General features: G+C 35.3%; 13 protein-coding genes and 1 long non-coding RNA gene across 27 annotated transcripts; 7 read left to right on the top strand and 7 right to left on the bottom strand.

Annotated features, from left to right (window-relative positions):
- Nucleotides 1-7,696: 7,696 nt before the first annotated feature.
- LOC142540669 (putative serine/threonine-protein kinase PBL23) lies at nt 7,697-9,855 on the top strand. 2 transcript variants are annotated; one of them, XM_075646990.1, is made up of 6 exons: nt 7,697-7,879; nt 8,003-8,174; nt 8,496-8,677; nt 8,777-8,966; nt 9,095-9,486; nt 9,590-9,855. In XM_075646990.1, the coding sequence occupies exons 2-6, from the start codon at nt 8,048-8,050 to the stop codon at nt 9,812-9,814; spliced, it is 1,116 nt and encodes a 371-aa protein (XP_075503105.1). In that variant the 5' UTR covers nt 7,697-7,879; nt 8,003-8,047; the 3' UTR covers nt 9,815-9,855. The 2 variants fall into 2 exon arrangements, with proteins under 2 accessions (XP_075503105.1, XP_075503107.1); XM_075646992.1 differs by lacking the exon at nt 7,697-7,879 and having other exon boundaries at nt 7,887-8,174.
- Nucleotides 9,856-22,826: 12,971 nt separating this feature from the next.
- LOC142540668 (septum-promoting GTP-binding protein 1-like) lies at nt 22,827-29,288 on the top strand. Of its 4 annotated transcripts, none has more exons than XM_075646988.1 (6): nt 22,827-23,311; nt 26,696-26,816; nt 27,931-28,027; nt 28,221-28,260; nt 28,895-28,978; nt 29,047-29,288. In XM_075646988.1, exons 1-6 carry the CDS (start codon nt 23,003-23,005, stop codon nt 29,209-29,211), a joined length of 816 nt encoding a protein of 271 aa, XP_075503103.1. In that variant the 5' UTR covers nt 22,827-23,002; the 3' UTR covers nt 29,212-29,288. The 4 variants fall into 4 exon arrangements, with proteins under 4 accessions (XP_075503103.1, XP_075503102.1, XP_075503101.1 ...); XM_075646987.1 differs by lacking the exons at nt 26,696-26,816; nt 27,931-28,027; nt 28,221-28,260; nt 28,895-28,978 and adding exons at nt 23,554-23,674; nt 24,787-24,883; nt 25,079-25,118; nt 25,700-25,783; XM_075646986.1 differs by lacking the exons at nt 26,696-26,816; nt 27,931-28,027; nt 28,221-28,260; nt 28,895-28,978; nt 29,047-29,288 and adding exons at nt 23,554-23,674; nt 24,787-24,883; nt 25,079-25,118; nt 25,700-25,783; nt 25,852-26,093.
- Nucleotides 29,289-31,282: 1,994 nt separating this feature from the next.
- On the top strand, nt 31,283-34,139 carry LOC142540666 (tryptophan synthase beta chain 1-like). Of its 2 annotated transcripts, XR_012819139.1 has the most exons (6): nt 31,283-31,627; nt 31,939-32,295; nt 32,816-33,258; nt 33,352-33,446; nt 33,575-33,921; nt 33,953-34,139. XR_012819139.1 is itself a non-coding variant. In XM_075646984.1 (5 exons), the coding sequence occupies exons 1-5, from the start codon at nt 31,313-31,315 to the stop codon at nt 33,748-33,750; spliced, it is 1,386 nt and encodes a 461-aa protein (XP_075503099.1). In that variant the 5' UTR covers nt 31,283-31,312; the 3' UTR covers nt 33,751-34,139. The 2 variants fall into 2 exon arrangements, 1 of the variants encoding a protein (XP_075503099.1); XM_075646984.1 differs by having other exon boundaries at nt 33,575-34,139.
- On the bottom strand, nt 34,039-37,727 carry LOC142540667 (glucose-6-phosphate/phosphate translocator 1, chloroplastic-like). Its single transcript, XM_075646985.1, has 5 exons — nt 36,913-37,727; nt 36,531-36,756; nt 35,682-35,904; nt 34,863-35,076; nt 34,039-34,595 (listed from the first exon to the last, which is right to left on the bottom strand). The coding sequence occupies exons 1-5, from the start codon at nt 37,402-37,404 to the stop codon at nt 34,584-34,586; spliced, it is 1,167 nt and encodes a 388-aa protein (XP_075503100.1). The 5' UTR covers nt 37,405-37,727; the 3' UTR covers nt 34,039-34,583.
- Nucleotides 37,728-42,692: 4,965 nt separating this feature from the next.
- Nucleotides 42,693-44,839, bottom strand: LOC142540665 (protein translation factor SUI1 homolog). Of its 2 annotated transcripts, none has more exons than XM_075646981.1 (5): nt 44,646-44,839; nt 43,548-43,640; nt 43,188-43,393; nt 43,049-43,102; nt 42,693-42,921 (listed from the first exon to the last, which is right to left on the bottom strand). In XM_075646981.1, the coding sequence occupies exons 2-5, from the start codon at nt 43,582-43,584 to the stop codon at nt 42,877-42,879; spliced, it is 342 nt and encodes a 113-aa protein (XP_075503096.1). In that variant the 5' UTR covers nt 43,585-43,640; nt 44,646-44,839; the 3' UTR covers nt 42,693-42,876. The 2 variants fall into 2 exon arrangements, with proteins under 2 accessions (XP_075503096.1, XP_075503098.1); XM_075646983.1 differs by having other exon boundaries at nt 43,548-43,620; nt 44,646-44,746.
- A 1,849-nt stretch (nt 44,840-46,688) lies between these two features.
- On the bottom strand, nt 46,689-48,332 carry LOC142540664 (polyubiquitin). Its single transcript, XM_075646980.1, has 2 exons — nt 48,196-48,332; nt 46,689-47,716 (listed from the first exon to the last, which is right to left on the bottom strand). Exon 2 carries the CDS (start codon nt 47,714-47,716, stop codon nt 46,799-46,801), a length of 918 nt encoding a protein of 305 aa, XP_075503095.1. The 5' UTR covers nt 48,196-48,332; the 3' UTR covers nt 46,689-46,798.
- A 2,973-nt stretch (nt 48,333-51,305) lies between these two features.
- On the top strand, nt 51,306-52,297 carry LOC142539005 (protein NDR1-like). Its single transcript, XM_075644303.1, has one exon. It carries the CDS (start codon nt 51,429-51,431, stop codon nt 52,062-52,064), a length of 636 nt encoding a protein of 211 aa, XP_075500418.1. The 5' UTR covers nt 51,306-51,428; the 3' UTR covers nt 52,065-52,297.
- A 6,401-nt stretch (nt 52,298-58,698) lies between these two features.
- Nucleotides 58,699-62,639, bottom strand: LOC142538472 (uncharacterized). Its single transcript, XM_075643788.1, has 6 exons — nt 62,529-62,639; nt 61,465-62,136; nt 61,198-61,355; nt 60,719-61,095; nt 59,861-59,918; nt 58,699-59,728 (listed from the first exon to the last, which is right to left on the bottom strand). The coding sequence occupies exons 1-6, from the start codon at nt 62,637-62,639 to the stop codon at nt 58,699-58,701; spliced, it is 2,406 nt and encodes an 801-aa protein (XP_075499903.1).
- Nucleotides 62,640-64,164: 1,525 nt separating this feature from the next.
- Nucleotides 64,165-67,871, bottom strand: LOC142540663 (zinc finger CCCH domain-containing protein 18-like). 2 transcript variants are annotated; one of them, XM_075646978.1, is made up of 8 exons: nt 67,667-67,871; nt 66,143-67,067; nt 65,878-66,048; nt 65,606-65,785; nt 65,341-65,405; nt 65,006-65,170; nt 64,793-64,895; nt 64,165-64,658 (listed from the first exon to the last, which is right to left on the bottom strand). In XM_075646978.1, the coding sequence occupies exons 2-8, from the start codon at nt 67,051-67,053 to the stop codon at nt 64,592-64,594; spliced, it is 1,662 nt and encodes a 553-aa protein (XP_075503093.1). In that variant the 5' UTR covers nt 67,054-67,067; nt 67,667-67,871; the 3' UTR covers nt 64,165-64,591. The 2 variants fall into 2 exon arrangements, with proteins under 2 accessions (XP_075503093.1, XP_075503094.1); XM_075646979.1 differs by having other exon boundaries at nt 65,006-65,167.
- A 2,881-nt stretch (nt 67,872-70,752) lies between these two features.
- On the top strand, nt 70,753-73,081 carry LOC142540661 (uncharacterized). Of its 3 annotated transcripts, none has more exons than XM_075646976.1 (2): nt 70,753-71,195; nt 71,405-73,081. In XM_075646976.1, the coding sequence occupies exon 2, from the start codon at nt 71,490-71,492 to the stop codon at nt 72,888-72,890; it is 1,401 nt and encodes a 466-aa protein (XP_075503091.1). In that variant the 5' UTR covers nt 70,753-71,195; nt 71,405-71,489; the 3' UTR covers nt 72,891-73,081. The 3 variants fall into 3 exon arrangements, with proteins under 3 accessions (XP_075503091.1, XP_075503090.1, XP_075503092.1); XM_075646975.1 differs by having other exon boundaries at nt 70,756-70,915; XM_075646977.1 differs by having other exon boundaries at nt 70,756-70,915; nt 71,375-73,081.
- Nucleotides 73,082-73,274: 193 nt separating this feature from the next.
- LOC142540662 (uncharacterized) lies at nt 73,275-74,107 on the bottom strand. The gene is made up of 3 exons (XR_012819138.1): nt 74,036-74,107; nt 73,775-73,839; nt 73,275-73,672 (listed from the first exon to the last, which is right to left on the bottom strand). It is a non-coding gene; the product is annotated as an uncharacterized LOC142540662 (long non-coding RNA).
- A 9,073-nt stretch (nt 74,108-83,180) lies between these two features.
- On the top strand, nt 83,181-86,998 carry LOC142538471 (mitochondrial import inner membrane translocase subunit TIM50-like; the record flags this gene model as incomplete). Its single annotated transcript, XM_075643787.1, is given in 11 exon segments — nt 83,181-83,451; nt 84,610-84,698; nt 85,002-85,038; nt 85,159-85,220; nt 85,316-85,342; nt 85,344-85,430; nt 85,631-85,735; nt 85,844-85,942; nt 86,074-86,230; nt 86,328-86,430; nt 86,709-86,998. Coding segments are annotated over 11 exon segments (1,083 nt in total), but the record flags the coding sequence as incomplete, so codon positions are not given.
- Nucleotides 86,999-87,701: 703 nt separating this feature from the next.
- On the top strand, nt 87,702-104,273 carry LOC142540659 (DEK domain-containing chromatin-associated protein 4-like). 4 transcript variants are annotated; one of them, XM_075646971.1, is made up of 13 exons: nt 87,702-87,824; nt 88,192-88,239; nt 88,398-89,128; nt 89,258-89,291; nt 94,659-94,738; nt 95,073-95,132; nt 95,230-95,340; nt 95,440-95,520; nt 95,671-95,748; nt 102,627-103,086; nt 103,213-103,325; nt 103,757-103,787; nt 103,875-104,273. In XM_075646971.1, the coding sequence occupies exons 3-13, from the start codon at nt 88,424-88,426 to the stop codon at nt 104,027-104,029; spliced, it is 1,908 nt and encodes a 635-aa protein (XP_075503086.1). In that variant the 5' UTR covers nt 87,702-87,824; nt 88,192-88,239; nt 88,398-88,423; the 3' UTR covers nt 104,030-104,273. The 4 variants fall into 4 exon arrangements, with proteins under 4 accessions (XP_075503086.1, XP_075503085.1, XP_075503084.1 ...); XM_075646970.1 differs by having other exon boundaries at nt 88,384-89,128; XM_075646969.1 differs by having other exon boundaries at nt 88,340-89,128.
- A 766-nt stretch (nt 104,274-105,039) lies between these two features.
- On the bottom strand, nt 105,040-120,301 carry LOC142540660 (general transcription and DNA repair factor IIH subunit TFB1-1-like). Of its 2 annotated transcripts, XM_075646972.1 has the most exons (20): nt 120,038-120,299; nt 118,485-118,563; nt 118,012-118,070; nt 117,824-117,887; nt 117,557-117,683; nt 116,594-116,669; nt 116,227-116,319; nt 115,184-115,228; nt 114,368-114,424; nt 111,781-111,936; nt 111,596-111,661; nt 111,127-111,250; nt 110,347-110,403; nt 110,141-110,268; nt 109,880-110,071; nt 109,655-109,768; nt 109,410-109,487; nt 106,046-106,093; nt 105,893-105,961; nt 105,040-105,223 (listed from the first exon to the last, which is right to left on the bottom strand). In XM_075646972.1, exons 1-20 carry the CDS (start codon nt 120,113-120,115, stop codon nt 105,137-105,139), a joined length of 1,797 nt encoding a protein of 598 aa, XP_075503087.1. In that variant the 5' UTR covers nt 120,116-120,299; the 3' UTR covers nt 105,040-105,136. The 2 variants fall into 2 exon arrangements, with proteins under 2 accessions (XP_075503087.1, XP_075503088.1); XM_075646973.1 differs by lacking the exons at nt 105,040-105,223; nt 105,893-105,961; nt 106,046-106,093 and adding an exon at nt 109,092-109,302 and having other exon boundaries at nt 120,038-120,301.
- Nucleotides 120,302-127,336: the final 7,035 nt, after the last annotated feature.

Raw genomic sequence — 127,336 nt, 5'->3', positions numbered from 1 at the left:
ACACATAAGAATAAATGATCAATTGATTAATTAATGACCATGTGTGTTCAAGAGGAAGGAAAAATGTTGTTAATGGAAACGAGTGATAATGTTTTTATGACTACACAAGAAAAGTGCAAGAAGCAAGCTAAAGTCAAGGGAAAAGGGAAAGGAATAATTCTACCCCAACCTGACATTAAGAAAGAATCCAAGTATTTCTTCAGTAAAAAAAGGAGACACATGAAGAAGGATTGCAATAAATTTAAGGACTGGCTTGAAAAGAAAGGTATTCCTACTTCATTTATTTGTTAGGGCACCCACATTGGGTGCTAAAGGGGCGTTATAACGCCCACTCACATGAGAGAGAGTGTGGGGCGTTCATACATATGAACGCCCCTGTGTCAGTTTATTTTTTAAAAAAAATTGCATACTTAGCGACGGTTTTTTCAAAAACCGTCGCTATTAGCGACTGCTTTATAGAAACCATCGCCGATTTGCTGACACGCGGGCCCCACGTGTTTTGAATTATTTTAACGCCCAAAGAAATTGGACATTTAGCGACGGATTTTCAAAAACCGTCGCTAACGTTGTTACTTATTTTATGTATTGGTTTAAAGTATCCGTTGGTGAATATAACCGTTGCAAAATAGCCGTTGCAAAGTAGCCGTTGGAATATAGCCGTTGCAAATTTCAATATAAATAGACACCTTGTACTATACAATTCTTTATTCTACAAACATACAATTTGGCAAACAGATACACTTGAATCTGTTTACTCCAAAATGTCTCAATATTCCAGTAGTTCAACCTCTAGCTCGACAAGTGAAAACGAAGTCTAAGTTGAAGTTGATGACGAAGATTATGATCCGGGGAAAGAGCTAATGTCATTGATACTTCAACAAAGTCGACAAATAGTTGAATCATGTCAAAGTAATAACGTGATGCGACGAAGAAGAAGGTTCATCCAAAGAAATCGTGAAGCCGGGCATGCGAGGCTCTTCAACGATTATTTCTCCACAAACCCGGTGTATCCAGATCAAATATTTCGAAGACGATTTCGCATGCGAAGAGAGTTATTCTTTTGAATAGTGAATGCACTTGAGGATCGTTCACCGTATTTTCAGCAAAGGGACGATGCTGCGAGAAGAAAAGGCTTGTCACCACTACAAAAATGCACTGGCTGCAATTCGTCAATTGGCGTATGGAGTCCCGGCCGACCATCTTGACGAGTACCTACGCATGGGTGAATCAACTGCCATCAAGTGTCTTTTCAAGTTCTGCGGATACGTGGTTGAACTATTTAGTGATTGATATTTGAGAAGGCCAAATGCTGATGATGTTCAACGTCTTCTTCAAATGCATGATGAAAGGCACGGGTTCCCTGGAATGTTGGGCAGTCTTGATTGCATGCACTGGGAATGGAAAAATTGCCCAGTTGCTTGGAAAGGCCAGTTTACAAGAGGCCATGGGTCACCGACAATCGTGCTTGAAGCGGTCGTGTCTCAAGACTTATGGATATGGCATGCATTCTTTGGTGTCGCCGGTTCACGTAATGATCTTAACGTGTTGTACGAATCTCCCATATTCAATAACGTCTTGCAAGGAAATGCACCAGAGATTAATTTCATGGTAAACGAGACTCAATATACGAAGGGGTATTATTTAACAGATGGAATATATCCGGAATGAGCCACTTTCGTTAAGGCTTTTCCTTGCCCGGAGGATCCAAAGATGAGGCTTTTTAAGGAAAGACAAGAGTCTGCAAGAAAAGATGTTGAACGAGCATTTGGGGTGCTCCAAGCTCGATGGGCAATTGTCAGAGGTCCAGCTCGTTATTGGTACAGAAAAAAGTTAAAATATATTATGTTAGCATGCATTATTTTACATAACATGATTGTCGAAGATGAGGGAGTTCACGTGACAAATTGGTACAACGATTAAGGTGACGAACCCGCACAACCCGTCCAGGGCTCAAACCGAGGATTTTATGAATATCTCCGAACAAATTTCGAAATACGTGACACTCATGTGCATCACCAACTTCGTGCCGACTTAGTTGAACATATTTGGTCACAATACAACAACAATCCTTGAATTAGTATTTTGCATCTTCTGTTAAATTTAATTTATTTTCTTTTATTTTTATGCAAGTGTTATTTATTATTATATGTTGTACCGTTTTATTTTAGGTTTATAATAAATTTTTAATTTTAAGTAATTGACACTCATAAAATTAAATTATTTTACGTATTGAATATATAAAAACAAATTATTATTAATATAAAATAATAATAATTTAAATTTCTTAAAAAATTTGAAATTGAATTTATTTAATGTAAAATAAGAGTAAGATGAATGAGTGAATAGCGGGACCCACAAATAATGAGTGTGAATGTTAAAATGAATGTGGGAGAATAGATGTGTTAATGTAATGTGTATGTGGCATGTGGACCCCACGATTTTTGATGAGGTGGTGGGTGTTATATGCGGATGCTCTTATGAATCTAATATGGTTGATATGATTTATAACACATGGTGGATTGATTCTGGTTCTACAATCCATGTTACAAATACCTTGCAGGGTATGCAAAACCTAAGGAAACCAATAGAAAATGAGCGGAGGATCTATTCAGGAAACAAGATGTCTTCGCATGCAGAGGCTATTGAGACTTGCGGCCTAGTGTTGAATAGTGATTATATTTTAAAATTGGAAAAGATCTTTTATGTTCTTAGTTTTTCTAGGAATTTAATTTCAGTTTCAAAACGTGTACACCTTGGTTATTCATTTCAGTTTTTGGATAAATCAATAAATTTTTTTATAAATCAAATCTTATTGGAAATTGTACAATGGTTGATGGTCATTTCTCTATTTTTTTACAAAATAATAACATCACCTATGCATGTTCAAGGAGGTATCAAAAGATGTGTTATAAATGAAGATTCCTCTATATTGTGGCACATGAAATTGAGACACATATCCATAGAGAGAATTAAAAGATTAGTAAATGATGGAGAACTCAATACTTTACATTTTACTGATTTTGAGACGTGTGTGGACTGTATTAAGGGAAAACAGACCAATAAGTCTAAAAAGAGTGCCAAGAGGAGTACAGAAATATTAGAAATCATACATTCAGATATTTGTTGTCCAGATATGGACATGCAAAGTCCGAAATACTTCATCTCCTTCATTGATGATTATTCACGTTACATGTATATCTACATGCTTCATAACATAAACGAAGCACTTGAAGCCTTTAAGGCTTTTAAGGCTGAAGTGGAGAAGCAATGTGGAAAACATATTAAGATTGTGAGAACAGATAGATGTGGAGAATATTACGGTAGATACACTGAGAATGGACAAACACCTGGTCCGTTTGTGAAGTTTTTCCAAGAACATGGGATTGTTGCCCAATATACTATGCCTGGTTCTCCGGACCAAAATGGCGTAGCTGAGAGGAGAAACCAAACATTATTGGACATGGTGAGGAGCATGTTTAGTAGCTCTAAACTTCCTAAATCCTTGTGGACTGAAGCTCTTAAGACAGCTGTGTATATATTAAACCGAGTTTCAACTAAGGCTGTCCCAAAGACGCCATTTGAGTTATTAAAAGGTTGGAAACCGAGTTTGCAACATATACGCGTTTGGGGTTGTCCTTCTGAAATAAAACTTAACAACCCACATGAAAAGAAACTGGACTCAAGAACTATAAGTGGATATTTCATTGGGTATGCCGAAAAATCCAAAGGGTGCAGATTCTATTGTCCATATCATTACACTAGAATTGTGGAATCAAGAAATGTAAAATTTCTTGGAAATGACTTGATTAGTGGGAGTGATCATGAAATAGTTTTTTAGAATGATCACATTAATACACAACTCTCTTATTCAAATGACATATTGATTATTATTCACACCCCTCAAGACCAAATGAGTGTTAGACAACCAGTTACTGCAGTTCCACAAATCGCTGATGAAAATCCAGTAGATCAATTTGTTAATGAAGAACAATAAGAAATTGTTGATCAACCAAATGATCTTAGGAGATCTACTAGAATAAGAAGATCAGCAATATCTAGTGATTATGTTGTGTATTTACAAGAATCGGATTTTAACATCGGAGCCAAAAATAATCCTGAAACGTTTTCACAAGCCATGAGTTGTAATGAGTCAAAAATATGGTTTAATGATATGAAAGAAAGATGAATTCTATGAAAGTTAATGGAGTCTGGGATCTTGTTCAGTTGCTTGATGGTGTAAAAGTCATTGGATGTAAATGTGTCTTCGAAACAAAGAAAGACTCATTAGGCAACATTGAAAGGTATAAAGCAAGACTCGTTGCTAAAGGATTCACTCAGCAGGAAGGAATTGATTATAAGGAGACTTTTTCTCCTGTATCTAAGAAAGATTCTCTCCGTATCATTCTAGAATTAGTTTAGGGATGGCAACTTTCCCCACGGGTTTGGGGCCCCGCGGGGAAAGCCCGAAACGGGGATGGGGATCCCCGATTTTTTCGGGTTTGGGTTCGGGTTCGGGGATTAAAAAAATCCCCGATGTAATTCGGGGCGGGTATGGGATTACTATCCCCATCCCTGAAATCCCCGAACCCGCCCCGAAAATAATATCAATAATAAAATAATAGTATTATTATTAATATTAATAATATAATAATATTATTATTTTTTAAAATATTAATAATCTTATTATTATTAATATTGATATTGATATTAATATTAATATCATCTATAATAATAATAGATAATAATAAGTTTTGATTTGAGAAAATCTTCGAATTCATTATCGTCTTGTCATATTATTATTTTTGAAACGGGGATGGGGACGGGGATGGGAAGTTAATCCCCGAAGTTTCGGGTTTGGGGATTCCCCGAACCCGAAAAAGCGGGGATTGGGGCGGGGATGAGGGTGGAGATGGAATTCGGGGATAGGGATGGGGATAGCAAACCCGCCCCCGCCCCGGCCCATTGCCATCCCTAAATTAGTTGCACATTTTGACTTAAATTTACAACAAATGGATGTGAAAACGGCTTTTCTCAATGGAGAACTAGAGGAAGAAGGTTTATATGAAACAACCTGAAGGATTCTTCTCTAGTAATGGTGAGCAATTGGTTTGTAAGCTTAAGAAATTTATATATGGATTGGAAACAAGCTTTCCATCAATGATATTTAAAATTTCATGAAGTTATCTCTTCATTCGGATTCGTTGAGAACCCCATGGATCAATGTATATACCAGAAGGTCAGTGGGAGCAAGATTTGTTTCCTTATTCTATATGTGGATGACATATTACTTGCAACCAATGATAAGGGTCTGTTATATGAGGTGAAACAATTCCTTTCTAAAAATTTTGATATGAAAGATATGGACGATGCATCTTATGTCATTGGCATTAAGATATATAGAGACAGAATTCGAGGTATTCTAGGTCTGTCTCAAGAAACCTATATCAACAATGTTTTAGAGAGATATCAGATGAAAGAATGTTCACCAAGTATAGCTCATGTTGTGAAAGGCGATAAATTCAATTTGAGCCAATGCCCAAAGAATGATCTAGAGCGGGAACAAATGAAAAACATTCCTTATGCTTCTGCTGTCGGAAGCTTAATGTATGCTCAGGTTTGCACTAGAACTGACATTGCATTTTTTGTTGGGATGTTAGGAAGATATCAGAGTAATCCAGGTTTAGATCACTGGAAAGCTGCAAAGAAAGTCATGAGGTACCTTCAAGGGACCAAAGATTATATGCTTATATTCAGACGAACTGAGAATTTGGAAGTAATTGGCTACTCTGATTCAGACTATGCTGACTGCATTGATTCAAAAAAATCCACTTCAGGATATATTTTCATGCTAGCTGGTGGAACTGTATCTTGGAGAAGTGCAAAGCAGACACTGACTGCTACTTCCACTATGGAAGCTGAGTTCGTAGCTTGTTTTGAGGCAACCTCACATGGTGTATGGTTGAAATGTTTCATTTTGAGGCTTAGAATCATGGATTCTATATCTAGGCCATTAAGAATATATTGTGATAATTCAGCTGCTGTTTTTATGGCTAAAAATAACAAAAGTGGTAGTCGAAGCAAGCACATCGACATTAAGTATTTAGCCATACGAGAACGTGTTAAAGATAAGAAGTTACTTATCGAACACATTAGCACTGAATTGATGATTGCAGATCCTTTGACTAAGAGAATGCCACCATTGAAATTTAAGGATCATACAGAAAGAATGAGACTTGGTTCCTTTATGTAATTTTGTTGTAAGAACAAAGTTAATGAAACTATGATGTGATATTTTCTCATATTTATTGTGCACACATTCATTGAGTTGAGATATATCAATAAAGTTGGACCTCGAATAAACATAAGGTTTATTTATTGACAGTGTGTTTGGCAACCAGGATTTAGGAGGATTTTACGGGATTTGGAATTGGATTTGGAATTGGATTTAGAAATTCAAGTATTGAAATTCCATTTGGTGTTTGGTTTAAAATTTAAAAATGATATTACAAATCCATTTCTTGTTTGGAGAAAAAAAGATTCGAATTTGGAATTGTAAAATTTTACTAAACTACCCTTAGAAATCATATAAACATAAATAACCCAAAGAAGTTTAGAAATTAATAATTCTTCTCTATTATTTGTGTTTGTAAATTCAAAAATTAATTATTATTTATTAATTATAGTTCACATAAAATAATAATTAAAAATCATCAAACAACTTCAAACTTTAACATGAAATTAATTATTAAATGTAAAAAGATACTTTGGTAATTACTATAATTTTTATTATATTAATCGGTAAATAACACACGAAATTTATAAAATTTAAACGAAATCTTTCAACTTCTAAAAAAAGTTAAAAGGAAAAAAAATTTTAACCATGTATAAATTTTTGGTGGAGAAAGTTGACTATTAGAATGATGTGTTGATGAGAATGATGTGTTGGATAAAAAATAATTGTATGTTTTTAAAATCCAAATCCCACCAAATCTTATCAAATTTTATAGGATTTGGATATACTCATTGAAATCCCATAAAATTTTAAACAAATCCGAATTTTTTTTTTTTGAATCACCTTGCCTAACAGTAAAAATAGGATTTTGAAATCCAAATCCCATGAAATCCTCCCAAATCCTGGTTACCAAACACACTGTAAGTTATACAGATTGAGATATATAATACATTGTAATAAATGGAAGATAATAATTGTTTTTTAGATGACCTATCGTCATGATTCATGTAGTTTATTTTCTCCTATGGTAAATAACATATATGTGTCAAGTGGGAGAATGTAAGAAAAATATGACACATATTAAAAGAAGTATCGTGTAGGAATAGGCGACGGCCATTGCCAACATCTTTTGACAAAACTTACGTACGCCGTCTCAACTTTAGAAAATCGAGATGGGTACACGTTTCTTCTTTTGACAATCAAGCTCCCACAATAAACTCATTGATGGTTTGAGATGCCTATAAATAGCAGCGATTGAGGTCCTTAAGCGCACACATCTCATAAGAAATATACACCATCTACAGAGAACGTGAAGTGCTTAGAAGGGGCTTCAACCGAAAGGAAATCAGAGAAATCAAAAAATTTCAATGGTCGGAGTTAATTATCGATCCGCTTCCGCATATTGATTATCATGTTTATATATGTACAGAAACATGATTTTTGAGAAAAATTCTGACAGAGCTCGCTCGAGTATTGGGATATATTTACATATTATTTATTTTTGTAGTTTAGTTTTTGATTCTTAATTGGTGGCCACCATCCCATTTGCTAAATCTGGAAGGGGAAAAAGATGACGATGCCAAATACAAGTAGGAAAACACGTTGATTGCTTTATATGGGAGGGGAAACGACTCTAAACAATCCTATGTTGGTTTCTTGATATGCCCAAAAAAAAAAAAGATCGATTTTTTAAGAATTTTACAAAACATTCTGTAGCCTATCTCGATTCTATATTTGTGGGATTAATGGATTGATTGTGTTTTTGTGTAGAATGGTGAATTTGAGTTGAAATAAACGCGAAGGATCGTAAAGAAAATGTTGGGACGTTTCTCATGTTGCTTATCCGGAGAGAAAACCCAGAAAAGGTCATCTAAAAATGGCGGTCCAGAATACAAGAAGGCAGATTATTTTGCCTCTTTTGATAATATATCCTTCAAATCTGGTAACTTACACACAAAGTTATTCATGCTTCATCCCATTGCCTTTTTTTCCCTTTCTTTCATTTCCAGGAAGACGTAACCAAGGGTGGGGTTTATATATCGAAATGAAGCTTTCGGATATTGGTGAAAATGATAATGCATGATGAGAATGGCATTTGAATTTTAAACAATTCGAATTCTGCGTGAAGTTTTTAGAAATATATGACGATTTTGTGGCTATATGTATCAAGAATAGCCAGCCAGTACATATCCGTTCTTGTTTCCTACATGAAATATGATGCTCATTTGAGTAAAATTATTATATCTGTAACAATGATGTGCAGATGCTAGCAGAAGACGGTATATAGCGGAAGAAATAGAGAAGCTAGGGAAGGGTAATATATCTGCTGATATTTTCACATTCCGTGACCTTTGTGCTGCTACTCATAACTTCAAGCCCGACACTTTGATCGGAGAAGGCGGTTTCGGGAGGGTATACAAAGGCCACATCGAGAGCAAAAATATTGTAATCCTGCTGTCCTTCACACCTTTGTAACCATCGCAGCATGTTTTTTGGGTCTTTCGAATTGATTTCGTTTCGTTTTTCTTGTTTGTACCCCCTAAGGATGTTGCAGTGAAGCAACTTGATAGAAATGGATTCCAAGGGAACAGAGAGTTTCTTGTGGAAGTATTGATATTGAGTCTTCTTCACCATCCCAATCTTGTTAATTTAGTTGGATATTGTGCTGATGGTAAACAGAGGATTTTGGTTTATGAGTACATGCACAATGGTTCTTTGGAGGATCACCTTCTCGGTATGTTTGATTTATTCTTCTATATCATTTGTTTATTCATATATATTAATACTTAAATTAGTATAATGTATTTGAAATGATATAATTTGAAAATTAAATATGCCAACTGTATGTATTGTTGTGTGAAGATGTAGGACCAGGGGAAGAGCCTCTTGACTGGCATGCAAGGATGAAGATTGCAGCAGGAGCAGCAAGGGGACTCGAATACTTGCATGAAACCGCCAATCCACCTGTTATCTATCGAGATTTCAAGGCATCAAACATACTTTTAGATGAGAACTTCAATCCAAAACTCTCTGATTTCGGCCTCGCGAAGCTTGGTCCGGTCGGGGGGCACACCCATATTTCCACCAGAGTGATGGGAACTTACGGCTATTGTGCACCAGAGTATGCATCCACGGGCCAGTTGACTACAAAGTCGGATGTGTACAGCTTCGGTGTCGTGTTTCTCGAGATAATCACGGGCAGGAGAGTCATCGACACTACAAGACCAACCGTGGAGCAAAATCTAATAGATTGGGTACGTAAAAGTTTCACTTGTTGTCCAAATCCAGACACGTTTTATTTTATGCTACAATTTGTATATTGATTCACAATTATCTTGTAAACATAAATCTTTGCAGGCACGACCTTTGTTCAGAGACAAGAAAAAGTTTCATTTGATGGTAGATCCGTTGCTTGAAGGGGCATACCACGAGAAGGGGTTACACCAAGCTCTTGCAATCGCAGCAATGTGTCTCCAAGAAGAAGCCTCGATTCGACCATTGATCAGCGACGTCGTAACTGCACTAGAATATCTTTCAGCAGGCAAAAATCCAGCAGAAATAACAGAAGGAAAAAATGAATGATCTCCGAGAAACAGTGTAGCAGAAGAGGGACAACTATGACAAAGATGCGTTTAAATGTACATCATTCTGTGAAGTTAAACCAGGAGAATAATATATGTGGAGTTATATATATATGTGTAACGCTATTTCCTAAATGATGCCAATAAAGCTGACACCAACTGAAATAATAATTCGTCTGGAGGTGAACCTTGCCAGTCCTAACTCCTGAGGTATGTTTACCAATGAAGAAGTTTAATGTAAAATCAAGAAAATCTCAGTTTTTTTAGATTGGTGAAAGAGGTCGGAAAATTAATATTAAATATAGAAACTGAACTACATAGTTGGGATTCTTGAAAGCCCAAATACCTGGGACCCAAGGGATAGTGGGTATGGTAGGGTAAATACCTACGCTGCCTCTTTGGGTTTACCTAAAAAGTGCTAAAAAAGCAGTGGTCGTATGTTTTCAAAATTAAAAAAATAATAATAATTAACCAAATTGAAATGAAAAGTTTTAATAGCGGCATACGTAGAATCCATCATTTTAAATTATAAAAAATTAGGCCGAAAATCTTAGCTGAAGCGTACTTGAAGTCATAGTCTTTTATGCCTTGAGAATAAGAGGTTGATCTTCTAAATCTATAAGTTCTTCCTTCCAGAGAATCATTTGTTTTCTCTTCGAATTTTTTTATATAATAAGAGTAGAGAATAAAGAATATGATAAGAGTAGAGAATAATCATCTTCTGATATTTATGCTTTTGTTCATCATATTAAAGACCAACGACCTATCAGATATATTAAAGTTTAATAATCAAAACTTTAATCGATCACTTTAAATTTGAGTTCAACCTAATAGACAAACCATAACACGTAATAATTCACATATAAACTCATATAATAAAATTGATCCAACACTATTACACTCTCCTTTATGCATGATGAAAAGAGAGTAAATTTTAGCATTCATTTTATTAAATAAATAAAAAGGGTTAAATTTTTAGATTGTGAATCTACAATTGGGCTAATGTTTTGTTATTTGTGTGTTTTTGTAGTGTGGATATTAGGTGAAAAGTCATTTGTAAAAATTATGGGTATTTTTAGATTATTATACTCCCTCCGTTCAGGTATTTAGGTTTGTATTTTTCACACATATTTAAAAAGTATTTAGAAAGATAATTTTATAAAACAATTTCTCATCGTACTCATATTTAATGAAGATTTAATAGGATAAAAAATTTACAAATCATTTAAATAATGGTAGATTGGTAATAATATTAAGAGTAGGTTTCTTGTGAGACGGTCTCACGAATCTTTATCCGTAAGATGAGTCAATCATACACATATTCACAATAAAAAGTAATACTCTTAGCATAAAAAGTAATATTTTTTCATGGATGACCCAATAAAATATCCGTATTACAAAATATAACTTGTAAGACCGTATCACATAAGTTTTTGCCTAATATTAAATATGAAAACTGAATTACATGATTGAGACGGATGAAAAAGGAAATTCAGCATAAATAGTATTATAAAATTAAATTGCATTGTGCGGGACCGGTTAAGCATCATTGAGTTCGCCTTCCAACGTCGAAGGTACTTTGTTTTTCAACCGTTGTTGTCATGTAACATTTGGATCAAGGTGTCTTGTTACAGAGTTTGGATCCTCTGCTGTGAAGAGCAGATACGTATGATTCACATGATCTAACGGTGATGATGTGCACACAACATCAAATTCAAACAACTTGTTATATTGTTATTAATGTTTCGTTTGTTTTCTTAAACTTATGCTATCGGGAGTGCGACACCAAATCATGGTTGTGTATTTGAACCATATTATTTATTTTTTAAAAAGATTTTGGTGTCCTTAAAATTTGTGGGCGTGAGACACTTGCCTCACATGATGCACTATAGATTTGAGCCTTTAATGAATCAATGAATCAATGTAACTAAATGTCATTTCGTCCAAGAGTATAACCACAACACCTATGATGATCATTGGCGGAGCCAAGAGGGCGGTTGGGTGCCGCTCCCCCTAAATTTTTTAATTTCATCGACTAGAGATATAAAAATATAATTTATATTTTCATTTTTTTTTTATATTTGCTCTTGCCCCCTTCAATTTTTTTTGTCCTCCAACCTCAATTTTCTGGCTCGACTATAATATTGAAAGAAGATAGGCAACCCCAATTCAAGTATAAAAGTTGTTGGTCCCACGTGCGGAATTTGAGATAATAAAACCCGAAAATAAAGAATAAACTGGATACCGAGATTTACGTGGAAAACCCCTAAAAATTATTAGGGTAAAAACCACGGGCAAGAGGAAAAGAATTCCACTATAATATTTTGTGGTGTACAACTCACTCACTGTGTTTCCAAATAGAACACACACTCTCTTAATACATGATAACAAAACACCTCACAAATATTATAGAACTAAGCACTCAAATGCTTATAAGATGAGAGAAAACTCGAAGAAGGGATAATTTCAGAATGAAGGGGGGAGCTCTATTTGTAGAACCTCTTGTCCGTGTGAATACGCGTATTCATATTTCCACGAAATTTCCGCTGCATTGCATAGCCAACCACGCATCTTCATTTATTCAGCAAATTCAGACAATTCTCCCGACATGCAATAAATATTCCTGCCACTTTTGACTTGGCCTTTGACTTTGCCGACGTTTCTCCCACTTGGAGATTTGATTGAGAATCAAAGACATCTCCACACATCCTTTCAGTCTTGCCATTTTCTGCTGCTTACATTTCCGCTATACCACCTGAGAATCTACACCACTCAAACTTATCAGTGCTCACTGGCTTTGTTAGAAAATCAGCTATGTTATTTTTGTATGAATCTTCTGCATATCCACACTTCCTTCTTCTACTACTTCCCTCACAAAGTAAAATTGCAAGGCACTCTGACTGTCACAAAACTTATCAGTGTTCACTTCCTTCTCTGCGATGTGCAAGGCACTCTGACTGTCACAAAACAAAGAAACATTTTTTTGTTTGTGCCCGATCTCCTCCGATAATCTTTTAATCCATATTGCCTCCTTGCAAGCTTGAGTAGGTGCCATATATTCTGCCTCTGTTGTAGATAATATCACAACTGTCTGCAGTTTTGAAACCCAGCTTAATGCTCCCCCTGCAAGTGTAAACACATAACCAGTAGTAGATTTCCTCTTATCAGGATCACCTGCATAATCTGAATCGACATAGCCCATGAGTGTAAAATCTGATCGTCCATAACATAATGCAGCATTTGAGGTACCCTTAATGTATCTAAGGATCCTCTTAACAGTGCTCCAATGCTCTCGTCCAGGATTCACCATATACCGACTAACTGCTCCCACTGCTTGAGCAATGTCCGGTCTTGTACAGATCATGGCGAACATCAAACTTCCAACTGCTGATGCATATGGTACTCGAGACATCTCCATCATCTCTGCTCTGCTAGGGCACATCTCGGAGGATAACTTGAAGTTAACAGGAAGAGGGGTCGAGATTGGCCTAATATCTTGCATGTTGAAGCGTTGCAAGACTTTCTTCAAATAATTTCTCTGTGAAAGCCAAATCTTTCTGTTACTTTTATCTCGGTGAACTTGCATCCATAAAATCTTGTTTGCTGGTCCCAAGTCCTTCATATCAAATTCCCTAGCCAAATGTGCCTTCAATCTTTGGACCTGATCCTTGTTGGGGCCTGCTACCAACATGTCATCCACATACAACAACACAATGATATAATCATCACCAGACCTCTTGAAATATGTACAAGGGTCTGAACTCAGTCTGTTGTATTCAAGGCTCATGATATAGGAATCAAATATCTTGTACCAACACCTCGACGCCTGTTTGAGACCGTACAGAGATTTGTTCAACCTGCAAACCAAGTTCTCTTTGCCTTTTTTCCGCAAAACCTTCTGGATGGATCATATAGATTTCTTCTTCAAGATCTCCATGAAGAAATGCTGTTTTTACATCTAGCTGTTCTAGATGTAGGTCAAACACTGCACACAATGCCAACACTATTCTGACCGTTGTAAGCCGAACCACAGGTGAAAATATTTCATTGAAGTCAATGCCTTATTTCTGAGCATACCTTTTTACCACCAATCTAGCACGATACCGCTCCACTTGGTTATTTCCATCACATTTGATCTTATAGACCCATCTGTTACCAATGGCTTTCCTACCTCGTGGTAGCGTAACAAGATCCCAAGTTTTATTCTTGTCCAATGCCTCCAATTCTTCTTGCATTGCTATCATCCACAAGGATACATCCGAGCTTTGAGTAGCCTCGTGGAAACTCGAAGGCTCACCATCCTCTGATAATAGACAATATGCAATATTGCTTTCAGTGACATAATCTGAAAGCCAACCTGGTGGTCTTCTATCTCGAGTTGACTGCCTCACATTGAAAACCTCAGACTCAACATGTTCTTGTTCTTCGTGCTCTGGTACTGCTTCGCAAGAAACTTGACCTTCGTCCGTCTTATTTTCCACATGAAAAATAACAGTTTCTGAAATCGGTGTGCCTTTGTCTCCCTTTACTTTATCTTCCTCAAAGATAACATCCATACTGATGAAAAAACTGATTGATTTTCTACATATTTCTTTATCATTTTAGCAATTGTACAACAATATTTTTCTAGTATCATATAATCCGATGTATCATGTATGTGGATGAACGATTCATTTATTCACACTTTTATAGGTACTTTTTATTCAAATTTATTAATTTTTTTATTAATATTATTCAAATTCACAATTAAATTTAGATTTACAATATATTATATTTGTTCATGCATTTAGAAATTAATAGTTTGACAAAATAAATTTAAAATTTTGATTAAATATAATTTTATTTTCAATTCAAATTGTTTTATTTAATTTAAAAGTAATAATGATTATTTTTATTTTTTATTTTTTCATTTGTCAATATTTAATTTAGAATTTATTTGAATGACTCTTCGTTCAAAGCACTCAAATATTTTATCATGAGTCCTTCATATATATAATTTTTTGAAGTTTTTTTAAATCTAATTATATTAAAATTTATTTTTAATAATTCATTGAATGAATTCAAATGATAGTGAAATAGAACAATAAATAACATAATTAATTTAATTTAGAATTTAAATGAAAGTCCAAGAAATTTATTAAAATGAAAAAAATAATTGATATTAATATTGAGTAAATTTAATAGTATGATTTTTAAAAAAATAGCTCAAACATTTAAAAACATGGAGATGACTTATTTGTTACATATAAATTAAAATATGAATATAACTCAACTTTATTTACAACAATTAGAAAAATTTTCTATCATCCACACATTTATATGTATATATATAATAAAATAAATTTTTTAAACGAAATATGACTTAATTAAATATTATTAGAATGAAAGAAAGATAATGAAAGAAAGTCAAAATCAAAAAATCATAACCATAAAATGTGGTTAATTAGTAGTAATTATTAATTAATAGACTAAATGTGAAACTACCACATATCTTACTTAATAATGAAAATAAGTAAGCATGTAAATGATAATTATGTCCTTTCACAATTGGAAAAGAAGCTATTAACAGAAAATTTGAATTCGTTTTCACTATATATTTATATTTTAAGGTTTTTTTTTCTTATTATCGTCTGAAAAATAAAATCATGTACATTACTGATGAATTCTATATATATTTGATATTAAAAAGTTACTAAATTTGAATTAGAATAAAATATAATTGCTTAAGTATAATAATATTTTTCGATTCAATTGATTATTATTAAAAGTTTATCAATACATTAGATTTATATTGTACCTAACTTTTTCAAATTTTTCCTCTTTTTTTGTTAATTAAAAACAATAAAAAAAACTAATGAAATAATTGATTGATATTCTACATATTTCTTTCTCATTTTAGCAACTGTACAACATATTTTTCTAGTATCATATCATCCAATGTATGTGGATGAACGATTCTTCGTCCTACACTTTTATATGTACTTCTGAATCAAATTTATTAAATTTTTTGATTAATATTATTTAAATTCACAATTAAATTTAGTTTTATAAAATATTATAATTGTTCATGCATTTAGAAATTAATAGTTTGACAAAATAAATTTAAAATTTTGATTAAATATAATTTTATTTTCAATTCAATTCGTTTTATTTAGTTTAAAAATAATAATAATTATTTTAATTTTTTTTTGTTTTTTCATTTATCAATATTAAATTTAGAACGAAAATTATTAATAATAACCATAAAATATGGTTAATTAGTATTAATTATTAATTAATGGACTAAATGTGAAATTATCACATATGTTACCTAATAATGAAAATAAGTAAACATGTGAAGGGTTATAATGTCCGTTCACAATGACAAAACTTTTCTACTATCCACACTTTTATAGGTACTAGGTAAAGACACGTGCGACGCACGTGAAAATACATTTCTATTATCAATAATTGTTGTTAAAGAAATGAGATCAAAAGATATTAATTTACAAAAAATTATATATTAATGATTATGCTATATTAGTCGATAGAAAATGAGTAATGCTACATATGCAACCAAATTTGTACAATAATTATTATAATTCAAAAAAATCAATACAGAAATTTCATTTATCAAAATCTCATGATAAATTAAATATAAATCTCATTAGATAATAACAAAATCTCAATATATAATTGTTGTAAATATCGCAATACGATATATTGGTTGTACCTTTAGCATTATATATCCGTAGGAAATTCAATGTAATATAATTTGTACTACATGTATTATAAAATGAGTGCAAAAGATATTTTTTTAAAAATTTTATGTGTTAAATGGAAGGATTTCAAATCCATGGATTTCAATACATTCAAATGTATTTTTGTTATTTAGAGATGTAACATCATAAACTTCAAATCCACTCATTTCATGTTTATATAGTAGTATTTCATGTTAATTATGATATTTTTCAAGTCCACCCAATAATAATGTTATTTGAAATTTATTCTACTTTTTATAAATAATAATATGTAAATAAGTAATGTGTATATTTAAGATTTGATATATTGTTTCATTTTAACAATAAAATTATAATTTTAATTCATAAATTTGTAATCAATTTATCCAAGCGCAATCTAAATAAATTAATAATTATTGAAAAACATAGTAGTAATAAATATTATAATTTTGTATAAATTAGACATTGGAGAAAATATAATATAAAATTGATATCACAATAGTTATTAAAATTAAATTTGAGAGAAGAATAAAGTATAATACATAACGTTGACCACTTATTTTACCACGTGTTATTGATTTATGAAAAATAAAAATATAATATAGATAATATATTCTAAACCTTAAATTAAATTATTGCGTCAAATATTTTCTTCATTTATATTGCTTTCACGATTTTTTTTTGTCATCAGTTTTTTCTTCTCTGTGAAAAAACATTATGAGAAGAAATGTATGTTCTTGTCTATTTGATGTCTCTACAAATCTCCACACAAATTAAGTGTTTTGTAGAAAAAAAAGTTTGTTTCATCAAGCAAATAAAAACAAAGAATTTTGTTATTTCAGTATTCTACAAATTATATTTATTTTTTATAAATATTTTAACTTAATCTACAAGCAAATAAAATCAATGAATTTTGATTACTCTATCTTCTAGACAACTGACAAAATATGATTTAATAATATTTTATTATATTTATCAAAAAGTGTTCAACTCTTAATGATATAACATATTTATGCAATATGTTATTTAAATACAAAAATTCAAAATTACGATAACATATTTTTTTTATATTTCATATTATATTATTGAAAGTATTAAATTTGTATATATTAATTTTTTTCTGAGAAACTTCTTGCATATATAACTCATTCAAAAGATTATAGATTTACAAAATAAAAAAAATCATATTAAATTTAATATTTTGTGAAAAATATATGTTCACTTCATCTACAAGCAAATAAAAACAAATAAATTTGACCTTTCTTATTATCAATCATAACTCATAAGGAGAAATATTGAACAATAATGAATAATTTTTGTAAAGATTTATTCATAATAATTTTAAAAATTTACCTTCAAAGATATGTCATTTCAGATTACATAAATCTATAATTGATTTATATCCATCCTTTATAAAAATACATCTTCATCAATTGCAAGATCATCGAATAAGTAATTATTATAGTTTCTGATCTTTACAAAGACGAAAATAGTTAAAATTAGTAAAACTGTATGTATTCAATCATATGTTGTTAAATTTTAATAATAAACTGAGGCTTTGAAAAATATTAGTTGGATTTTTTTATAAAGAAAAATAGATAGAATAAATACTCACGAAATATTTATAAGGTAATCTTTCTTCTATAACTAATAATGCTTTGTATCATTTTTGTAAAATGTAATTAACCGTCGAACCTTCTTCATAACACCAACCCACATGATTTAATTATTTGGCTTCATTATTTTAATTCGTCGTTTTAAATTAATTATTCTCAATTAATGCAAAATAGAGGATATTTAATATCATGTCCTTACACAAATTATGTTTTTTGTGGAAAAAATTCACTATATTTACAACCAAATAAAACAAAAGAATTTTGGTATTTCAATATTGTACAAACTAATTTTTTTGGAAAAAATTATTTTCGCTTAATCTATAAACAAATAAAACCCATGATTTTTTGTATTTCAATGTTCTCAAATTAATATTTTGCGGAAAAAAATATGTTCAATTCATCTACAAGAAAATAAAAACCAAAGAATTTTGGAGTTTCAATCTTCTTGGCAACTTGATCCTTGCCTAGCATACGTAGATTGATAATCTTGACATCATCATAATAATTGATTTTACAAAAATTTAGTTTGACAATTTTGTCTTTATCATAATAACTGATTTGACGAAAACATCCTCACTAAATTTTTACTGTTTGTACAAACTAAGGACAAAGTTGACAATACACAATAGAAAAACTTTGACCTTGATTCACACTTTTATAATATGTATATATATAGATATAGATATATATTACAATATAGTCTTGTCTATTTTTTCCCGATAGTGTTACTCTCTGCGTAGTTTTATAACAACTCACGTAGAAACAAAGTATGTGAAGTTCATCGTCATTTTTCTGTTTTCCGCTTCAGATATTCAGATAAACATTTTATGTATATTACACTAGAAGTGGTACTCACAATGTAATACACACAAAATCATTTGGAAATTCACAAAAATTTATCAGTAGATGTTGGATATATATAGTGATAAATTTGTGTAGCTAAAAGAATTTAGAAATTTGAGTGTGTGTGAAATACAGGCAAACCCAAAAGTGGGCCCTTATTGTGAAGCAAGAGGTGTTGGAAACGCAAGAAACTATGTTGGATCTTGTTTCCACTTTCTTGAATTTGAAAGAATAAAAGTTCTCCAAACTCATCCACTGTGGTAAGAGTTGATTGATTTCTAAATGGAGATAGTACAACCCACGTCGCTGTTTCTCTCCAAGATTCCGGCTTTATGCATAATTTAATAAGCCAAACTCATTTCATACGAACCCCTCAATCGTGTCTCCGTCGCCTCATTCGGAAGTTCTTGATTCCCGAGTTTGTTGGTAAACTTCCATTCTTAATCGTTATCGATTTCTTCATTTTTGAAATTGTTCATGGTTCATTTGTTATTTGATTAGTCATATTTTTTTTAGAGAAACCAGAGTTGAAATTTGAATTTCTCTTAGAAAAAAATTTTAATCGCCACCCATCCCAGTTGCTGGTGATACCTGGATTGGGTGGTGTTGATGCTTCGGTTGTATGATTAGCATTGTGTTAAGAATTAAATTGTGAAAAATATGCTTTGATGCAAGATCTTCAACTGATTGATTCAATATCTAGTAGAACGAACTGAAAAATACACTGTCTTCTATAATATAAAATTTTGTATCGATTTTGTGCACTAGTGGCAACATTATGGTACAGACAATAGAAGCTATCAGGGGTGGGGGAGGATCCATTAAGATAGGAACAACTGGGACGATTGGTGCCCTTATGTCCCGAGAATTAGACTCTGCAAAATATGCTACGAAGGTGTCGGATTCGTGCGCTTCTGTCTCTGCTCCGACTGGGGAGTCGACTCCAAAAGAACCAAAATCTAAAACATCAAAAGATGAAGCAAGTAGCAGTGGCCCAAACATTGCTAAAAATCGTAAATGCCCTGAAAATGTAAGGAGGTCAAAGCTCAACTCTGGAGGTACACATCATATCCCAATGCTTACATCTTGTGATATTTCGATAGATGGAACCCCTTTAAGAAAAATACCCATCAAGAAAGGATCGAACGTGGTTGAAATAGTGAACTTGAAATGTGGGAATTCCGACAGGACATGGGTGAATCCTATTACAAATCGTCTTAAGAAACTTGGCTTCTCAAAATTATCTGATAATGTGGTCTGAAGCTGCTGACTTTTTAAGATCAGCTTTCAGATTCCGGTAAGTGAATCGTGACAACCCACTCAGCTGGTTTCTATCCGCCACTTCTGCTGTAGAACACATCCTCGGCATGTTCCATTTGTTTCCTTTCTTTTTCTTAGTTGATGTATTGACAACTGATCCTATATTGATCCCCGCTACTTCACATGTGGATGCCAAGTTCACAAGTTTACCTGATGATGTCTTGTTGGAGCTGCTCGGACCATCTAACTCAAGCTCAGTAAAGTACTTAATTTCTTGCATGATCAGGGATGCAACCGTACCTCTGGTCCCAACAGCTGCTGCATTCGATGTTGCAGCCATTTTCTCTGTAACCCTTGAGCCAACGCCGTCAGATTTACACTCTTTCTTCTGCATGTTAAAGGGGAATGTGGATGCCGGTGATTGAATAGAGGCATTTTTCGTAGATTTGCTTGGAGTTCGAGACATATTTGTAAGATCTTGTTTCTTTTCGGTTTCGTTGAAATCTTAACCTTATATTCTTGATCAAAAGTAGTCTTGGAATTTCATTGGTTGTGATGTGGTCACTGGATTCATGTGCGTTCACTTAAAACCATTTAAATTGTTTGTCTTCTCCCATCTAATGCATTCACTTTTATTGTTTTTTATCTCTTGCTCTTAAGTTTTGGTAGGTGGTTATTATGGGGAATTATGAAAATGTTACAATGCTACTGCGTCCACATCACATAGCTGACCTATTTTGGTTGCAGTGGGCCACATGAATATGGCAAGGGAAGGAAATTGAGGCAAAATGTGCTAATGTTTTTGAAATATATTTTCATTCTTCAAAATATGAAAGAATCATAGCTCCAATATTTTCTATGAAATATCACTTTTGTTTTCATAATTTTCGAACACAATTATTTTTCCATATTCTAAAAAACCCATTTGTATTATATTATATTATATTTTAGATAAAGTTGGATGGGATTTTTGTTTCATTTGTGGTTTGGTGAGGGAAGTTGAGTACTTTCAAGAGTTAGGGCCTAAAACCCCCTCTTTTCTTTTTTGCCTTCTACCTGCACCATTCAACGACTGCAAATGGGATTTGGTGGGAGAATACCAGTCATCTGAAATCCAAAAATCTGATATAATTATTAAACTTGGGTCAATAAAATACGATAGAGTAGGTTTTTTGTGAGACGGTCTCACGAATCTTTATCTATGAGACATGTCAACCTACCGATATTCACAATAAAAAATAAAAATCTTAGCATACCCTCGCTTTTGGTGAAAAAAGTAAACCGGACCGATCGGTCATTTAAAATACGATAATTCGAATAATATTTTTTCATGGATGACTCAAATAAGGTATCTGTTTCATAAAATACGACCCGTGAGACCGTCTCACACAAGTTTTTGTCAATATGATATTTATTTTGGTGGATTTAAAAAATTTTGAAAAATAATAATATATTTCCATCTTTTCTTTATAATAATTCTTTATGAATCATGTTTTTGAAAACATTTATTCAATATATGGTTCATAATATTTTATTATTTTATCATCTATTCTATTATTTTTTACAATTTTTTATTTAATTTAATAAAATAAATATAAAAGATCAATAGTGGGAAGTGATAATGTTTGCAACCAATATTAAGGAGTTCAAGAGCTTACAAAATTATGAGATAAAACATATCAACAATAACAACTAGAATTCATCTTCTGAGTCATTAATGCTTAACTAATACTTAGGGTTACTTAAAAAATGTTTACTGACTTTTAACATTAAACAAAATCAGTTTTGTGTGTTTTCTAAATCTCGATTATGCGTAAGCTTTTTCTCACTTTAATTGAAATTCAAAAGCAAGTGCGATGCTGATTTTGCGTCTACAACAAAGAAACATTAATGGATTTAATCATTGATATGACGTCTATTTTAACAATCCATTTTGAATCATGATCTTTAACATTCAAAACACACTCTTTCACTACCATCAATTCAGCTAAATTGCCTTTGAGGTACGTAGCTACATCAAATAAAACATTACCCATTATATAATGGCAAAAACTTGTGTGAGACGATCTCACAGGTCGTATTTTATGAGATGAATCTTTTATTGGGTCATCCATGAAAAAATATTAATTTTTATGCTAAGAGTATTACTTTTTATTGTGAATATCGATAAGATTGATCCGTCTCACAGATAAAAATTCGTGACAACGTCTCACAAAAGACCTACTCTTATACAAGAAGCTACTACAAAAGAGATACATTAACCTTTATAAAACCTAAGGAGGTGGCCTTCACGACGATGATAAACGCTTCTCAATGGTAATTGTGCTGACTCAAAACTTTTTAATGATTAGACAACTCAAACACATCTTTTCCATTTGTTGTACCCAACAAGACAATTACAGCACACCTAGTGAGAGACAAGAGATAACAAGAAAAACAAAAACACATTTCTGACTTGTAAGACGAGTAAATTGACCATACCAGAGTTAGACAAGTCTCCATACTTGTTATTTTTCTACAATATATATATATATATATATATATATATATATAAAATAAATATATATATGATTTCATTCTCTGGTTTTCAGCTAGCTCTTGACTCCTGTATAAAATTTTTCACCGCAGTTTGGTAAATTTCAAGAAAGCCGGCAACTTGGTTTCTTCCCCCTTATCGATCCATCCACCACATAGCCCCCTCTTAAAATCAACGACTGGGCTACCCAGAAACACAAGCCGGCCACCGGGAAGATGACGCAGCTCTGCCGAAAAATAGTGCAGGTCAACCTCCGATGGAGCTTAGCGGATAAGGTGACGGTTTTCCGGCGTTTATTCAAGTTCATATGGCACAGAATCCTCTCCTGCTCGACAAGGCCGCCTGCTTCTCCTCGTTACACGAGGTTGTCTTCCAGAAGAAACTCTTCCCCGTCATCAGTGGCTGCGTTGGAGTATCCCGGTTGCGATCCCAGCACGACGTCGTGTAGCGGCGGTGATTCCGACTTAGTCTGCCTGAAGATCAGCCTGCTGGGCGATTGTCGGATTGGAAAAACAAGCTTTGCGGTAAAGATTTTTAATATTATTAATTAAAAATTCCCCCCTTTCTTAATTTTTGTATCAATTTATTAATCAACACATATTATAATAAAAATATAATTTTAATATGTTTTCTTATTTATTAATTTAAAAAAAGTATAATTCTTGTTGGTACCTTTTTAAATTCCTTCACCAACCGTAATAAATAAATACATGTAAAATTTATTGGTTTGCATGATTTAAAAAAGACTTCTTTTATTTTTTGTCAGATAAGGTACGTAGGAGATTTACAAGAACAAAAAAGTCTGCAAATGAAAGGTCTAAATTTGATGGACAAGACATTTGACATTGGAGGAGCTAGGATCGCCTGTAAAATATGGGACGTCGGAGGTACATATATATATATATATATACACTATATATCGATTTGCTCGAGTTTTCCAGGTCTGATACATTATTTTCTCCGTCTTACACATTCCCTAGATCAAAGGGATTGGAGGATTGGCAACGTTTGTTGCGAACTACTGTTTTTCATTTGCCTTGATATGTGTGGTTAGTCAATGATATGCGGGCTGTGGCGGGAGTATGTCTCCTATGAGATGGTTTCATGAATCTTTATATGTGAGACGAGTCAGGTCTTATTGATATTCACAATAAAAAATAATACTCGTAGCATAAAAAGTAATATTTTTTTATGGATGACTCAAATAATATATTCGTCTCACAAAATACGACTCGTGAGATCGTCTCATATAAGTTTTTGTCATGTGGTGGATGGCAAACTTATAAGTTTGAAAATCTTTGAGGATTCTTGGTTTATGATATTCTTGACCACAATGACCCGAAAAATACGAACAAACAAGTGAGAGGAGTATCCGATGACAAAATCAGTTAAAATATGTTGGCTAATATAATTGAAGGACTAATAATTATTTGAATTCACCTTTCTTGTTGGTTATGATATGAATCCTTAATTTTTCAATTTTTTTCTTCTTGGATTTTATCATATTTATCAAGATTTTTATAATTTTGGTAGATAATAATTTCATCCAATCCATATAGTCATCATTGATATTTTTTTTTTTGAGTAGGTCTCTTTTGAGACGGTCTCACGAATCTTTATCTGTGAGACGAGTCAACCCTACCGATATTCACAATAAAAAATAATACTCTTAGCATAAAAAGTAATATTTTTTTCATGAATGACCCAAATAAGAGATCCGTTTCACAAAATATGACCTATAAAATCGTCTCACACAATTTTTTGTCTTTTTTTGGTCTAAATTAAAGTCCTACACTTGGCAATTGGAGTGAATCACATAATATCTACGTGACTTGTAATAAAAGCAAAGTTATATACTAAAATCGAAAGTTTTAATTCGATAGTTATTGTTGATGGGTCAATTTTTAGGTGGCGTGTCTATTTTGCTGGAATATAATTCCTAATTTATTTAATTTTAATAAACGTATTTAAAATTGTTGAAGAAAATATATTTGTGCAGGTGATAAAAGATCGTTGGATCAAGTCCCAATTGCCTGTAAAGATGCTGTGGCCATTTTGTTTATGTTTGATCTTACTAGTCGGTGCACATTGAACAGGTATATATATACGTTAAAAAAACTCAAATATGTTCGAGCAAGTAGACTAGACGAGCATTTGATATGATTGTCATGAGTTCAGTTCTTTTATCAACATTTTCTGTCGAGTCTGTCGTACATGTGGTTTGCATGGAGTAACTTTTGACTAGTTATTTTGGGGTAATTATATTGATAAAAATATGAGGTTGAATGCAGTATTATTGGATGGTACAGTGAGGCAAGAAGATGGAATCAGGTACCAAATTACATTACTTTAAGTTTAAGTTACTTTTCTATAAAGTTGAAGCTTCGATGACATTTTATTGCTTTTTTTTTTCTTTTTCTTTTTCACTGTTAATGGTCGGAAATTAAAGTAAATTTCATAATTTTGAATTAAAATATGTTGGTAAAAATTTGTGTGAGACGGTCTCACGGGTCGTATTTTGTGATACAGATATCTTATTTAGGTCATCCATGAAAAAGTATTATTTTTTATGCTAAAAGTATTAATTTTTATTGTGATGATATCGGTAGGGTTGACACGTCTCACGGATAAAGACTCTTGAGACCATCTCACAAGAGACCTATTCAATAACTCAAATATGTTTGCATGTTGTCAAAATTTCAAATTAGAGAAAAATTAATATTGTTGTCGTATGAATTGATATCGACGTGAAATTATTATATATTATATGTTAAAAATTATAGATGTAATTTAAAATTTATTTTCTTTCAAATAAATTTTTATAAACAAGATAAGATACGATGATGTATCCTACTTTTAAGGAGATGAAATTGGATTTAATATTTTCTTCTTCACATTTTTTATATTTGCAGACCGCAATTCCAATTTTAATAGGAACCAAATTTGATGATTTTGTCCAAATGCCACCGGATATTCAATGGACAGTCATTAGACAGGTAAAGGATAGTTCGCAAAATAACTTTATCAATCGAGGGTGCTAACGAGTTTCGACGGATGAATGCAGGCAAGAGCATACGCGAAAGCGATAAAAGCGACCCTTTTCTTTTCGAGCTCGACACTTAACATCAACGTCAACAAGATTTTCAAGTTCGTCATGGCCAAGCTCTTTAACCTGCCATGGACTCTTGAGAGGAATTTGACTATCGGCGAACCCATTATCGACTATTAAATTGTAATAAATTAGTTAATTTTGTAAATATTACGAGAGAAAATCAGTCTTTTAACCTCATTTACATTGTGTTTTTATTGCTGTCTTGTCCTGTTCTAGGATAATATAGGATGTATAGCTTTCAAACGATTTTTTTTATAAAAAAAAATTATGACTTGTAGCAATAAAAAAATGGGCATATTTGGATATTATATTTTTAACTAATTTTAGATAATATATAGGTTGATGAGTTTCGAATGTGTTTTCATAGTCTTAAAGAAGAAAGACAATGAACGTAAAAATTAACTTTTTATATGTTTACATAGTTTTCATGCAATAATGATAAAATGAGTAGGTCTTTTGTGAGATGGTTTCATGGATCTTTATCTGTGAGATAGGTCAACTTTATCGATATTCACAATAAAAAGTAATACTCTTAGCATAAAAAGTAATATTTTTTCATGAATGATCCAAATAAGATATCCGTCTCTCAAAAATACGACTCGTGAGACCGTTTCACACAAGTTTTTCCTTATAAAATTTAAAATCTATGAATTATTTCATCAATTATTTTATTATTAATAATACAATTATAATTAAAATATATAGATTTCATTTTTTTTTGTCTTTTTGTTAATTTTCAACGATCGAATCAATATTTTATATTTTAAAAAATACCGATCTTTTATTTTTTTGTCAGATAAGGTACGTAGGAGATTTACAAGAACAGAAAAATCTGCAAATGAAAGGTCTAAATTTGATGGGCAAGACATTTGACATTGGAGGTGCTAGGAGCGCCTGCAAAATATGGGATGTCGGAGGTATATATATATATATACACTATATCGATTTGCACCTCCGGTCGAGTTTTCCATGTCTCATACACTGTTTTCTCCGTCTTGCACATTCCCTTGATCAAAGGGATTGGAGGATTGGCAAAGTTTGTTGCGAACTACTGTTTTTCATTTGCTTTAGTTGTGTGTGGTTAGTCAATGATATGTGATGGAAGTATGTCTCTTGTGAGACGGTCTCATGAATCTTTATCTGTGATATGGGTCAACACTACCGATATTTACAATAAAAATTAATACACATAGCATAAAAAATAATATTTTTTCATGGATGACCCAAATAAGAGATATGTCTTACAAAATACGATCATGTGAGACCGTCTCATATAAGTTTTTGTCCTGTGGTGGATGGCAAACTTATAAGTCTGAAAATCTTTGAGGATTCTTGGTTTATGATATTCTTGACCACAATGACCCGAAAAATACAACAAACAAGTGAGAGTAGTATCCGATGACAAAATCAGTTAAAATATGTTGGCTAATATAATTGAAAGACTAATAATTATTTGAATTCACCTTTCTTGTTGGTTATTTTATGAATCTTTAATTTTTCATTTTTTTTCTCTTAGATTTTATCATATTTATCAAGATTTTTATCATTTTGGTAGATAATAATTTCATCCAATCCATGTAGTCATCATTGATATCTTTTTTTGAGTAGGTCTCTTGTGAGACGGTATCACGAATCTTTATCTGTGAGACAGGTCAATCCTACTGATATTCACAATAAAAAGTAATATTCTTAGCATAAAAAGTAATACTTTTTCATGAATTACCCAAATAAGATATCTGTTTCACAAAATACGACCCGTGAGACCGTCTCACATAAACCTCACATAAGTTTTTGTCTTTTTTTGGGTCTAAATTAAAGTCCTACCCTTGGCAATTGGAGTGAATCACATAATATCTACGTGACTTGTAATAAAAGCAAAGCTATATACTAAAATCGAAAGTTTTTAATTCGATAGTTATTGTTGATGGGTCAATTTTTAGGTGGCGTGTCTATTTTGCTGGAATATAATTCCTAATTTATTTAATTTTAATAAACGTATTTAAATATGTTGAAGAAAATATATTTGTGCAGGTGATAAAAGATCGTTGGATCAAGTCCCAATTGCCTGTAAAGATGCTGTGGCCATTTTGTTTATGTTTGATCTTACTAGTCGGTGCACATTGAACAGGTATATATGTTAAAAAAAACTCAAATATGTCCGAGCAAGTAGACTAGACGAACGTTTGATCTGATTGTCGTGAGTTCATTTCTCTTACCAACATTTTTTCTGTCGAGTATGTCGTACATGTGGTTTGCATATAGTAACTTTTGACTATTATTTTGGGTTAATTATATTGATAAAAAAATGAGGTTGAATGCAGTATTATTGGATGGTACAGTGAGGCAAGAAGATGGAATCAGGTACCAAATTACGGTTTACTCGACCCTACCCCTGCTGACAGTGCCCGCAAGGGTCGATCCAACGGCTCGGATTTTTCCGAGTCAATTTTTTTTTTTTTTTTTTTTGACATGGAGGTGGGCCTGGATCACTCATGTGGAGTGATCCGGGCCGTTCATTCCTGCACGGGCAGGGTGAAACAATCCCCAAATTACATTACTTTAAGTTACTTTTCTATAAAGTTGAAGCTTCGATGACATTTTATTGCTTTTTTTTTTCAATGGTAACTGTCGGAAATTAAAGTAAATTTCATAATTTCGAATTAAAATATGTTGGTAAAAATTTGTGTGAGACGGTCTCACGAGTCGTATTTTGTGATACAGATATCTTATTTAGGTCATCTACGAAAAAATATTACTTTTTATGCTAAGAGTATTATTTTTTATTGTGAATATTAGTAGGGTTGACTCGTTTCACATATAAAGATTAATGAGACCATCTCACAAGATACTTACTCAAATATATTTGCATGTTGTCAAAATTTTAAATTAGAGAAAAATTAATATTGTATAAACAAGATAAGATACGATGATGTATCTACTTATGAGGAGATGAATTTGGATTTAGTATTTTCTTCTTCACATTTTTTATTTGCAGACCGCAATTCCAATGTTAATAGGAACCAAATTTGATGATTTTGTCCAAATGCCACCGGATATTCAATGTACAGTCATTAGACAGGTAAAGGGTAGTTCGCAAAATAAATTTATCGATCGAGGGTGCTAACGAGTTTCGACGGATGAATACAGGCAAGAGCATACGCGAAAGCGATAAAAGCGACCCTTTTCTTTTCGAGCTCGACACATAACATCAACGTCAACAAGATTTTCAAGTTCGTCATGGCCAAGCTCTTTAACTTGCCATGGACTGTTGAGAGGAATTTGACTATCGGCGAACCCATTATCGACTATTAAATAGTAGAAAATTAGTTAATTTTGTAAATATTAGGAGAGAAAATCGTTCTTCTAACCTCATTTACATTGTGTTTTTATTGTTGTCTTGTCCTGTTCTAGGATAATAAGATGTCCAACTTTCAAACGTTTTTGATGTGATCTCGTTCAAATGGATGAGCCGGGTAAGGAGCTCCAACGGATCAAACCAACAATTTATAGTGTTTGGGAAATTTGAGTGGAGATAATGACTGAGATTAACACCTGCAAACAAGAAAGTAACTCGTGAATGGGCGCCGGAGGGGTGTCCGACGTGGCCACTCCGATGCTAAAGTCAGCAGGTTGAAGATGAACACAAGCAATATTTGAGAGAAAATATGTATAATGCTCAGAGTTCAAAGATTTCAGAATACTTTAAATGAGATTTGTACCTGCTATTTATAGTTAGGGGTGTAAACGAATCGAACATGTTCACGAAATTTTCGAGCTGGTTCGAATAATATTTAGTTCGTATTCGAAATTATCGAATTCGAGCCGAACACAAACATGTTCGAATATTTTTCGAATCGAATTCGAGCTAAAATTATATTGTTCGATTGTTCGCGAACAGTTCGCGAACTTTAGCATTATATTTAAAAAATAAATAAAATATTATTAAGTATATATATATATATAATATATATATAATATATTATATATAATATTATAATATATAATATATTATGTATAATATTATTCGAGTTCGAATCGAATTCGAACTCGAGTTCGAATCGAAAATAATAAAAGTTCGAGTTTCGAATCGAGCTTCGAATATGTTTATTCGAATTCGAGCTCGAGCTCGAATACTGAAAATTTCATAAAATTCGATTCGATTCCATTCGTTTACAGCCCTATTTATAGTAGATGAATGGGTAGTTACCTCGATTTCCGTGCCATCTACTAAGTCGGTTTACCAAACTAGCTTCTGATGACTTCTCGGACACTCCAAACCCAAGTTGTTCTGACATATTGGATTGCCTGTATCAATCACACTTGAGTATGTTTCATTTCTCGAGGTAATGCAGTTCTCGAGGTTGCCCAAGTGGTGATGTACCTGGGAACTCTTCCCGAGAAGGCGAGAAGCGCCCGGATGGCTCCGTGAGGGCCCGAGCTGTTTGGCAAAGAGCTCGGGTAAAGCCAAAATGCCCGGGAAGAGAAGAATTGCACGGGTGTTTAGGAAAGCTGTCATACACATGTGTCATAATCTTGGCTATCCAAGTAACAAACCGGGTTAATGCTGACCCGGATTCTAATGGGGGTATAATCAGTTTTTTTTTTTTTTTTAAAAAATTATGACTTGTAGGAATAAAAAAAAAATTTCACCCTAAAAATATCTAAAAAAGTCGCTTCTCTCACATTTTTCATGTCTTGAATGTGGGTATATTTGGATGTTATACTTTTAACTAATATTTGGATCGATGAGTTTATTTTCATAATTTCAAAGAAGTTTTTCATAGTTTTAAAGAAGCGAGACTATGAACGTAAAAATTAACTTTTTATATGTTTACAAAGTGCCTCATGCAATATTAATAAAATGAGTAGGTTTTTTGTGAGACGGTTTCACAAATCTTTATCTGTGAGACGGGTCAATCATACCAATATTCACAATAAAAAGTAATATTTTTTTATGAATGATCCAAATAAGAGATTCATCTCACAAAATACAAACTGTAAGACCGTTTCACACATGTTTTTTGCTTGATAAAATTTAAAATATATCAATTATTTTATTATTAACAATAAAATTATAATTAAAATATATAGATTTCAATCATTTTTATTTTTTGTCTTTTTGTTATTTTTCAACGATCGAATCAATATTCAGATCGTATCAATATTCAAATTGTGGAGAAAAAACACGTGTAAATTACTTTGCCCTCGATTAGATTCATGATACATGTGTCCTTTTTTTAATTTTTAATTATATTTTTATAGTTTTTAAAATCATATTTTCTTGTCCTAAGTTTCGCCCATGAAATATAATTAATTACAAATCATTGTTTGGTATTGTGATTAATTATACGTAAATACAAAGGGCCAAACAAAAATATAAATAAAAACAAGGAATCAGTCCTTACGTCCAAACATGGCCTCTTCTTCTTCTTCTTCTTCTTCTTCATTCACCGCCACAGTTCGCCTTGCTGCTGGTACGCATTCGTATTTGCCACTCAAATTCAATGAAATTTCGCTTCCTTACCCACGTCGTCGCTGTTCGATAGCGTTTACTTGTACCAAAGACCAATCAGCGGCGGTGACCGTCGATCCGGTGGTTTGGCAGCGACCAGACTCCTTCGGCCGGTTTGGAAAATTTGGCGGGAAGTACGTGCCGGAGACTTTGATGTACGCCCTCACGGAGCTCGAGGCCGCATTCAAGTCCCTAGCCACCGACGATGATTTTCAGGTTCTGATTTTTTTCCCCGAAATGACTTGTCCTTTCGAGGAATAACTGAATCTTGCTTGATTTTTTTGTACGTTTGATGTTCGGAGAATCATTTGTCAAAACGGATTGGTGCGTTTCTATCTTGGGGGTGGGTTAGTGGTGGTATAAATTCAAGGGATCATTGATGTAGGTTGGAGATGGATATCGATGGCAAGTTATCCCTCCTGCCATTGCCAGCGTAACCGCATTTACTTTATGTATTGATGAAAATTCTACTTCTGATTCTATATTAACATTTTTCATTATGTTTTGGTCTTTTGGATTTCTTTCAGAAAGGGCTAAATGGGATATTGAGGGACTATGTTGGACGAGAAAGCCCACTATACTTTGCAGAACGGCTTAGTGAGCATTACAAGCGTGATGATGGAAAAGGGCCTCATATATATCTCAAAAGGGAAGACCTTAATCACACTGGCGCCCACAAAATCAACAATGCCGTTGCACAAGCTTTGCTTGCCAAGCGCCTAGGAAAGACTCGCATTATTGCTGAAACTGGAGCTGGCCAGCACGGTGTTGCAACAGCTACTGTTTGTGCTCGGTTCGGTTTGCAGTGTATTATTTATATGGGCGCTCAGGATATGGAGAGGCAAGCGCTCAATGTCTTCAGAATGAGGCTTCTGGGTGCTGAGGTCAGTATGTCTAGTCTGTTTTCCATGCTCTTTTGAATATTCAACCTGTCTGACTTTGAATGTGCAACCTTTTGTTCTTCTGTTGACTAATCACTTTTAGGTATGTTCGTGTAATTGTGGAGTAACCTGAGTTTGTTTATTATTATGATTCAGTCAAATCGAGTGACTGACTTGAAGTTGTTTGGCATCTTTTTATCAGCAACTCAATTTGTTTCTGTGTGGCAATAAGCCATTCGGACATTGTTTACCGTGTTGGCTTTTATGCTTGTATCACGTGAAATCAATGGTCAAATTGACGACCAGGTAATAGAGTAAGCTCAAGAGTTGCAAGCGGGATGAAAAGTTTTCCCTGTTGGTCTGTTTACTAACTTATACTTGCTAATGAAAAAATATAGTATTGTTTTGGTTCAAACTTTCTCATTTCCATAGCAGTTGCTATTTATGAATCTTATGGGCAATCCATCTCATTAAGTTGTTCTTGTATTTTCCACATTCGAGTTCAAAGTTACTTAACCTGTAGGTTAGAGCAGTTCATTCTGGGACAGCAACGCTGAAGGATGCTACATCAGAAGCTATACGAGACTGGGTGACTAATGTGGAATCGACCCATTACATACTTGGATCCGTTGCTGGGCCACATCCATATCCTATGATGGTTAGAGAATTTCATGCTGTGATTGGTAAAGAAACAAGAAAACAATCAATGGAAAAATGGGGTGGCAAACCTGATGTTCTTGTTGCATGTGTTGGTGGAGGTTCAAATGCTATTGGGCTTTTTCATGAGTTTGTCGATGATGAAGATGTAAGGTTGATCGGCGTGGAGGCTGCCGGTTTTGGTTTAGATACTGGTAAGCATGCTGCAACTTTGACAAAGGGAGACATTGGAGTTCTACATGGAGCTATGAGCTACTTGTTGCAGGATGATGACGGGCAAATACTAGAGCCACATTCTATAAGTGCTGGGTAAAAGCATATCTATGTATAATTTTTAATGGTAACTTAGCTAAAACTACTTTCATGGCTGAGATATATCTTGTATTGTATTGGCTTTTATAGCCTGGATTACCCTGGAGTTGGACCGGAGCACAGCTTTCTGAAAGATGTTGGGCGGGCAGAGTACTATAGCATCACTGACGAGGAAGCTTTAGAAGGTAATATATAATGTTCTGATTTTGTTTATTAGGTTTGCAGTTTAAGGTAGTGTTTTGCGTCCGTGCTTGTGTAGCCTTGTGTACATTCAATTTCTGGTATGTCTTACTGGTTCCAGCTATATATGCAGCATTTAAGAGACTATCTAAGCTAGAAGGCATTATTCCAGCACTGGAAACGTCACATGCACTGGCTTATTTAGAGAAGCTATGCCCAGGACTTCCAGACGGAACTAAGGTTGTGCTCAACTGCAGTGGCAGAGGAGACAAGGACGTTCACACAGCCATTAAACATTTAGATATTTGAAGGTACCTTTCTCAAAATGAAACAAACATATGATAAATAAAATGCAAAATCAGCCTCGCAGCATAGATAAGGTCCTCTTGTCGTGTTTGGCGTGGTAGTTTGCTCCTGATATGCCGCTTCGAAAGTTAACATAATGTATCACAGTGTTGTTAGCCTTATTTTGGAAGTGAGGTTCATCATATAATAGATTGATATACATAAGCATAATAAGGAGGAAGTTATCTGTTACATGGTATAAGCCGATGCTCTCGGTAAAATTGTAAATCACCATTAGATTACAGTGTCATCTTTTTCTTTTTCTTTTTCTTTTTGTATTTTCATTTATATGGTATTCAGCGCACTTCAAATAAAATAGATTTGGCTGTTTGTCGAATATCTTCATTATCATGTACGCAAATCAGGTTGCACTTACAGAGATTTGTTTGGAAGAAACAAAATTTCTGACTTTTATAAATATCACTGATTTTGGGTGTAATTCTAATACAAAGCTTATAGATTGGAGGAAGTGAAATTCAACATCATTCAGACGAGTAAAATAGCTTCAAATCATAACTTGGAAATCTATGATTTTAAATCTCAATCCTTACAAAATTCTAAGTTCATCGTTCTCTACCTCAAAAACACGAATCAAAGCCGAGAGAATATGTCTATTTTGAACTTGTATAAAACTAACAATATATTTTGAAAAAGTAATAATAATCAAATCTTATTTCCTTGTAAAAGGTTAAGCAAGTCCTTCGTTGATTGGGTAATTTATTCTCAAAAATTATTGTGCCAACTTCCCTCTTCTCTGGTTTTTGGTTAATATTACTGGATTCCCAATTTGAATGCCTTCATTGCTTAGCCTGCACAAAAAAAGAAAAGCCAAAAAATGAGCTACAGCAATGAGAATGAACTGTGTGACTGGAATTCAGTGTTACGTACAGACCAGAAACATAAATAATCTTTTCTTTAACACAATTTGCTTAGTTCTTAGCCAGTAATTACAAAGCAACTGAAAGAAGTAGAAAGAAAAAAAGACGCAAACGAACAGCCAACAAACACAAGAATCTGAACTTAATCCTAAAACGTTGCACAATGTAATACAAGGAAAGAATAGGCAAACTACGTACCTGTGAGTATATAAAGGTTCCAAGAATAGCAATTGCAGCTCCGAGAGCATTGACAGGTCGTATAGGCGTTTGGAAGATAATGATAGAGGAAACGATGACAGAAATACGTTTCATCGTGTTTCCGACACTAAACGTCAATGGAGATATCTCATCCAGTGACATGTACGATACTTGATTGTAGAGGTGGTAGAATATGCTCTGAGCCGCCATCCACCTACATGTATACAACCAAAAAATGATTAATGAAGTACTCGTAAAGACTAAGCTTAGGAACTTCCTAGATCGCTTCCCTTCATAAGAGTTGCGCCACAAGGTTGGATCAGAGACACAATCAATCCATATGTAATCTAGTTCTTGTTGGTTGTTCCTAATCATTTATCGGAATCTGTTATGAGCACGAATACAAAACTAAACATAGGAGAAACCGGTCATCACCCTGCACGATTAGAAAGTTTTGCATAACTCTACTTCTGATCAAGACTTAGAAATGGTTCCCTCTTATTGTTAGTTAGAAATTCACATTGCTTTTGCATTGATGCTATCACCCGATGGTATTATATTCCTTCTAAGTTGAAGAACAAAGATCACAAAAGGCTTGCCTATTTCACCTAAAAAATAATCTATGTTCGTTCAAGTGCATGAATGACGACTTGAAAATTATTCAAGTGAAAAAGGTGTCATCCTATCTCGGTATCTTATATTTGATGCACCGGAGTAATGACATGATTGATCTCTATACTTGTTTTCATTTCATAAGCAGTTGCGCATGCATCTGGTTACTAGTGTACAAGGAAACAAATGAAATGATCAAGTGATTACCATATGATCTGCGGTCCAATTTGAGACATGGATTCTTTAAATCCAGCAGCCCACAACTGTGGTCCCTCCACAGCAATTGCAAACGGGGTAAGTATCAATAGTGACATCATCGATAAGCAGGCGTAATAGTTCATCCCGCTTACAGACTTGCCCTTCATGCCTCTTTTGGAAAATATATTCCGGAAGACAAACGCCAAATTCGATATCATGGCACCCATAAAACCTGATTTTGACAGCAAACAAGCAAATACTGTCAATTCACATCCAAGAAACTCGTGATTCAGCGTGAAAGTTCCGAAATACAAGGACTTTTTGTTCCATGGTTTTTGAAAGGTTATAAAAACACAGTGATTTGGCTGTGAAGAACACGTATTGGTGTGCTTTAAAGGAAGCACACTTAAAACATATGAACAACGAATCCAAAGTGAAACGCTACAAAAATAGCTATTGATTTATGTGTATAAACTAATTAATATTCATTTGTTGTTGATCTATACTTTGTGAAATACATAAAAAATGATCAGGGAATTCTTTTTTTTTTTTTGGAGTATCTAAATTCTTGAATATTATGCCTTATTCCCCTTCACTTCCATAAAGCACGTGATTTACTTTGAGCGTTGGGCCTGATACCTACTATATGTCAATATGCATGCCTCTAATAACCAAGTTCGCTCTGTAGTCACCTACCTGGGCAATAATCACGTGATTCTGGGACATTAACCGCTTAAAGTTAGATGATATTTGTTAAAATGACAGTGACACACTCCAACCTTCACCTTTAACATTTTTACAGGACTAATTAGGCAAAAAAGCTCAATTTATTAGGCTCACTCAAGTTGTAGAAATTACCAGTCATGTTGAAGTTGAGCTCGGTGAGGGCGGAGAGGCCGCAGCCACCGATGATGGGAAGAAGGGAGAAATAAACGGCTGGTGGGAATGTTTCTCCCAAGAGGAACCTTGAGACCAAAACGCTGAAAGCAGGCTCACCACTCTTTATTATGTGAGTGAATGAAACTGCAACTTTTGACATACTTACAGTCGCAGCCACATGTCCAATTGTATGTGCAAGAGCAACCTAAGCACAAAAATCCAATATGAAAACAATACTAAAAAAACAAGAACAACCCAGAAACCAAAGCATTCATAATATCAAACAGAAATCACAAAAAACCACCAAATCCAAGAATAAACTCGAATAGAAAAACAAAGCAAAAGTTCTCAGAATTCTCACGGGGAAAAGGGTCTTCCAAAATTCAAGATCTGTCTTTGGGGCCTCGGCAATCCTCAGAGCCCAAGTGATGAGCATGATGAGTGAGCCAGCGGCCAAGGACAGCGTTGAAGTTAACCATGGAAAAGGATACGCATTCAACACTTTCTTGTTATATATATTGAAGATCACATTCAAACCCCACCACGTCGCGAAGTACACTCCGATCTTCACTTTCTTAGCCGCCTCCGCTGGAGATTTGCTCACGGACTCCGACCGATCGGCTTCATATGCCTCGCACCTGATGACAGATCGCTCCTTCTTGTCACGAACAGAAAATGAATCAAACTCTGAGACGTATAGCGGTTTAGAAAGAGAAACATTTAAGCTCCGGCGAGTAGTTTCCGTCAGCGGAGAAGCGAAACCCGGCGACCTTCGGGTGAGAAATTTTGTCCTATGTTGGACCAAATTTAACCCATGAATCGATAAAGTTGGCTGCTTGAAAGAAGAGATCATAGTGATATATGCAGAAGAGTATCAAAAAAACAATGTATGAAATTCCCGGCGAAAATCACGGCAGGTTTGACCCGGGAAAAACTCGATGATTTCAAAGAAACTTATTGCACTCCCGTTTCGTTAATATTTAGGTAGAATGGAACAAAAGGCCAAAACTTCAAGAATTTTTGAAACTTGGGTAGCGCCTAAAATCCCAGAAAACAAACAAAACATACAACCAACTAGTTGTTTTTGCTTTGGAAAAGAACCTTAACAATGGCTGTGGATTAGTAATGGAATAGGACAAACGTTTACATAGGACTTTCCAAACACCCAGAAATCAGATGCGCGCAGGGTTTTATATATATATATATAGAGAGAGAGAGAGAGAGAGAGAGAGAGTGAGTGTGTGTGTGTGTGTGTGTGTGTGTGTGTGTGGGGCAAATTGAATTCGTGTGGGAAACGCGATGCTTTCGAACAAAAGAAAATTGACTTTTTTCCGGGATTTTCGACGTTGGTTGGTGGATGTGGATACAAGGGAGAACTTAGTTTTGGCAGCAAAGTTCGTACAAAGGATGTCAAATCCTTAAAACGAAGTATTAGTTCTTTAATTTTTAGTATAATTTTAATTATTTCAAGAATATATGGATTTAATAAAATTTAAAGTTAAATAATTTCAGATTATAAAAAAGAGAAAAATTCAAAATTGTAGTTATCTATAATTTTCTATCATTGCACCACATACCAAACAATCACCATAATTTTGGTACCATGTAGAGATGACGATGTCATAATGAGTATGATTTAGGTAGCGATATATATCTTTTATCTTCGTACTCATTTATTATATATATTATCATTCATATTGAGTATTTACAGAATTCGGATATCAATACTTTCTCTAAATATCTTATTATCATCTATAATTGTATTTTTTCAAAATTTGTAAAATTAACAAAACTGAATAAGATTAAATAAATAACAAAATATTAGGAAAAAATTATCTCAATATCTACAAAAATAGCATTATCTGTAGTATATCAATAATTTTATTTATTTAATTCAACTACCATCATTCACAAACATAGAATTTATAAATCTATATGTACATAAAAAAAATTATACATATACATGTATATTATAATTTAATCTGGTATTTGAATCGGATATGTGTACGAATATGATGCTACTTGATCCGACTTCATCCCGAACCCGAAAATCATCATACTTGCGGGGACCCGAACCTAATTCGTCTTCTTAATCATTATTAAGAATCAATATAACAATTAAGTAATATGTGACATAAATTTTTTTCTTAAAATGCAAATGCGGAAACGTAATGTACTCGATATGATATACATGTCAATATAAAAGTACAATTCTTGTACAACATTTATTTATCTTAAACTAAAGTTCAGTCACTATATCAAGTACTGAAAATCATAACAATTTCATACGGTATCCGTTCTTCAATCTGGTTCCGATTATACAATAGTCTACTATATCAAGAACATCATATATGAGTCATATCTGATTCCTTCAATATCATATTTCCAAAACATAACAAAACGTAATAAAACTTACGTTCAGTTGGAGCTCTCGTCGATAGAAACATAGCACCGTAGTCGGATTGAAAATCTAACGGGCGGATCTTGCACAAATCACAAATCTATGAAATGTAAAGGCGTAGGATTTCTACGAACTTTCTCTCTTCCCTTTCTTCGTTTCTTTGCTGGGAGGTGAAGGAATACACAAACACACACACACACACACACACACATATATATATATATATATCGTGTCTTATTTCATACATTTCCGTCGGCGCTCGGGCGGTTGCAAACTACCGCTCGGGCGCGGAACGTTCTGTCTAAGCCCTCATTTTGTACAATACTGGCGCTCGGGCGGTCACAAACTACCGCTCGGGCGCCAAACCTTCTGTCCAAGTACTCGGCTTATAACACACTGGCGCTCGGGCGGTCAAAAACTACCTGCTCGGGCGCCAGACTCTCTGTCTGATTTCTCATCTTGTGGAACACTGGCGCTCGGGCGGTCATTTTCTACCGCTCGGGCTCCATACTTTCTGTCCAAAGTTTACACAATTCTTATGTTTTACCCAATCTGGTCTCAGAGTGATCTGTCGGTAATCATATCAGTTCAAAATCAATAATCTCAGATTAACAGAATCAAAATCTCGGGTATTACAATACTCGATTATATAATTGGGTTCAAAAAAATCACTTCATACATTCTTTCATTTCCGTCAGGCATTGAATCCTTCAACGAATTTGGAGGAAATTGGCATCCCTACCCACAATAATTTCTAACTATGTATCGGAGTCAATCACATCTTTATGAAACTGATCTTCCCTGTTATCTCATACAAACTTATTTTCATCAAACTCTCTAATGATTGAACCATTATTATCTTTCATGCATTGCAAGGTGCCAACTGCTTTAGATAATTCAAAATGAGTTGCAGTGGTTTTCTCAAAATCCAAGATAATTTGTGAGACCGGGCTTGAAACCCAATGGTCTCAGCTCTCTGCCGGATTAACCGGTTCTCTGGGTTCGATCCCTCCTCCTCACGTGAGTTGTAATAAAAAAAATCCAAGATAATTTGTGATAGAGGTAAATTTTCTTTGTTATATACAAATATATAATGTAACCAATATAAGGTAGCTAGTAATCATGAATATACCAAATTATTTGAATTGTTAGACAATTAAATACTATGGTATTATCGTCTGAATAACCCGGGATTAAACTGTTTTCACCTCCTTGCATTTTTGTAGAAAAGTAAAAAGCAATAATTTTTCAACAGATTTATATCGGATCCAACTAGAATATTACAGCCTTCAATATATCAACAAGTTGTAATAGTCTAGAAGGTAGATTACAATTGCATCCTATACAATTCTTATTCTTAAGTTATTTGTCACAATTGTTTAATAACGTTTAGTTAATTTCTTGTGCCAAAACAATCCATAGATGTCAAAAAGTAAAGTCGTATTCAACCACAAAATCTATTTTGGTGCAAATTTTACATTAAAATAGTGCGATTTCTGAACCAAATACAACATTTATCTCCAACTCATTAACTTCAAATCTTACACCAAAAGAATATTCCCGAAATATTTTGGCAAAATAACGCAGCCCCCATTGGATGAATTAAAGTTGCACCAAAATGGTGTTTTGATGCAGTTTTGGAGATGGTCTAAGAAAATTCATGAATTTCCCATTAACCCATTTCAAGTTTTTATTACATGTTTTTACCAGCTTTTCGCATATATTTTTCTTTTTCAACTCGATTCCTAATTTTCAAATCAAATTCAAGGAGGTGGTCCATTAGTTCTTGAAAAAAATTATGCCAATTTGGGTTTATCAACACTTCAAAATTCTTCGGAATGTGAGAACGAGTCCAACGGACATTCTTCAAATTATATACATATTCTTTAACACAAAAAATGGCGTAGCTTTATAAGAATGTCTCACGAATTAATTTGATAAGACAGATCTCTGACTCGACGTGATCAATGAAAAATTATAATTTTTTATGTAAAAAATATTAATTTTCATCGCGGATATAAATCGAATCGATCCGTCACGAGATACCTACTTTATTTTTATAATATAAATTCTCCATCTGGAATAGGTAGCATCACAAGATTACTGGATGCACGTCTCTAGAATGAGTCATCAAAGGGAATCAAGTCTGCGCCTAACCACTTTTCTAGTTGAAGTTGCGGGATTTTTACAATTTAGATCGCAGAGAAGTCGCACAATGTTGCACACAATTGGATCGCAGTCAAGTCACATGATGTCGCATGTGTGCCGATAAGTTTGACGAGAAATATTAGTCATACACAACGACATAGTTTGGTACATAGGATAAGAGAGGGATTGATAAATAATCTTCTTTATCCCATGTTTGGTACTTTTTTAAGAAAACACATGATAATATCATGGGCCATTGATAAATAATTTTTTAGAATGATAAAATGTCCCTTCTCTTAGGTGTGATAATTTTAATTTAAAGATAAAATACACTACAAATGACTTAATTGTCATCAATTTATAAATGATTTTTATAAATCTATGCTAGTAGGTAGAAATTAAAATCAAATAAATATTTTTATTTATTTTTATATATTTTATAATATGATAATTATATAAATGAATTCGAGATAATTATATAAACAATTTTTATAAATATCAATAAAATTAGTTAGTATCACTCGATTAACCTAAAAAATTGATATTTGACTTGACTCACAAAATCAAGGACTCAATTATCATATTATATAACATATAAAATTAGGTAAAAATAAATAAATCATGCAAGCACTATCGGCGTATGAACAGATAAAAAATATGAACTCAATGAACAACTTTGAAATTATAAAATTTATTATGATAATGTTAATTTTGTCATTACAATCTAATATATAAATTTAATCACTCTTATTAAAATCATATCAAACATTAAATATAATATCCTACATCTTATTTATTCTTAACTTATCTTTATATTATATATCACATGTTTATCCTATCATGTGTACCAAACTATGCCAAAGAATATAAACGAACCGAATAGATAACTCGAAAAATATTTGATTTGTATTCAAAAATTATCAACTCGAATATGTTCGAACTTTTTTCGAACTGAACTCGAACGAATTCGAACCTAAATTATTTTATTCGATAGTTCGTGAACCTTAATATTTTATTAATATAATATAATTACATATTAAATAATAAATTTTGATCCGTTCAAGTACTTATTTTCGAACTATATTCGAACCATTCAAGTACTTATTTTCGAGCAATAGTTTGAATAACGCACAAACATATTTGAATCTTTCGAGCCAAACTCAAGATTTAATTCAAACTGAATGCCAACCAAAATTTTTAACATTTTGAACTTCGAGCTCGCTTAAACTCGAATAGAACTAATTCGAACTTTCAAATTTTCGTCATGTTTGACTCGATTAAGTTCGTTTATACTCTTACATATGACAGATATCGATATCAGTCATTTACTCACCACCAAATCAAGTTGCTATGGAAATCAATCATTTAAGATAAATCCAAGCTAAGACCATTACGGGGCTGCCAAATGTTTATTTTATTTTTTTTGAAAAAAATTGTATGTTAATTTTGGATAATTTTGATATTGACTCAATTTAAAAATGTAAATATTATAGTTTTTAAAATCCTAAACCAGAGAGGCAGATATCCTACTCAGCCCTTATTTTCATCCAATTATGTTCGAAGGACATAATAAGACATGGAAACAAAGGTAGTAAAACGGAATGCAGAAAAACCTTTGAATAAGAAGCGCAACTATTTTTCACATCCACTGCAACCAAATGCATCTTGTTAACATCACACGACATGTAGAAGATAAATATGTGCGACTGAAGATAGTATTACAGCACAGACACGCAAACAGCCAAGGGCCCAGGATATAAAGATGGATGAAGCAGCTCAGAAACCATGAATCTTGATGTGCTCCTTCTTCACAATTCCAGCCTGTTTCCGATAAATGGACCAAAATGAGGCAGATTTTCATAGACATCCTTTAAATTAAGCTTGTTTATGTTAAGTTATTTTGGTTCCATGCATGAGATGTAAGGGAAAGAGCTGAGCAATCAATCACCTGAACAAGAAAGGAAGAAACGTTTTTCCGTTGATCACCTTGAAGCTGAATAACCTTCACAAAAAAAGTCGTGATCGCAACTCAGAATCGAAGGAAGGGAAAAATTATAGATTTCATCCAACTTGATCAAAGTGTAAACCTGGCCTAGCTCAGGGTCCTGAACAACAGTTCCATTGCAGCAAAACTCTTTCTTAAGATCCTTGAGGATTTTGTTATAGCTGAACTCTTTCTTCAATCCTTGAACAGTTGTCAGGCTTTTACGACCATTACGTTGTTGTATACGAATATGAACGTAGTCCTTTGATCCAGCGCCAGAATTCTCAGCATTTGCATCAGCAAAAGCATCTACAGATTAGGTCAATGAATTCAAGTAAAGCGGCCCCATTAGTCAATTCCCAACATAAACTATTTTATTTAGTCTCCATGTTCATTTGAAAGCAAGATTAAACAACAAATACAGAACAGTTTTCACAAAAAACATGTCCAACGAACAACATACCGAAGGTTGTTGGTATCTGGATGTCAAGATCAGACATGAACTTGGTTGACGTGACGAATGCAACAATCCTGGACTAAAATTATGTGTTCAGACCTGATTTAATAACATAGAAAATATAAAATTAGCCACAAGAAGATATAACCAAATGAAAATACAAGAAGATTTTATTACGTCTAGGACTCTAGGAATCAAAGAGGAAACAATTAAACTTGAGAAAATAATTAGTTTGCCGTAAACAAAAAAATAGTTTGAATACGTGAGGACACGTCCAAATTCTAATTTATATGGGGTTAGAAATTATGATGGTGCACAACTTTGTTAATTTGAACAATCTTGGTAGACTGGAAAACATAGAAATGTAGAATAAAAGATAACAATTAGTGGTTTTCTGTCAGTATACATGTGGCGCTTAGTGCATTAACTAAATTATGAAGGTTAAAAACCAAAAGCAGGCAATATCATGAAATTCTAATAAAAAGAACACCACGAAAATTGGAAATAGACCATGCCCTGGAGATTAATATGATTCCAGACTTCAAAGAACGATCCAGCGTTGCCACAGATCCACTGACAACACTTTTAAACTATTACTTTAGATTGGTATAAAATGCCAAAAAAAAACACCTACGTACCAAAAAGTTGGAAACAAGAACAATTTATTATTCATAGAAAAAGGAAAATTAGACAATCAATGCAAAAAATTAAGTCATAGAGACAGAGTGATCCCATGTCATCACAAGCCAACAATAATGATCAACAATCAGAAATCCTACATTCCAATAGCAGCCAAGATTATAAATTACAATACAATGAATGAAAAGTGCAAAAATAAAAGAAAGCAACAACCGGGGAAGAAGAAAAAAATTCAAGAACCAAAAGATGTCAACAGAACTCAAGACAACGAATCAAATCCATATGAACGAGTATTTAACAAATCAACAGCTCTAATAAAACAAAACAGTTTGATCAATTCGATAAAAACAAACGTGGAGGAAATAATTTTTTTTAAGAAAAAGGATCACCAAAGAATTACGATGATTTTAACAGATCTGATGCGATATCTTGGATTGGAAACAAAATTGAAACGAAAAATCATACCCGATTCGAGAACTAGGGTTCGATTAATGATCGACAGCGAAGCACGGAACCCTCCAATTCGGATAAGTCTGAATGGAAGCGACGAACGAAAGCAAGTGCTTCCGCGGTAATTATTATTAACAAACAAGGAGAAAAACAAAAATAATTAGAAAGCGTTTCTGCAAACGCGATTTTTCAAATGACCTGACACGATTTTCTGGTTAGATTTGCACTGCGTTTTGGAGTCAAAATTTTAAAATATAAAATGTATTCAGTATATTATCTCCAAAATAAAAATAACCACGAATCTTATATTTCGAATTTAGAATTTTGTACGCAACATGTATATTTCGACTACTAATGGATAAATAAATAATTGGATATCCACTTTCATTATTTTAAGGATGCTGGTGCGAAATGGAGATGAATTTAAAATCCTTATATTTCGATTATATGTTTCTGTTTACAATGAGATAGATCAAAACTTAAATTCACGGGTTAATTTTTTACAACACAAAGTAAATTAATTCAAATCTCACTATTATTGGATGAATTTAAAATTCATCTTAATTAACATGAAATATTATATAAATATATCAGCTGTAATTTTAAAGCTTATAGTATCACTTATCGAAATAAAAAAAATATTTGAAATTCATCAATTCAAACACGATCTTGATTCTTTTATCAACACTAACATCTCACATGTTCAAATTCCAGAAAATGGTTAGGTTTTCAGTTTATTTTACAAACTATTAAAATGTTATATAATATGGAGTAAATATCTTGTGTGATAGTATATCAAATTTTTATCTGCGAGGGGATTGAACTGATTCATAATTATCATGAAAGTTAATATTATTTGCATAAAAAATGATATTCTGGTCGGAGATCTATCTCACAAAATTGATCAAAGACAGTTTCACATGAGTTTTTTTGTTTTAATTTGACATTTCAAAAATTCAATTTTGGAATTTAATTAAGGGTTTAATGTTACCTACAAAATGATTGAAACTATTGAAACTGAAAAAAATATTAAAAACGTATTTGTATGTATGATATAAACAACCATGTAAAGAAACATCAAATTTGCGTTTACAAGCTTATAAAACTTAGTGTAGTGCCACCTTACGTTGTTTTGTGTATCAGATCCAAATACTGAACAATAGCATGTGTTAAAAAACAAGTTAGACGATATAAATTGTTATTCTTGAATTACAAATCATTTATCATCTCATCTCACCAACCAAACGATGTTTTAACTCGTTGACAAAATATTGGAAGCCTCTGGTACCATGTTTAGGCAACGAAAAATACGATTACATGCTCTCTCTCTTCCATTTTTTCCTCTATATTTTCAAAGTATTCAGAAAAAGAGAAGGACCTATGCATGATACGATCAACGTGGTCGGAGCAAGATATGGTTCCTCTCCTTGTGCACCAACCCCCAGCGGCTGGTAATGTCATCCTGCAGGCTAAGATGATGGGATCTGCTGCAACCCCCTCGAGCGGCAAATCATCAGAGCCCATGTTTTAACTTCTGTAAGATTTACAAAATTAACTTGCCCTCATCTTTGGACTCTACCCCATTCATGTTGAGATATGGCTTTAGCCAGTGACGAAGCCATGGCGCGGGTGGATGCGACTGTTCCTTTTTAATTTTTTAATTTCTTTGACGAAAGGATCAATATTCATATTTTTTCCCACCCTGATCTAATCCTACAGCTTAGGCTCGTAAGAAAGTTAGCTAGAGCCCCTCAAAGGTCCTGCCTAATTAAGCTCCAAGCCTTTTCCCACAATGGATGTGTGCCTTTCAGGAAGGGAAAGAACTTATCAAAAATCCCACGATAACTCAACATATCAGCACAGGAAATCAACACCACAAGGTTACAAAAGGGTTGGAACATCACATGTTGAGACTAAAATCATAATGTTTTACTGATTAATGGAACGAGTCCAAGTGATTGTTTCAACATTCAGCAAAACGCCAGAAACATATGAACAATAACATTAATGGAACGAGTCCAAGTGATTGTTTCAACATTCAGCAAAACGCCAGAAACATATGAAAACCATTATTGTTCATCAAACACAATCAGGAGACAGCTTCTTAAAATAAAATAAAAACCCAGGTTACAAAGTTCCAGAATCAGTACAACAGTAAAGTAGAACACTTAGAAACCACCACGGAGACGGAGGACAAGATGAAGGGTGGACTCCTTCTGAATGTTGTAGTCTGCAAGAGTCCTTCCATCCTCAAGCTGCTTCCCAGCAAAGATCAACCTTTGCTGGTCTGGTGGAATACCTTCCTTGTCTTGAATCTTCGCCTTCACATTATCGATCGTGTCGGAGCTCTCCACCTCCAAAGTAATGGTTTTTCCAGTCAAAGTCTTCACAAAGATTTGCATCCCTCCCCTCAACCTAAGAACCAAGTGCAAAGTTGATTCCTTCTGGATGTTGTAATCTGCCAGAGTACGGCCATCTTCCAGCTGCTTACCGGCGAAGATCAGCCTCTGCTGGTCTGGTGGGATCCCCTCTTTGTCCTGAATTTTTGCCTTCACATTGTCGATGGTGTCGGAGCTCTCGACCTCAAGTGTGATGGTCTTCCCCGTAAGCGTCTTTACAAAAATCTGCATGCCACCACGAAGCCTTAGAACCAAGTGAAGGGTAGATTCCTTCTGAATGTTATAGTCAGCCAATGTTCGGCCGTCCTCCAGCTGCTTTCCAGCGAAGATGAGCCTCTGTTGGTCTGGGGGGATTCCCTCCTTGTCCTGAATTTTAGCTTTGACATTGTCAATGGTGTCGGAGCTCTCAACCTCAAGAGTTATGGTCTTTCCGGTGAGGGTCTTGACAAAGATTTGCATGCCACCACGGAGTCGGAGCACCAAGTGAAGGGTGGACTCTTTCTGGATGTTATAGTCGGCGAGGGTGCGTCCATCCTCGAGCTGTTTTCCAGCGAAGATCAACCTTTGCTGGTCTGGGGGGATTCCTTCCTTGTCCTGGATCTTGGCTTTGACGTTGTCGATGGTGTCGGAACTTTCCACCTCAAGGGTGATTGTCTTGCCGGTGAGGGTCTTCACAAAGATCTGCATCTGTAAATAAATTTTTTTAAAAATGGCTTAAAATCAGGAGAAAAATTACCGAAACGTCATGATGTAAGCCTCAATCGAATTATCATAAAAGGTAAATCATTTGTAATTTGTAAATGGATAAAATATTATAAATAACTTTCGAAACAAATCCGATATGAGGAAATTAACGATCTACCAACAAAAGACAATCTGGCACTGACTTCGCAGGAGATACGAATTACAAATCCATAAATCAACCAAAAGACTTAATTGTGTGACAGTTACAGAAAATCGAGTATTGATTCAAAATAAAATTAGAAATCCTGAACCGTTCAAGAACACAACCGGGTAAAATCAATAAAACCTCAAATTTAAACAAATTCTCAACGCCGCCTAACCCTAGAAGTCATCCTTCAAATCAACACAGATTATATCATACAACAGATAGATCTAAAATCATCAATTAAAAAACACGATGATCACAAAAACTAAAGCAATACCTTAAAATTGAAAGCTAAACAATTGGTCGAGAATCGAGATAGAGAGTATCGAAGAGAACCTTTGCCTCAAATGTGAGAAACGGGGAAAGGAGAGGGCCATATTTATCGCGAGGTGTGGGAAGAGGTGTCCAATTATATACCGACGCGTGTCTATTGTGAGCTGTGGTGCACCGAACCTGCACGGCAACGACTAGGAAAAAATCAATTTTAATTCTTTTTTTTAAAAAAAAATATTTAAACTAATTATATGATCCGAAAAATGATAAAAATTACTCCCATATCATTAATTATTAATATATATTTTATTTTATAATACATTTTCATATACACACACACATTACGTTACAATTTACTATTTCATATTTGTATTTTTTTAAGGATATTCATATTTGTATTTGCAAGACAAAAATATTGCTTAAATTATATATTAGACAACTAATTTTGACCAATTACAAATCTAACCAGCATGACATTGCCACATACTTGGTTACGGCATTTTGGACAAGGTAAATACTAAGGGCACCCATAGTAGTCTATAAATACATCAATTTTTAAGAAATTTAAATTCATATTTTTCAAATCCTACATAAATATTTCTCTCACAAAAAAATATTATATACAAAATTTTTTTAGAATGGATAATAATCCCAATAAATATTTTAGGGATTTTTTGAACTCCCCAAACATCGACGAAAGTTCAAGTGGAGAAAATTCTCTAATTCGTCCGAATGTCCAACATCCTCCATTTTTTTTTACAAATTAGTTATTAAAAAATAATCGTTATAAATTTTCGAATTTTATATATGAATAAAAATATAATATTAGATAATAGATTAAATTAATTAAAGTGGCGAAATGATTTTTTATAAAATTGTAAGTTATTTTATTTAAATGAAAAATAAACTATTAACTAAACTGATAGTTGGACCAATAAATATTTGGTTGGTGTGATATTTTATTGTGAAATGTGTGATATTTGAGCAGTAAAATATTTGATTGATGATGTGGATCGCGGAGCTCACAAATATTTAGAGAAAATATATTTGCTATTGTGGATGACCTAATAATATACAAAATGATCGAGGCCCCACAATAAAACATTAGCAAGATTTCTTGTAAAATATCGAGTTTAACATAGTTTCCAAAGTAGGAGTGATCAATCAATATTTTCGAGATAATCTATGTTACCGTATTTTTCTTTTTATTTTAATATCATTATATAATATGAGTATGTCACATTTTTATAAAAGTTAATATATATGTTGATGATTCAAAAGTAGCATTTAACCACGTCATATGAGATAAATACTTCAGATACAGTATAGAATAATCTAATAATTTTTCAACTAGATTTCATTTTTATAACACAATTAACTACTTTTAATGTTTGAGTATTCTTATACAATTAATGCAATTATGCGTACAAATTACTACAAGTAAATGAAAACTTAGAAAATTTCACAAATGCAACTATATATATTTTTACACACGTCATTTCATAACTTGGGGATTGGGATATTGTAAGTTAACCATAAGCAAGAAGTTAATTCCCAATGGGTTCAACCAGAGATTCTCGAATTTCTAACATATCTTGAACACATAAATTAAGACATATAGACTCCGGATATTGAAAAAACTTCAGAAATTTCACAACATTCTTCTATTAAATATATCAATTCAAATAGATTCTTATTTTTCTTCAAAATATATGCAATCATTCTTTCTCTGAATGGAACCATGAGTCGGGTTTGAGTCAAGCTTAAGAGTGCACGCGAGCTCGACTTTATTTAAATTTTGTAAGCTTGAGATCGACTCGAGCATAATCGAGTATTCAATTTCAAGTTTGAGCTCGAATCGTAAAAATAACAATTTACTTTATCTTGTGTTATAAAATGTCTGTAGCATAATTTTAGAGTATAAATTTTGTGTTTGTATGGATATAAATGCCCTTTATATTCTATATCTTTTTAAATTAATAATAATATATATTTTTTACTCGAGTAGCTCGTAATATAGTAGAAATAATTAGAATTCGATTTTGACTTGAGTGAAGAGTCGAGCTCCTCGAAGTCGATTCGAACTGAGTCGAGCTTTGATCAGATCGCTTGCTACCCAGTCACGAATAACTTGACTCGTTTTTATTCATATTCAAAATAGATTTAGATGGAATTATACAACACAATTAAATACAACAAAGTGATATATACTAGACCTTAAGGGCACGGGTAGACAGAGTTGGTAAGACTGAGGCTGACATGAGCTAATATTTCTCGGCGTTGCATGATTGATTATCGTGTAGAGTATGCTGTCACTGAAATATTATAAGTTATGCTCTAAGGGTCGGTGTTTGTTATACTCTCCTTCGGTTCTTTGTTATACTCTCCTTCGGTTCTTACACACTCATACACATCCCTCAATTTATCATCTCACATGGATCAAGAGGTTTCTTACTCATATAGGAGGTTAACGCTATTGATAAATCTTTAAAATAATAAAATAAAAGCAAGGCATATACATTATACTAGGGGTGTAAATGAATAGAATATGACGAAAATTTGAATGTTGGAATTGGTTCTATTTGAGTTCGAACGATTTGAAGTTCGAAAATTTTAAAAAATTTGGCTCGAATTAAAGATGAAGTTTAAGTTTGACTCGAAAAATTTAAGCATGTTCGCGAATATTTCGAACTATTGCTCGAAAGTACTTGAAATGCTCTAAATTTATTTATTTATTATATTAATAAAATATTAATGCTCATAAACGGTCCATGAACTATCTAACAAAATAATTTAAATTCCAGTTCAGTTCAAAAAAACTAAAAAATATTTGAGTTCAATTTCACTTTAAATAATTTTTAGAGCATAGTAGAATAGTTTGAGTTTGTGAGACGGTCTCACGAATCTTTATCTGTTAGACGAGTCAAATCTACCGGTATTCACAATACAAAATAATACTCTTAGCATAAAAAGTAATACTTTTTATGGATGACTCAAATAAAATATCCGTCTCACAAAATACGACTCATGAGATCGTCTCATACACATTTTTGCCAAATAGTTTATATCTCTGTGTTCGCACGACAAAGTTAAATAAAGCAATTTCGTACGGTCATAGCATTGCCTCACGATGCTAATAAAATATAAAAACAATCAATCACCCAATTATCTGCTTTAAAAAAGAGGAAGCGCAGCGCGAAATTCTCCACCTCCCCCCGAATCAAACATACCTCCGGCATGGCGAAGAACGACCCCGGCGGATGTTGCCGGTGCTGCTGCAGCTTCATAGTCACCTCCGGCCTCACTGCTCTCTTCATGTGGCTCAGCCTACGCACCTCCTACCCCACCTGCTCCATCGAGAAATTTTACGTCCCTGCCCTCGATAATTCCACCGACAACCACACCATTTTCTTCGACCTCCTGCTCGCTAATCGGATGAAAGACAAAGGCGTGCGCTACAACAACATTAGCCTGACGTTCTTGTACGGAGGGAAGGGCCCGAGTTCCATTAATATAGCCAATTACACGGTGAAGGGGTTCTACCAGGGTCACAAGAAGAAAGCTCACCGCGCAGAGTTGGTGCAGACTACTGGGGTGCCGTGGTCGGAGGCGATCGCAGCGGTTTCGAATGGGTCGACGGTGAACTTCGGCGTCCGGTTGGTTACCAGAGTGAAGTTCAAGATTATGTTTTGGTATACTAAAAGGCACCAGCTGGCGGTGTCGGCAGATGTAGCGGTCGGCGGCGGTGGGCAGAAAGTGAACAAGAAAGGGGAAGGGATTAAGCTGACGTCCCGTGCATCGGATCGGGGCTGGCGCTGGACTAGGTTTTCACTCACGGTTATTTCCATTGTTTTTGCCATTTTTATGTTGTAGATGATCAACTTTGATTAGTCTCATTAATTTATTTAATATCATATGATTTTGTAGCTCTATTATTGTTTTTACGACCTTTGTATTTGATTTTGATGTATTATGAAATTATTGTTTTTCGACTTTTGAATTTGATTTTTGATGTAAAATTGTAAGGTTTTTTAGTCAATTAAAAGTTGAAGATTTTTTGATGTAAAATTGTAAGGTTTTTTAGTCAATTATGTATCTCTTTGCAAGCAATGTATGGACATGGACTGAATCGGAAGGTTAAAGTTTTACGAGATTATTTGATATATCAATCCTGTGACATAAATTTTATGTCAGATTTGATATTGAAAAAATATTCTAAAATAATCACTTCTCATTCTAAATATGGATCGGATTTATTCGTTTCGCCGTCATATCGCTTCACAAAAAATTTATTTTTAAGTTTTTTTTCACAAAACTTAACTAAATTATGAAAAGTTTCATATTTTAAATATATCGACGGTGTGACTCCAAGGTACTCAAATTTCCTGAACATTGAGTGAATTTCCCAAGTCTTTGTTTAATTCTTAAAACAAGAGGAGAGAGATGATGACATTTTAATAAATTTAACGGGTCCCGTGTGAAGTTTCACGCGGTGCCGACGTCTTCCAAGAAACTCACCTTAGTTTGCACCATATTAGTTTTTTTTTTAAAAAATATATTCAAGTTAAAATAAATAAAATTTTCAAATAAATATCTAAAATCTAATTTTAATTAGAATGTACTCAATCGTCTATCAAAAGTTAGTTTAAACTCTATACTCTATACTGGAAGACAGAGAAGAACAGTCTCCGTTTGACTAAACAAGATGTGCATTGAGTCGACGTTCTATACATACCCACCCATCCACGGTAAACCAGCTTCTTGATTACTTTCCGAAGAATGGTTCGTTTTTGTAAGGATTATTTTGTCCGACAGATGCTCAAAATAATAAAAGTATCAGTATACGATGTAAAATAGAAAATTTGTGTTTTATCAGAATTAGGTGTTGTTCCAGATGTTACAACATCTCGGACAACATGCAGCGGAATATTATATTTTGTAACACAAATTCACTTTAATTAAATAGATGGACTAGATTAAATTTGCACAAGTAGCCTTATGGCAAAAATTAATCACTAGAAAAATCAATCGTTCACAAAAACCTAACACTAGTGATTATGACAAAAATCAATTTCCTCAACAAGTTGAGAAAACAAATGCTTTCTAAAAACAAACAACCAGGATAAAACTAAAACAAGAAAGCAAAAACGTGTTGCCAAACAGTAGATCCAAGAGAAGCAATCTTCGGCCAACTTCTTCCCAGATGTTGTCTGGAGATGTTTCCAACATTCACGGCAACACGTGATCACCACCCTTCAACCAGCGTCGGCTTCGCGAATTTTATTGCTCTGAAAATCTCCACTTCAAGTATATGTGTATGTTCAATATTGAAGCCGTCTTTTCCCATATGCTTGACCTCTTGTTTATAGATGAAGAATCCTATCTCCATAAGGAAACCTAGTATCATAAGGAAAGTAAGAGTTTTATTAGAAGTAAACTCTATTTAAACATTGATATCATATCTCTTTAAATAATTCCAATAAATATAATATCTAGACTACTTTTGAATGATTATATCATTATCTAAGAAAGACAAAATCACATAAAATATTATACTCAAATAAATCAATAAGGAAAAGATATTGTTAGGGAAATAATTTAAAATTCAAGGACTTATATCAATTAAATTTCGAAATAATATTTCCCTTCAATCTCCCCCTTTTTGCCTTTCTTGGACAAAAATGAGATCAAACTTAATTGTCAATGTTTAGTTCATATCAACTCCCCATGAGTTAATCAACTCCCCCTGAGTAAAAGCATTTCTCTTCCCCTGAACAAACTACACACATTAAAGATGTTGTTAGAAATGTTGGCAACACTAGAGACAACATCTGCATCATTTCATTAGTAGTTGCAAGATAAACAAAGAGGCAGAAACAACACATAGACAGAACCATTAGTAAAACAAAAACAAAACTCTTAACCAAAACACTTAATTCTCCTCATCTCCTTCATCCTTGGTCCCGGAAGGTCCAGCTTCGGTTTGATCATCTCCATCTCCCCCTTTTTGTTTAGGAAAGACTGCTACATCCAAAAGCATCTGAAAGTGTCTAGCCAATGCTTCATAGTATGCAATATCCGCCGTGGCTTGTTCAACAATTTTCATAGCATGAACAACAGCAGCCCTGGCTTGCTCAATCTTTGCCTCAGCATGAGCAATGTGAGCATGTGCGTCTGGGATAAAGATCATGATATAGTCAGTGGACTGGGATGGAGCAGGAGGACTTGGTGGTGGCTCCGCAACAGGTGGTCACACCACGGAAGATTAATTCGGCGATTGTCCTTGAAGAGTGCAGGAGCAATCTTGAATGGTTCACAAGGGCAGATAAGCGTTCTCGGACATTTCTAACAAAACCTTGGGAGACAAGAAGCCCATAGATCAGACTGGGAAATGGGAGTTTCGACGATCGCAGACCACCCGCAGCATATTGAAGCACTGTGTTGAACACCAGTTGTCCAAAATCAAACACTCCATTTTGCCCGATGGAATACAAAACTAGAGTTTGATGCCTGGTGACGGTGGTGGTGTCTGTAGAAGGAGTCCAATTTCGGATGGCCAGCTTGTGAAGAACGGAATAAAATGATGTCAGATTTGCAGCTGAAAGCTTCTGTGGATGGACCGGAAAGTGAGTAATAACACCTCCAGTGAGGGTTGAGGTAGGCAGATCAATGTCAGGGGAAAGACCATCAATGTCCAATGATGGGGTCTGGTAGAATTGATTGATGACAGTAGGGGTGAACTCATAGATCCTGTTTCTTACAAATACTTTCCCATACTTGGCAGAGCGTTCATCACCAACGCTCAGGGACAGGTTGGCATAGAATTCTAACACAGGCAGTCGGGAAAACGGTGTTACCGCTGATACAGTGGGAAGAAGATGGCAGTGCTTCAGAAAGGCGAGCAAATTTTGTCTTTCGAAGACAGCCTCATCGATATTCTTTTTCTCCAAAAATAAGCGGTGCACAACATATTCCACTGATCAGAGGCTTGCACAATGTAGAATTTGTTTGAGAAAGCAGTAGTGAGATCATACTCAAAACCATCTGTGTTGTCCACACTGTTGGCAACATCTTCATCAGCAGAGGATTGTGCAGAGACATCAGGGGCAGATGAGGCAGCCTCATAAGGTGAATCATCAGTATGGTGAGAGGGGCCACCACATTCAGTACTAGTAGGGAGGCTTGCCGAGGCGTCTTTGATCTCGTCATTACTGGAAGCAGGTGGAGGAGTGCGAGGCGTGGGTCGAGCATATTTCTTGTTTTTCTTCAGTGTGGCCATAAATTGAGCTAGGGAGACCTCATCTTCATCTGCTTTAGGTGCAGCATGTGTTTCCTGTGGAGTGATGGGTACATTAGCAGAAGAAGAAACTGTGGTCTTACCAATAGTAGCAGTAACTACAGGGACAGGCCGTTTGCGAGGAACCAGCTCAAAATCAGCATCGTCGGAGTCATCCCCCGAGGTGCTATTAGGATCAATCAGTGAAGGCCGAGTGGATGGCTGGCCCTTGTAACGGAAACGCTTCCCAGGTGTCAGATCAGGATTATATCATGCCTGTCTTTTGGATCGTCTTCTAGGAAGAGACGGTGGATCGAAAACCCTGATGATTGGTGGGTTATCGATATCCAGTGCATTTCCAGGCTCACCGGGGGCAATGGCTTCCAGAGGCTCGGGCATTAGCACAGCAGGAATAATCTGCAAATTTTGAACAGGGAGTGTTGTTGCAGATGTTGCGGGTGGCGAGGGAACATCCTCTGTATGTCCCATTTCACTTCGGATATCATGGGGATCAAAACCCTTTCCTGCCATTTCAGAGAGTAAATTACGTGAATTTTAGAGAGAGTAGCTCGATCAAAACAATCGGATAAAAATTTCAGAGAACAGATTATGCGGTGAACAGTGCTAGGGTTTTCAAGGAGTTTAAATGAAATACCGATGATCGGAATTGTGAGATAAATGAGTATACAATAAACAGTAATAAAGCACATCCTCACAACGGTAAAAAAAAAAATTTGTAACCATCCTAATCTAACAGTTAGAAAATTAAACGCTGAAATTGAACCGTTAACCCATCCAGATAATTACTGGGATGATTTGTGTACAACATATTTTCAAGATTTCCAGAGATAACTCCACATCAAATTTTAGCGCCACTAGACATCATCAATCACATAAATTCGAAATACTTCAAAAATTGGATTTTTATATAATTTTTCTTGTTTACATACGAATATCCTTATGACGCGACAAAATTCACAATGTTATGTTTATGCATGACTTATGGATGCCTAATAACAGAGTGTAACATAAATAAAAGCATGTGAGAAAATATGAGATATGTGTACGGATGAAGTGTTGTCACAAATGTTGGCAACATCTTCTGACAACACGCACAATTCCTAAAACAATTTCCAATTTTTCTTCACACACAATAATTTAACAATATTCTGAACATAGGAGTGGTAGCTCCCACACTAGAAGAACAGTCTTCATTGGACTCCCCTAGGTAGCTTTTTCCATTTTCTCCTATTTCTGTGTTAATATTTAGAAGGGGTAGCTCCCACACTTAAAGTCCAGCCTTCATTGGGCTACTTTAGGTAGCTTTTTCCATCTTTTCTTCTAAACACAGACCCATTATTAATGATTATATTTCAATGTCTCGGGTAATTTGTCACCTTGTTTAGAGTCAAGTGATCATACTTCGAATCTTTTGTGACCAGGTTTACATGAATATGTGTGAAGTTTCATAAAATATAGCAAGGAATTGTACGTGCATCAGAAAATTATGCTACACAGTTTCAACACACCATATCACAGTATGAATGCAATGCAGTATGTCTACGTCCTAAAGATGCATATGCAAATGAGATGTTGTCCGAGATGTTGTAACATCTGAGACAACATCCAAGAATGATTAGGCAGAACACATGCTGAGAGATTTCCTAAGGTTGAAAAACCTCTCAAAATCCAATGCTTTGGTGAATATGTTGGCCAGTTGGTTATTGGTATCAACAAACTCCATTCGAACCAATCATTTCTCTACAAGATCTCGAATAAAATGATGTCTTATGTCAATGTGCTTTGTTCGAGAGTGTTGTACTGGATTTTTTGAAATGTTAATAGCACTTTAATTATCACAGTACATAACTAAGGGTTCACTTCTAAGCCCATAATCTTCTATCATTTGATTCATCCACAAAAGTTGAGTGCAACCACTTCCAGCTGCCATATATTCAGATTCAGCAGTTGAAAGTGATACACAGTTCTGTTTTCTACTATGCCATGATATCAAATTATTTCCAAGATAGAAACAACCACCAGAGGTATTTTTTCCATCATCCAAGTCCCCAGCCCAATCAGCATCTGAGAACCCTACTAGATTTGTGTTGGTTTCGTGTGTATACCATAATCCTAAGTCAATGGTTCCGGCTATGTATCGTAAGATACGTTTTACGGCTTTTAAGTGAGAAATCTTAGGATTAGATTGGTATCTAGCACACAAGCAAACGCTAAACATTAAGTCAGGTGGCTAGCAGTTAAGTACAAGAGACTTCCTATGATGCTGCGATATAAGGTGTTGTCAACATTTTCGGCAGCATCGTCTTTAGATAATTTTTCATTTGAGCCCATAGGTGTCTTCATGTGCTTAGAGTTTTCATTAGCAAATTTCTTTATCGGATTTTTGGCATACTTACTTTGGCACAAAAAGATGCCATCATGCATTTGTTTGATCTGTAGGCCAAGAAAGAAATGTAATTCACCAACCATGCTCATTTCAAAATTAGTAGACATGCATTCAACAAGATTATTAGCATGCTTTTGGGATGTAGAGCCGAAAATGATGTCATCAACATAGATTTGACAAATAAGGATCTCACCTTTGGATTTTTGAATAAAGAGAGTTTTATCTACCTCACCTCGTTTGAATCCAATTTCGAGTAGGTATTCAGTCAGTCTGCCATACCAAGCACGGGGTGCTTGCTTCAAACCATAGAGAGCTTTTTTCAACTTGTATACATGATCAAGATTATGTGGATCTTCAAATCTTTTAGGCTGTCTAACAAATACTTCTTCACAAAAAATCCCATTCAAAAATGCACTTTTAACATCCATTTGAAACAATTTGATTTTCATAAAGCATGCAATAGCTAGCAAAAGTCGGATAGACTCAATGCGGGCAACGAGAGTAAAGGTCTCATCAAAATCAACCCCTTCAACCTGTGTGTACCCTTGAGCAACCAACCTTGCTTTGTTTCGAATGATGTTCCCTGACTCATCAGTTTTATTTTTAAAAATCCGCTTTGTTCCAATTATATTGCCATGGTTAGGGGATGAACTAAGGTCCAAACATCATTTCGAACAAACTCCTCAAGTTCATCATGCATAGCATTTATCCAAAACTCATCTTTTAAAGCTTCGTCGACATTTTTTTGTTCAAATTGTGATACAAAGCACGAAAATCTTACCTGTCAGTACATGGTACTCATGCACACTAGTCCAATCATTTTTCTATAATCGACTCTCTTTCTTTCTAGTTTGGATGTCTTCATGTATTCCTCTAATGATTTGAGATGATGGATGGTTCTTTTGGATTTTGCTTGGAATACACGGTCCATCATCTGCTGACTCATTCTCGTTGTGAGCATCTTCTTGTGGGTCGGTGTCTTCAGTATCACGTGTTGTGCCAGATGTTGCAACATCTGGGACAACATCTGTATTTTCCAGTGAGGTTTGAGTTTCCAGAAGGTCTTCAACATCATCTTCAGCAGTTTTCTTCTTGAGATCTGCACAATCATCAAAAACAACATTAATAGATTCCATAATAGTCCTGGTTCTTAAGTTAAACATTCGATAAGCACGACTATTAGTGGCATATCCCAAGAACAAACACTTATCATTTTTTGAATCGAACTTAGCAAGTTGATCCCTGTCATTCAAAGTGTAACACACACAGCCAAAAACATGAAAATATTTAAGGTTGGGCTTCTTTCCCATGATAATTTCATAAGAAGTCATGGTTGATCCACTTCTTAAATACACCCTATTTGAAATGTGACACGCCGTGTTAAGTGCCTCCGCCCAAAAACGCTTTGCTATGTTTTTTGAAGCTAGCATTACTCTTGCCATTTCTTGCAAAGTCATGTTCTTGCGTTCGACAATCCCATTTTGTTGTGGAGTTTTTGGTGCTGAAAATTCGTGTGAGATATCTTTCCTGTCACAGAAGGATGAGAAAGAAACGTTTTCAAATTCTTTACCGTGATCAGTTCTGATCCTTCTTACCTTCAGGGCATGGAAGTTGGTGATTCTTGTAATCAAATTTTTGAACACATCGAAAGTATCTGATTTCTCTCTAATAAAGCTGACCCATGAAAAACGTGAGAAATCGTCAACACATACAAAAGAATATTTCTTACCTCCGAGGCTTTCCACTTCCATAGGACCAATAAGGTCCATGTGAAGTAACTCCAGACAGCGTGTTGTCTCAGATGTTGGAAATACTGGATGCGACACGCGAGTCTGTTTACCTTTTTGACAATCTCTGCACACATATGGTACACCAGAAGAGAGATTAGGCATACCTCTAACTGCATCGTACTTACTCAGGTTCTTTAAGGTTTTGAAGTTTGCATGGCCAAGTTTTTGATGCCAAAGGTCAAGTTCGGTGCTTTACACATGTTTGCATGAAAGTTCTTCACCTATTTGGTAGCAATTGTCTGATAACCTTGTACCTGTCATAATGCACATGTTAGCTTCATCAAAAACTTCACAATTATGTTTATCAAACTTAACAAGCAAATTATCATCACACAATTGGCTAATGCTTATAAGATTTGAATTTAATCCTTCAACATGAAGCATATTGTGGAGTTTTGGCAGTCCTTCAACATTCAAAGTACCATTTCCAACAATTTTTCCTTTAGCTCCCCCTCCATATGTCGCTCTACCACATTTTTGCTCAATATAATCGGTGAGATATTCTCGTGATCCCGTCATGTGGTGTGAGCTTCCACTATCAAAGTATCAATGATCTACAGTGTTAGTTTTCAACGAATTATAGACAACATTACAGTGAGTTTTTACCTTTGGTACTCAAATTTGTTTTATTGTAGGTCGATGGTGGGAGGTGTTGCGGGAAGTGTTGGGCAACATTCGGGGCAACATCCGACTTGACTTTTGATTCATGCGATCATCCCTGAGTTTAAAATAGTAGGGCCTGATATGACCAGGCTTAAAGCAGTAATGGCATACGTACCTTCGTTTTCTTTTCTTAGGAATAGGTGAGCATGTTGTCTTTTCGGTGGAGAGCTTTTGGTTGAAGATGTAGTTTGTGATGGTGTACATGTTTCAGTTTTTTCTTTCACAAACACCGTAGATTTTGAAGATTCATCAATCTCAAGTACGCTGTCTTTGAAACCTAAGCCCTTTTTGTCATCTCTTCCCATCAAAAGTATGGAATCAAGCTTGGATGTGCTTGAATTAAACTTGGACAAGGTTTCAGTGGCCTTTTGAAGTTCTTCTTTAGTCTTACCAAGTTCCAAATCCTTTTTACTCAATATTACCTCAAGCTTGGCAACTACAGCTTTTAGATCAATGTTCTCCTTCATAAGACTTGAGTTTAGCTTGTTTCTTTTGGTCCAATCTTCAAATAGCTCTTCATAAAGTTTTTGAACACTCTCAAGAGTGATCTCTTCATCATCTTCTAATTCATCATCTACACTTGAATTTCCAGAATCTGTAGATTTTAGACATATTGATTTTTCGTAGATGTTGCGGCCAGTTGTGGCAACACCTAGGGCAATACCTAAAGGATTCACCTGCAGGCAGTGTCTTTCTGTCAACAATGCATTCAAGGAGGTGTGGTTATCTTCATCATTGGATTTCTCCTTCTCATCAGATTCTTCATCGCTTAAGGAAACATTGTAGCATTTGTTCTTGCGTAATCTCTTTGCACATTCATTGGCATAGTGACCGAAACCTTGGCACTCTCTACACTACACTGACTCATACTTCTTTGCATTAGATTGTCCCTTTCCATCATTCCTTGGTTGAAATTGTTGCTTGGCAGGAAGCCTTTGTGGCCTTTCAAGGAGTGGAAGGCTTGGAGATTTCGATGGTTTTGCATCCTTCTTCTTGTCTCGGATTCTTTTCAAGTAATCATCGAATTTCTTTGTGATAAAAGGAGATAGAGTCTTCGCAAAGATCAAAATCATTGACTTCTTGGGAAATTTGAAGGAGTTCATTGTATGAGTCATTCGAGGCTTGTAATGCAATTGCCTTCCCCTTGTCCTTCTTTTGCATGTCAATGTTCATTTCGAAAGTACGAAGTGAACTAATAAGATCTTCCAAAGGCATTTGAGAAGTGTCCTTAGCCTCATCTATTGCGCAGATTTTTATGTTGAATCTTTCGGGCAGGGAGCGAAAAACCTTGCTAACCAAACGTTCATTGGAGATAGGGTCTCCAAGGCTGAACGCCTCATTAGCAATTTCCCGTAGGCGACGATCATAGTCTAGTATATTTTCAGATTCTTCCATCCTCATCATCTCGAATTTGGAAGTGAGCATCCTCAATCTGGTTCGTCGCACACTTTCAGAACATTCACAGTGTCTTTGGAGGATATCCCATGCACTTTTAGCAGAAGTACAGTTTGTGATTAAACTGAACATATTCACGTCAACAGACGTAAAGATAGCATTCAAAGTCTTTGAATTGTAGTTCGAACTTTGCACTTCATCAGTAGTCCATTCAGTTTCAGGTTTTGGCAAGCTGTCACCATCTCGGTCTGTCATGCTTGGTGAAGTCCATCCACTGATGATGCGCTGCCATGCCCGTTCATCTATGGATTTTATGTAGTATCTGATTTTGACCTTCCATAGGCTGTAATTGGTACCATCTAGGACTGGTGGTCGAAGTGCTGCGCTTGCAAGTGATGTGTCCATTAAATATTTCTGTCAAAACAAAACAAAAATCAGAATCAGCACTTAGTATATCAAGAGTAGGCTCTGATACCACTTGTAAGGATTATTTTGTCCGACAGATGCTCAAAATAATAAAAATATCAGTATACGATGTAAAATAGAAAATTTGTGTTTTATCAGAATTAGGTGTTGTTCCAGATGTTACAACATCTCGGACAACATGCAGCGGAATATTATATTTTGTAACACAAATTCACTTTAATTAAATAGATGGACTAGATTAAATTTGCACAAGTAACCTTATGGCAAAAATTAATCACTAGAAAAATCAATCGTTCACAAAAACCTAACACTAGTGATTATGACAAAAATCAATTTCCTCAACAAGTTGAGAAAACAAATGCTTTCTAAAAACAAACAACCAGGATGAAACTAAAACAAGAAAGCAAAAACGTGTTGCCAAACAGTAGATCCAAGAGAAGCAATCTTCGGCCAACTTCTTCCCAGATGTTGTCTGGAGATGTTTCCAACATTCACGGCAACACGTGATCACCGCCCTTCAACCAGCGTCGGCTTCGCGAATTTTATTGCTCTGAAAATCTCCACTTCAAGTATATGTGTATGTTCAATATTGAAGCCGCCTTTTCCCATATGCTTGACCTATTGTTTATAGATGAAGAATCCTATCTCCATAAGGAAACCTAGTATCATAAGGAAAGTAAGAGTTTTATTAGAAGTAAACTCTATTTAAACATTGATATCATATCTCTTTAAATCATTCCAATAAATATCATATCTAGACTACTTTTGAATGATTATATCATTATCTAAGAAAGGCAAAATCACATAAAATATTATACTCAAATAAATCAATAAGGAAAAGATATTGTTAGGGAAATAATTTAAAATCCAAGGACTTATATCAATTAAATTCCGAAATAATATTTCCTTCGGTTTTTTTTTATGAAATCCTAAATTTCTGGTTCTATATCAATGATGCATGTGGCAGGTAGAGACTGCACTAATCTATCAAGGATTCAATCTCACTGGTTTTACCACTTCTGCTGATATTCACACCATATGACTGAATACTTGACATACTGTCAAGTGTCCAGGCAACAAAGGAGAACATGACTTGCAAGTATAAATCCATTTTTTAAGATTTTAAAGCTACTTAATAAGATCTTTCTTTTCAACAGGTTTGTTATTTAACTCTCTGGAACTTCTTTGAGGAAACTACTAACTTGGAATTTCTTGTCTTTGCTGCTAATACATTACATTACACTACGGCGTCTACCACATTCGTTTCATTTTTTCCCTTGTATTCTTCCCATTCTACTGCTTGTTCACTGCACAAGAAGCTGGTTCTTCAACAGTGGAATTCCTTCGTATCTGACGTTCAGAATCAGTGGTGGAGCCTGTGTCATTTAAATTTACATGTTTTTATAAAAATTTGTCAAACATTTTAGTTCAAAATCCTCTCTGTTTTGGTGCCTATTTTTTTTATTAATGGGTACAGAGATAATGTTTACAAAAATTAATATTTTATTAATTGAAATAAAGATAATGTGTGTAAAGTAAATTGTATTTTCATTAGTGTATCATTAGCATCTTCATATCCTCCATCATGGCTAAGTGCTTTCATTTGATTAGTCATTGCCTTCCACATTCTTTGCTATTTGTTCATCACTGACAGCCTTCATTTGTTAGGAATGAAATATAATACATCATCGGATATCTTTAAAGAAAATGTACAAATTTCATTGCAAGGAAAATTTTAATTTTAGGTATATACATGTTTCTTTCGTAGCTATCCAGTCATTTGTGTTCACAAATTTCATTGCTTAAAAATGTAGCACTATACGTATCAGTACGCATGGATGTACATCAACACCATTTTAGAATAACTAAAATTGTCAAAAAATTAAAAAAAAAACAAAGATAATGTGTTGAAACTGAAATTTAGCTAACACAGAAAACTAAAAATTGTTCTGAAATATTAGATATCTATTTTTAGGACAGACAATGAGTTAATGATGTTCTTTAAAGGTAAAAGGATAGCACTGAAATGGGTCTTGAAATAAGTTCTTCAAACTATCATCCGTCGACATATAACCTTTGGTCAGTTTCTTAACAAAACAGAAATCTCTGTATGTAGATACACTATTCAGCATACTGTGCTTTATCGACTAAGTCCTAACTTCTATGTATCATTATTTTTCAAGAACCTAAGATCTCTATCAGCTTTCCATCGCTAACCTTGAACGCAAAACCAAGAAACAAGAAGTTGCTAACCGAGTAACGAGGACTATGTGCTTCTATCGATCCTATGTAATCCTTGTGTGCTTCTGCTAGTTACCAAGATGAGTAAAAGGTATAGCATAAAACAAACTGTATCACGTCCAAAATAATGATCTTCGCTTGTAAAACGTCTGCTTTATTAACTCAATGAATCCTTTGTCTCACTTTGGAAGTGCTGCGGAACTTATATGACTGCAGAAATGCTGCTACCAACTGTGAATGGGCTGTCGGGTAGATTAAGTCCTTGAGCACTGAAAAAGAAAAGCACCAAAGTTTAGGTATGAATTGAATCTTGCACGAAGTATTTGAAGGCGAGAAATATAGAGTGGTGGAAAAATATTTCAAATTTTATTTATAAATTTTGAATGCTATAAGTTTTGCCAACCTCTCCTGATCACTGCAATTGTTAGTGGTGTACTTGTCACTAGTAGAGCCAGTATTCATGACATCGAGGAAATAGTTGTAGCTCGATTGGAATTTGATGCGGCCTGCAAAAGTTGTAGTCCGCAAAACCTTTAATAAAGTGTTGGCCGAGAGAAGAATTCAAACCAAACTGGTTTAAAGATATATGCAGAAAATCAAGAAAACCCGAACCGACCTTTGGGGAATTTTAAATCATCTATGGAATAGCCCAAACAAGACTGAGTAGGTAGAGTTTTGCCAGATAATTGGAGTTGTGAGAGACGCATTGCCTCGAGATTAAGGGCACGTTCTTGATCTTCCATTAGCTGCCGTCGAAACAGCCGAGAGGATTCCAATCCTGCAGCAACAAAAAGAATGAGGCGATGGAAAAGACAGTTTATGGAAAAGACTTGGGATTTCTTAGTTGTATACGTGCATTAATGTATACAAGCTCGGACAAATAATATGCCGCGAAAGATTGTGGTCCATGATTGGAGAGCATGAGACAGGACTTATGAATAAGGGTCTTACTGGCTTGAAGCTCGGTATCGTAATCCACTGGGTGCGAGTGATAGTAGTACGGTTCTTGATACTTCCTGCATCGAAAAGAAAACACCCTTCAATTGTTCAGAAACCGTGACCATTACCAAGATAGAAGGACGAGAAAAAATGAAGTCATCAGACACACAAGTGGAAATACATGGCAAGAATAACAATTACATCAAGATATACAGAATTACTGATGGACTCATATTCAAGTCTTAAGGTCGCGGTAGCGGTAAAACCGGAAGTATACCTATCAATGAGCTTTGATTTTTCACGGTAAGGTTTGACAAGAACGCGTGCACCACAAACATAATGTGGATTTCCCTTCGACAGAATCAACCTCACAGTGTCCGCACTCGCAAAGGTTACGAAACCAAACATCCTTTTCTGCTGGCATGGGATCCTTACGTCTTGAACCTGACCGAAAGAACTATAAACAAGACCACAAAAAAATGAATTACCTTCAAAATTAATTTAAAAACCATGTAACTTGCAATGGGAAATGATATCAAATTAAGTTACCTAAAGTGATTGGAAACATCTTCCTCGGTAAAGGTACTCTCTGCGGGGAACGTCAAATATATCTGACGTGAACCACTGACGACTGGACCAGGGTCGTTTATGTCACTGTGAACATCTGCCACATATTTTGAAGCATCTTCCACCAGCACCACAGCATGCTGTCCATGAGGCCTAAATCACACATATTGAACCAGCTTAAGATTCGGGTTCACTTCGAATAATCCAATAAAATAAATAAAAAAAAAGGGGGCCGAATCAATCACACCTGCTAATTAGCTTAATGCTGTTTTTAAGGCGTTCAAGGAGTTTCGTCAAGCTGTAACCGGCTTTCCCATGTCTCTGGCTTTCAGTCAAGTACCCTTCTGCTTGTAGAGTTCTTCCGTATCTCTCATAGTATATCATAGGAAGAGAAGCAATCGAAACCGGGCTACCACCTCGAGATTTTATTAACTCTGCAATATCTTGCCCAAGTTTCTCGAGGGACCCTGGTGAAAAGGCTTGATCATCGGCACCAACTTCAAATGAATTTGGACCAAAATCATTGGTATAGACATCGGGAAAAGATTCCCCATGCAAAAACCTACAATTACTGCCATGCTTACAGAACCCCCTACTGAAATAGTGACAAGTCTTAACCGGAAAATCCATGAAGTTCGGAGAATTCCGGCAACCCCTAATGACAAAATTGTCAAATGCTGCTTCGTGACTATAGTAATCATTTGGGCCTAAACTCATTGTCTCCAACGGGTCATCAAAGCTACATTGAGTATGTAAACCGTACTCTTCAGGTATAGGATCAGAATAAGTCATCGGCTTATTAAGCATAGGCGGAGAGTTCCAATAAGGCATTGGCACCCTTTGAAACGGGCTTGACAAGGTGCGCGGTGAAGATGGCGAAAAGTATGGAAACTGGATAGAAGGACCCAATGACGGGTTTGGATTCATGTTTGGCGAAATTGGGGGAGAAATGACTGGTGGTGAGGCTATATGAAGAGCAGCTTTGGTATTTTGAATCAAGTTGTGGATTACAGTATCCGGCGCCATAGCCAACCGAATCATTTCTTGATCAGGAAGACCTTTTAAGAAGATATACCCTGCGATCTTCCGACCAATGAGTTCGGGTTCCAATTTTAAGATTCTATCGTGAACAACCTTGGCAGCTTGGAATGAATCCATTTTTCATCTATTCACTGGAAACACACCATTAGTTAACTTCGAAACACAATTCCAAAACATAAACAAGTAAAAAAGAAGACAAATGAACAAAGGAATTCAACTGAATAACATAAATTAAACACGGTAGGGGATTAGATGAATTAATAGAAAATCTTCCCAAACAAAATTTCCCCACGTAAAATTTTCCAATTCTAGAAGTCGAAAGGATAACCATAAAGTTTTTTTTTTTAAAAAAAACATAATCCGTAACAGCGCTGAAAAAGGCTGGAATTGTGGCAGAACACCAAAACGAAACATTATTCAAAACCAGTAATAAATCGAATATTAAGTTGCCAACAATGCCGCATGCACCCAAAAAGAGATCTTGCAAATAAAATTACCCGGACATGGAAAAGAACACATGAAACCACATAGTAAAATGTTTTTAACAATCAACCCAAAACGCGCCTTATTATACACACAGACACAGACATATATAGACAAATTTAAAGAAAACCCGGTATTTTACAGTTTCAAGAAAACAAACAAGTAAACCGAGTTTCAAATCAAAAATCAAACTTTTTCTCGGAAATACGAAACATTTCCAAAACAAGAATGGATGATGAAACCTTACCTTCAGTTATTATTCAACTGATCAGAAAAGAAAAATACACCATCACTATTATCTGTATACGAACAGAGGAGCTTTAGAGTTTTTCACAAGCTCTCGCCTGTGAAATTACTTCTTATATTCTACTGGAATTTCCAAAATTTTATCTTTCTTGGAAAAAAATATGAGAGATTCGGGGAATGCTTATCATTTCATGTACAGCAGGGAAATGATTTGAAATCTTATATATCACATCAATAAACAAAAGAAATTCCTAGATTTACGACGTGGGTTGATGACAGCTTGATTTTTTGTTACGAAAGTACCCTCGTCGAGTTCACAAATTTACCATTTTTTTATATCAAAACAATTCAAAATTTCGGAAATTCCAATGTGCGGAAGTTGCAGCACAAATGTCGCCAAAGTACAACCTACGTGTACTCGCGGCGAATGTGTCCGTTTCTGCCTCCTTTTAGATCGCTATCAGCCGTTGGATTGTTTTCGTGAGTCTTTGCTATTTGGATTAAGTAAAGCTTATCAAATCTGATGGTTGACAATGCATCAAGATTATTTTATATGATATTACATATAATTCACGATTTATATTCTTAGAAAAAAAAAGTTTGACACTAGGAAATGATAAGATCGATGATTAGGATGCATAAAATATCATTTAGTGGCAATCCAATAGAATAGATATTTTGTGAGACGGTTTTACATATTTTTATTCATGAAACGAGTCAATCTGATTATATTTATAATAAAATATAATACTTTTAGTAGAAAAAATATATTTTTTTTCCATGGACGACTCAAATAGAATACATATATATATCACAAAATTGACATGTGAGATTCTCTCACATAAGTTTTTATGTTCAAATTAGATAGCTGAAATTAAAAAGAAACGCAATTTGTATGATAAATCGATTAGATTATGGAAGATGATCTAAATAAAAGATATATATTATATTTCAAATAGGATATGTTTTTTGTGAGACGGTCTCACGGATCTTTATCTGTGAGACGGGTCAATCCTACTGATATTCACAATAAAAAGTAATATTTTTTCATGGATAATTTAAATAAAATATTTGTCTCACAAAATACGAACTGTGAGATAATCTCAGACAAGTTTTTACTTATGATATAATATATCCAATTTATTGTGTCAATGTCAATTCCGAACAACTAGACAATGGGTTATGTCAATTTTCTGTCCCAACTAATGACTACTCAAATAATTCGACTGATTAGGAATATTGAATTAAATTAATCAATAAATAAATATTTTAAAATAAAGAATGGGCAATTTGGGGAAATCCAGGTGGTAAAGGACCGTTTCAAAAGGCAAAGCTAATGGGATATATAACGTCAACGAAAATAGAGGAAAATCAGTTTTTTTTTTTAAAAAAAATATTATTAGAAAAAGTATTTTATTTTTTATTCTTGGCTTTTTGACAATTAGGAGGGGAAAATGGTTTTTAAATAATTTAGTATGCAGATACGAGGAAACCATGTAATTATCACTTGTGGATAAAATATTATGTTTTAAAATTTAAAACCTTTGATTTATTCCTATGATATTTTATCATTACATTCTTAGTTTTTAAAATTTTTTATGTTGTTTTATTGCATATTAATGTCTATCTACACGCGTTACGTAGGATAATTATTTTAGAACATGATTTTATATTTCTAATCCTTAACTTCGTTACATCAAACACGATTTTATACTTTTTCGGGTAAAAATCTCAAATTATGATTATTTTTAGTTATGGATAAGATATTACGATCTATAATTTAAAATCATTAATTTATTATTCACATCGACTAATAGTATTTATTGTATAATCACATTTTTTTATAATTTTTGTTGTTGTTTTATTATACATATACTCGATATACTATATTCTTTTGTTGCGTAAATGTATATTATATTTTATTTTAATCTAATTAGATATACTATTTTTTTATAAAACATAATTATGATAATATAATTGAAAAATACTGTTTTTAGCTTTGAGTGATTTGATAAAACAATCACTTTAGATAATAATTGTTAAGGAAGAATAAAATAATAAACATACATTTGGTGTAAGTAAATTTTAGGTAAAAAATTTTGTGAGACGATCTCACGGATCGTATTTTATGAGGCAGATATTTTATTTGAGTCATCTATGAAAAAATATTATTTTTTATGCTAAGAGTATTACTTTTTATTGTGAATATCGGTAGGATTGACTCGTCTCACAGATAAAAATTCGTTAGATCGTCTCACAAGAGACATACTCTAAATTTTATACATATTTTTATATTAAAACCCTACGTACAATTATTTATATAAATATGTGTGTGTTTTTTAAATACAAAAAAACTCATAAAAGCGTACATAATAAAATAGATGACCATGAAAGGTTTAAGCGTGTCGGACCAACCTTATCCAGTTATCCGAAATCAAGTTACCTCCTATTATAGGCAATCATATTGGTTTTTGTTGAAAAATATGTGTTGTTTTGAGTCGTCGTGACGATGTAACTCAAATATATAATATAAAACAAAAAATATAGAAGTTATGAGATAATCTCATTGTAAATTTTGTGAAAAATCGACTCAATATTAAATTTGTTTAGATTCAATAAAACTTAAACAAGGAATAATGATAGAAAATTTACGTACACGAAGGAGAGTTGTAGTTAATAGAATAAATAAGTGTTTGACCGATATAGAAGATTAACGATTGCAGATTTTATTATTATTGAAAAAAATTAAAATATTTATTTAACATAGAATAACCTTATGTTATATCGATATATATTGCTTTCTGTAAACTTTTTAGTAATTTCATAATATATCGACAAGTCACTTTTTAGTTCATTTTATCTCTTCTTAATATAGTTTAGATGTAAAAAAACAACAGTTCAATCCGAATTTTGTTAAAATATAATTAAATCAAAATATTGTAATTATTTTACAAACTATTATATATCGATTTTATTGAGATGAACATATAACTAAAATGATTGGTAGTGTGTGTATATATATATACACACACACATATGTAAATGAATTTATATATTTTTTAAAAAAAAAATTAAAGGGTGAGCGCAAACTTTAATTCCATGTAACGACTCTGTATTGGACCGAAGGGCGAAGCCCCGTTGACTGAAACTTGTTCCTCGTATAAGATTTTGGAACCTGTTCAGTTTATCGGCTTCTTTCCACTCCTCCGCCGATGTCGGAAATGGAAAATTAAAAATTTCTTCCGATGAGGTAATTCGATCGTTTCTCCTGCCTCTGCTTCTCTTTGAATGAATTCTGATTTTTTATTATTGTTGCAACGGGTTTCGGAATTTCGTGACAATTTTGTCTTTGATTATGTATATGTGGCCTTTTATCTGGTTGATTCGTCAAACCGAGTGTTAATCCGGATCCTAGATACCAAGTAAGTGGACGGATTTTATGTCTCAATGAACGATACAGTTGTTAAGGGATTATGGTAAAGTCGTAAAGAAATATTACCATTTATCTTCTTCCATCGATTCCTCCACGGGTATTGATATGTTACACGATCGATCTTTTTCTGTCATTTGAATATTTAACGAAAGATTAAGCTTGATTTTTTTAGTTCTTATTTTAGAAACTCGGGTATGTAAATTTTGTGTTCATGCAACGATATGAAGTCGAAGGAATTAAGGGTTGGCATAATATCATTGCTTAAACTTGTTTCAGCATTCGCTTTTCTGCTTATGATACCATCAGGTGAAGACCAAAGCTTGCTAAATGGTTTTTCTGTGGACAAATGACAAGTACTTGACGTCGTTGGATCTTGCTAATTAGCGCAAAGATGGTTTCCCAATTTCCTTCCTCGATGTTAATTGAATGTTCAGAGAGCAAACTGGCAGAGAGTAGCAACAGCAGGAACTGGAATGAGGCATTCCAGCTATACTCTAATGCTATTACGTGCGGGAACGATGCTCTGAAAGTTGAGGCCACAATCAAACTGGCTAAGATGTCCAGACATGCTCCAGAAAATATTTTGGCACTTGCTGTGCCATTGATCGTTGGTCTTCTTGAAAGTCCACTGAATCCATCAATTCTTGAAGCATCTGCTCACTGCTTGAAATGCCTTGCTTCACAATGGGACGGCAGATTAGCCCACCTTATCGGTCAATCTGACGCGATTCCTATTCTTCTAAACCTGCTGCCCAACACTGAAGGTAGATTGCAAATTTCTTTGTTAAAGTGCTTGAGAAATCTTGTAACATTTTGGGACTCAAATAGCAGAACGGTAGCTAGCAACCATGGCCTGGAGATTGTTCTTGGTATGTTAAATTCCAGTTCTGATGTAAAGGATATTCTTTATGAAATATTGAGTGCATTGGCTCTAACACGAGAGGTTAGAAGGTATATACTGAATTCAAGGAATGTATATCATCTCGTTGAGGCAGCCAATTGTGGCCGCTTGATCTCTAGAACCAGAGCTGCTCAAGCAATCGGCTTACTTGGATTGATTAGAAGTGCAAGGCCTACGCTTGTGGATGCAGGTGCTATACCTGTTCTTGTACAGTTACTTAAGCATGGGGATCCCTCCATGAAATTGGTGGCTGGTAATGCACTAGGTGTTATCGCATCACACATCGATCATATTAATCTTGTTGCTCAAGCTGGAGTCATTCCTTTGTATGTCGAGCTACTTCAAGGCTCTGACCCCATTGGTCAAGAAATCGCTGTGGATGTATTATGCATCTTAGCTGTTAATGAAGAGAACGCAATTACAATTGCTAGCCATCTGGTGGAACTCCTTAGAGGAGAAAAAGATGGAGCGAAGGCTGGTGCTGTTGATGTGATTCGGGACATGTCAAATTACAAGCACTCAATGTCTGTTGTGGAAAACGCTGGTGCAATACCAATTCTCGTCGAGCTCTTGAAGGACGAGAACTCCAATGTTAAAGAGAGAGTTTCTGGAGCCATTGCACAATTGAGCTGCAACAAAGCTGATCGAGTTGCCCTTGCAAATTCTGGAGCGATACCGATTCTCCTCAATGTATTGTTAGAGGATGAGCCCAATGAGCTCATAGACAATGCTGTCGAGGCGCTTGTTAATTTCTCAGCAGACCCTTCACTTGGAGAGCAGATATCATGTATTTCTGAAAGTCCTTTGTTTCAGAATATGCGTTATAGAGTACTAGAAATGGGTGATTCTGACGAAAGTTGGGCCACATCTTCGGAGCAGACGTGTGTGTGAGATATCCCTTCAGAACCCGATCTTTGTTAATTTTGTTTCTGTGCATGTTTAAATCAGAGACCACATCCCGTGTCTGGTATGGGAATCGAGAATTAGAACTAATAAATTTTGTTGGGACAGAAAATAACTTTGCTGAGAGGATGTATGTCTCAATCAGAATTTGTATGTGAAATAGATGGATAATTTTGCATTGTCTTGTTTCATATGTGGTCTTTTTTCACACCCATAGCTTATTTTCTCGGGATGAAAGTCGAAACATGTGGTTCAAATCTTGCAGCATCCATCGAGTGTTGATCACATGGATGTCAACCGTGACTAGGGATTTTACTGGTTGTTTGTGTTCATTGATGCCAATCTCTCACTACTTTCTCTTGGACAAAGAGGAAGAGGTCGATAATGGAAACAAAATCACAAGTGCTAAAACTAAAAGGAGAACATGTGGAAGGTGGAGGCAGTACCTACACCTCAATTCTCATGTACACTGGAATTTTCGGTTAGACACAGACCAAGTCAAAATAGAGCCCCGTGCTTAGAACAGTATTAAATTTCATAGAATATGAATGACCTAGAAAACTTAACTGATGGTCCATGACCTTCATATAAAATTTCAAGAAAAAAATACAAGAAACTTTAAAAAATCATATTTTAGGTAACTTACTGTTATTGAAACCCCATTCCGGTAAAATGATGGGGTAATGCTTCAGTTGTTTACAGCAGGTCCAAGCCAAACCCAACTATGCAATGCCTAACTGATGGCTTTTCAAATTTCCCGCTAGTCGGCTCTGATTCACATATTCATTCAACCATAGGTGAGTTAAAAGTCTCGGAAAATTTAGTACACCAAAACATAGCAAAATGAAAATACTTTGCCACAAATTATGTACCTTAAGAGATAGCCAATCCAGATGATGACCGTCATGTTTGGAAGTAGGATCATCTTTGGGAGACTCTGTCATGAAAATGTTGGAATATTTTCGGTTAAATGTAATTTATCACACTGACACGGTGACACCTATAACTACAACCGGGACATTGAATGCATAGCTATTCTATCCATAAAACAAATTATCATTTAACATTAATATCAGAAGAGGTTTGTGTGGTTTTTAAGAAAAGGGATATAAGAAAGACACTAGCATAATCACCTTGCCTGTGCTGTTTTGACAACATAGATGTGAGCCAATTCACAACCTCTCGCCGTGATCTCCATCTGAAGCCAGCATCAGAACTCCTTATAGACAACATAAAACATGTGCCTCACACTCCTCTTAGTGCCCACAACAGCAAGAACGGATTCCCCTGAATTGTCCTTCAAAAAATAGTGGACCACACGATTTCCCCTCTCTTTGGACACATATTCCTCCTTCCACTCAACAAAATAATTCTCAAGTGTAGCCATAATGGACAACAGAGTATCCTTAAAAGGAACTAAGCTTTTGCAGATATCATAACACTAAGAAAACAGTAACTTGAGAAGTTAAAAGCACCCCTCCCCCGTGTCACGACCCGGGACCGGGGTTAGTCGACATCGGCGTTATTCAACAATCACATAATTGCTAAACAACAAGCCTCGTAGTACAGTATAAACCAAAACCAGTTTATTTTCATAAATTCGCAAATTTAAACATTGTCTTTACAACTGAAAAATAAATAAATCGCGGAAACGTCTTACATGAAATTAAATTACCAAATTCGAAAATAAAGATAACATGGCTAATATTACATCTCAAAAAAAAATCATCATCCCCAGAATTTTTCTGATTCCTCTTCCTCCACCTGTTCTTCGGATTTATCTGGGAAGGTTGTAAGGGGTGAGTATTTTGGGGAAATACTCAGCAAGTGGGGGCCGTTCGAGTACACAACAACATGCATATACAATTTCGAAATACATACACACACACATACCATGCATATTTTGACTCATACCACATTCGTATCCTTGACCTGACACTGAGATTCCTCTACTTTCAATGGTTTACTGAATTCAGTCCCTAATTTTTATTCCTCTAAGGGGGCGAGACCGAATCGGTTATATCCCCACCGTATAAGGGTCATATCATAGTTGGGATTCCCTCCCATATCAAGTTGAATACTCACAGTGTCAACATAAAGTCCATGCAACAATCATAACCAGAAGGGGGTAGAAGAAGAATTGTACTCGACCGAAATTTCAAAAAAACGAAAATGCATACACCGAAATTACACATTTAAAACAAGCCCACTTACTTTAAATTCTTGCTGAAAAACGTGAAAAGCTAGGGTTGCTTGCACAGGAAATTTCGAAAATTTCCTCTTCGGCGACTGGACGGCAGCGCTTCGCTACTCGGCTGAGCAAAACTCGAAAATTCCTAGGGAAACTAGGGAGAGCAAACTCGAAAATTTGGTGAGTTATGAGGTGTGATTTTCGAGTTATAGGGTCCTCCTATTTATAGGGGTTGGCTGCTATCTCGATAGGTGTCATCCGCGCGTTTAAACTTGAATCAAAGCTTCATCTAGAATCGTGATCTAATCTAAATCTTTATCCCTGATCCTGGATAATAATTTCAAAATTTAGATATCTTCCCTTGGATAATTTCGAAATTATGTCTTGTCCAGCCTGCAAAAATTTCGACTTTTGTGTCTAATTTCCAATATTCGGTAGACTTTTTATTTCCCAATAAAATTATATTTCTTAAATCCCAAACATTTCCCTACCTAAATTCGAAATTTAGTGGTATTTTTCCAAGATAAGATTTTGATATTTTTTTCTTAAAAATCCTGGTAGTTAAACTTTTAAATTTTTCTCAAGCCTGTATTTTATCGTGCAGACTTTTTCCTATATCTCATCAATTTCGAAAATCGTCCCTAAATCCTTCAATATTTTCGAAAATCCTATGATATCTACTTCAAGATTTGTAATCCAAGATTGAGTTATCTTCCTGCTTAAATCTTTATCCAGGTATATCAAATCTTAGATCTATATCTGGTATAATTCTGCATATCTCAAATTCCGAAAAATATACACGATATTATTTAAATTCTTGAGTTCCAAATAATGCTCAAGATAAAATTATCCATTCCATTTTCGAAAATCTTGCAAATCTTGGTACAAAATATTATCATGATAAAATCTAAAATCCTAGATTTTACATCCCTCCCTCCTTATGGGAAGTTTCGTCCTCGAAACTTGGGTTGACTAGGTCTATGAAGAGGTAAGGGTATTGGTTCCTCGTCCTTTCTTCTAGCTCCCATGTGGCTTCTCTTTCAGTGTGGTTAGACCATTGCACCTTGACGTAGGGAATGATTCGTCGCCTTAGTACTTGGTCTTTGGTGTCCACGATCCTGATGGGAATTTATTCGTACTTCAGCTCTTCTCCCAAGTTACTTTCGATCATGAGCGGTTCTACTTCCAACACGTGGCTTCGATCCGAGATGTATTTCCATAGTTGGGACACGTGGAAAACATTATGAATTCTTGACATGTTTGGCGGCAGTGCCAATCTATATGCCAGTGTACCCACCTTTTCCAGAATTTCGAAGGGTCCTACATAACGAGGGTTCAGCTTCCCAGCTTTGCTGAATCGGACAACTCCTTTCATAGGCGAGACTTTTACGTAGGCCTTCTCGCCAACGTTGAATTCCACTGGCCTTCTTTTCAGATCTGCCCAACTTTTCTGTCGGTCTTGAGCTGCCTTGAGTTTCTCTCGGATGACTGTAACATTGTCTATGGTTATCTGTACGAGCTCGGGTCCTACTATTGCCTTTTCTCCCACTTCATCCCAATATAAGGGTGACCGACATTTCCTTCCATACAGAGCTTCATATGAAGCCATCCCAATATTGCTGTGATAGCTGTTATTATACGCAAACTCGATCAATGGCAGATGATTGCTCCAATTGCTATTGAATTCTAGGGCGCACACTCGCAGCATGTCTTCCAAGGTTTGAATTGTTCTCTCAGTTTGGCCATCGGTTTGAGGGTGGTAGGCCGTACTAAGAGTGACTTTCGTTCCCATGGCCTCTTGGAAGCTCTTCCAAAAACGTGAGACGAACCTCGGGTCTCTGTCAGACAGGATGCTCACTGGTACTCCATGAAGTCTTACAATATTGTCCATGTACAGTGTAGCTAACTTGTCCAGATTGTAGTTCATACGGACGGGTAGGAAGTGTGCAGATTTTGTAAGTCTGTCTACGATTACCCATATTCCGTCCTGACCTTGTCCTCGACTTTGGTAACCCTACCACGAAGTCCATGGAGATATGTTCCCATTTCTACTCTGGTATCTCCAAGGGTTGCAATAATCCTTCGGGTCGTTGGTGCTCTGCTTTGACCCGTTGACAAACTTGGCATCTAGAGACAAATTCTGCCACGTCTCTTTTCATTCCGTTCCACCAGAAATTTTCCTTAAGGTCTCGGTACATTTTTGTACTCCCTGGATGGACTGAAAACTTGGACTTGTGTGCTTCTGATAGTATTTCTTGGCGAAAGTTATCGTTGTCCGGTACGCACAGTCGTCCATTCATCCATAGGACTCCCTTGTCATCAATTTGTAGATCTTGAGACTTCCCGCTTTCGACTTGCTCCTTAAGTTTCTTTAGCTCGGGGTCTCGGTCCTGATTTAACTTGACGGTCTCCTGCAGACATGGCTGGGCCGAGAGGGAAGCTAGAGTCATTTTTCCTGAGCCCTTCCGACTTAGCGCATCAACCACTTTGTTTGCTTTACCGGGATGGTAGCTTATAGTCAAGTCGTAATCCTTCAGTAGTTCGATCCATCGCCTTTGCCTCATGTTTAGTTTTTTTTGGGTGAACAAGTACTTGAGGCTTTGGTGATCTGTGAAAATTTCACACTTGGCGCCATAGAGGTAGTGCCTCCAAATTTTTAAGGCAAAGACAACTGCTGCTAACTCAAGTAGGGTAGTTCTTTTCGTGCGGTTTCAACTGCCTTGACGCATAGGCGATCACTCTTCCCTCTTGCATGAGTACGCATCCCAGACCTTCCTTAGATGCGTCACTGTAGATGGTGAGTTCCTTTTCTTCAGTAGGTAAGATTAGCACTGGCGTGGATGCAAGTTTTTCTTTCAATGTCTGAAAACTTTTCTCGCAACCTTCGTCCCAGATGAACTTGGAATTCTTCTTAGTGAGCTTAGTCAGTGGTATAGCTATGGAAGAAAAACCTTTGACGAACTTCCTGTAATAACCTGCCAGTCCAAGAAAGCTCCTGATGTCTGTGGCGTTCTTAGGTTTTGGTCACTCTGTAATTGCCTCAACTTTCTTGGGATCCACTGATACTCCTGCTTCCGAGATCACATGTCCTAAAAAGGATACACTCTTAAGCCAGAACTCACATTTCTTAAACTTAGCATATAGCTCTTTCTCCCTCAGTGTCTGTAGTGCAAGGCGGAGGTGCTCTTCATGTTCTTCCTCGTTGGGAGAATAAATGAGGATGTCATCAATAAATACCACTACGAACCGGTCCAGAAATGGTTTGAACACCCTGTTCATTAGGTCCATAAAGGCTGCAGGCGCATTGGTCAACCCAAAAGGCATCACTGTGAACTCATAATGCCCATATCTTGTCCGAAAAGCTGTTTTGGAGATATCTTCAGCCCCTGACCTTCAGTTGGTGGTATCCAGTCCTCAGATCCAATTTAGAAAAGATTGCGGCTCCCTTGAGCTGGTCAAATAGATCGTCTATCCTCGGAAGAGGGTACTTGTTCTTGATAGTGATCTTGTTCAGTTTCCGATAGTCGATGCACAATCTCATACTCCCATCTTTCTTCTTCACAAAGAGTACTGGTGCTCCCCATGGGGACACACTAGGTCGAATTTTCTTTTTGTCCAGCAATTCTTGGAGTTGCTCTTTTAACTCCTTGAGTTCAGCTGACGTCATCCTGTAAGGTGCTTTAGAGATTGGTGCTGCACCAGGAACCAGATTAATTTTGAACTCAACTTCGCGGTCCGGAACTGTCCCTGGGAGTTCTTCTGGGAAAACATCCGGGAACTCACATACTATTGGGATGTCTTCTATCCTCAGTTCGACTTCTCCTTGCACTTTGTTGATCATTGCTAGGTAGATGTCTTCTCCGGATTTCATGGCCTTCCATGCCTGGGAAGCGGAAAGGAGTGATTTCGTTCCTTGGATTTACCATGATACACGATCTCTTTCTGATTTGGGGTTCGGAGCTTAAATCTTTTCCCTTTATAGTCCACTATTGCATTGTTTTTGGCTAACCAGTCCATCCCTAGAATGATGTCGAGATCGACCATAACCAATTGTATCAAGTCGGCACTGAAAGTCTGATTAGCGATACCGATCTTACAATCCTTGTGAATTTCATGAGTTTCTATGGTCTTACTCGTAGGTGTGGCTATCCGAAAATGTTCAGCTAGAGATTGGGGCTTAAGTCCTAATTTCTTAGCAAACCTCTTAGACATAAAAGAGTGTGTAGCACCACAGTCAAACAATGCATAAGCAGGTACTTTTTGAAGTAAGATGGTACCTGATACGACTTCTTTGGCGTCGTCCGCCTTTTCTTGGTTCATAGCGAACACCCTGACATTAGGCTTATTCTCCTTTGGTTTGTTGGGGTTAGCTCCCACATTCGGCCCAGTTCCCTTGTTGGGCCCAGCTGCTTGGTTGGCGGCCGTAGGACAATCCGCGATCCTGTGCCCTGCTTTCCCACATCCGAAGCACGCACCACTGGCTCTTCGACATTCCCCGGGGTGTCTGAAACCGCACTTCGGGCATGGCTTGGGTCCTTGATGGTTGGCCGCTGAGGTTTGCCCTGAGGAAGGTCCGCCTGATTGGTTTGGCTTTCTGAACTTCTGACCGCCCTGAGAAGACTGACCGGCATGAGGTCGCTTGTTCTTATTCTCTCCCTCCCTGCGGCGGATGTCGGTTTCAGCTCGGATAGCTGCGCCCATAAGATCTGGAAAATTGGCGGGCTGATAAACTGCTAAGGCTGACTGGATTCTACTGTTTAATCCTCTCTTGAAGCGGTGCAGCTTCAAAACTTCGTCCGCCATGATGGCCGGAGCATAAGACCCAAGTGCATTAAACTGGGAGGTGTATTTCACAACTGACATGCCTGGGGCTTGAGTGAGATTTTCAAATTCACTCAACTTATGCAATCTGACTTCCGGCGAATAGTACTGTTTCAGAAATGTTTCTCGGAAGTTCTGCCATGTGACTGGTCCTGTAGCGGTCATGGCTGGCGAGACTGCTTCCCACCACTTAGCTACTTTGTCTTCCAGAAAAGGCTCGATCACATCCACTTTGAGTGCCTCGGGAACTTCCTAATAGCCTCAACTGAGTTTCGACACTCTTTAGCCAACTCTGGCCAACTTCAAGATCGGCGTCCCCTCTGAATATCGGACACATGTTCTTACGAAGGGACTCGTAATGAAATTTGACTCCATTCGGTGGTGGTAGTGGAGGTGGTTGATTGGCATTTGGATTTCCCAACCCTTGCAGTGTTGTCGCCACTATGGTGGCTATGGCCATAAGATCAGCTCGGCTTAGATTAACTGCAGGCGGTGGTCCATTCTCCTGTCGATTCTCCTATCTCTCTTCGCGATCGCTATTAGCGTAACGCGGGTTGCGGTTTTGCCTTGGGGGTCTGCCGACCATTTCCTACAATCGCAAGTTCTAAGAATTTGTACGAGTAGGTTTCATGCAATAGATTGCGCAGAAGTAAATTGAAATCAATGGAACAAATAAAATATTTTATTGATTTCTTAAACAGGAAAAATAAATGAACATGACAAATAAATGTACTGAAGAAAAGAAAACGTAGCAACAATGGGAATAAACTACTAAGAATGGTTCACTAAAACGCTCTAATCCGCTATCTCTCCATTCAAAAAAACGAAAATGCATACACCGAAATTACACATTTAAAACAAGCCCACTTACTTTAAATTCTTGCTGAAAAACGTGAAAAGCTAGGGTTGCTTGCACAGGAAATTTCGAAAATTTCTTCTTCGACGACTGGACGGCAGCGCTTCGCTACTCGGCTGAGCAAAACTCGAAAATTCCTAGGGAAACTAGGGAGAGCAAACTCGAAAATTTGGTGAGTTATGAGGTGTGATTTTCGAGTTATAGGGCCCTCCTATTTATAGGGGTTGGCTGCTATCTCGATAGGTGTCATCCGCGCGTTTAAACTTGAATCAAAGCTTCATCTAGAATCGTGATCTAATCTAAATATTTATCCCTGATCCTGGATAATAATTTCGAAATTTAGATATCTTCCCTTGGATAATTTCGAAATTATGCCTTGTTCAGCCTGCAAAAATTTCGACTTTTGTGTCTAATTTCCAATATTCGATAGACTTTTTATTTCCCAATAAAATTATATTTCTTAAATCCCAAACATTTCTCTACCTAAATTCGAAATTTAGTGGTATTTTTCCAAGATAAGATTTTGATATTTTTTTCTTAAAAATCCTGGTAGTTAAACTTTTAAATTTTTCTCAAGCCTGTATTTTATCGTGCAGACTTTTCCCTATATCTCATCAATTTCGAAAATCCTCCCTAAATCCTTCAATATTTTCGAAAATCCTATGATATCTACTTCAAGATTTGTAATCCAAGATTGAGTTATCTTCCTGCTTAAATCTTTATCCAGGTATATCAAATCTTAGATCTATATCTGGTATAATTCTGCATATCTCAAATTCCGAAAAATATACACGATATTATTTAAATTCTTGAGTTCCTAAATAATGCTCAAGATAAAATTATCCATTCCATTTTCGAAAATCTTGCAAATCTTGGTACAAAATATTATCATGGTAAAATCTAAAATCCTGGATTTTACACCCCGAGCTTGTGAACATATAGCAATCCTTAATAAACTCTAACTTGAAATATTAAATGTAACATTACAAGAATCTACCAAAAAGGTGGGTTGCTACCTCACCAAAAGCGTAGAACATCTAAATAGCTGCAAGCTTCAAACAGAATCAACACAAAATCCCAAATTGTTGTCATAGTCTACCCACTTTTGACCATGCACGACCGCTTCCAAGACCCAGATTCTAACAAAAAGAAATTAAAACGTGGCTAAACATTGCAGGAAGACAAACCCAAAGATCTGCCGAACGTGGCTAAATAAGAATAATAATGTTCTTTCAGTGTTATCTGAAACTCGACTGTTAATTAGGTTAACAAAAAAATTCAAGTGAACTGATGTATGATATTTTACTTTCTCACGTAAAAAACAGATCAAAAATCATAAAAGAAAAGAGTATTTTTCTGTCTACTCAGACAATATCTGAAGTGAATCGTACTAAAATCAAGACTAAAATTCTCGGACATACACTCCCTAAAGGCCAAAAGCCGTTCTAGACTGTCGAAAATAATATTTCTCTTTTTTTTTTTAGTTGAGTAACGTTGGAGCCAACCCTCCAAACCTTCACATTTCATCTTTTGGAACTCTATTGTACTTCCCTTCTTTCGTGTTTTGCTCAATCTGGGACATTCTATGCTCTTTCATCAAACAAACGATTCATCCAAACAACAACGAGACTGCTTAGCACGAGTAGAGCGTGACTCCGACATAAGATCTTATTATGTCATAGTAAATGTCTGCATACTCAAACGATTGATCTTTAATCATATTTATCATGACATAAAAATTCACAAAAACAAAATAATCTAAACAGTAGTATAACATGATCTTCCACATGACCATCTGTCATAAAATTAAAAATGATCTTGCGTTAAATAGTTTCATGAATAAATATTCAACAAAAATATGATGAGTGTAAGCACATCAAAGAGAACATTTCAAAGCTTGAATCCAAATCGTGACATGTAAATATGTTTATTAATGTAATTATAAAAAATTAGCAAGGATATTATTTGTTTAATTACATAATATTGGGTAAAAAAACTAAATTTGATCACAAAATATAGTTACAAGACTATAATTGATTGAGTTGATCGCTTGTAAGACAGTGTCACGAATCTTTATTTGTGTGACGGGTTAACCCTACCGATATTCACAATAAAAAGTAATATTTTTTCATGGATGACTCAAATAAGAGATCCGTCTCACAAAATACGACCCGTGAAATCGTCTAACACAAGTTTTTGCCTAATTGATTTAACAAAAATAACCTGACTCAAGCTATATATGAAATAATCTATTTCTAACTCATTAATGATAAATACTAAAACTAACTAAAACCCCCCCGAGGGCACTTTCGTCTCACAAAAATCCCTCTCCCGCCCCAGTCCCATTTCTTTCCATCTCAAAAACCCCGCAAAAAACCCTAAAACCCGTCTATGCATTCTTATACCCTAATTTAACGCCTGCAACCCTTACCAATCGCGTATCTCCGCGATCATTTCCAGGAATTATCGCCGATTACCCTCGGCAGTTTTCACAGAACCTCCCAAAGATCCAATAATCGCATCCGCGATTATTGGCAATCAGCCTCCTCCGCCGCCAAGTGATGCCCCGACTTTACCTCCGGTATCCGGTGATAAGAAGAATTCTTGGAGCTTTCTCAAGTACGGCCTCGTCGCCGCTGTTACTGGTGGCGTTGCCACTGCTAGCTATGCACCTACCTATGGTTAGTTTCTTTCAGCAAATCACTTCTAGGCTTTATTTTGACATTAATGTGATTATCATGTTTGTTAATAGTGTTACTATGATTTCCCGCGATTTGGAATGGGAATGTTGTGATTTCAAATTTGTAATGTGTCATTGCTGCATGTTTGAAAACTGTTTTTGTCGGTAATGCGGAAATTAGAAATGGATAGCGTCACTTTTTTTTTTAATGGAACCATTACGTTTGCTTTATGACTCCCTTAGCATGTCAACCATTAGCATTTTCCGTCTGTGTTTTTAAGTGGATATGATATCGTCTTGAGATCGAGAATGTGAACCATTAGAATTTTTCGTCCGTGTTTTTAAGTGGATATACACTCGCCTATATGTTGGCTTTATGATTCCCTTGTGTATTTCATTTAGAATCCACACGAGTTTTGATGGATAGGGGGTGCGGATATCAATCCTTTTTAAGTGGATAGACTGTTTCCTTTTTTTCGTGCACTCTATAAATGAACTTCTCAATTGATTCATTTATTTTTGGTAAATTAGAGAATAAAAAAAATTATGAAGTATTCAGATGGCTGTTGCATAGGCCTGCTGCCCTGTTCTGAATTTACTGACTCACGGTGCTGCGACCCTAAATTTTATTTCTTTCAACTGTGTTTTTAATATTTTTTATTTATTGCGTAGTTGTGCAATATGATGCTTATATGTATGTATTTTCGTGTCATTTATATTATTTTACATCTTTTTAGCTCCTGCTCTGTTGTGGATCTTATCATATTAATTGGCATTATTTTCTCGCAAACTTTTTTTTTTACGATGTGCTGCTGATGTTATCTTCTTGGTTCATACATAATAATGACAAAATGAAGTTAGATGGCTGGGTTACCTGCTTCTTTGCATCTATGAAGCTACTAGCTTGTCTTGTCTTTCCTTCCTTTTTCCATAACTCTTGCCTATAAATCACAAATAATAAAATAAAAAGCAAACTGTTAGTCCAGCTCCGTTACCACCTTGTCTGGTTATTGAATTTTCATAAACGTGTCGATCATGGTCTTGGTTTGGAGCGGCAAGTGCTCTGAAATTTTTTTGAACTGCTGGGCTATGTCATAGAATATCTTTGTTTGACTTTGGTTTAAGTTATTGGTCAAATATAAGTTGACATTGTATGCAGCATACTCATTGGATGAGGTCGATCAAAAGACAAAGGCCTTTCGTGACTCTGCAAATTTTATTGTTGGGGAAGATGCATCTACTTATGACGTGCGTGTAACAGTACTCTCATACTCTATGCTTCTGTCCATTAACTCCATTCCCATGATGTAGAAAAGTTGACATTGCTACCTATTATTTCTGATTAATTTGAAATAGTTTTTTTGTTGGAAAGATATTAATTGATGTGAGGAGCTATCTTTTAATAAAAGATAGTTGACCTATATGTCTACTTGTGTGAGCCTTCTTAATATGTTTCATCTTTCGAGGCTTATACTTGTGTTGCAGATGTAGTATTTGAAATTATAATCACTAGGGAATTACAGTTAACAAATTACCAAACGGTTTGTGCAGAAATTTCAATCTTATGTACGAGCCGCTGCAGTGACAGGTAAGAAAAAAATTAAACTTGTTTGTTGCTATTCGTTTTCTGTACAAGTTCATCTCGTATCCAGCTTTAATGATCTTGTCTGTTTTTTCACGACGCTTCATTTGTGTTTACATGTTGCAGTGCCTGCCAAGTTAGTCGACACATACCTGGACCTCAGACGGTTAACCGAAGAACACGTTCGGGTAAACAACTAATAACATTTTCACAATTTTAAAATGGTAGTTCCTTAATTTATCATTTATTCCTCCTTGGAACACCTTTTATTGCTTCATTACAGGGTTTTACTGAACCAACATCTGACAAGCCTCCTGCCAGATTTGCATCCTTTGGAGCAACATGTTTTTACCCTTGTTCTTGATCTGAATAAAACACTAATTTGTTCTGATTGGAAGGTGTGTTATTTTTGTGTCTTTCTTTCGTGTTGAATATATTTGATTTCTGCCCTCACACTCAGTCTTAGCAGTCTGCATTTTCCCTCTCATTTGGTTTCTCTTCCTGTGAAGGTTGATTTCATGAGTTTTGTCTTTTTCGTTGTTCAAGTTTAGATTAACTAAGTTGACATTGTGACGTGTTGTTTTTTTTCCATCTGAAGCGTGACCGGGTGTGGAGAACATTCAAAAGACCTGGTGTAGATGCTTTTTTGGAGCATTTAGCTCAATTTTATGAAATTGTAGTATATTCTGACGAGCTAAGTATGGTAAGCGTTAATGTTTAAGATATGTTGGATATGGAAACATTTTCCCCATTTTGTTTGTCATTTTCTTGGTATCTCTAAGTTTTTAATATTTCTGTCTGGTCATTTCAGTATGTTGATCCTGTTGTTGAAAGATTGGATCCAAAGCACTGTATTCGTTATAGTCTTTCAAGGGATGCAACGAGATACACAGATGGAAAACACTTTAGGGTAGATACATTCGCTTTGAATTTCGTGAATATTGTTATCCATTGTTTTTGGTTTCTGTTTTCAAACTTTTGCTTCTTTTTCTTTGCTATATTTTTGTTCTTTTTGAAAATTATAAGCAATTCCGGCTGCAGGACCTTTCAATGCTTAACAGGGATCCTGCAAAAGTTCTATACATTAGTGGTCAGGCCCTAGAGAGTTGTCTTCAGCGTGAAAACTGTGTTCCGATAAAACAGTGGGAAGGAGAAGCAGACGACACTGTCCTTTTACATCTTATTCCATTCCTTGAATGTAAGAATTCCCTCACAGTGAGACTGACATGATCTTTGGGGAGTTTTATTCCAGTCTTTGTTGCTTTAAATAAACAGGGAGTATTGTTTGAGTGCAGATGTTGCTAAACACAGACCAGTTGATATTCGAACTGTTCTAGCCTCATATGAAGACCGTGATATTGCCAAAGAGTTCATGGAGCGTTCCACAGAGCATCAAAGGTTTGTTTTTTTGGTACGCCTGAGGAGAATGTTGCCTTGTTCAATTATTTGATCTTATTCGTTGCTTTCCGTATTATTCATACATCCTCTCCTTTTTTAAATATGTTTTTCTTTGAGAATGTCTGGGAGATCTAAAATTCTTTCGTCTGAATGAGTAAAAGATTTGGTATACACTGTAAAATTATTTCTCAGTGGTAAATCTTTGTTGCATGCCTTTGTTATATTTACAACTATTGAACTGCTGCAAATATTTCGTCGTATATTTGCCTCATGTTCAGGAGGAAGCAAGAGCAAAAGCAGCAGAGTCATTTCTGGAGACGTTAGATGGATATCAGGGAGCCAAGTTCCCCTGAGGAAACAGTTGGATTCTGAAAATGAAAGCCGTTGTATAGTCATGTTCTACTTTGAACAAAAGCTATTTCTGTTACCCCATTGCGGTGATCTTAATATGATTAAAGAAATTTGTGATGTTCTCGACGAGCTTGTTGTCTTTAGTTTTGTTTCATTTTTGCTGTATAAGGTAAATATAGAATATTGGAAGCGGAGTATAGAATAATTGTTATTCTTTCACTCTGTCTTCTATGAAGAGCAAATTGAATTTTGTGGGATTAATATTCATTTCCTTTTTTATATTTTTATTAGAGATATTACTTTAATTCTTTTATTATTACTTTAATTCTTTTATTATAATTTTTATCATTTTAATTTACAATGCCTTATTAATTTTTAGAAAATAAAAATCTTCACTTCACAGTTAATCAGACTAATATTCCGTACGATAATTTTGATCTTGTGTAGGTCTCTTGTGAGACGGTCTTACGAAAATTTATCTGTGAGACGGGTCAATCCTACCGATATTCATAATAAAATTAATATTTTTAGCATAAAAAGTAATATTTTTTCATAGATGACCTAATAAGAGATCCGTCTTACAAAATACGATTTATGAGATCGTTTTATACAAGTTTTTGTCTATGATCTTTTGCCTTGGGTATTAAAACTTATTACCTAAAATGATTTGTGTCCTATGATTAGCTATGAGAAATCATGTTCAGACCTAATCTTAAAAACTGGGTAAAAAGGCCCATGTCAATCCATTAGGCCCACTAATGGAACTAAGCTGAAGACGTGCGGCCCATTTAAATGTGCTAAAGTCCAGCAACAAAAGGACTGTCAAACGAACTTGCAATCTGGACCGTCCATTACTGGAGGTAGATGTGCTAGCCGTTAGTTTAGTGTATATCCTACGATCTGACATGGCATTAAACTGGATTTAAAATCCGGTTTTCAAGTCCGAGCTATAAATAGCGGATGCTGGGAACTCAGGGAGCGAGGAGGATAATAATTACAAAATCACCACAGTCAGAGGACACTGAGCTTCGAATATTTTGAGAGTAAGCTTCCGAATCCGCGCTGTTTTGATCATTTTAGCTTCATTTAATGTGTTGATTTTTTTAAATATCTGTATTTCTACTTGGGTTTGATTTTTGGTCTTTTTGTGTTGATTTGATTTCAAATTTGTATCTCTTCGGGTTAGGGTTTTTTTATGGGATTTTTTTTAATTTGGCTTTCTGCTACTTTTTTGGTTGACGCCGAAGCTTTGCTTTAACTTTCTTTATGATATGACGATTGTTGGCTGTGAATTGTTCGTGATTGTAAGATCTCCGTGTGTAAGTGTGGAATTTGCGTGTAGTTGTTTGTAATGTGTTTGCGGTGTGGATATCTAATTAAATTTTGCATGCGATATTTTCCTGTGTGTAGGTTTAAGCTGATTGTCATTTGGATTTGCATCAACTGTGCGTTTATCGAGTAGGTTTTTCTTATTTCATTCAGTTTGTAGAGATATCATTCCTTTTCCTTTTCAAGATCTTTCTTTTCTTCTGATTTAGTGGTTAATTTGATTAGTTAGGATACTGTGTTTGAATGTGTGCGGTTTATTTTGGATCTCAAAAGCGTATTTTGGTGAGGTCAAATACTTGTACTGGGAATTGTTATGGGTGAGGGAGATATGGTACCTGATAAGCCTGAGTCCTTGGAAAATGGGAATACTGAGTTGGAGGAAGAGCCAGGGGCTTTGAAGGATAACAAAGAGGAGCATCAAGGCGAAAAGAATGCAATGGAAGAGGATAAAAAGGATGATGGGAAGGTCGAGGCTAATGATATGGATGTGGATGAAGAGATCAATAAAACCGAAGAAATTGAAGAAACAGTAAAAAATGGAGAGGTAGTGAAGGAAGGGAAGAATAATGAAGGAGAGGAAGAAAATAAAGAAGAAGATAAGCAAGCAATTGTTGCAGAAGGGAAGGTGGAAGCCAAGGATGAGGTAATGGACCGTGATGTCATGGAGAAAACCCAGGAAACTGGAGATAAGGTTGAGGAGGAAGTTGGGGTGGGAGATGAGGAAAGGTCTGAAGAGCCTAAACCAAAGAAAGGTCTGACGAAGAAGCGTCCGAGAACAAAGAATGATGCTGGCAAAAAGGAAAAGATTAAGAAAAAGGAACCTGTAGACAAGAAGCAGAAACCTAAAACATCAAATGAAAAAAAGGTCGAAGAACATGAAAGATCAACAGAGAAAAAGGAGGACCCAAAAACTCCAATGACTTACACAACTGACCGGCCTGTACGTGAACGGAAATCTGTGGAAAGGTTGGTGGCCACCATTGAGAAGGATGCCGCCAAGGAATTCCATGTCGAAAAGGTATTACCTTTTGGTTTGCTCGTTGTTTTTACATGACCCTGCAATAAATCTAATCCTTCAATCTATGAAATACCAATGTCTTATCATTGAATTGAAATTTACTCCTTTGCGTATTGCTATATGTGGCAGGGTCGTGGAACTGCACTAAAAGATATTCCTAACGGTATTCTTTTTTCTAATTTTGTTACCTCTTTTAAATACACCTATGCAAACCAAGCTTGATACATGTGTCAACTGGATTATTGTCCTGTTTTTGTACTTCCTTCTTTAGTTGATCGCTACATTAGCTGACAAAAGTTTCTTGAGCATCATCATTTGAGAGCATTTATTAGCAAAGCAAATGGTTATGGGCCTTAAAATGTGTATTGGTTGTGTGCAACTATGCAGCGAAGAGAACTGAATGATGCACCTTCACTCTATATTGTTGTTTATTTTCCGGCGATCTTACCTGTGATTATGTGAGCTCGCTCATTTAATTGTGTCCGAATATAATGAAATTCTTGGACTCACGAGTCTCTCATGACCTTGTTAAATTTGCTGCTTGCAATTACTTGGAGTCTCTTATATTTCTGCTTTTTGGAATTTATGGAGTTTTGTGGGTTTTAGAGAAATGAATTAGTTGGATTAGCAATTTTACTTGCAATAAATTCTTTCCATGCTTGGTAAATTCTCAATTTCTAGTGTGTGTGTGTTTTATTTTTTGCTTTTTTACGTGGTAATTGGAAAATGTAGATAATTGATTTTCAAACAATTCATAAGCAAATAAATCAATTTAAGATCTAAAAAATAGCAGCGTATAATTAAATTTAACTACAATGGGATAATTAGTTTGCCGATAATACTGAAATTTCTTTTGCTCACTCTCAAATCAAAGAATATATACCAGCTTTAAAAATCTTATATGAATCAAAGATTTATGTGATGATAATTACTTGAAAAGAGATGCAAACACCATGCATGTAATACATTGAGCTCCAAACTCTTATTGACTGTAAACTTCTTCAACCTAGAGATATCGATCTCACTAGCTAAAGGTAGTTTAGACTAGATAAGCTAAAAAACGTTGTGCGCTCTAGAATGCTAGAGTATGATGAAAGTAGGCTCTTTCACTCTTATTAACAAGTCTAATTCCTCTACTCAGTAGAACTCCATGGGGCTTGCTTCATACGATGAGGTGAATTGGAGGGTAAATAGGTTAATGAGAAATGGGTTTGTGAGAGGCTAAAATGTGGACTATGAAGTTGGATCAATTGCTCCAAGTTGATTGAATTGACCAACATGAGATTTTTTTTTTATCAAATACAAAACAATACTATTTGAGAGGTAGATTGTTGATTACATTTATTAGGTTCTCACTTTGAATTTCGTTGTGGTGACTCAAGGTTGATTGTGGTGCAGTGACCCAACATATCGATACTTTTTTTTAAAAAATTATTGAGAAATGCTATGAGAAATTCTGACATTAGAGAAAATAGGAGCATTATTTATGGTTGATTCATTCTTGATGATTTCCAAGTATATTAATTGTGGTAGTGTAGAATTACCGCCTGATCTCTTGATGTGTTGATCATGTTTTTTTTAATAAAACATATTTATGGTTGGTACGGTCTTGATTATTTCCGAGTATATTAATTGTGGTAATGTAGAATAACCACTTGATCTCTTGATGTGTTGATCATGTCTTTTTTTTTTTTAAAAAAAAACATAAGCTGCCTTTCCTTTAAAATTTCTTCAAAAGTTGAATGGGTAGAGAAAAGTTGCATTGGTCATATGCTTCCTCAAAAAAAAAAAAAACATAAGCTAGCTGCCTTTCCTTTATAATTTCTTCAAAAGCAGAATGGGTAGGGAAAAGTTGCATAGGTCATATGCATACTCGTTAAGATTTTGGACAAGCACTACGTAATAGACTCCTCCAAGTAACCAACAATTATGTTGTAAACAGTCAAATTAAAGTATACAAACATGTTTTTGAAACAAATGCTATTTTTTAATTTATTCTATAACAAATGAAAATCATTGGTAAAGATAAATATATAATTGAAGAATAGAACACTTCCCTTGGATCAATCTTTCAAAACTATATTTCGACGTCCCAATTTGAATACGTAATCTTTCTATAAATAAATTACACAATTATTGAGTTAGGCTAATATGGGTTGCCACCCAATTAATTATAAAAAACTAAATTGAATCTTTTTAAGATATTTTTTCCTGTCGTGCCAAAAGTGTAGACCTAATATTTGATATCCTCTTGTAGTTGATATATATATATATATATATATATATTTGTGTTCTTTCAGAAGTCTATTTGTTGCTTTCTTTCCATAGCTCCCAGGTAGACCCGACCACCAAAACCAACCATGACAAAAATCGTTTTTTGGTTTCATTCCAAAAAGGAATCTGAACCAAGGACCTACGGCTCAGTTATGGTTCTTAAAAATAAAAAACTGAAACTAGAACCATGTGTAGCTGTAGATGAAACCGTAAATCAATCTTAAGTTCATAAAAATAAGAAATTGAACCAGAATTATGTGTAACCATAGCCGAAACCATTCATTAATATTAAATTTTATGATCTTGTGGTACACATGTATAATTTAGTTACATGATTAAACTACTTAATTTATATGAATTAAATTTAATCCCTATTTTTATTTTAAGTTAATAAATAATTAAATGCTCATAATATTTTGTAATATAAATATTAAATAATGAACACTTATTAGTTTGATTACCACGTGAGTTATATTGGTATTATTTTCTTGACTTCAACTTTTCAAGTAATAATTATCAATTTGAATTGGTTCAAACTCAAACTGTAACGAAACTGTAACCGAAACTGCAGCAGTCGGACCAATTCAAACGGTTTTGCTTCTGGTTCCATCTTTCCTTAGAATCAGAAAAGGAAATATAACCGCCGGTTTCAAACATTTAACGATTTTTCCTTTTGAGTGTGTTACTTTTTTGGACGCACTTGATGAAAACTATATTCCTTCCATATCTTAAACAACAGCGATGCTGTGATTTTGGGAGATAGTAAAATGGGAGATCTTGATTTGTCATCTTTGCGTTTAATATACCAGCTAGGGATATTGTTTGGGGAGCTCTCTAATATCCAAACCCCCTTTCACTCAACTCCCAGCATTCTTAGCATGCTCCAACAAAGTAGAGACGGCCCCCTACTTCCTCCGTTTTAGTTAGGGTGCCCACTCTAAAAATGAGAATTTGACGACAGACAAAATATATAATTGACTATAAAAATTTGGGAATGATGATGTTATGTGAGGTTGATAATTGGAAATAACTGGGAACTTTCTCTGAGAAGCCCCCCTACCACTATTTGTTTGACTAGAATCTAGAATTTGTCATGTAAAGCTTTAATTGCTTTTAACTAGCTGGTTGAATATCCTATTTGTTTGTGCACTCGTCGCATATACGTAGAATGCTCATGTAAATAATAAATGATGCTATCTTATATGCGTTTAAATACCTAGATTTATAAGGAAATATACCTAGATTTATAAGGAAATATATTAGACTATATTCCTAACATAATCAGGAGACTAATCACCTCTAACTAAGCTGGAACCTATATAGCATGAATACTCCTAAATTTTTTTCATGAAGTATCCGTGTCGCGTGTCCGATATGGCAAAATCCACGTTGGTTTGACCACTCAGATACGTCTTGGACTCGGTTAGGATACGCCATGAATACATCGGGGATACATTTGAAAAAATGGATTATTTTTTTAAAATTATTCGTCTTAAATCACTTTTCTGAAGTTGTATATTGTGTATATATATTGTGGATATATGTATACATATATCCACAATATTTATATATATTCTAATAATTGTCGTATAATAGTCATATCGTGTTTTATATTTTCAAAATTTGCAGTATTGCCGTATCTGTATCGTATTCGATGCGATACCCGTACCCGTATCCATGCAATATAGGCGGGAACAATATATTGTCACTATTTTTTTGGTAAGGGAGTGCCATGAGCAGATCCCATATGTATTAGCTAATTAAATTATGTAAACAATAAGTTACCTTTTCCTCGGTACAGTTTCAAGAGCAACGTTTTTCCTTTACAATTTCTTTATACGAATTTGGAAAAGACAAAATAGCCTTGGTACCGCTTGTAGTCTTTGTAATCTTGACTGAAGAATTTGGATCTGGTCATGGATGTCAACATACTCCCGAAGATTAGTAATATTTATAATTTTTCCATTTATTTATTTTTTCTTCTTTTGGAATACCTAGGATTGTGGGAACTTGGTTTTGTTTACTTGTCTTTCTTTTGTTTTGTTCCTGGGGTGTGGGATCGGCATGGGCAAGAGTTTATTTACTGAAAAATATTGTATGTGATGGTACTACATGACTGATTACTATTTTTCTATTCTGTAAACGTAAAACACAAGAGTTTATAATGATGTTAAAATTTAAAAACATATTATCCATTGATCGCTGAATTCTTGTTTGTGAGTTAAGAAACCATGGGTAGTGTCTTGCTAACAAGGGAAAGTGTTACTATGCTCTTTTCCATCGATTCAGACCTTTTGTCTCAAGTTGATTGGGATTGCCTCTTCTTATTACACTTCCTATGTGAAATGATAAGCATTACAGTCAGATTGGGGAAAAATCAAGTTCACAATAGCAAACTTGAGTCGAGCGGATAAAGAGTTTCAGGGCTTATCTATATGTGATCTTTTAAAAGATTGGTCTTATGTGTATTGTTAAATGAATGATTCTCTATTTCATGGCAGTGAATCACTAGTCCACTTCTTGTAATGTAAACAATCATATATTAATAAAATTATGTTTCTTATAAAAAAAAAACAATCAGATTGCTTATATACTGTCAAGTGATGATTTGATAAACTTTCGATCGCATGATCACGTACAATGCATTAAAATATTTCTACTTTTTATTTGGGATTTATAGTTGTCATTTGAAAGCCATGTATATAATTAAATAGAAGGAATGTCATAAATTCCATATCTTCAGGCTACCATAAGCAATTCAGGGATTTCATGTTGTTATATTACTTTGCATTAGGTTCAGCATATCAATTAAAATAATTGGAATTATGTCTTGCTAAAATCTGTCAATCTTTACTACCAAAGTAAAATGTGTATTTCCTTTACTTTGATAAGCTTTTGCTAGCAGTGTAAAATATGACTTCTTATACATTTTTCAGTAAAGTACTCCATCTCATCTATCTCTTTAACCGTGGTGTGCACACAGTTCTGCAGAATGTGAGTTGCTAGTTTACTGAAATGCTGGAATATTTTCTTTTGCCAACAAACACATGCAGGCACATTTGTACATAAAAGTTTGTGATTGGTAAAATTAACATCATTCTGTTCATTCAGTGGGGTGTAAAACTTGCGTATCTTTCTATGGTTTAACTGTGACAATACTTGTAATTCTTCTTGCAATTGCTGCGCATGAAATTTATTACAAATATGTGTTGTATGAATGAATCTCATGTAGTTTTCAACCGCTTATTTGTTACAGTGGCATACAAGTTGTCAAGAAAGAAGAATGATGATACCTTTAGATTGCTGCATAATATTCTTTTTGGCAGGAGAGGAAAGGTAGTATGCTTTTAATATCTTGGAAATTTCAGGTCAAGCATCATATCATATTGTTTAAATGGAGCATGATTATTCTCTAACATGATCTTCAGTGTTGCGTTTTGAACTCCTTGGTTTGTTCATCATGGGATAATAACTGTTTTGTGTCTTTGATCTATATTTCACTCTCAACTACACAAATATTACACACTTGAACTAACCTTTGGTAGGTTTCTTGGTTTTCCTCCACGTAAAGTTTATGAAGCTGAACATTAACTTGGTGTCTCCATCTGCCACCATTGATATGTTACTGGTAGTCCGTAGTTGGTTAAACTTCTTGTGCTTGTGACTCCAGGCTGCTGAATTTAAGAACAACATGTCAAGATTCTCTGGGTTTGTTTGGCATGACGATGAGGTGAAGAATAACTTACTAATCCATTGTATATGATTATGATCTATTTGGCTCTTTATAATGTTTTGACTTTAATTTTTCTTTATGAACATTGTCTCAGGAAAAGCAAACCATAAAAGTAAAAGAAAAACTTGACAAGATTGTCAAAGAGAAGCTCGTGGAGTTCTGTGATCTTTTTGATATACCAGTTTCCAAGGCTAATACGAGAAAGGTTTGTGATATTCTTCCTACTTCAAGAGCAAGTTCACTATTTATCTGAGGCTTTACTTCCTATCAAAGTGTATCATTAATTTCACTCTCTCATATTCAGGAAGATATCATCTCAAAGTTGATTGAGTTTTTGATGGCCCCTCATGCAACCACTGCTGAATTGCTTGTGGATAAAGAACAGGTTTGACACTCTGCTTATTTTTTCCTGGTTTTTACTCCATATTTTAAACACAGTTTAAGTGAATGAGTTTATATATTTTTAATTTTGCTTCAATTTTAAGTTTTTCTCCACTTGGTTCAATCATTTTTAAGTGTCATGAATGTTGGCCAGTCAAGCAAGGGCAAGAAGAGAAAGCGGGCCAGCAAGTCAGCATTGGAGAGTAGCACTCCTTCAAAAGGCTTAGTCAAGGTAAGTTTTCTTGATTAAAATTAAACTAGGTTGAGATTCTTACTTGCTTTTTTATGTACTCAAGTTTGGGAAACTACGTGTAAGGGGACAGTATATAAACCATAAATCTGATTGTCATTTTTTATAATGTTTTTTATCTACTATGGCTGATTGTAGTCTCTGGTTAATTACGGGTTTTTATAATAATCAAGCTTTTATCATGCATTTGGTTCACATCTTGTGATCCTTAAGCTTGGCATTAAGCCATATTGTTTACATATTTGGTTGACAGATTTGTCCTTGCCGGGAAATGTGTTTTCCATCATAAGAAGTGTAAATTTGCCGTAAGGCCATAGAATCTGAAAATGAAGAGATAAACCTAGGTATTCTCTTCAAAGTTTCCCAAAGTTTTGGGCATTGGACTAGAACGCCATTTAAAAAACTACTGACGACAACTTTCATCCCAAAACCGCATCTTAATTCCAAACTGGGTTACTGCACAACCAATCTAAGGAATCGCAGAACTGTCTCAAAGGTGTTCGTAGAGAAATGAGAGAAACAAAGAGGAAACATGAGAGAAGTAAAGGTAAAAGGTGATAGTGGCCTTTGGAACTCGCTGGTGGTAGTGTTGGTGACAGCAGCAACTGCACTAGCTGCTGCATCCAACAATGGCAACTGCACTAGCTGCTGCCATTGTTGGATATGGGGCAGGAACATGAAATTTTTTGGCTGCAGCGCAGAGGTGATGGGTTAAGCATTAATTAATTTAGTTTTGGGTAATAAATCTTTTTCGAAATTTCCATTGTAGGAGCTTGAGGGAAGGAGAGTATTTTGGTTGCTACATTTTTGTTTATGGTTTTGAAGTATGACATCTCGTGATTTTGCCTTTGGAACAATCGAAACAAGGAAGATGGAAGGAAATCGGGGAAAGAAAAACGTGGAGAAAGGGGGTGGGGCTAGTCATGATGCAGGAATGAAATGAAAGTGTCGCGTGGAGGACTATTTGGTAGCTGAGTGGGTGTTGATTGGATACAATGGAGGATAGAAGAGAACCCTAAAATTTATTTAAACTTATAGTTGTGAATGACTGTTGCATTTGAAATTGAAATTATTCCTTGTCCATATCCTCCTTAACATGGGTTATGGCGAGCAATGAACCCACTTGCGCAGGCATCACTTTCCAGTGACCGACGTGTAACGCCTTAATAATGGCATTGTTAATACAAATGCAGCGGTTATTCTTATTTGCTTTTGCACCAATTAATAGTTGTCTAATGTTGATATTTGGTAGATTATAGATTCTCTGTTTGATGCTATATATACTTTATTCTTCAAAAATCTCAATTATCTATACTATATTATAAAACTTGGACATAATGAGACAAAACTCATGTGTCGTGGTATGATTTTTCAAATACCTCAAATACACCTGTTTACTTTAAGTAATTTTTAAAATTCAAATTTTAATTGTTTTACACATTTTGTTGTTTAAAAGTTTTTAATTTTAATTAATCGTTTAAACACCTTTAATAACTATTATCTAAATTTTGATTTGCTCAACCAAAAAAACGATGTAGAGATATAGAAAGATTTTAATTCATATAATCAAGAGTACTCTAAAAAAAATCAGGGAATAATAATTGAACAGTTACCATATTTAAGAATTGCTACTGTATAAATATAGGCCTTTGAACATAAGCTTTTTATTAATATAATATAATATAATGGTGTTGCGTCTGTAGTCTCTCTTTTTCCTCTATATATTTTGTTGTTTTCTTTGTTTTCATGATATCAGAGCCATCGCTATGAAAATCTCGTTGTGTTGCTGAAAAACCCTAGCGAGAGAGAAATTGACCACCCCGATTTACCATTAAAGCTTTTAACGCTGATCCAGAAGAAAAGGGGCTGGCCTAAATCCTAACAAAGGAAAAAAACATGAAAAAAAAATCAAGCCAACATACAAACGGTTGGATTTAAAGGTTGTAACCCAGATGTTGGGCTTTTTTACTGCTTGCAACCAGCAGACGTGGCTGAATCTTCAAGAGAGAGAAGATCCATGTCCTTGAACAAAAGCCCTTACTGGAAAATTGAATCTTCGGAAGAAAGATGGATTTCCTTGAATGAAAGGTCATGCATAAAGACTGAATCTTTGGCAGAAATAAGGCCATTGTTGTTCAACAAAAGCCCTGGGGGGAAGCAGAAACTGTTTGAGCAGAACAATAGTGGCTGAGAGGTATCACATTCTAGAGCAGAGGAGCTGGAAAATACCAATGTTGTACTAGGGACATCGTCTTTCTGCGAGGAGAAATTAGAACACAAACTGTTCAAGCAGAACAAAAGTGGCTCAGAGGTGTCTCATTCTAGAGCCGAGGAGCTGGAAATACCGATGTCATACCAGGGACGTCGTCTTTCTGCAAGGATAAATTATAACACCTGTATAAGTTGTTCCAATTTGTACAATTTTCCTAGTTATCATCCTCATTTTGTTCCTTGCCCAAAAAGGTATTTTCTTACAATATGCAGCCTTTAACGTGTCGACCTACCCTTCCTACCTTTGGATAATAGACTCTGGTGCAACTGGCCATATGACAGGGTTTTCTAGATTGTTTTTTTCTTGCCATCCATGTGCAGCATACCAAAAAATTAAAATTGGTTATGGTTATTTGTATGTTATTGCTAGTAAAGGGTCAATTGCTATCTCAAAAAATCTAGTCCTTCATAATGTTCTCCATGTCCCTAATCTCTCGTGTAATTTACTTTCGGTTAGCAAGTTGAGTCAAGATTTGAAGTGTTGTGGGTACTTCTCTTCAAACTCTTGTGTGTTTCAGGATCTTTCTTTGGGGAAGGTGATTGGAAATTCTAAGGAGATTTGTGTTCTTTGTTACTTTGAAAATGGTAACGACTTGCGTGGACAAGCTTAAAAAACTGTTAATGTATCTCCTCTTTCACTTCTAGCGATGATGAAGTAATGTTATGGCACCGCAGATTAGGTCATCCTAGTTTCCAATATTTGCGGCATTTGTTTCCAACATTGTTAGAAAAAAGGAACCATCCGTGTTCTGAGATGATATTTGTCAATTTGCAAAACATCATCGCGCTACATTTCATGCTCTCCGATATATGGCGTTAAAACCGTTTTCACTTGTTCATAGTCGTGTGGGGGCCATTTAAAACACCAACATCTAAAAAAAAATTACACTTTTGTAATTTGGTTGAAACACAATTTCAAGCTAAAGTTCAAGTATTTAGTGGTGATAATGGGAATGAGTACTTTAATAAATGTTTGGGATCATTTTTTCAACAAAAGGTATAATACATGAGAGTTCTTGTACCGATGCTCCTCAACATAACAGGGTGACTGAGATAAAAAAATCGACGTCTCCTTGAAGTACTTAGGTCTTTGATGTTTACTGCTCAAGTGCTTAAATACTTGTGGGGAGAAGCAATTCTCACTGCTACCTATTTGGTTAATAGGATGCCATCAAGAGATTTGAATTTTAAAACACCCTCGACAGTTTTAAATGAGACCTTCTCTGTGTCGCATTGATTTATGAAGAAGGGTTATACTTAAGGACAGAAAGTTTTAATTCGTTTCGTTAAGAAGAAGGGTTATACTAAAGGACAGACAGATTATACAATGTTTGTGAAACATACTGGAAATGGTGACATAGCTATCTTGATTGTTTATGTAGATGATATAATTTTTATTGAAAGTGATGATGTTGAAATGTCTAGATTAAAACGTTGTCTTGCATCAGAATTTTAGATTAAATATCTAGGTCGTTTAAGTTATTTTTTGTGAATGGATTTACCTGAACAAGGAAAAAAAACTCTGGCTCACGAAGGAAGTACATGTTGGATCTTCTTGAGGAAACAAGGATGACTGGCCGTAGACCAAGTGATACTCCCATGAAACCAAACCAAAAACTGGATGGAACATCGAAAGGAGATACCAATGTGTAGTTGGTAAGTGACCGACAATTTCGGTAGAGAATAAATCTAGCAAGTGGATTATGTCAAGTAATAGTAAATGGTAACGAGTTCGAGTATCGATCTCACAAAGACTAATATTTAGTTACTAGAATTTTTATTATTTAACTTAAGATAGACAAAATAAATAAAATGATGAGATATAAATTATTGATGTAAACTAAGTAAATAACACAATTTCAATTAAATATGACGGATTCAATGATCAAGGAGGAGTTCAAATCAAATAAAAGACTAAGACACATGAGGACACCAAACTTTACTGTCAAAAACTTGTGTGAGACGGTCTCACGGGTCGTATTTTGTGAGAAAGATCTCTTATTTGGGTCATCCATAAAAAAATGTTACTTCTTATGCTAAGAGTATTACTTTTTATTGTGAATATCGGTAGGGTTGACCCGTCTCACAGATAAAGATTCGTGAGACCGTTTCACAAGAGATCCTACTCAACTTTACTATGTTGAAATGTGTTAAAATCCAATTATCTTGCACAATCACGATGATATCTCCAACATTTTTATTAAACGATTCCTCGAGTTAATAAACATATTTGTATCTAACATTCCAATTTTTAATTGAATTTAATTAGATCTAAATGAATTAAATCTTGTGGAATAATTTTCACCTAATACCGTACATAGACATCGAATCTATTCCCAGTCAATTTTACTGTGTGTTGATTGACGTCTTTATTGTTATATTTAATCAATCATCTTACGATTCGTAAGTAGTCAACAAACATGTAAATAGTTGATTAGGCTATTCATAAGAAATATTAAATTAACATCAATCATTATTTAATAACAAGAAAAATAATTTATTGAAAAGAAACAAAATATTAAATACAATATTGTTTGGCGGTATCGTGGTTTTAATATAAACAAATTTATTTCATAATGTCAAAACAAAGCAAGAAGACAATGTTTGAATCCATAAAGGATAAACTCTAAGAAGGAATAAGAAAATATCAATGTGATTGGCACGATTCTCCATTTGAAGTCTTCGTCCTCTCTCTCACACCCTAGTTTCCTTCTTCCTCCAAGTTCCCCGAGAAGATTGCCATATGTCCTCCAAGTTCCATCTTCTGCTTTCTCCTCTGTTCATGTACGTGAAGTGCTTCCCTTTCTCCCCTCTCTTTTGTACGGGAAGTGCCTTTTTTTTCCTTTCATCAATTGGCCAATTTTAAAAGTCCAAAACTCTTTTTTGAAGCCTCCACGTGAATATCTAAGAGATTTGCCAATTCCAAAACTCCTTTATCTCACAAGGTGGACTCTACGCGGATGTGACAAGGTTTGCAAAATTCCTCCAAAATTTCAAGTGTCACATTCACGGCCTAAGGAAATAATTAAAGATATTCTTTATTTTATATTATTTCCTTTCTTGTGCTATTTTGTTGTCCTTGGAGTATTGTAGAATCAGAGTCTTGTAAAATCACATTGGAAAATGGTTCAAAACTCTCCATCAATTATTTTCTTAATTATCGAGATTCTTTGAAGTGTTTTCTCCTTCCATCTTTCTTTGGGTCTTTCATACTTGATATTGAATTATTTGATCTTATCACCAGAATTAATTTTATTTCCTCATTTGGTCAAATCTACAATAATATAAATTAATCCAGATTTGCGCAAAATATGGAATGAAAATATTAGACAAGTACAAATACAACAAAAGAAAGTCCCTAAAATCTCTATATATTCGTATTTATCAGTAAACTCATGTATCTTTCACATACAAGGCCCAATATTGCTTTTGCCGTGAGTGTAGTAAGCCATGCACTCACCTTACGAGGATCACATGGAGGCAGTTTACAAGATTCTAAGATATTTAAATACCCCGGGAAGGTCTTTTATTCTAAAAGGCAATCGAAGAAACATTGAAGCTTTTACTGACCAGATTGGGTAGGTTCACTCGTAGATCGTAGATCGGAGATCCACTACTGGATATTGCACCTTTCTTTGGGCTAATCTGGTCACTTGGAGGAGCAAGAAATAGAATGCGGTAGCCCTAAGTAGTGCTGAAGCTGAACTTAGGGCTATGGCTGACGGAGTATGTGAGTTATTATGGCTCAAGTTAATGCTTGAGGAGCTGAAGATGGACTTTGAAACTCCAACGAAACTGTTCTGTGATAATAAATCTGCAATCAGCATTGCGAATAACCCCGTACAACATGATTGAACAAAGCATATTGAAGTTGATAGACATTTTATTTAAGAGAAGCTGGATACCAGAGTCATCTGTATGTCATTTGTCACCTCTGAACAAAATATTGCTGATGCATTAACCAAAGGGTCAAAGTTTGAAGATTTCACTATCAAGTTGGGCATGATACGTATCAGACCAAAGTTTGAAGATTTCACCATCTTGAGGGGGGAGTGTAGAGATATAGAAAGATTTTAATCCATATTTAAGAATTGCTATCATGTTGAACATAAGCTTTTTATTCATATAATATAATGATGATGTGTCTGTAGTCTCTCTCTTTACTCTATGTATTTTACTGTTTTCTTTGTTTTGACACGACTTATTGTATCATTTCTTAATCAATCATATTATCACCAAAAATTTCCGCCATTCTATGATCTTCTCGATATTATGAAATGCAGTCTGTGTGGTGATGTTGAGGATGACATTTGACACCTGAATCTGAGGATAAAGTATATTTAACTGTTAGTTTAATTCCTATTAGACTCCGTTACTCCTTGATCAAAGCAAATAAAATAAAAATAAAGAAGCTTACTGGGAGAGCATGTGCGTTCCATTGATTTCCCCCCATGATTGGAATCTTGGCTCTGAAATTAGAATGAACTAAAATAGTAGTATCATACAAAGTTACTAACTTGATGTCTCAAGCCATATGAAAAAATCCTTGCTGCTTATATTTAAACCCTTTTCATCTTTGTTATATCCAGAGTGCAAAGAAAACTGAGAGTGCATCTAGAAAGGGGAAGGAGACAAAGGAGGGCAGACCTTATTCAGAAGATGAATCAGAGGACAAGAATGATGAAGCCCGTGAAGATGAAGATGTAAATGGCATTCTAGAGAAGTCAGAGGATGAGATGTCTGAACGAGCTGAAAGTGAAGAGAAAGATAGTGAATCTGAAAAAGCTGATGAGGACGAAGTAAAGCAGAAGCAAGGATCTGCCAAGTCTTCTGTGAAGAAGCGGTCCACTGGAAAAGCCAAAACCAAGAAAGCTACTATATCTAAGAAGGCCGATCCTCCGCCTGAGAGAGAACCTGTAAAATCACCACATAGTCGCTCTAAAAGCAATAAAGGTACGAGTGCAAAGAGTACTTCTGGTAAAAAGAAAGATGAAATAGTCAAGGAGAAGACATCAACTCCAAAGAAGTCTCCATCAAGCGTGAGCACGGGTAAGAAATGCATGATCAATTGTTTGCAGATAAAAAATTCAAGTTCTTGTTTTATTTATTGTATGAAAACCTTCTCTCTTTCTACTGGATTGTTATTCTGATTTTGTTTGCTTATGTTCAAATAAGGGAAAAAAGTTCTTAAAGGTAAAGAGAAACCCAAGGAAGCTAAAGTGACACCAAGTGACGATGAGCTTAGGAATGCTATTTGTGAACTCCTAAAAGAGGTTGACTTCAATACTGTGAGTACCAGAAGTCCTTTTCTCTAATGTTTTTGGGTTCGTACGATGGTAGATGATGGAAGGAAAGACACAAATTGAACATTTTCATACTCTCGATTTGTGTCTGCTTGTTTAATGCTGTTGTAGCTGGAGACATGGTCTTATTTCCTCTGTAGTCCTTTTGTCGAAATTGTTGCGTCTAATTGTACTTTAATCAAGTACCAAATTATGTTTGGTAAGAATGGTATTTGTGCTATGTCTGTTGATGGCTCGGAAGTTCTTTAAAAGAAAATTAATCTTGTCTTGCCTTTGCTTTTCTCTTCATTCATGGTCAAGATAGTGAAATATCAAAAAATTTCGTTCTTTTTACACTTGTGTTACTGAGTCGTGTTCTTTTTTTGTTTTTTGTTTTGTTTCAACTGACTTGATATTGAATATGTATATTTTTTCAGGCTACTTTCACCGATGTTCTGAAGCTACTTGGTAATGTTTCATATCTGGCTTTAAAGTCTCACTAGGTTCCCTTACCTTCAGCTTGTTTTTTGCTTAATAAATTCCTGTTCATTTCAGCCAAAAGATTCAATGAGGATCTGGCACCAAGAAAATCATCAATAAAGCTCATGATTCAGGAGGAACTTACTAAACTAGCTGATTCGGAAGATGAAGAAGATGATGAAGGTGGTGATGCTGGGAAGGATGAGAAAAAGGCGTCTACCGAAGTGTGAAGGCTGAAGAACTGGTGTGAACTAAAACCCAATCCCCCTTCAGCTGCTTCGTTTCTTCACTAGAAATAGACATCGGTCATGGTTCTGAGTAGCAATGTGTTTGGTTACCTTTGATTTGTATTAGCTGTAATTTATGTTTAGTGATAGAGTCGTACATTTCTTTCTTTTTATGGTATCGAGCCTCAATAGTGTTGGATTAAACTTTTTTCCGATTAAAATTAAATTAGTCTGTGATGTTATAATATTTTTTGGATATGTAAATGTGTTTCATCTCTACGAAAAACGCCTTACAAGTTCACCGTGCATTCTCAGGAGATTCATATTATTTCAAAAGTTGAGAACGCACGCTTGAATTTTCCTAAATTTCAGTAGTCCAAGAACACGGTCATGAATCTTCCGAAGTACATCATCCATGTGAACTAGCATGGGATGTTACAGTTTTCTGCTTTGTCATTTAGATATAGGTCACTTTATTCAGTTGGGTAGAGGCATGGAACTGCGAGCGAGGAAGGTGTAGAGTACCATAATAATAATAAATTTTATGTATATTCCTTCAAAAAATGTCTTTCGTGCGTTCAAAGTTGTTTTCGCAGATTCTCAGGTTCGTTTAGATGCAGAAGTTTCAAATCGTCGAATTTTTTTTTCAAGTCGGAAAAGAGTGATTTTTGGGTCTTTCTTTTGATGTTCGTTTAGAGGAAAAAAATGTCAGGTATTTTTATTAAAATTTCAAATTTTCCTAGTAGAGTACATTAAAATAAGGATGAATAACTACTATTCCGAAAAAAAAGGATTAATTAAAATGACTTTTCGTATTTCAAAGATTTTACTTTTTCCCCAAAAAATGTTCCGTCAATTCAAAAAACTTTTTACCCCACATTAGACCACTTGATAATTGATATTTCCCAAATCAACGCAGGGAAACATGTATAAATACATATGGTGTTCAATCTTTTAAAAATATTATGTCCAACGTTTGCATACCGAAGAATTTGGGGAAAAAAAGATGTAGATACTCTTCCTGGTCAGGAACACAGCTAACAAAATTTTGTAGAATGTACAATGTACGTATGCAATCCCAAAGCTGATAATGGCAGAATAAAATTGCTACTACACGATCCCGTTAGGTCTTTCTCCACTCCTAGCAAGTCTCTTCTGAACATCAGCTTCATAATGTGTCAAGGCAGCATCTAGAGCCTGAAGCAACAAGTTGCACATAAATTGGATTCAACCGAGAGACACAGCAATGCTGCAGGCATTAAATGCTTAAAACGAGATTTCAGAAATTGCAAGTAAAGCAGATATCACAGAGCTTTGGATGTGTTTTTCATCTTCTCTCTTATCATGTGTTCGTGTTTTTTATGCAAGGGATAGCATGGAACTCATAGTCACAACTTGAATGAAAAAATGATGGCATTTACTGATTCTAAACTACAATACTGAGCACATAGATATATATATCATCTGAGTAGGAGGGAAACGATGAAGGTATAAAGGTTACTCCAGATGTAGTGAAAAAAGTTATAATCCTATTGCAAGTTCCTTTATAACTAGTGGTTTTTAAATTTGTTTGAGTTTTGCTGTGACAAACACATCGGAGGGCTTCTTCCCATTTATCAACTGCTCATAGCATCCTCAAGTTATAATTTTATCCGATATTTCAAATTTTTTTTTCATATTTTTAAACCAGTTTCTCGGATCTTCATCTATCCACATCCAACCACAAAATACAAAAAATAAAAGAGAATGGAGTTGGAGATTGGTTCCCCCAATACATTTTATTTCAATTAGCTCACTACTCTTGCAAAAGCTGTACTCTATGCACGAAAATCTTAATGAAACCTCATTGGGGAGATAGTACTATACCTGTTGCATTGGCTGAATGAGAAGTGAAACTTGATGCCTGAAATCCGATTGAACAGATACCTTAATTTCCTGCTACCAGATGAAATTTTAACAGTCATAAAGGCAATGCAGAATGCATTGAGAAGTCAACACATCTAAAATAACTGAAGGTACCTGTAGCTTTGGATACACTTGTGACATTGCATCTTTCAATCTAGCAACCTGATTAAGGCATGACAATGGAATAACAAACATCGTCTTTCACTACAATTTCATCAAAATCTAAATTGAAGGAATGAGATCAAAGAAACAATTGTAAAACTATATTGCACATAGGGATGTAAATGAACCAAACCGTTTGCGAGCTATTCGAAGTTCGGATCGATAAAAAGTTCGTTAAAGTTCGTTTGTTAATCATATCAAGTCAAACTCAAGCTCAATTTCGAGCTCGAAATTTAATCAAACCAAGCTCAAGTCTAAGGATATTTGACTCGTGAGCTCGCAAACATTTTCGATAATAGGCTCGCAAACATGTTCGATAATAGGCTCGACTCGTTTAGGTAGCTCGTAATCTCGAACTTGACTCATTTGTTGAGTTGACAAATAAAAATATTAGTACTAATGTCAATGGAAGGAATTGAACATAAAATATAGTTGAAAAAAAGATGAATTTACACCACATAGTCACAATTACATTTTTTTATCTTGCATATCATTATATTAAAAAATTCTTTAAAACATAATAAATTAACAGAAATACACCAACTTATTATTTTTTCCTAAAAAATTTACATCACCAAATCATATACATATTGAGTAACTTTACAAATATTATCGTAAAATATTATATTAAATTGAATATAATGAATTTATATTGATTAAAAAATAAAATTTACTTGGAACACAGTGAATGAAGTATTACCGGAGTGAAGTTATTGCAATGTTATTTATATGGTGATATTAGTGTATGGAGAATATTTGTTATCTGGATGTTAGATTTATTTTTTTTTTGATAAGAAACTGTGATTTAATATAATAGATTTAAAGTTTACAAAACAAGTGGATGAGCGATCCACGAAACATAACCGTGATAAAAAACAGCGCACTAGGAACAAATAAAATTCCAATCCCTAACTAGGTCCGATATTCGCATATTGTGAAACTGCGTTATGTTGAGCGTCCAAGTCGCCACTTTGAACTTGATCTTCTCCCATAGTTCTTCCTCCGAATCCTTTATCGCTAAAAATTCTGTTATTGCGTTCCATCTAGATTGACCAGAAAATGCACTGAATCACTACGTACCAGAATTCCGTTAGACCCTTCTCCTTAAGGAATTCCTGATCCATAAGCAGCATGTCCCTTAATCTGCAAGGGAAAGTCCATTGGAAGCCCAAATGCTGCATGAATTTGATCCATATTGTAGTCGTGAAAGCACAGTGCAGCAGTAGGTGGTCCTGATTCTCCCCGCTTTTCTTGCATAAGCAGCACCACTGGGACTTAAAATTATGCCCGGCCTTCTTCTCTGTATTTCATCGCAAGTCTGCAATTTCCCCAAAGCCACAATCCAAGAAAACACTTTTACCTTTTGTGGTATCGGTACTTGCCAAATGTTAGTGTATTGTGGGAAAATTGGAAAAGTGCGTACTGGAAAGAATGATGAATAAAAAGATGAAACGGAAAAGACTCCGGAAGGATCCCCCAACCAAACACGAGTATCCATAGTACCCACAGACAATGTAACGGAATCTAAGACCCCTAATAGGTTACTGCACTCTTCCAACTCGAAAGTATTTAACCTTCTTCTAAACCTAACATCCCACTGAAAGCTAGACTGACCCTGACTATCATTACTCGAATAAAACTGGTTAATTGGCTTGTTGGTACACGAAGAGAGGCGGTACAGACGCGGAAAACACTCTCTGAATGGCATCTCACCTGCCCACCTATCCTCCCAGAATCTTAAAATGTTTCCCCCCTTTAGCACCGTGCCAATCATCTGATGACAAGTCGTTTGAGAACTAGAGATGAACTTCCAAGGGCTTCTCAAAGTCGACGTCCTGGCCAACCTTACATCCCACCCATTTTCTTCATTCCCGTAAATGCTTTCCAAAACTTTTTTCCATAACGAGTCTTTTTCTACCGCGCACCTCCACCACCATTTTCCTAATAGAGCCTTATTTCTTAAGCGAATGTTACCCAATCCAAGACCTCCCTTATCTTTCGGCTTGCACACTTGTTCCCAACTAACAACGTGGCAATGCGTCTCCCCATCGGCCCCATCCCATAGAAAGTCCCTCATCATTTTTTCCATAATCTTAGCCACGCGAACCGGTACCTTGAAAAGAGACATATAGTAGGTTGGCATTGCGCTTAGAACCGTTTTTATCAATGTCAAGCGACCCCCTCTCGATAGAAATGACTTCTTCCAACTTGCCAACTTTTTCGACATTTTTGACACCACAGGTGCCCAAAATTCCATCTTATTTGGATTCCCTCCCAACGGTGCACCCAAGTACGTAATCGGCCATTGCTCTTTCTTGCACCCAATTTCCGAAGCCAATCCCTCAACTTCCTCATCCGAGTAGTTCATTCCTAGAACAACACTTTTATCAAAGTTAATCTTCATTCCAGATCTGCTGCAGAACAGTTTTAAAAGTTCGACCACCTTCAACATGTGTATCTTTGATTGGGTAAGAAACAATGTGTCATCCGCGAATTGAACGTGCGAAATCTCTATGTTTTCCCTTCCAACCGCAAGATCTCTCACAACATTTGCCGCCTTCACCTTATCCACCAACCTCCCCAACCCATCGATCACTAGATTATATTTTTATTTCTGATTTAAAAAATTAATTCATAGATATATTTAATTTTTAACAAGCTCGAATTAAGCTCAAACTCGAACTCAATTCTATGCTTTACGAGCTCGAAAACGAGCCGATTTCAAGTCAGGCTTGTTAAACATGACAAACGAGCTATTAATGAATCAAGCTCGAGCCAGGTTTGATTATCATGATAAACGAGCTTTTAACGAGCCCTCGAGCTTAGTAATTTTAATACAAACCGAGCTCGAGCCTGAAAATAGAAGCTCGAATCGAACTTGAGCCTCAAACAATCTTAAACGAGCCAATCTCAAACCTGCTACTGTTGGTTTGGTTTGGTTTGGTTTGGTTTGGATCGTTTACATCCGTAATTGCACACCCTTAGTTTCATGAGGTTCAAAGTCACGCCGAGGCTCAACCTGTTATAACTCTCCTTTGGTTTCAACAGTCAGGAGCATACAAAACCAGGGGAAATCCCTCCCCTCTTCCCAGGAAAAAATACTACTCTGTCTGCCAAAAGTTCCTAGCACCACTAACTTATTCGCCTAAAACATTATGCTGATTATGTGGCAGCCAGCTGATGAAAAGAGAAGGAGAAGCTCATCGTAGCTAAGATAACAAATTTTTCGTGTCAGGACATGTTGCAATACTTTGTTAGACTAGCTATAAAGAATTCAATAATGGCACATACAAGGATTTCAAACGTGAGAACTAACCTTCACATAAAGGTACTTCGTTGTTACTGGGTACGACGACCAAAAGTGCTTCAATAATTCCTGGATAGACGTCCAGTGCTGAAAAAAAATTATATTACTCGGACATCACCAAGGATTGATATACACCAATTGCCACAAATAAGTTTTTATTCAATTGATATAAAAATATATATACTAACGTCATAATTGAAACATTTTGCATGTAACGATTTAATTTTTAAGTATAAGTTTGAGTCAGGGCTTACATGTAAAAGTTCGTCTTTAAGAACTTTTGGCAAGCCATCCAAAACACTTTCATGAGGGTTCTTTCCAATATTAAACTTGGTGCTAGAGATGTTCTGGGTCAACACATTAAGGACCTATAAACAACAACGCAGAGCAGTAAACTTTTGTAGCATCAGCCATCGGTAAAGTATGCAAGCCTCTCTCTCTTCATGAACCACGTCAAAAAGTGTTCATGAACAAAATACCTTGAAAGAGACTTCTGGATTCATTAGTGGTTCTTTCAGACCTCTCTCTCTAACATCAGATATGAGTTCCCTCAAGGAATCATAGGCTTCACTGGACCGGACACTACGTAATACTGTATATGCACCTGAACTTGCATCCCCCAATGGTTCTAGGGCATTAGCATGTTTAAATTCAAAGTAATCCCGAGGATCCTGTATAAAGAAATCAAGAAATTATAAAATAATAAGTTTCTAATTCAATTCCCAAAAAAAAGGTCAAACCTTTATGCATAGGGGTGCAACTGAAGGGTCTTGAGGCCCCCAAAGATCCTCAATCTCAGTCATTCGAGAAATCCTGTCTGAGCGTTCTCGATCCAAATTGCTATCAGATAAGTCATTAGCCAGTTCAACTGCAAATACAGTTACAAGTCAACAAGCATACTTGTCGCATATAAAAATGGAAACTAAGAAAGCCAGGCAATAGCAACCTTGTTTTGTCCTGATGAGGGCTTCAGCAACAGACCTTGCATCTCCTAGACCAACATCTATTATCAGATTGTTCAAACAAAAAAAAAGAAAAAAGTCAGGCTGTCCTATATTTCAGCAATGGTACAAAGTAAGATCTAAACACGATGAAGTAATTTTATTGGATAATAAACAAACTGCTTTGGCTTCTTATATCGGTGGCTGCAATATAAAATGAATAAACAACAGATGAGCAGCAGAATTTGCAACAAAACCAAACCTGAAGTTGTTAATGGATATAAAACAAAATTTGATTACAATTATATGAATAAGCACCATATTAAATAAGTTATAGCAGACAATGAGATGCTGCAAAGCAGACTAACACAAGCACATGCTCCCGTATACACAAACACATTCACTCACCATTCACCAACACTACAGAAAAATCTCTAGATTCTCCAAGGGTAAGACTTGGATAAATAACAATAGTCTTGCCATCAACAAACAACATCCACATCTCATACAATGTAGCTAGCCCTTATTAAAGAATTAGGTTCAACACCTACGGGATCTGCACAAACAAAACATGTCATGATGTCTCTAGACTCTCAACAATTTCCGGACTGCTGAAAATAATAACCCCAGCTCCTAACAGGTATCAAAAGCAACAAATAAGACCATACTCTCACGGACCAGTAAATTATTTAAGAACTTCAAGTTGCATCGAAAATCTCCACTTCCAAAAAGCCGAAAGCCTTACTTATTGATAAATAAGCATTAGAAGGCTCTGGAAAACCAACCTACAACTCTTCCTTGAAGAACAACAGCTGCATGTTGGTTGAGATTTTGTGAGAAAGATCTTCGATATGGCTCATATTGAGCATCAAAAACATCCTTGGTGTCATCATTAAGTAGACCACGATCCTACACTTTTATGGAGTACGTTTATTGAGCATAATGAATTCATCGATCAAACTGTAACATGCCATGAATACCAACGTGCAGTTACACAGGAAAAAATGCTTAGAGAGAATAATAAATACACAGGGAAACTAAACATCAAGGAAATGCCTGATGTAGTGAACACAAACAACTTATTCTTAAAAGTATTGATTTTTTTGGATATCAGATATTTTTCATAAACTTGAGAGCAGAAACAACATATTAAATGCAAAGTGGGTCAAAGAAAGCCTCTATTTGAAAAAAATGTCCATGGACAAGTTCAAGTAACAAGAATAAGATTGCAGATTGTCGGTGCCACAAATGTACCGGGATATGTATGTAGTCATCGCCCTTATCAGCTTCCATGTCCACAGTTGGATCGACACGCCTGATCTGAAAATTGAGTAAAATTGTCACCAAAATGAGCGAAAGATAATTACCGAAGAAACAAGATGCTGCATGAGAATGTCTATTAAAGCACAATAAAAAATAAACTAACTCATTAAAATGACCTTTCTGCGAGCTTCATCGGCCAACATCTTGTCTTGCTTCAGAAAAACAGCAAGCTCCTCATCTAAAGCAGCCTCTGCTGCAGCAGCAACCACATTTCTTGTGCTGTGAAAATATTCTGCTCTTGAATATTTGGTCCAGAACTCTTTCTCAGTCATCTGGAATAAAATTAGTAAAATTCATTTTCTAGTGACTTTCGTGGTTATAGCAATACATACAAACACATGAACCACACTATATCTTCAAGGCTTTCGCAAAAGGAAAAGTATAGATTCTTACTATACAAACCACTTATCATTTGCCTAGGCAGCATTTTGAAGAGGACAGCAGTGTTTTAATCACGAAATATCAATCGCGTAAATTACTTTCAGAACAATGACAATTTTTAGTTTCTGTCCATATGCCATATAAGTAGAGAAAATATCACAAAGTCATTAACTGATTCTTTGGAAAGAACCCTTAAATAGCACAACCCAAAAATGAAATTACTTTGAAGCATTAACAGATATTGCACATGTTAAATATTATTACTATTTAAGAACCTGAACTCAGTAGATGCTCAATCCTCTTTCTATAGGTTCTACAAAATATAAAGATCGTCAAAGTCAAAAGGCTAGAGAGATCACAATCTAACTTTGGGTAAAAAGTAATAACCGTGACGATAAAAGTTTATTATAAGAAATAAAATCATATAAATTTTCAAAATATAGTATGATTTCATAAAACCCGGGTCCAAAATCTCTCTCCGCTTGTTTTCTCCTAAATATCTACTCTCGGCTTTCCTCGGTATTGAAATTCACCACTCAATCCCCTTCATCATCTTCTTGTTACACATAGTGAGTTATGAGGGCATCGATGTGAAGATCTGTAAAGCTATCTACATAAAAATAAAAATAAAAACCTTTTCTTTTGTGTTTAAAAACTCTTGATGGATAACAGCTTGACCATCTGTTGGATTATTTTCCAGGCATTTACCATAGTGAGCATTTGCCGATGGTTCACTACCAGCCCCTGACCATGGCAAAGGGGTGGATTTATTCCCCCAGCCTCGACCGCCTTCACGAAGGTATGCCCCTCTCTCATAAATTGCCTTATATTACTATCAAATAATGGTTGGGCTTGGAGATTTGCCCCAATTGTTGATTCTGAGCCCAAACAATAAGCAACTAGAGTTGAATTCTCCACTACCAATATTATATCCTATTCTAACCATGTATGGTCCGTCTCTATGGTATTTTCATCCTCTGCGTCCCTCATCAACTACATTATTCTTTAGCGTAACTGGGTCGTGGCTACTGACGCTCCTCATGTCATTTCGTAAACAACTAAAGAAACAGCCCCGTTATTATTCCACTTAATCTCCATCACTCTAGCTTAGGGATACTCAAATTGTTCAAACTGACCTTTGATCTTGTTTAAGAGAAGCAAGCTGCTCACAAGGATTTGTAGCTATTCCCCCAACCATATCTTCTTATCAGCTCCTCCACTAATCTTGCTAGCCCAAACACAGGAATCTCCTTCACCCATAGAATGAAAGCATGGGTGACGCCAAAGATACAAATATATCAAGTCACACCTTATAATATGAGGGTGTTTCATTAATATCAAGACATTGTTAAGCCTTGGAAATCCACTCAATTGGATCATAACCATATAATTAGACTCATTGCATTGCTTGTTTCAGCTCCTCAAACCCTTCATCACAGGCTTCTGATTTTGGTCTTCGACCTATGGATATAAGGGTTGTTCCACTAGCTTCTTCAAATCATCCACAGCTCCCAATGATTTTCCAATCGAATCCAATTTATCCTCATGGAAAAAAACTTGCCTTGAGTTATTTTTATCATATTCCTCTAAACACATCACCATCCTAACAGTCCTAGGTTCGCTTCTGCACGCACGTGTGATTGCCATGATCTTTGGTGTGTCAGATCCCAGAAATTGGACCAATTGCTACAACTACAATGTTCTTTAATACCAAAGTGAGGTGACAAAACTGGATAAAGAATATGAACCTTATGGAACTAAACGATAATAATATAAGAATTTCAACATGATGCAACCCATCAAACAAAAGAACCCAAGAGTAGCAACTCTACACTAGAAAACACATCATGCGCTGGTACAAGCTAGACCCCTAAAAGAATGAAGAACCAAAATAAAACTCAATATCTCAAAATAGTCAAGACTTTCCCCTAGCCCTTCCCCTCGTATTTGTCCATGTAAACTTCATGGCCAGGACCATAACAAGAACCAACTATGACTCAGCCAAAGATTTGACTTCTTTCTATCATCACTAAATCACCATGGCCTCCAAAGCCTCTAAGTTTGACTCATTACAGGATAATAATGACATGATTAAATTTTAAGGCATCTAGATCCAGGTAAAAGAACCATGAATGAAGCACCAAAAGTTCAGGAAACCCACTGAAAATTACAACAGGGCATGCGAAGAACATCACATCAACCATAAAGTTTACTAGTGTACCAACGAGTGCAAGGAAGAAATCAGTTAAGAAGAACCGCAAGAAAATATTTAGCAAACAGAAACATCTCCAAATACGTTCAGAAGTTTCAAGGTATTCTAACCTTGCTCGGGACAAAATTCAAATATGCTTGGCGAACAGCTGGTTTCTCGGCGAATATCTGAATAAAAATTCAGAATCCATATGTTAAAAAAGAGCACAGATGCGTACGCGAAAAGTATGTCAAGCATTCAACATAGTTATAATTTACTTGTGACAAACAACAAAACAAAGAAAGAGGCAAATAGAAGAAAACTACATTTTCAACTTTTTGTCTTCTCTTGTTACACATCAGTCAGTGACTTGTTTCAACTATTTCACTCAAAATCCAAAGTTTTATATAACCGAAGTAGAGTTGACAACACAAGGTGGTCACTGATTAGTAAGCTTATTAAATGACAAAACCGAAATAGATTTGTCAGATTTTATGAACTAATTGTTGAATCATATCATCATCATCCCAAAAAAAATGGTCATTATAAATTCAATATCTTAGATATGTCTCTTCTAAAAATTGTTGCTTAATTTGAATATTGAAAGAATTTTCTGAGTGGCATAAACTTAAAAACAAACTTATCACTTGATGTTTATTAGAAAGATTCTTAAAGGATATCGTTTTCATGATTTTATCATTCAGTTACGCTCCTGGGTCATGTCCTTAGTATAATGGCATCACACAAGGCCATATCAATCGTGGCCCATTTAAGATTGTCTTTCCTCCAAAAATTTCAACACTAGCAAGTGAGTTGAATTAAGGTACTTCAGTTGTTGCCTATGGTATAGGAACTTAACTTGGAGCACACTATCTGGATGAGGCATCTTTTCACTTACTGCTGCTACACGAACCAAAAAAAAAACTGGAAGAAAGAAGGAAACATACCTGATGGATGATTTCTGGTGTCAGGTTAAATGTAACTCTGTTTGACTGAAAACACAACAATTAAAATTGAGACTGACAGGTCCATATCGAAATTATGGAATACTACAGAAACTTGTCAAGGTTCACACTTATGACTTAACACATGCAGTAAAACCTAGGTTCAGAAAGACTGAGTAGCCATTAGCTTGTGCCTGTTGTAACAAGCTTTAAAAATATATATACACGCACGCACGCAAATTCATATGCTGCATCAATATTTACTTTTGCAGACAAAAACAAAACAAATACCGTCTATGATCATCCAAAAACAACCATCTCTTATAATAATTCAGATCCATCAAAGCAAATATTAATTGTCACAATGGGGTGATATCATATATGTAGCAAATAAAGTTTCAACTTTCAACTTCCAACTTCACCACTATCCCCAGCACCCACGGCCATCCAGCACCAGCACTTTTCTACTCATGAAAATGATGGACCACCAAATCTTCCCATGTCAATGTTCCATTAATATTAGCATCTAATGCCCATCAAGAAGACCAAAACAATGCCGGAAGAAGAAATGATTGGCCTGAGAATGTAAAAGGCATAACTATAGCTCTATATTTTCAGCCAAACTCCCTTTCTTTTTCCATTTATTTTAAATCACCAGTTTTCTGGTTTTCAGGGTGTAAGATGGTTCTGTCTGGGAGAGGATATGGGTGTGAATGAACCTAAAACGTTAAAAAAAATTTAAAAAAAAAGCTTAAAAATGTGAATGGGTCATGTAATCTCAATCCTCTGTGATAGAGCATTAAAATGGTTTATGCATGTTGCGCTGAAAGGGCCACAATATCGAGTGTGAACCAACCAGCACAACCCACAATCCAATCATATTAAGGGCCAACATTTGGATGACAAGAATCAATTGGAATCAGCAAATCCACTTTTGATTACATAAAACAAGTACATCATATGATATGGACAACCCTATTTACGCATAAAAATGAATACTCAAACATGCACATAAGCATAAGAGTGGTGAAGGAGCTAGTAAGTACCTGACCATCAGATAATGGTTTTACAGTCCACATTTCGTTTTTTAAAGCAACCCACTGCTTTGGCCGTTTATTGTCATTCTGCTCCAGCAATTTCTGTTCTCCACAGGTAAACAATAAATATTGATTATAGATGTTCCACCAATAGCTCCTCGAAACCAGCTAAATATCACTTCCACCAAACTTATTTCAAGAGAATACAAGTGACCTTCCATAAAACCAATTTGGAATGGGAAAAAAAAAAGTCAACCACCTTGAGATTTTGAGAACAGGCAACAAGAAAAAAAACAAAGGAAAATTACACCTTTCCTTTTCATCTCTATTTATTTCTCATAAATATTAAAAATGACTTCAAATTCCAGTAGCGAACCTTCCTTGTCGCCCAGAATTCAGCTTCCGTCAAGATACCTCCAATAACAAATTGTTTGTGAAGTCTCTGTAATTCGCTGCCACTCACACTTGTTAGTGTTTTAAATTAAATAGGTCTGGTCAGACTATCAAATATAAACAGCAAAAGTCATAAAGAAGGATAACAACCCACTTTTGTTCGCATTGTATGATAAATAGGTGTGGCCAAAATTGTAGGATACCACTAATAACCTATATTAAATCATAACCACAAATACGCCAACCTAAGATTTACTTTAAATTTGAAAACCTTATGATGAAATGGCTGTAAAATTGCAAAAACAATATATCCGTTATTATTTTCAAATGGTTCATGAGCATCAAAGCTAACATTTTGAATATGATGGAATGAAATATAAATCAACTATTTATTGGGCAAGCATCTATAAGCCCAATACTTCCCATATACAAGGGCAAAAAGCTGTTTCCAAAGTGAAAAAAGAAGGTATTTAGAAAAGTCTTTATTTAGACTTTAATCATCCAGCTAAATACAACATCATAATTTATACAACTCAGATATAAAAGAATGAAACAAAAAATCAGGTAGAGAGCAGTGCAAGGGGCAAAATGTACCAAATAAAACAGACTCTATATACCTGAATGAATGCAGTCAACCACCCCCCCGCACTATTACTATATGACTATTCACTTTAATTCATTAGTATTATACCTTCATCAGTTCTGTTGGTATGAAGATGAGATAAAGTTATAGTATATTGCCCAGAGGAACCAATTGAAAGTTCAATCAATCGTATCTTTTATATGTCAAGTCATCCATGGGTGGTTTTTTGGATAAGTGGATCTAAGTGGAATCATGCTTGATCTCAAAGATATATATGTTAAGAACCAAATAAACCAAAATGTTTGTCTTGTCAGATAATGTCAACGCCAATGATCTTATTAAATTGTCTAAAAATGTGTTCACCTGTTTTCCTGAAGTAGCTTAATTCGACACTCCATTTCTGATGTGCTAAGTTGTTCAGTACCAACTGGTGCCGCGGACTTATCAGAGGTCACTCCTCCAGCTTCACTGTGAAATGCAATGGCAGTGGCTGCACATAAGTAAGCAATTACCAATGTGTCAGGTTCATAGGCTTGCTTGACAATCATCGGATATATGAATACCATACTCCTTAACAGAGTAATTCAGATGTAAGTCCCTTTAACATATTCAACCACGATTGTAACTCACCGACAAAGTCCCGACATACATCACGATCCGGAAAATTATCGAACTCAAGAATATAATTTCCACCCTGAAACAACACAAATGGTCTGCCTGTTAATTAGATAAAAACCAAGGTCGACGGTAACATTTCAGTCTGCAAAGGTACTAAATAAGATTCTCAAATTGAATCGGATATTTAAATTATAACAAACCTGGTCCTGAGTAAGATTCAGTAGGGCCTGCTTAGCACCCTCCTTGGTAAATTTGTGTCCTGCAACTTGCAAATGGAGATAATTAAAGGCACCTCAGGGGCATTGTTGCACTTCAATAATGGAAAACGAGACAATGGATGCACAATTAAGTTGGAGAGAACATATTTTCAATCCATTTGTACTTCTTAGTTTTTTTAACATGGTTTAAAGATGATTCACGTTTTTCTTTTAAATGGACGGAACACGATCTATAGATTTGAAATTACTTTCAATACCATGGACTGGAACAAATAACTCAAATCTATAAGAAATCTTTCAACCAAACATAAGGATCTTTGATTATTCATTCTTCATTATTTTTCCCACTACATGAGGATGGTTTACCAGAGCATTATAACAAAACTCAAAACCATAATTCAGAAGAAACTATCTCGGGGTCCAAACAGAAAAGGAAAATGATAAGATATAAGAACCTTTAATCATTCCAAATTCCACATTCAGCCTTGCAGATGATTTTGGATCACTGGGCATAAACATAAACCTTTCCATAGTCTGGAAACAAACACAGAAAATAAGAATATTGACACCATAAGACATAAGAACTTTATAAGGATTCAATATTTGATGCATTATCAAAACTGCTCAAATATGACAATAGCTATATAAAAGCCATTGGGAATAAAAAGTAGTTTTGAACAGGTTAGTACCCATTGTGTTGCAAGTTGCAACTGCAGATTTAGTAATTGAAGAATTTGTAATAAATGTTTAGGCACTTTTGATGCCTTTGGAAGCCATGAACAAGGGAAATACAAAGATACAAGCCACGTTTAGGGAGATTTTTCTCCCTATTTTACATCTTTGTTTTGCGTAATGACAATCTTTTCTCCCTTGAAAACGACGTACAATTCTTTCGCTATCTAAGTGATGCCAAAGTTTCAGAATATTTCCTGCTTTGTTTAATAAGAAATTTATCATCACATGTGCACTCTCTCTCCATCTCTACCGCTCCCTAACTCTCTATCTCTCTCTATCTATCTATCTATCTATCTATCTATCCAGACAACAATTGACCAAATACAACCACAAAGTGTTGTTTTTGCCTCCATGGATTCTACGATTGCACCAATTTACTATGATGGGGTCTTGACTGTGGCCTCTATGATGCGCTAGAGCTACAGTGCTATACATGATGGTTTCACCTTGAAGTGTAACTTAAAATAGCACTTGACCAATTAATGAGTCTGTGTGGCGCAAGCTGGTGATGCTATACAATGCAGAAAACATTTAGTTTCAATTTGCGCTCTTTCATTAGAAAGTTCCACTTTCGAATAGTCATGAGCATCCATAGTTTCTAGAAAACTTCGGGATAGAATCTGGTTTGGTTACCATAATTTTTCCAAGAGTTTAATTGCAATCATAGACAGTAAAATAGATAGAACATCAATAACCTCCATCAATTTTTTTCCTCAATTTGCAAATTTCCTATAGCATATCCAAATTGTTGATTTAGCTCAATTCACTAAATTTTTTGAAGAATTTTTTGCCCAACTTATAGATTTAATTTGGTGAATTCCTCAGTGAGCACCGATTATTACCAATTAATATGTTGAGACCGGAAATTTAAAGTCAGAATTTGAATTGAAAGCCACAACAGTTTGAGGAGACAAAGCCTCAAGAAGATTTGAAATAAGGGATATGATGATGAAGAAAGGACTAATTTTAGGACGGAAGTTCGGCGTATCACTTTCTCCCATTTAGAAGAATAACAATAGTTTAAACACGCGATACCAACCAAGTATACTCATTCTACCAAATGCATTTACTTGATCTTCATCGTGTAACTCGCAACAAATGGTAAGAAAGAAAGCTTCGTGAAATGTGGCGAGAAACTGTCGTTCGTGTCACTCGTCACCCATTACATGCAGACCATTGATTTGATAAAACAGCAGAACTCAAAATCGAATACGAGTACTATTGTAACCAGGCATCAGATAAAACATGGAAAATTAAAGTAAGGGTTCATCACCAATTTGAGAACGCCAGGAACACCGGGGTCCTTGACAGAAGACTTGTACTTAGCACGTTTCATCACCTCCGCATCCATCACAGGGATGCATCCAATTCAACGGCGGCGACAATGATTCAACCAATGAAACGGATATCTACAACATTGGCCGATTGAAAGTTGTACCGCAGAGGATTAGGTTTTCGATAGCGTTAATGAGCCGTGGAGCATCCATGAAGGCAACGGATCTGGCGACGGATTGAGGGTTTGTATATATTAGATATTCTGTACACATCATCTGTGTACGGTCTTTCTACGTTGACTAATTTATTACTAAATTTAATAAATCAAGGAGAGATTAAATTGATATTTGAATTATAAAAAAAATAAAAATAAAAAACAAAAGTGCAATATTAATATTATATAAGGATATATTTGAAAAAAAAAATTAGTTTTTTACGTGATTATTATCATGTTCTCAACTTTAATAAAATAGAATAGATAAAATATATATTTATTACTATTATTATTATTATTATGAAAATGACAAAATTTTAGATATTTAGACATATTCGTAGACAATTTTTGATGAATTATGAAAATAAAAAAAATAAATTTAAAGATTTAGACTAAAAAGACAGTTTAGGCGGCCGCTAACCACTTAAACATTATGTGGTAGGTGGTATTTATGGCTTTTTATGAAATTGTGTGACATTATAGATATATTAGTGATGTATTAATTTTACATGAATAATCTAAAAATATATTAAAAAAATCAAATAGATAAATATATTTTTAAATTAAAATGTAAAAAAATAAATATTAGTTGTAACTAGATTATCTCGAGCAGACATTGATGTTAAAATCGAGTTCCTATTTTTGGTAGGCTTATCTATTCTCTTTGGCTTTTGTCCAAAGAGTGAATCTTGTTTATAGATATTATGAAAACTGTAATACTCGTGACGCACGTGAATTTTATGCCCGATGAGGATAAAAATTGCTATATTTTACTTGTGGATTTGGCGAAATTAGGGCCATTTCGCCCTGATTCTGGCTTGATCGCGAAGGTTTTCTCCCCCAAAGCAGTAAACACGGATACATTTTGTGCTCAAATGCCGAAATTTCTCCAAGCAGCAAAGCATATTGAGGTGGATGTGATGGGGAAAATATATCATTTCTTGATTTCAACTCTTCAATGTACAGACGTCGTGCTTGGCTCGAGAAACCTTTGATTTTTTTTAAACTTTGTCATTTTTAAGGAACCAACGAGCATACAAAAACCATCTGGAATTCCTGATGAATATGTGGTATGAGTTCAACTACATAATTTTTATTTGGCTTTTATGCATCCCAAAATTTTACGAAGTATAGGTGGAAGCTTGGCCAAGTTTGTGAAGTTGACACAGATGACGGTGGTCAATTTATGGGCAAATTTTCCCGAGTTCGTGTTATCATACATATGAATCAACCTCTACAGAAAGGACTTTGGTTTCAGTACGATGAGGCAATGATGCGATCCCGACCACGAGATCTTTGATTTGTCTCGATCTTTGAAACAAGTAATTGATAGGTGTGATAATCGCCTCTAGATCACGCGGTCTAGCAACAAACGATAGAAACAATCTCGTTCAAGAGAACCTCCAAAGAACCCGTCCTTGGCAACCCTCGTGATATTCGATTGACAAACGCCACAAAAGATAAATCTTTTGATAAGTTTGATTTGATACAACACAAAAGTTATAACGAAATTTAAGCTTGTTTTTGAGAGAATTCTCAAAGAAAGTTTTTTTATAAAACTCAATTAATGACTCAAAAGTTTTTACAATGATAGATTTTCGAGTATATATTGTTCACAAATCTCAAAGATATCAAATCTAGTTACCAAAATAATTAAAACTCTAATTTAGGAACAAATATTCTCGCCTAAAACTAAAGGACACGGACCCCGTGTATGCCTCCGGATGAGGGTCCGTGTACACCCGGCCAAAATATTCTCCAGCAAACAAAAGACACGGACCCCGTGTACAGGTCCGTGCATGGGTCCGTGTAGGCTCAGTTTCTTCATTCTCGATTGTGATGGGCACGGACCCCGTGTACAGGTCCGTGTACAAGTCCGTGTAACCTCGGTCGACAAAAATGATGCTTGAATAATGTTCTTTTGATCTCCAAAAATACTCTCATGCATCACGAGCCCTTCTTCCTTGATCATCCCTCCTGGTAGTGCTTCTTTGAATTTCTTTCCAACCATTAGCACATCATACCCGGTCATTAGCACGTCATGCCTGGCCAGATTCACATCATACTCCCCTTCTTCAAAAAGATTTGTCCTCAAATCTTGCCCCCCTGCACAAAAACAAAGCAAGTTAGTAATAACAAGGACGATATTATCAACATGCTTACCTCTATGCTCAAGTTTGTAGGTGCCATCCATTGCGTGCCCCATCACTGTTTGGAATACCAGCTCCATGGCTGCCCTCTCCATGTAATCATTAATTACACCAATCATCAAGTAATAAGTGACAGGAATTGATAAGGAGAATATATCATTAAGCATTATAAAAATTAAATTCCTCCCCTTCTTAGGCCTAGTTAACACACAAATGATATCCATACACGTGTATGACCATAGTTCACTAGGAATAAGATATAAATGATGCACGACATATGAATACACTCGACATGTCATTCTCCCGTATGCAACGCGTGTATCACAATCACACTCAACATTTCGTTTCATATGCAACCAACACATATAATCAGGCATTATATCAACGATCAAATCACAGTTATGTGTCTCAAGAACAAGTTGATCATGACATGAATATAGACCAAATAATTTATTATCTCTACACATATATTCATCATGAATGAAGTAATTATTATGTCCAACCATCAACCTCTCAAAGCCATCACCATATGCCTCATTAGCAAGTGACTCATGCAACGAAAATTGAATGAAAAATTTATTCTCTTTAAAATTGTACTCATTATGCACATAAAAATTCTGATATTCATTCATGCTCTTTTCAACGCCATCATCAAACAAATATGAATCATGCACATAGAACACATCAGATGTACTATCCATGTAATCATTTAACACAACACAAGAATTTAATTCTAATGCACTCAAGTCATTGACATGCCAAAACCTCATCAATTTGACAATCTTTGAATCACTCAAAATAACTAACATTTGAATTTAATTCATGCATTATCTCACCATCCTCAACGCTGTGACTCCCTGACAAAATCGTCATCTCATCGTTAGACCATTTGGACATCACACTTTCAACACTCACCCCAAATTCTTGAGCACAACACAACAATGAACTAAGATAAGGACCAAAATCATACCTCATGCTTGTTGCGTTGGCAACTATGCTTACCTCACGGTGATTGCTCTCAACGCCAAATGGATTATCCCATTGCATTTTTACACCTTCCACATTTGCTCGTCTCCTCATCACAACTTCATCATAACCCTGCAAATGAGAAATAACAATGCTCGGGATTGAACCGGCTATATCATCACAAGAATAATATACCACTTTGTACAAAGGTACTTTAAGGGGTTTATACAAAAGTAAACAACTCTCATCCTCACTCTTTTCACTCTTTTGGGCCTTAAAATTATTTTTCTTTTCTTTTTCTTTGGCCTCTTTTTCTTTTTCTTTTCTTTCTATGGCCATCTCACTCTTTTGATCACTCATTCTTTCGGCCAATTTAAATTTTCTTTCACTCTCACAATTAAATTGCAATTGATTATCAGTAGTTACAATTGAAATAGGTTGATCAAGAAGGTACATGATGAATCATAACATGCGTGCATCAAATTATTACTACTTTCTTCTTTCTCCTCCATAGCACACACATTAGAAGCAAATCCACCTATCTAAGAATTCACCGTCCACAGCACAACACTCTATGCTCAAGTCAGAAATCAGTGGAGTACCAACCTCCTCAATTCTCTCAACCTCCACTTTAGGTTCAACATCAATGCTCACTTCAACTCCATATTCGACTGCATTCTTAGATTCACATTCGACTCTAGACTCCAGTACATTCACCTCCTCCTTTGTACATTGGCTAACATCATGTCCAAACTCTAGACACCAAATACATTGAATATCATAAGTACTAACATTTGAAATTTTAGATGTACCTTGATACCCATGCTTCAAAACCAACTTCGGTCTAGTCTTGACCTTATTCTCTTCACTCGACCTTCGTGCGGATGTCAAGAACTCCTTCCACGAGTCAATTCCCTGCCTACCACCCAATTTGCACCTCCTATCATCACGATCCAAATGCAATGATCTATCCCCACCAAATCTACTACCTCGTCTCTTCTCATTAGCACTACCCTCAAGCCTATCCAACCTTTCATGTAAAGGCTTAAGCTCATTCTCCCATATTCTATCAATCCCCCTTAACATTGTTTGAAATTGAAGATCGTCAATCATTATACCTGCAAGAAAAGGTTAATATAAAACAATAAAATAATAAAGTTTCCTCACCACAAATTCTCACTAGTCACTCCAATGAAAATTCATTCGCACTCGTCTTTTTCCCTCACCACAAAACCTCACAAATCAATCCAATGAAAATTCACTCCACTCAAATATGTTCACTCAAGTGAGAATTCTCAAGGGGGCGCTTAAGTCTCGTGGCTTCCACGTATCAAACTTATGAGATCAATCCTGTGACGCTTGAAATTCGACTCACTTAGACCACACTAGAACAAGCAACTCTGGAAATTGACTAGAATGCGACTAAATGACAAGGACAAACTTAACGTTGAAATATAAGCGCTAAAATTCCAACAAACACCTGAGTCAAATATATATATATATTTTTCTTCTCTTTTTTTTTCGGGTGAACAGTACGCTACAGTAAATCCGGCGATGAACAGTTACGTGAACAGTAACTTCAGTATTGAACAGTAACTTCAGCCATGAACAGTAATTCCGATAAGATGAATAGTAAATCCGAAACGATGAACAGTAAATCGTCTGATGAACAATAATTCCGGCAGATGAACAGTAATTCCGAATAGCGTGAACAGTAAATCCGAAACGCGTTAATAGTAATTCCGATGAATGAACAGTAACTCCGACGATGAATAGTAATCGAGATTTATTTTTTTTTTTTGTAGATTCAACAAATACGTAGAAATCGCTACACGAAAATCGGTATTGAAAATCCTACGAAGAATTGAACGGATACGCTTACTTGAATCAAAAACCAAAAGCTCTGATACCACCTGATGTGATCCCGCCCACGAGATCTTTGATTTGTCCCGATGTTTGAAACAAGTAATTGATAGGTGTGATAATCGCCTCTAGATCACGCGGTCTAGCAACAAACGATAGAAACAATCTCGTTCAAGAGAACCTCCAAAGAACCCGTCCTTGGCAACCCTCGTGATATTCGATTGACAAACGCCACAAAAGATAAATCTTTTGATAAGTTTGATTTGATACAACGCAAAAGTTATAACGAAACTTAAGCTTGTTTTTGAGAGAATTCTCAAAGAAAGTTTTTTTATAAAACTCAATTAATGACTCAAAAGTTTTTACAATGATAGATTTTCGAGTATATATTGTTCACAAATCTCAAAGATATCAAATCTAGTTACCAAAATAATTAAAACTCTAATTTAGGAACAAATATTCTCGCCTAAAACTAAAGGATACGGACCCCGTGTATGCCTCCGGATGAGGGTCCGTGCACTCGGCCAAAATATTCTCCAGCAAACAAAAGACACGGACCCCGTGTACAGGTCCGTGCATGGGTCCATGTAGGCTCGGTTTCTTCATTCTCGATTGTGATGGGCACGGACCCCGTGTACAGGTCCGTGTACAAGTCCGTGTAACCTCGGTCGACAAAAATGATGCTTGAATAATGTTCTTTTGATCTCCAAACATACTCCCATGCATCACGAGCCCTTCTTCCTTGATCATCCCTCCTTGTCGTGCCTCTTTGAATTTCTTTCCAACCATTAGCACGTCATGCCCGGTCATTAGCACGTCATGCCCGGCCAGATTCACATCAGGCAAGTGATAATATTTGTATCCTTCTAATGTATGAACGTCTCCCAACTTTTGCTTTGTGTTTGGTCGAATTGGGCATGGTCTGTGCAATTGTGATGTGTCTTCGGCTAACAAAGAAAAACCAAAGTTTGGTGCTTGGCCTCAAGCTCCTTTAACCTCGAAATCCTCACCTCATAGGGCACCGGATAATTCTGAGCATAGCTCTTCCTTATAGACCACTAAACTGTGAAAATATTTTTCTAGTGAAGTGACATAAATTGATGTGCAGGTTTTGGCACACCCAAAATCGGGACATTAGCAGCTTCGACAGCCTTAGTACCAAGTCACACTGAAGTGGTAGCACTAGCAACAAGCCTGAATGCTATGGTAGATGGTACTTTACCTACCTCCAACATCCTTGTCGCGATTATCAGCTTCTATTGGAATTTTAGGTGGCTTGAGAACCCCGTGCGTTCTGTGAATTACGACGGTTAATAACCGAAAGACGCGAAGATATTTTATTTCTTTGTGAAACCAAAACTAAAGCTTCTCAATACGACCTCTTGAAACATTAACTAAAGTTTGCGGGTCATTTTATACCAAATATATTTATGAACAAAATTTTCAATATGATATGCATAAATAAAAGTCTATTTTCATTTCATCTCACACGAATTAATAACATATTTCATGAACCTGGATTATGTCGGCAGTGTGCATTAATTGATCAACAATAATTCATTAATTGGTTCAAATTTTCAGACGGAAATATGAATACGCATTTTTAACGCGTATTCACACGAACAAGGGACTCTATAAATAGAGCTCCCCTCTTCATTCTGAAATCATCCCTTCTTCGAGTTTTATCTCATCTTATAAGCATTTGAGTGCTTAGTTCTATAATATTTGTGAGGTGTTTGTTCTCCTGTATTAAGAGAGTGTGTGTTCTCTTTGGAAACACAGTGAGTGAGTTGTACACCACAAAATATTATAGTGGAATTATTTTCATCTTGCATGTGGTTTTTACCCTAATAATTTTTAGGGATTTTCCACGTAAATCTCGGTGTCCAGTTTATTCTTTATTTTTGGGTTTTATTATCTCAAATTCCGCACGTGGGACCAAGAAGTGGTATCAGAGCCTTGGTTTAAAATTTCTTAAAATTCTGAGTATGCTCTGTGGTTGCAGCCTAGACTGATCTTCCACATCAGAAAGATTTTTTGAGATTTTTTATTAAGGCGGGATTAATTTTGTCCGGTCTACTAAAATTGTTGTAGACATAATGGC

This window comes from Primulina tabacum, chromosome 3 (assembly GCF_025594145.1).
Source record: "Primulina tabacum isolate GXHZ01 chromosome 3, ASM2559414v2, whole genome shotgun sequence".
Classification (NCBI taxonomy): domain Eukaryota; kingdom Viridiplantae; phylum Streptophyta; class Magnoliopsida; order Lamiales; family Gesneriaceae; genus Primulina; species Primulina tabacum.
The sequence above is the reverse complement of the archived record's forward strand: the minus strand, read 5'-3'. Positions and strand labels throughout refer to the sequence as shown.

Coding starts and splice junctions, on each gene's coding strand:
- LOC142540659 (XM_075646971.1), top strand. CDS start 88,424: ATGGGTGAGGGAGATATGGTACCTGATAAGCCTGAGTCCTTGGAAAAT. Junction 94,739..95,072: donor TTTTTGGCAGGAGAGGAAAG/GTAGTATGCTTT, acceptor TTGTGACTCCAG/GCTGCTGAATTTAAGAACAA. Junction 103,087..103,212: donor TCCATCAAGCGTGAGCACGG/GTAAGAAATGCA, acceptor TGTTCAAATAAG/GGAAAAAAGTTCTTAAAGGT.
- LOC142540660 (XM_075646972.1), bottom strand. CDS start 120,115: ATGGATGCGGAGGTGATGAAACGTGCTAAGTACAAGTCTTCTGTCAAG. Junction 114,425..115,183: donor CACCAGAAATCATCCATCAG/GTATGTTTCCTT, acceptor ATTTTTATTCAG/ATATTCGCCGAGAAACCAGC. Junction 109,769..109,879: donor ATCCAGAAGTCTCTTTCAAG/GTATTTTGTTCA, acceptor TGTTGTTTATAG/GTCCTTAATGTGTTGACCCA.
- LOC142540663 (XM_075646978.1), bottom strand. CDS start 67,053: ATGGATTCATTCCAAGCTGCCAAGGTTGTTCACGATAGAATCTTAAAA. Junction 64,896..65,005: donor TGATTTAAAATTCCCCAAAG/GTCGGTTCGGGT, acceptor CAACTTTTGCAG/GCCGCATCAAATTCCAATCG. Junction 64,659..64,792: donor AATTGCAGTGATCAGGAGAG/GTTGGCAAAACT, acceptor TTTCTTTTTCAG/TGCTCAAGGACTTAATCTAC.
- LOC142540661 (XM_075646976.1), top strand. CDS start 71,490: ATGGTTTCCCAATTTCCTTCCTCGATGTTAATTGAATGTTCAGAGAGC.
- LOC142540665 (XM_075646981.1), bottom strand. CDS start 43,584: ATGTCTGATCTTGACATCCAGATACCAACAACCTTCG. Junction 43,394..43,547: donor CCAGATACCAACAACCTTCG/GTATGTTGTTCG, acceptor CCTAATCTGTAG/ATGCTTTTGCTGATGCAAAT. Junction 43,103..43,187: donor AGGACCCTGAGCTAGGCCAG/GTTTACACTTTG, acceptor TTTTTTGTGAAG/GTTATTCAGCTTCAAGGTGA.
- LOC142539005 (XM_075644303.1), top strand. CDS start 51,429: ATGGCGAAGAACGACCCCGGCGGATGTTGCCGGTGCTGCTGCAGCTTC.
- LOC142538472 (XM_075643788.1), bottom strand. CDS start 62,639: ATGTTGGAAACATCTCCAGACAACATCTGGGAAGAAGTTGGCCGAAGA. Junction 61,356..61,464: donor AAAAGAAGGACAAGGGGAAG/GCAATTGCATTA, acceptor TTTATCACAAAG/AAATTCGATGATTACTTGAA. Junction 59,919..60,718: donor TAAAAAGGATTTGGAACTTG/GTAAGACTAAAG, acceptor GCATTATGACAG/GTACAAGGTTATCAGACAAT.
- LOC142540666 (XM_075646984.1), top strand. CDS start 31,313: ATGGCCTCTTCTTCTTCTTCTTCTTCTTCTTCATTCACCGCCACAGTT. Junction 31,628..31,938: donor CCACCGACGATGATTTTCAG/GTTCTGATTTTT, acceptor GATTTCTTTCAG/AAAGGGCTAAATGGGATATT. Junction 33,259..33,351: donor CCACATTCTATAAGTGCTGG/GTAAAAGCATAT, acceptor TGGCTTTTATAG/CCTGGATTACCCTGGAGTTG.
- LOC142540668 (XM_075646988.1), top strand. CDS start 23,003: ATGACGCAGCTCTGCCGAAAAATAGTGCAGGTCAACCTCCGATGGAGC. Junction 23,312..26,695: donor TTGGAAAAACAAGCTTTGCG/GTAAAGATTTTT, acceptor TTTTTTTGTCAG/ATAAGGTACGTAGGAGATTT. Junction 28,261..28,894: donor AGGCAAGAAGATGGAATCAG/GTACCAAATTAC, acceptor TTTTATTTGCAG/ACCGCAATTCCAATGTTAAT.
- LOC142540664 (XM_075646980.1), bottom strand. CDS start 47,716: ATGCAGATCTTTGTGAAGACCCTCACCGGCAAGACAATCACCCTTGAG.
- LOC142540669 (XM_075646990.1), top strand. CDS start 8,048: ATGTTGGGACGTTTCTCATGTTGCTTATCCGGAGAGAAAACCCAGAAA. Junction 8,967..9,094: donor TTTGGAGGATCACCTTCTCG/GTATGTTTGATT, acceptor TGTTGTGTGAAG/ATGTAGGACCAGGGGAAGAG. Junction 9,487..9,589: donor AGCAAAATCTAATAGATTGG/GTACGTAAAAGT, acceptor AAATCTTTGCAG/GCACGACCTTTGTTCAGAGA.
- LOC142540667 (XM_075646985.1), bottom strand. CDS start 37,404: ATGATCTCTTCTTTCAAGCAGCCAACTTTATCGATTCATGGGTTAAAT. Junction 36,757..36,912: donor TTTGGAAGACCCTTTTCCCC/GTGAGAATTCTG, acceptor TTTTGTGCTTAG/GTTGCTCTTGCACATACAAT. Junction 35,077..35,681: donor ATTGGACCGCAGATCATATG/GTAATCACTTGA, acceptor GTATACATGTAG/GTGGATGGCGGCTCAGAGCA.